We start from the raw sequence: 144,179 nt of genomic DNA, 5'->3' as shown, positions 1-144,179 counted from the left end.
CATCTTGCCAACTTCTACATCATTTAATCCTTGCCAGATTCTGATTCTAGCATTAGAATTAGCTTCTCTGGAATATTTTTACGAGCTGGGAATGGACATGTTTAACTGTATAACATTTCTTAACTTCATCAAATTCTAGAACAGCCCCTTCAATCTGTGATAGAAATAAAGAATCAGTTTAATGGTATATCTCTCAAACTAATGTTCTGAAGGATATTAACAGGTGTTTCATTAAAAAATGAGAAATGTTAATGGAACAAAGTAAATATTTCCACACTTATGTGTGGAATCTAAAACATTCAACAAACTAGTGAATAAAACAAAAAGCAGGCAGACTAGCAGATATAGAGAATGGACTGGTGGTTGCCAGTGAGGAGAGGGAGGGGGGAGGGGCATTATAGGGGTAGGGGATTAAATATGGGGTTCTTATCAGATTATATGAAATCATGTGTATGAAACTTTTGAAAATTGTAAAGCATTGTAGAATTTAAAGAATCTTTCATTCAATAAAACTAACAGTTAAAATTTTTTTAATTTTAAAAAATATTCACTTAGATTTGAATAGGGAAGATTACCTGAATATATATTTGGACTGCTCATAGAGTAGGTGATTCAATACCTGACAAAATAAAGGGTACACCTTTTCCAACTAGACACCTCAGGAGTCTATAACTTTACTCCAACAATATCGCCTTTATTCAAAATATTTCTGAACACCTCTTTTAAATTTTCTTTTAGTTTATGACATAGACTCAGTGGTGACAACTTTTCATCATTTACGGGTAGATTTGATTTGGAGAACAGACAAAGACATTCAGTGCCAGATCTGGAAAATAAGGTAAATGGCCTTTTGATCACCTGGAATCTTCCTATGAAGTAATGACACCAACTTTCTTGTGTAACTTATGAAGTGGTTACAAAACCAGTAAGACAGGAAGAATTCCAAAGTGTTTTAAATAATGGTAGCATCATTAGAAAAGATATCTTTCTCCAAAAAGAATGTGACAAATTAAACTTTTTGTATGAACATTTAGATATGGTTGTTCAAAATAGTTCTCAATCCTTTTTTTCTCATTTTGTTCAAAAGTAACTTGTCAACTTAAGGCAAATTCCTAAAGATACCTACCTACCTACCAAATGGGTTATTTCCCTTTCAAGGATTGTTTGAAAGGAGAAGTGAGACTTACTCTGTCAGTTCTGGCTCCCTCCCCTTTACAGGGTAGAAAAAAACCTGAGAGGAGAAAAAGACAAGACAAGATTGGGGGTGGGGATATGGGAGGTAGTCAGCAGATATTATTAATGGCCTGGAAGTCAATCAAATTCACAAGGCAAAAGGATTGTTTCAGAATCTCCCAATACCTCTCAAAGCAACTAGGCAAACCTCTGATGGTTTCCAGTCCTAATAGGTACATTACATGGATTTTAAATAACCTCAAAGCTATGGTCCTTTTGGCACTGAGCAATACAGCAATGGGCATTTAAGACACCTGGCTTCCAACATCCATCCTGCCCCTGCTGGTGGGGCCTTAGCACCTGAGGTAGAGAACTCTGTTTTGTTCATTAATGAATCCCAAGCATTTACAATATATACTCGTAGGTGCTCAATAAACACTTCAAGTAAGAAGGCTTACTCTCACTAGGCCTCAATTTCCTTATGTGTTAAAGAAGGATATTAGCTTAGACCAAGAGATTCCTATCATAATCATGAACTTACTAATGGAGACTCATCATTTTTTCTTTCCTCTGCTTTCCAGTGGCAAAAACCTTTCCCCAAACTATACCAAAGAGCCAATGGTCAGCTGTCTCTTCCTCATGCCTGACTACCATCTATATTATCAACAGACATTTTGCTTTCATCAACTCAAGATTTTCCAGAAATGAGGAGGTGTAGCTAAGATGATGGAGTAGGAAGAGGTGAGCTCACCCTGAGCTCACCTCCTCCCATGGGCACACCAATACTACAACTATTTACAGAGCCACGATTGATGAGAATGATCTGAAGACTAGCAGAAAAGATTTCCCAACTAAAAATATAAAGAAGCACAGTGAAGACTTCCCTGGTGGCGCAGTAGTTAAGAATCCGCCTGCCAATGTAGGGGACACGGGTTCGATCCCTGCTCTGGGCAGATCCCACATGCGGCAGAGCAACTAAGCCCATGAGCCACAGCTACTGAGACTGCGCTCTAGAGCCTGTGAGCCACCAACTACTGAAGCCCACGTGCCACAACTACTGATGCCTGCGTGCCTAGAGCCTGTGCTCTGCAACAAGAGAAGCCACCACAGTGAGAAGCCAGTGCACCACAACGAAGAGTAGCCTCCGCTCACCGCAGTTAGAGAAAGCCCGCACGCAGCAATGAAGACCCAACACAGCCAAAAATAAATAAGTTAAAAAAAAAAAAGAATCACAATGAGATGGGTAGGAGGAGTGGATATGTAGTAAACTCAGGAGCCACACCCCTGGGGTAGGTGACCCACAACTGGAAGGATAACCACAACTACAGAGGTTCTCTCCAAGGAGCAAGAGCTCCAAACCCCACATTGGGCTCCCCAGCCAGGGGGTCCTGCACTGGGAAGATGAGGCCCCAGAACAACTGGCTTTGCAGGCCAGCAGAACTTGTATATGGGAGAGCCAGAGGGCTCTGGGAAATAGCTTAAAGGGCACATGCAAAATTTCACATACTCCAAATCCCTGTGCAGAAGCAGTAATTTGAAAGGAATTTGGGTCAGACCCACTTGCTGATCTTGGAGAGCCTCCCAAAGAGGCAAGAGGCTAATGGGACTCCCCCTGGGGACATAAACACTGGTGCCAGCCATTTTGGGGAGCTCGTTCTACCATGAGGACACTGGAACTGGTAAGCACCACTTTGGAGTCCATCTGCTAGCTTATTAGTGCCAGGGGCTTACCGGCCCACCCAGTGCCAGCCCCGAGCCTCCCCAGCCCCACAGCCAGCCTAGTAGGGACCCAGCCCTGACCATCAGAGAGCCAACACTGGCCCCAGGACCCACAAGGCCACACAGCCAGCCATGCTGAGACTTATCCCCACCCACCAGCAGGTCAGCATCCACTGCACAAGGTAAGCCTGGCAGCCAACCTGGCTGGGAGGTGGGGCAGTCAAACCCTGTCTACTAGCACACCCACAATAGTCAGCCCCACCATAAAGAAGGGCCCACACAGCCCACATAAGAGTACTCCTAAAGCATATATCTCTGAAGACCAGAGGGGAACGTGCTGCTAGGCCCCATAGTATGTCTCTAATATGGCCACTTCTCCAAGATTGGGAAGCATAACCAATCTACTGAATACATAGAAATAAACAGAGAATTAGGCAAAATGAGGAGACAGAGAAATATATGCCAAATGAATAAACAAGGCAAACATCAGAAAAAGAACTAAATGAAGTGGAGATAAGCAGTCTACCCAATAAAAAGTTCGAGGTAATGATCATAAAGATGCTTAATGAACTCAGGTGAAGAACAGAGAAACATAGTGATAAATTTAACAAAAAGTTAGAAAATATGAAGAAAAACCAAAGAGAGCTAAAGAATACAATAACTGAAATAAAAATACACTAGAAGGAATCAACAGTAGATCAGATGATACAGAGGAACAGCTCAGTGAATTGGAGGACAGAGTAGTGGAAATCACTGAAGGTGAACAGAAAAAAAAAATTTTTTTTAAATGAGGATAGTTTAAGACACCTCTGGGACAACATCAAGAGTACGAACATTCACATTATAAGCGTCCTAGAGTAGGAGAGAGAAAGGAACAGAGACTTTATCTGAAGAAATAATAGCTGAAAACTTTCCTAACCTGAGTGAAGGAAACAGACATCCAGTTCCAAGAAGCACAGGGAGTCCCAAACAGGATTAACCCAAAGAGGTCCACACCAAGATACACTGTAATTTAAATGGCAAAAATTAAAGATAAAGAGAGAGTCTTAAAAGCAGCAAGAGGAAAGCAGCTAGTTACACACAAGGGAACTCCCATATGACTATCAGCTGACTTTTCAGCAGAAATTTTGCAGGCCAGAAGGGAGTAGCATGATATATTCAAAGTGATGATAGGAGGGAGTTCCTTGGCAGTCCAGTGGCTGGGACTCCATGCTCTTGCTGCCGAGAGACTGGGTTCAATCCCTGTTCGGGGAACTAAGACCCCACAAACCACATGTCACAGCCAAAAAAAAAAAAAAGTGATGAAGGAAAAAACACAACCAAGAATACTCTACCTGTCAAAGTTGTCATTTGGATATAAAGGAAAGATAAAGAGTTTTACAGACAAACAGAAGCTAAAAGAGCTCAGCACCACTAAACTCACCTTACAAGAAATGTCAAAGGGACTTCTCTAAGCAGAAAAGACCAGAATTAGAAATATAAAAATTATAAAAGGAAAAATTCCATTGGTAAAGGCAAACAGACAGTAAAGGTAGGAGATCAATTACTTATTAAGCTAGTAGGAAGGTTGAAGACAAAAGTAGTAAAAATCATCTTTATCCACAATAAGTAATTAAGGGATACATAAAAAGATGTAAAATATGATGTCAAGAACATTAAGCATGCACAGGGCAACAGAGGGTGAGTAAAAATGCAGGGTTGTAAGAATGCATTCAACCTTAAAAGATCATAAACTTAAAATAAACATATATATATATATATATATATATGGTCACCACAAACAAAAACCCATAACAGATACAAAAATAGAGAAAAAGGAGTCCAAACACAGTATAAAGGTAGCCATGAAATCACAAGAGAAGGCAGCAAAAGAAGAAAGGAAAAAAAAGAACTACAAAAACCACCCCAAAACAATTAAGAAAATGGCAAAAAGTACATACCTATCAATTCTTACTTAAAATATAAATGGACTAGATGTTCTAGTCAAAAGACATAAGGTACCTGAATGGATTAAACAAAACAAGACCCATATATATGCTGCCTACAAGGAACTCACTTCAGATCTAATGACACACAGAATAAATGTGTGGGGATGGAAAAAGGTATTACACGTAAATGGAAATTGAAAGAAAGCCAAAATACAATACTTAAATCTGACAAAATAGATTTTAAAATAAAGACTGTTAAAAATCCACAAACAATAAATGCTGAACAGGGCGTGGAGAGAAGGGAACCTGTTGGTGGGAATGTAAATTGGTGCAGCCACTATGGAGAACAGTTTGAAGGTTCCTTAAGAAACTAAAAAGAGAGCTAGCATGTGATCCTGCAATCCTACTCCTGGGCATATACCTGGAGAAAAACATGGTTCAAAAGGATACAATGTTCATTGCAGTGCTGTTTACAATAGTCAAGACATGGAAGCAACCTAAATGTCCACCGACAGAAGAATGGATAAAAAAGACGTGGTACATATATACAATGGAATATTACTCAGCCATTAAAAAGAATAAAATAATGCCACTTGCAGCAACATGGACGGACCTAGAGATCGTCATACTGAGTGAAGTAAGTCAGACAGAGAAAGAGAAATATCGTATGATATTGCTTATATGCGAAATCTTAAAAAATGATACAAATGAACTTATTTACAAAACAGAAACAGATTCACAAACTTAGAGAATGAATTTATGGTTACCAGGGGAGAAGGGTGGCAGGAGGGATATTAGAGAGTTTGGGATTGACATGTACACACTGCTATATTTAAAATGGATAACCAACAAGGACCTACTGTATAGCACAAGGAACTCTGCTTAATATTCTATAACAATCTAATTGCGAAAAGAATTTGAAAAAGAATAGATACATGTATATGTATAACTGAATCACTTTGCTGTACACCTGAAAGTAACACAACATTGTTAATCAACTATACTCCAATATAAAATAAAAAGTTAAAAAATAAAATAAAGACTGTTACAAGAGACAAAGAAGGACACTACAAAATGATCATCGATCAATCCAAGAAGAAGATATAACAATTGTAAATATATATGCACCCAAAATAGGAGCGCCTCAATATATAAGGCGAATATTAACAGACATAAAGGGAGAAATCAACAATAACACAATAATAGTAGGGGACTTTAACACCCCACATACATCAATGGACAGATCATCCAGACAGAAAAATCAATAAACACTCGCCTTAAATCACACATTAGACCTCATGGACTTAATAGATATCTATAGAACACTTCATGCAAAAGCAGGAGAATACACAATCTTTTCAAGTTCACGTGGAACATTCTCCAGGATAGATCACATGCTAGGCATAGAACAAGTCTCAACAAGTTTACAAATACTGAAATCATATCAAGCATTTTTTCTGACCACAATGCTATGAGACTAGAAATCAACTACAAGAAAAAAACTACAAAAAAACACAAACATGTGGAGGCTAAGCAATAGGCTACTAAACAACCAATGGGTCACTGAAGAAATCAAAGAGGCAATCAAAAAATACCTAGAGGCAAATGAAAATGGAAACAATGATCCAAAATCTATGGGACACAGCAAAAGCAGTTCAAAGAGGGAAGCTTATAGCAATACAAGCCTACCTCAGTAAACAAGAAAAATCTCAAGTAAACAACCTAACTTTACCTAAAGGAACTAAAAAAGGATAAAACAAAGCCAAAATTAATAGAAGGAAAAAAATCATAAAGCTCAGAGCAGAAATAAATGAAATATAGAGACTAAAAAACCAAAAGATCAATGAAACTAAGAGCTGGTCTTTGACAAGATGAACAAAGTTGATAAACCTTTAGCTAGATTAACCAAGAAAAAAAGATAGGGCCCAAGTGACTAAAATCAGAAAGGAAAGAAAAGTTACAACAAACATCACCAAAATAAAAAGGATCATAAGAGATTACTATAAACAATTATATGCTAAAAATATGGACAACCTAGAAGAAATGGATAAATTCCTAGAAACACACAATCCTCCAAGACTGAATCAGGAAGAAATAAAAAATATGAGCAGACCAATTACCAGGAATAAAATTGAATCAGTAATAAACAAACAAACAAACAAAACTCCAAACAAAGAACAGTCCAGGAACAGATGGCTTCACAGGAGAATTCTACCAAACATTTAGAGAAGAGTTAACGCTTATCCTTCTCAAACTATTCCCGAAAACTGCAGAGGAAGGTACTCATTGTGAGGCCAGCATTACCCTGATACCAAAACCAGGTACCAAAGACACCACAAAAAAACAAAACTGCAAGCCAATATCACTGATGAATATAGAAGCAAAAATCCTCAACAAAATATTAGCAAACCAAATTCAACAATACATTAAAAGGATCATCCACCATGATCAAGTGGGATTTATTCCAGGGATTCAAGGATGGATCCATATCCACAAATCAATAAGGTGAACACCACACTAACAAACTGAAGAACAAAAACTATATAATTATCTCAATAGATGTAGAAAAGGCTTTTGATAAAACTCAACATCCACTTAGGGTAAAAACTCTCCAGAAAGTAGGTAGAGAGGGAATATCCTCAATATAATAAAGTCCAAATATCACAAGCCTACAGCCAACACCATACTCAACAGTGAAAAGCTAAAACCATTTCCTCTATCAGGAACAAGACCAGGATGCCCACTCTCACCACTTTTATTCAACATAGTATTGGAAACACTAGCTACAGAAATCAGACAAGAAAAAGAAATAAAAGGAATCCAAAATGGAAAGAAAGAAGTAAAACTATCACTGTTTGCAGATGACATAATACTATATATAGAAGATCGTAAAGATGCCACCAAAAAAAATCAGAACTAATAAATAAATTCAGTAAAGTTGCAGGATACAAAATTAATATACAGAAATCTGTTGTGCTTCTATACACTAACAATGAACTATCAAAAAGAGAAAGTAAGAAAACAATCCCATTTACAATTGCATCAAAAGAATAAATACCCAGGAATAAATCTAACCAAAGAGGTAAAAGACTTGTACTTGGAAAACTGTAAAACATTGATGAAAGAAACTGAAGACAACACGAACAAATGGAACAATATACTATGCTTATAGATTGGAAGAATGAATATTATTAAATTGACCATACTCCCCAAGGCAATCTACAGATTCAATGCAATATCTATCAAAATACCAGTGGCATTTTTCACAGAACTAGCACAAATAATTCTAAAATTTGTATGAAAGCACAAAAGACCCTAAATAGCCAGAACAATCTTGAGAAAGAAGAACAAAACCGGAGGTATCATGCTCCCTTATTCCAAGCCATACTACAAAACTATAGTAATGAAAACAGTCTAGTACTGCCACAAAAACAGACACATACATCAGTGGAACTGAATGGAGAGCCCAGAAATGAACCTACATGTATATGAACAATTATTCTACAATAAAGGAGGCAAGAAAAGATGATGGGAAACGATAGCCTCTTAAATAAATGGTGCCGGGAAAGCTGGACAACTGCATGCAACAAGAATTAAACTGGACTACTTTCTCACACCATATACAAAAATAACCTCAAAATGGATTCATGCCTTAAATGGAAGACCTGAAACCATAAAACTCCTAAAACCATGAAAACATAGACAATATGCTCTTCGACACTGATCTTATCAATAATTTTTTGGTTATGTCTCCAAAGGCAAGGGAAACAAAGACAAAAATAAATAAAAAACAAATGGGACTACATCAAACTAGAAAGCTTTTGCACAGCAAAGAAAACTATCAACAAAACAAAAATGCAGCCTACTGAATAGGAAAATATATTTGCAAACAATATATCTGACAAGGGGTTAATATCCAAAATATACAGAGAACTCATGCAACTCAACATCAAAAAAACAAAGAACCCAATTTAAAAAATGGGCAGAGCACCTGAATAGACATTTTCCCAAAGGAGAGAAACAGATGGCCAACAGACACATGAAAAGATGCTCAACACCACTTATCATCAGGGAAATGCAAATCAAAACCACAACCCAATACCACCTCATACCTGTCAGAATGGCTATCATCAAAAAGATAACAAATAACATGTAACGGCAAGGATATAGAAAGGGAATCCTCACGCCTCATTGGTGGGACTGTAAATTGGTGTAGCCACTATGGAAAACAGTATGGAGGTTCCTAAAGAAATTAAAAATAGAACTACCATACAATCCAGCAATTGCACTTCTGGGTATTTATCCAAAGAAAACAAAAACACTGATTTGAAAAGATATATGCACTCCAATGTTTATTGCAGCATTATTTAAAATAGCCAAGGTATGGAAGCAACCTAAGATAGACATAGACAACTGTATAAAGAAGATGTGGAATATTACAAAATTATAATGGAATATTCCTCAGCCATAAAAAATTAAATCTTGTCATTTGCAACAGCATGGATGGACCTAGAAGGTATTATATTAAGTGAAATAAGTGAGAAAGAGAAAGACAAAAACCACCTGATCTCACTTATATGTGGAATCTAAAAAACAAAAACAAACAAAACAAAATGAAAACAGAATCATACACACAGAGAACAAACAGGTGGTTGCCAGAAGGAGGGGTGGGGAGGTGAAGCAGGTGTAGAAGATAAGAGGTACAAACCTCCAGTTATATAATATATAAGCCACAGGAATATAATATACAGCATAAGGAATATGGTAAGTAATATTGTAAAAAGTTTGTACATGGAAAGATGGTTACTAGAGTTATGGTGATCATTTTATAATGTATGCAAATGTCAAATTATTATGTAGTAACCTGAAACTAACATAATAGCATACATCAACTATGTTTCAATTTAAAAAAAACGTTTTCCAGAAATGAAAATAAAGTGGGGCAAAAACTACTTGTTGCCTACAAAATACCTATTCTTTTCTTCTTTCTCAGTAGCAGAATTCAATTTTGTTGGGACTGTGATATGTTCAGCTAAAACAAAAAACATTTCCCCACCTCCCTTGTGGTTGCTATAGTTATACGACACAGTTCTGGCCTAAGAAATGAAAGCGGTAAAATTTCCTAACAGAAGAACAGAATCAGTTGGTAGTGCTGCATTCTGCTGAAGCGTGGGCACAGTGCTGAGATGCTGGAGGTGGGAGCACCATTCTACAACCTCAAGTAAATAGAAGGTAAGGGCCATTTGCAACAACATGGATGGATTTGGATCCATGTTATGCTAAGTGAAATAAGTCAGACAGAGAAAGACAATACTGTATGATATCACTTATATGTGGAGGAACCTAAAAAATACAACGAACTAGTGAATATAACAAAAAAGCAACAGATTCACAAATACAGAGAACAAACTAGTGGTTACCACTGGGGAAAGGGAAGGGGGAGGGGCAATATAGGGGTAGGGGACAAAGGGGTACAAACTGTTATGTATAAAATAAGCTACAAGGACCTAGATATAATCATACTAAGTGAAGTAAGTCAGACAGAGGAAGACAAGTATCATATGATATCACTTATATGTGGAATCTAAAAAAAATGATACAAATGAACTTATTTACAAAACAGAAACAGACTCATAGACTTTGAAAACAAACTTATGGTTACCAAAGGGGAAAGGACGGGGAGGGATAAATTAGGAGGTTGAGGTTAACATATATACACTACTGTATATAAAATAATCAACAAGGACCTACTGTATCTGGAACTCTACTCAATATTCTGCAATAACCTAAATGGGAAAAGAATCTGAAAAAGAATAGATACATGTAGACATATAACTGAATCACTCTGCTGTACACCTGAAACTAACACAAAATTGTAAATCAACTATACTCCAATATAAATTTTTTTTTTAATTTTTGGACTTCCCTGGTGGCGCAGTGGTTAGGAATCCGCCTGCCAGTGCAGGGGACACGGGTTTGAGCCCTGGCACAGGAAGATCCCACATGCTGTGGAGCAACAAAACCCGTGCACCACAACTACTGAGCCTGCATTCTAGAGCCTACGAGCCACAACTACTGAGCCCGTGTGCCACAACTACTGAAGCCTGTGTGCCTAGAGCCCGTGCTCTGCAACAAGAGAAGCCACCGCAATGAGAAGTCCGTGCACCACAGCAAGGAGTAGCCCCCGCTCACTGCAACTAGAGAAAGCCCGTGCACAGCAACAAAGACCCAATGCAGCCAAAAATTAAATAAATTTATTTAAAAAAATTTTTAATGAAAAAATAAAATAAGCTACAAGGATACAACATAGGGAATATAGCCAATATATCATAATAACTATAAATGGAGTATGACCCTTAAAAATTGTGAACCACTATATTGTACAGCTGTAACTTATATAATGTTATACATCAGCTATATTTAATTTAAAAAAATAGTAGGGAAGGGCCAAGAGAAGCGCTGTCAGGACCTCCAGGAAGCAGACACTGAATCAGAGTTAGGAGTGCAACTCTGGCATTATTGGGAGGGTAAAGACCAAAAGTGGTATTGGAGGAGGGTAGGGGATTGGGCCACAAAGGCCTTCAGATTTTCTGACTTGAAAATCTGACCACGCTTTTGAGAGGAAAGGGGCAAGAAGGCAGTTTTGAACAAGAGGAGCCTTGAATTAAGATGCAAATCTCACAAAATTTCAGCAAAGCCAACAGGAGCCTCCAGAGCAGAGACTGTCCATTTGATGAATCCTATATCAGAGAGAATGGCCATGCCCAAGTGTCTTCTGGTATGCTCAGTCATTACTTGGGGGCTGCCTGGGAAAAGTGTGGCCCTCCATCAAAAGCTGAGGCAGATCCTGAAAGCGTTGCATTTGGAGTCTCTCAAGACGGCAAAGTCTTCCTTGAAGAAAGATCTAAGCAGTAGACCTGCACGGCCACCACCACAGTGAAGGTCTCAGCCCCGACATCGTTAAGCTGGGATTACTGCCGGCACCTCCCCATTTCTGGCTTCTCATTGTGTCAGGGAAATGAAACCACTAATTTATTTAGTCCTGTGTTTGGGGGTTTCGGTTCTCTGTGTTTCTATAAATTATCAACTCAGATTCCACTGGGCGAGTCTCTAGTTAACAGTAAATTAGGTGCCTGGGGAGATACATTCACCACCATTCCAGGCTATGAGAGCTCTAGTCAATGAAACAACAGCCTGGGTGCAATGCTGTTCACCAGGCAAATATGAGCACCAGTTTCCCGGGAGAATTTTAGTGACAACAACTTGAATAATTGTTTGCAAAAAACAGAAATAATAGGCTTAATGAGTGTCTGCTTGGGGGGCTGATGTTTGGGCATTAGTGTAAGAATTTTCAGATAGATACTCACATCAAAGAAATTACTGTTTTCTTACTTCTGGATTCTTAACCGCATTGTCAGTGCTTGAAATGCTAGAAGTTTGACTTCCAGATAGCCTTAGGAAGCACACTTTTATCTCTCTGGACTTCAAATTCCTCTTTACAAAATGAGGAGGTTGATTATGTACCACTGCAAGTATTTAAAACAGAGGGGATTGAAGGCACGGAATGGGTAACACAGGTGATGGAGAAGCTGAGAGTTGAACAGGTGATGATGTCATAACCCAGATATTAGCAACAACAGGAAGCCAATACCACCTTTAGGGTGGAGAACAAAGAGAAGAGGTGGTACTGCTGGAACTCAGGACGGTCCATAAGCCAACAAAGCCTGAAGCATGGAGAGCCTGTACAGTGGGAGCTGGAGCCACGTGATAAATTCACCTGCTGCCAGAGCATCAGCCCAAGGCCGAGGGAGGAGGGAAAACACCCTGGCTTCTCCCAACCTCCCTTGGGGCTCTCACCAGTGCCTCCGCTGGCTAAAGTCAGTGAGAAGCTAGCAAACACAAGACTTTGGTAAACCACAGCCTTCGTGGGTCAGCCCCTCCGTGATAGAGAACACAGCAGCAGAAGCACAAAAAAAAAAGGAACTCAGGCAGAGCAGGTCCAAGACCATCATAGTCTAGATCAAAGGCATCTACATTGTTTTCAGAAGTAGGTCACAAGAAAATAACATAATTGGGAAGACTGTTTGAACTGTTGATAATGGTAGCTAGAGAAGATCAATGATTATCATATAAACATGGACTTTACTCAGAAATAAGGCAAATGTATACCAAGGCATTATTCATACTCATGATCTCTTTTTTTTTTTTTTTTTTTTTTTGTGGTACGCAGACCTCTCACTGTTGTGGCCTCTCCCTCTGCAGAGTACAGGCGCCGGATGCGCAGGCTCAGCAGCCATGGCTCACGGGCCTAGCCGCGCCGCGGCATGTGGGATCTTCCCAGACCAGGGCACGAACCCGTGTCCCCTGCATCGGCAGGCGGACTCTCAACCACTGCACCACCAGGGAAGCCCCCATACTCATGATCTCTTGATTCATCAGATGGGTCTGGTGTAACTAGCTGAATTCAGATAGTTCAAAATTATATAATTAATAAAACTCATTTCCATCATATCTGCTAACATGATTCCTGTTAGCTGCCACCCATTCAGCATGAGCTAATTTGTGTGTGTGATTTTGTTTCATCATTTTTTTGTGTGTGTGTGTGGTACGCGGGCCTCTCACTGTTGTGGCCTCTCCCGTTGCGGAGCACAGGCTCCGGACGTGCAGGCTCAGCGGCCATGGCTCACGGGCCTAGCTGCTCCGCGGCACGTGGGATCTTCCCAGACCAGGGCATGAACCCATGTCCCCTGCATCGGCAGGCGGACTCTCAACCACTGTGCCACCAGGGAAGCCCCTGGTCATTTATTTTAAGTTAACCAAAAGCTCCAGGTAGCCAGGACCCAGAGCAGGGGTAGCTGCACTGCTCTGAGGACCTCTTACTGGATGCTGGGCCAAGACACCTCAATTCCTCCTAATTTAATAGTCCCTATTTCTCCAGGGTAAGAGCACCTCCCACTGAGGAAAGGCTCCCAAAAGCTTTAAGGAGGTGGTGCATCTGTCACATGGTCATGCCAACATTGTCAGCCTCCACCAGGCCAAGGGGTACTGACTCTTGCCTAGGAACTTCTTTAAGCCTAGTTCTTACAGTCACACAAATGATTCATAAGGGAGCTCAGAACCGCTGAGAACTTCCTGGAGCCATAAACACTTATCCATCTCTAGACCTTTGGGGCACCAAACTTCTAAAATGAAATCTTTGGATGTCAAATAAAGCTAAGCCAAAAGTGAAACTCCTCAACCCCATCATCCTGGTTTGTCCTCTAGAATAGGGGTCCCCAACTGGTCCACGCCCTGTTCGGAAATGAGCCGCACAGCAGGAGGTGAGCGCTGGGCCAGCGAGCAAAGCTTCATCTGTCGCTCCCCATCGCTCGCGTTACCGCCTGAACCATTCCTGCCCACCCCCCGCCACCGGTCCGTAGAAAAATTGTCTTCCACGAAACTGGTCCCTGGTGCCAAAATGGTTGGGACCGCTGCTCTAGAAGCCTGCTGGGCACTGCATGTCAGCCAACTATGCTGAAGGCACACAGTTGAAGCCTAGCACTTCTGTGTTTCATGAGCAGCACTTTAATGTCCCCCCAAAAAGGATATGAGTTAAAAATGACCAACATAAACACAAGCTTGTGCTTTTCTCTATTCTCTTAAGGAAAGGGTATAATTCCATAACTACAAAGCCCCTGTTACCATCCTTCAGATTCTCCTCCTCTGAATCCAGAGTTCCAGCCAAGGGTGACGTAGTAACTTTGGTTCCAGTAGGGCAATGAGATGGCTGAGTGGAGAGCATCGCATTTCAGCCTTAGCTCAATAAAGCCGACCCAGCAAAAACAGAAGCACTTATCAGTGAGGTAACAGACAAACAAAATTTTCTTTGTGGCTTAAAAACTATACTCCCATGCACCCCATTTTAAGAATTTAGGAAAGAGTGAAGCAACCTAAATGTCCATAGACAGATGAATGGATAAAGAAATGTGGTACATATATACAATGTACAATGGAATATTACTCAGCCATAAAGAAGAATGAAATAATGCCATTTGCAGCCACATGAATGGACCTAGAGATTATCATACTAAGTGAAGCAAGCCAGAGAGGGAAAGACAAATATCATAGATTTATATGTGCCATCTAAAAAAAAAAGATACAAATCAACTTATTTATAAAATAGAAATAGACCCACAGACATAGAAAGCAAACTTATGGTTACCAAAGGGGATGGGGGGGATAAATTAGGAGTCTGGGATTAACATGTACACACTACTATATATAAAATAGATAGCGGCTTCCCTGGTGGCACAGTGGTTAGGAATCCGCCTGCCAATGCAGGGGACACGGGTTTGAGCATTGGTACGGGAAGATCCCACAAGCTGAGGAGCAACAAAACCCGTGCGCCACAACTACTGAGCCTGCACTCTAGAGCCTGCGAGCCACAACTACTGACACTGCATGCCACAACTACTGAAGTCCGCGTGCCTACAGCCCGTGCTCTGCAACAAGAGAAGCCACTGCAACGAGAAGCCCATGCACCGCAACGAAGAGTAGCCCCCGCTCGCCGCAACTAGAGAAAGACTGGGTGCAGCAACGAAGACCCAATGCAGCCAAAAATATAGAAATTTAGTTTTAAAAATAAACAAAATTTTAAAAAATAGATAACCAACAAGGACCTACTGTACAGCACAGGGAGCTATACTCAATATTTTGTAATAACCTATAAGGGAAAAAGAATCTGAAAAAATAGAGAGCTGAATCACTGTGCTGTACATCTGAAACTAACACAACATTGTAAATCAACTATACTTCAATTAAAAAAAAAAGAATTTAGGAAGGAGTAAATATGGCCAACTGTCAGGTTAAGGAAAGAAATCCATGAAACTAGGTGGGAAAATTTATCTGAGAGGAAATTTTTTAAAGGAAGGTATTTAAGGCAATATAAAGGTTTATCTTGTTTAAATTTAACATTTAATGGTTGGAAGGTTAAAGTTTGGGAACAAGAATTGCTGCTATTCGCCGAGAAGCAAATGATTATATTTTAAAGAGCTTTACCCTCTCAAAGGTCTTTGAGGAGACCTGTCATAATGTCAAGCCCTGATCTTTTTCTTGAAAGGAGGCAAGAGACATAAGAATTAACTCTATAGAATGGCACTGAGTCACAGTGCTCTCAGGGCAGCTAAAAAGAAGGAAAGAGCAGACAGCAAGTCTGAAAAGGACAGAGGGGAAGGGGCCTCTCAGATTTCAAGATAAGTTCACTTGACAGAAAAACAGGATGTTGACTCTGTGATGAGGGGACTTCAGGTCATTACCTCTGTTACAGGCTGGGGTCCTGCAGTTGATTTCTCTCCCTCTCTCTCTCTCTGTCTCTCTGTCTCTCTGTCTGTCTCTCTCTCTCTCTCTCTGTCTCTGTCTCTCTGTCTCTCTGTCTGTCTCTCTCTCTCTCTCCCCTTATGCCCTTCCTCCACCCAACCTCATTTTTCTCTGCAGGAAGGAGATAATTAACAAGCGCCCCTAAACGGAGGCCCCTGTAATCATTCCTTAATGCATTTTCCAACGAAGTTACCAAGAATCTGGGACTTTCTAAACCAGTTCAACATATGGGCCCCAAAAAGAAAATTTACACTTACGGCTACTGTCAATGGCCTTTCCACAGTTAAATGTGTTTTCTTCAATCTTGTGCTACTATTTAAAAGAGCCAGTTCTACAGAAAACTGTCCCTCTGGAGAAAGTGCTGTGATTTCCAGTGTGAGAGGGCAACAGCGCACTTTAAGGCAATTGATCTCAAAGGGAGCAAAACACACCAACACCCAAGAGGAAGAGCGGCCACAGGAGAGGCAGCCACCTGCCTTCCACAAAGATGTTCTGGGTGGACACAGGGGAGAGCTTAGCTGAAAGAAAACATGGGGAGGAAAAGGAGTTCAGCATCAAAAAGCACCTAAGCACCGACTTGATACCAAATAGGAAGTTAATATCATCATTTCCAAGATGAAAGGAAGAGTTTTAAGTTGTCAGACCCAACTTTCTTAACTTTAATTTTTTTTCTACAGTAGACTCTCTCAGCTCTGGGGGCACATTGGAATCACCTGGGGAGTTTTAAGCTTTAAATCTGATGTCTGCTCCCATGTCGAACCAATTAAAGAAGACTAAATGAGGGAAAGGCACAAGCACAGGGAGCTTTAAACAACTCCCCAGATGATTCTAATGGGACAGGAGGGTCGAGATCCACGAGACTCCACCATCCTCGCCTTGATCAAGCAGCCACACTTGGAACATCTCCACTGACAAGGAATTCACTACCCTCCATGGAAACCCATTCCATGTTAAGACCATTCTGATTTTTCAAAGTTTTTCCTACGTTGAAGTTAAACCTGCATTTTGTACCATCCCTCAATTTGTCCTTGTTCTGCCCAGAAGCACCATGGAAATCTACCCAATCCGTATATCAAATTCTGGAATGATACAAACCCGGAGAGCTTCTTTGATAGCACAGTTGACAGGCTGAGGGCAAATTGAACAAAATGAAATCCAACAGGTATCCACAACCTTTTTTCCTTGGGGCTAAGAAAGTATAGCACAAGGAGAGGATGGGAGAGAAAGGGCGTTAGCAGCAGGAGTTACATGATGGATTTCTGGGGTAGGGATGGAGGGCTGGGGGGCAATAACTCCACCTGAGTCATCAGGGTGATGTGGCTGCCGAAACCCCTCGTGCTCTCCCAGGCTGCATCCATAGACATGAGATCTCCAGAAGAGGGTTAATGAGGAGACACACCGGTAGGAGAGAATAGGTGACCACGCTTCAAAAGCGATAGAGAAATACAGAGAGAAATGAACCCAACAGTGAAAGATTTTTGAAGGTTCAAATAAAGAACTGGTAGGGGGAAGGCCGATGAAAAAGAAAGCATTAAAGTGAGGAAGAGGAAACTAGCATTTGAGTATATACTCTGTGCCAGCTGCCCTACATACATCGCTTCAGATAATCATCAAGACAGCCTCTGATACATATAACTGATTCACTTTGTTATACAGCAGAAACTAACACAACATTGTAAAGCAATTAAACTCCAATAAAGATGTTAAAAAAAAAAAAAAAGCCTCTGAAGTTACCTAATTAATGAGAAGATATTTACAGAGCCTCAAGGGATAAAACTAGAAAGAAGGGGTGGGTTTGGAGCTCTAAAAAAGACAGGTATCTTCAATTTTTTTGCTTTCCTTTTCTTTTTGGGGCTCCTTCAAAGACTGAGATGATTACACGCCTCAGTTGGTGGGACTCAGTTTATTGGTCCACACAGACTCCTCTCTTATTTATTCATTAACTCCTTTGTCTCTTCACATGTATATTTGTAAATCCCCATGGCCCACCAGCATTTCTCTGCCTCTTCGTAAACAATGTATATTCTTTTATTTGCATATGTTCTTGTAAAATTTTGTATGTATTCTGTAAATTTTCTCTTCCCATACTTCACCATTTTCCACTAGAGTTTGTACCTCTTTCTTGTTAATTTGCCATAGTTTTCAGATATCAGTCCCTTGTTGGCATTAGCACTTTATTTATAATGCCTGTTAACATTCTAATCTTTGTATCAACAATAACATTGCCCAGGTGGAATCGAAAACAACTTTTTTTTTTTAAAGATTTCACATTTGAGGATTTAGTTAATAAATCCTTCCCCACCTTAAGATCACAAAGAAATTGTACATTTTCTTCTAATAACTGTATAGTTTAAACTTTCACATTTAGGTCTTTCATTCTTCTGGAATCTGCCTTTGTATATGGTGTTACAACAAGATCAATCTTATTCTGTTCTGTATAATATGCCGGTTCATCCAGTAGTATACTACACAATCCTTCCTTTCCCCATTGACTTGTGGTGCCACCTTTACGATATATTAATTTCCAATCAATATACAAATCACACTGAGCTCTCTATTCTGTTCCATTGCTCAATTTGTCTGTCCTTGTACCAATATCACACTGTTTTCATTACTATGGCTTTGTAGCATGTCTTAATATCTGCCAGGGAATGTTATTCCGTTTACTTTTCTTTTGCAAGATTGGCTTACAATGAAAAAGTGCGGGAGATCGGCTGTACGACATTCTGCTTATAGTTAGCAATACTGCACCGTACATTTGTTAGGAGCATAGATCTCATGTGTTTACAATTTTTAAAAAGATATTGGTTTACTATTTGTGGACTTTCATTATTCTGTATAAATGTTCAAGTAAAGGCTATCAAATTCATCAAAAAATCCAAACAGAATTTTTATCAGGATTGAATTGAAATTATAGATAATTTAGGGAAAATTGCCATCTTCATTATATTATTAGTCATTTCATCCAAGAGCATGAAATGTTTCTCCATTTATTCAGATCACCTTCTATGCCTTTTCTTTACATTTTAATTTTTTCCCCACAGAGCATGTGCATAGTCTTGGATAAATTAACTCCTAGATACAGTCTGTCTTGCAGAAATTCCTACATATGCACCGATAGACAAATGATATCAGTATAACAGAGAAGCCTCTGGCTAATATGGGATTTTCCCAACACCGTTCATATCCTATGCTATCCAGCCACAGCAGCTGTATGCTAAACAGCTAACCCAGCTGCCTTTGGCTCCTCCAGTCAAGACCCTTCACTATCTTGGTCTGTCCTTCATCTGCTTCAGGTCCCCAGTGTGTGGTAGCCAGTACCTCCCTAGACCTCAGTCTTTAACCCTAGCACCACAGATAGGTCAGAAGACCCTGTTTCTTCCCAGCCAGTTGTTTACCTTCCCAGTTGAGCGGTTCAAGCAGGTCCTGTTCTCAGGGAGTGCCCCAGGGAAGCAGATTTCAACTCAGACCAAGGAAGGGCTTTCTCACCCAACTGCCCTAGGAGGGAGCGGTACAGTCCCTTCTCTCTGCCTCAGTTTCCTCTAACCGGGAGGTCCTGGTATGGCATTGAGTCTCCACATACCAGCCGAGGTCTCCAATCCTGAGTACACAGAGCTCTCGTTTGCTGGGGAGGTTGAGGAAGAAGGGAGCGGGAAGAACCTGGCACCTTGGTGACACACCTTTGGACTCAGTAGGCAAAGGCCAGGCTCCAATGTCTGCCCACTGCTGAGGGAGCCGCCCCTCCTGGCAGAGGGTGCGCTCATAGACACACTGTGAAGCTTAGTTCTTAACTCTGGATCCATAAAATGAGTCAGGCAGTTTTTATTCTCTTCCATTGTCTGGAATATCCAGGGTAGGTTAGAAAACAACTGTTTCTTGAAAGTTTCTTAGAATTTACCTGTAAAACAATCTAAGCTTGGGGTTCCAGGGAGGGGAAGTTGTTAAATGCCATTGCAATTTATTTCATATGTATGATTCTATTTCAGTTTTCTATATTTGTGCTAGTTGTGACATTTTATATTTTTCAAGGAATGTATCCATTTCATCTACATTTTGAGTTCACTCACATACAGTCATTCACAGTAGAGAAAAAGCCACAATTGGATAAGTAGAATGCAAACGTTAGAAATCAGCCATGTAAATGAAGAGGTGTTTAATTGTGAGACTAAACGAAATGTCCAGGACGAGCTTCTATAACCATGGACGGAGAGTTGCAGAGTTGCACAGTTCAAATTCATCCTGGCTAGCTGCATTGTGATGCCATCTAGTGGTAATTGTCCACTAGGGCTTCATTATAGATGGTAACAATGCTAGGACTCAGGCTAGCCAAAACTTCCAGGTCACTGGCAGAAATGCTAGGAATTTCCCAGTTCGCTGGTTGCCCATTGTTGCAGATTTGGCCTAATGGGACTTCTCCCTTTGAGGCCCCTTCAAAGATTGCTGTTGCCCCCCAACCCTACCCTCACACCCCCAACATGGTCCTCCCAGAAAAGATAAAACCTTAAGCCCACAGCCATTTGAGAACATGGGCAGGATACATCATCAATACTGATATATCAAGCTTATACTATTGTGAGATGTTTCTGTAATCTTTTATTACTATTTTTTAATATTCCTGTTGTATCTGTATTTATCTGACCATTCTCTTTCTGTATCATATTTAATTTTATCAACCTTCTTTTTCCTCGACACTTTTGTTAGAGTTTGTCAATCTCATTTATCTAGTCAAAGAAACAGCCTTTGATTTTGTTAATTTTTCTATTGCTTTATTGAGCTATAAAGGGTTTTTTAATTAGTATATAATTCTTATACCAACAAACTCATCCTTTTTAAAGTGTACAATTCACTGGTCTTTTAGTATATTTACAAGAATGTGCAACTATTATCACTATTTAATTTCAGAACATTTTTGTTACCCCAAGAGAGCACCCATACACATTAGTCAGCAGTTTCCATTTCCTTCTTTTGCTCACTGATCTGCTTTATGTCTCCATAAATTTCCTATCCTGGATCAATCACATAAATGGAATCATGCAATATGTAGTCTTTTATGGCTGGCTTCTTTCACTCAGCGTAATGTTATAAAGGTTCACCCATGTTGTAGCAGATATCAGTGCCTCTTCCTTTTTATGGTGGACTATTATTCCATTGCATGCATATAGCATATTTTGTTCATCCATTCATTAGTTGATGGACATTTGAGTTTCTGCTTTTGGGCTATTATGAATTATACTGCTACAAACATTCATGTACAAGTTTTTGTGTGGACATAGGTTCTCAGTTCTTCTGAGTATATAACTAGGAGTCAAATGGTTGGGTCATGTGATAAATCTATGTTTAACTATTTGAGGAACTGCCTAACTTTTCCACAGTGGCAAAACCATTTTACATCCCCATCAGCAAAATGAATAAGGGTTTCAATTTCTCCACATCCTAGTGGCTATGAAGAGGTATCTCATTATGGTTTTGATTTGAATTTCCCTAATGAAAAATGATGTTGAGCATCTTTTCACATGCTTATTGGCATTTGTATATCTTCTTTGGATAATGGTCTATTCAAATTCTTTGCCCGTTTTTATTTGGGTTATTTGTCTCTTTATTGTTGATTTGTAAGAGTTACTTATATATTCTGGATACTGGACTTTTATCCACTTCCTTTGAACAATTTCTTTGGCCAAGATTTTATGAGTAAACTCAGGGAATAGCAGCATTTAGAGGAGGCAGTAAATGAGGAATAGTGCCAGTCAGCTTACGTATGTTTCTATCAACTGTTTACCCCATCAGGGCTCTGGCATTGCCTAGATTTTACCATCCCAGCACCGAAGATTTGGGTCTTTGATAAGATTTCTGCAATAAACCCCTATTTTTAGTCCATGATCTTGAGGATATTCCTGATCCATCCGTACTTCATCCGTAAAATGGAGATATTATCCTTGATGCTTCTTTTGAGGACTATATGATATAATGCACTCGGCTTATAGTTGAAATAATAGATCCTCCTCCTCTCATTTTAATGTTTATTCCCACATTCTGCCTTCCAAATTCTTAATCTCACATATTCTCACTGTTTAAATATAATGAAGGTTTTCTTCCCATACTGACTTTGTTTGGCCTGCCATGGGAAGAAGTACTTTTGCCTAGTTAGATATGTATGTTGGATATATAAATATTATGTATGTATGTAGTTATCTATCACCAGCCTTCTAGCATGACTTTATGTCCCACAAAGTTAAAAACCAGCCCTAAGTTAAAAGCTAGCCTTCTTTTCTGATTGCATTTCTGAATATGGCCTGTGGCTTATCATTTATTTCCCAGACATTGCTGAATGAACTTTTATCCTGAAGCTTCATTTGTTTAAAAGAATATTAACATAAAAGAATCCTCACTAGAGCTCTGAGGAAGATATATTACTCCATTTTTTTCTAGACATCTAGTAGCAGAAAGCACATATTTTATTAAAAAGATTCAAAAGACTATTGTTTACAAAAATGACTCACGAGGGCTTCCCTGGTGGCGCAGTGGTTGAGAGTCCGCCTGCCGATGCAGGTGACACAGGTTCATGCCCCGGTCCAGGAAGATCCCACATGCCGCAGAGCGGCTGGGCCCGTGAGCCATGGCCGCTGAGCCTGCGCGTCCGGAGCCTGTGCTCCGCGGCGGGAGAGGCCACAACAGTGAGAGGCCCGTGTACTGCAAAAAAAAAAAAAAAAAAAAAAGACTCACAGAAACCTGATTCAAAATTGATTTCTAAAACATTATAGTGGGAAGAATAAGTCATAGAGTGGACATATGAGGAACTGGGGAATCCTTTTTTAGTCAGTGTCTGATATACCCAATCTTCTAAAAATCAATTTCAGTCTTGACCATTCTGGGATAGTTTGATAGGGAAGCTATTCAGCCAAAAAGGATGCTCAATAAGGAATCGTTAGCTCAGCATATAATATCCACACAAGGGAAGGGGTAATTTTCGAAAATTAAGAGCCCCGTATCTCAAAGGTAAGGCATTCCTAAGGTGATATTTTTAGTTTTGTATATGGTTTCTCTTTTATGCATATAAGGCTTCTCATTTTCAAAAGCCTTGGTTTGGCTTGAGGTAAAATTCGGTTACTTTTAATTTTGTATCTTTTCCATAGCGGTGTAACTCTGTGGTCAAAAAATCTTATTCACCCTTCATATGAATGTGGCTGACTCTTTTTTTTTTTTTTTTGAATTTTTGAATTTTATTTTACTTATTTTTTATACAGCTTTTTCTTATTAGTTATCTATTTTATACATATTAGTGTATATATATCAATCCCAATCTCCCAATTCATCCCACCACCACCACCCCCGAATGTGGCTGACTCTTCCTAACATTGTTTGGAGGAGGGCTGAGAACACTATTACTATTCTGTCCACATGGTAGCCACCTAAATTCTGGTTACACTGATGAAAGAAAATATTCATAAAATTCCATATTCCAATTGGAATTCCTTATACTATCAAATGAATTGACCTTAACGTGAAGAACATGTTACACATATAATGATTTGCTAGAGGGCCTTCATATCTACTCTTTATACCATTTGATTCTCATCACAAACATGCTATATAACTGATCCAAGGCTAAAAATGACTAAAACTCCCATGACTCTTCCTGCTGATGGTTTCTCTGAGCTGGTACAGAGTTAAAAATGTAATTTCTACAAATGAAAAATTGCCTTTACTGAAATTCAACAATTTCATGGTAATTATCCATCCATATTTCCTTGTTATTTGCTTTCATTTGGATAAAATTTCATTTAGTATCATCAAATAAGTTTTCTTTGGGGCACAGTGATTTTCACATTGTCAACCAATAACCAGTCAGGTGTGTGTCTTGGTGTTTCCCAGAATCACCCTTTTTTCCTTTTCCTTTTCAAGTCAGTACTTTCCTTCTTAGCTTCAGGAATATTTTATACTGAAGAGGCAAAATATCTCCAAGAGTTTTAGAAAAAGAAATTTTGTTCTTAAATCTGTGGCCAACTTTAGCTGCCAAAACTCAACCTCCTATTTACTCATTCACTACAGGAGAGCTTACAAACCAAGCTCTAATCTCACCAATTTACAAAGAGTTCTGGAAATCCCACATACCTGTGGGTGGGACCCACTGAAAGGAGGTAGACAGGTGGCTCTCCTACTTAAGCAGGCATCAGAATCACCTGGTAACTTGTTAAAACAAACTGCTGATTCAGTAGGTCTGATCTGGGCCCAAGAATTTGCATTTCTAGCAATTTCCTGGATGATGCTGATGCTGCTGATTCCATGACCATGATCTGAAAACCGCTGCATAAATCCCTGTGCATTAACCTCCAATCTGGAAAGATACTGACTTTTCTCAACACACACCAACTTTAAGGTTAAAAAGATTAGAAAAACAGCGAAAACCCTCAAGAATTCGTTTGCAGCCCTCACCTACTCTAGAGATCCTGGATTCCATAATCACTTGCTAAAGTCACTGCTACTGATTCTATGGCCTTCTGGATTCTGGATCCTTTTCCCTTGCCAAGATTTTCAGAATTTTTCACATTCCCTCTGCTTCATTACTAGACCACTGTTGCCCTTGTCTCAGTATCACATTACTGTTACTGATCTTCTGATTCGGATAAAAGCCCAGTGAAGGAAAAACTTAGCTCCTTTTCTGAAGGCAGATGCAAACTGCTCACCAGGTCATGATTTCTCTAAAGCACTTTTAAGAGTTCAACACTTATTAGCAAGTCAGTAAGTCCCTCTTCATTTTAAAATCTCTCCATACTCAGAGGGAGGGGGCAATCTGGTATTAGCCTCTCTGGTTGCAAACACTTTAATAGCTTGTGAACAATTCTGAGAGGTAAAAACACATCCTCAGTAGACTAACGACTGCAATAGAGACAGCATAAGGGCAGGAAAGGTGGGAATGTGGCTGGACTCACATCCCCTTACAGTCATCTTAATTTATTCCTCTGCACTCCAAGCCATTTACAATACACTTAAAACATAGCTTAGGGGCCTCCCTGGTGGCGCAAGTGGTTGAGAGTCCGCCTGCCGATGCAGGGGATACGGGTTCGTGCCCCGGTCTGGGAGGATCCCATATGCCGCGGAGCGGCTGGGCCCGTGAGCCATGGCCGCTGAGTCTGCGCGTCCGGAGCCTGTGCTCCGCAACGGGGGAGGCCACAACAGTGAGAGGCCCGCATACCGCAAAAAAAAAAAAAAAAAAAACATAGCTTAGGCTCTATTAGAGTCCCTGGCACAAAGCAGGTTTGCACAAAGCACTGTTTTTTTGGTCATGGAGCAAAATCATGTACTCATTACCTTATGTCTAATACTGTATGTGAGATAGTTCAGGGAGCAGTCATGAGTAATCGTTATCAAAGCAAAAAAACAAAAAACAAACCCTTTCTGAATGATCTTCTCACAGCTAACACAATGATTTAAGACAATGACAAAGCATATTAACAACTACAATTAATTTATGGTAAAAAGCAAGGATTTAAAAGCACCTTGTTAATACAAGGTAAAAACACACTGTGTTAGATATCAGAGATCACCTGTTTCACTTGTGCAGCCCAGTCTCCATGTAACAGAGTCCGCGAGGAAAACGCAGTTGTTACAATATCCAAAACGATGTGGCCATCCTAGCGCCTAAGGAGACGGAGAACACGTGTCAGCCATGCTTGCTATTGTCTGGTTTTAGCTCCCTAATTTACACTTGCCATCTCTGAACCTCTAAGGCCTCTTCCCCTGTCACATTTGGAAAAAAGAAAACCTCATCCTGTAGAGCAATGAAATTGATTTCCATTGGCCAAATATAACAGGAAGCCTTCTTGCTTCAAAAGCTCACCTTGGGGTTTCCCTCAGGGTCTTCCCTACCTCAGGCACCAGAGGCCACAGAAGCAAGAAAGGCCTTTGTCAGTCCACACACAGACCAGAATGAGTCAGGAGCGGCCTCTTCCGCTTTCCTCACCACCTTCTTCCCCTCTCGTTAGGAAAAGCTCTCATTTCAACACTTAACACTTGTTGACTGATGAGACCTCAGGGTAAATGAATGCCAATGCTTCATCTCAACCAGGTGTTTACTTTTATATAGCTTATCATGGGTTAGAGATTGAAATGCTTTCTCGCCTTACGGGGATTTTAGCCATCAGCAAGTAGATGGAGTTTGTAGGGAGCACCTAAGAACCACTTTCTGGAAATGGAGGGGAATGTGATGGGTAGGAGGCAAGAGCCACAGGACAGCAGTGCCCCAGAAACACAGCCTCAGGGACTGGAGCCCTTCTTTCCCCAGCACGAATATCTCGTGCAGTCTCAGCCTGAGTGCAGAGGGTTTCCTTTCCTTTCCCACCCTTTGACCCCACCCAGCCCTGCACCAAGTACTCAGATGCCAGCCTCCTAGGCTCATTTGGACACATGGGGGTGTTTCTGGTTGTCACAAGGACTGCGGAGTAACCCTAGCATTTTCTAGACTTCCTTGCTCATCTTTCCAAACTGGGCAGAGGGGGTCGGGATCACTCTATGTGTGCGGATCAAAGGCGGTAGCTTTGCATTATGGCGTGCATGTGTATGAGGGGGCTAATTTTATTTTCCTTCCAATGTTATTGAGATATAATTGACATATAGCACTATCTAAGTTTAAGGTGTACAGCGTAAAGATCTGCCTCTTCTACATCATGAAATTATTACCACAATAAGTTTAGTGACAACCATCGCCTCATATAGATAGAAAATAAAAGAAACATTTTTTTCCCTGTGATGAGAACTCTTAGGGTTTACTTTAACAACTTTCATATATAACATACAGCAGTGTTAATCATATGTATCATGTTGAACATTACATCCCTAGCACTTATTTATTTTATAACTGGAAGTTGGTACCTTGTTACCACCTTCAGATGCCCCCTCTCCCTACCCCCGCCTCTGGTAACCACAAATCTGATCTCTTGTTCTATGAGCTTGTTTGGGTTTGAAGTATTATTGACCTACGACACTATGTTAGTTCCCATTACACAACATAGTGATTCAATATTTCTATACGTTCAAAATGATCACCACAATAAGTCTAGTTGCCATCTGTCACCATACAAAGATATTACATTGCTACTGACTATATTCCCCACATTGAACATTTCATACTTGTGACTCATTTATTTTGTAACTGGAAGTTCATACTTCTTAATCTCCTTCTTTCTCTCATCCCCCTTCTTCCTTCCTCTCTGGCAACCACCCATTTGTTCTCTGTATCTATGATTCTGTTCCTGTTTTGCTATGTTTGTTCATTTGTTTTGTTTTTTAGGTTTCACATAAAGGGAAATCATACAGTATTTGTCTTTCTCTGTCGGACTTTTTTCACTTAGCATAATACCCTCTAGGTCCATCCATGTTGTCACAAATAGCAAGATTTCATTCTTTTTTATGGCTGAGTAATATTCCATTGTGTGTGTGTGTGTCTGTGTGTGTGTGTGTGTGTGTGTGTATATCACATATTCTTTATCCATTCATCTATTCATGGGCACTTAGGTTGCTTCCATAACTTGGCTATTGTATATAATGCTACAATGAACAGTGAAGTACATACATCTTTTTGAACTAATTTTTCATTTTCTTTGAATAACTACCTAGAAGTGGAAATGCTGGATCATACAGTATTTTTATTTTTATTTTTCTGAGGAAACTCCATACTCTTTTCCATAGTGGCTGCACCGATTTCCATCCCCACCAACAGTGCACAAGGATTCACTTTGCTCCACATCCTCGCCAACAGTTTTTATTTGTTGTTTTTTTGATAGCCATTCTGGCAGGTGTGAGGTGGTGGTATCTCATTGTGGCTTTGATTTACATTTCCTTGGTGATTAGTGACGTTGAGCATCTTTTCATGTGTCTGTTGGCCATCTATTTGTCTTCTTTGGAAAAATTTCTGTTCAGGTCCTCGCCCCTTTTTTAATTGGGTGGTTTGTTTTTTAGATATTGAATTGTATGAATTCTTTGTATATTTTGGATATTAACCCCTTATTGGATCTATCGTTTGCAAATATCTTCTCCCATTCAATAGGCAGTCTTTTCATTTTATTGATAGTTTCCTTCACTGTACAAAAGCTTTTTAGTTTGATGTAGTCCCGTTTGTTTATTTCTGCTTTTGTTTCCCTGGCCTGAGGAGACATATCCAAAGAAATATTGCTAAGACCAATGTCAAAGAACATATACCTAAGTTTTCTTCTAGGAGCTCTATTGTTTTAGGTCTTACGTTTAAGTTTTTAATCCATTTTGAGTTTATTTTTGTATAAGGTGTGAGAAAGTAGTCCAGTTTTCCCAACACCATTTATTGAAGAGGCTGTCTTTTTCCCCTTTCTATCTTCTTGCCTCTTTTGTCATAGATTAATTGCCCATATAAGTGTGAGTTCATTTCTGGGTTCTCCATTCTGTTCCATTCATCTATGTGCCTGTGTTTGTGCCAGCGCAGTACTGTTTTCATAACTAAAGCTTTGTAGTTTAGCTTGAACTCAGGGAGCATGATACCTCTTGTTTTGTTCTTTTTTTCTTAAGATTGTTTTGGCTATTCAGGGTCTTTTGTGTTTCTATACAAAATTTAGAATTATTTATTCCAGTCATGTGAAAAATGCCAGTGGTGTTTTAATAGGGATTTCATCAAATCTGTAGATTACCTTGGATAGTATGGTCATTTTAACAATATTAATTCCTCCAATCCATGAGCTTTTTATCATGAAAATGTTCAAATATGCACAAAAGAATAGTATAATCAACTAGCATATCACTTCAGTCCTACATGATTCAGTGTGCATTTCTATAACGTAAGAACATTTTCTTACATAAGCACAACACCACTGCTACCCTTGATAAAATTCCTTGATATCATCTAACATCCAGTCCATATTCAATCCTGAACTGGAGAGAAATATTTTTATTTTGTATGGATAGCAGGAAAACTAATGATATAGGAAAAATGATTATAGTAATATGATTATAGATACTGAACAACTATCAAAGGGAAATGAAACTTAAAAACATTTGGTTTGTTTAGCTGTATTAAAACAATACTAATTAAGGCAATTTATTCAACTGCTTGATATTTATCCCCAGTGACAACAGATCATCATAACAATTATGCATGTCATTAAATGTGCCCAGGATTACAGCTGGAATCAAATGGAATGCACACAAGTAGTACAGGAATCTGCTTGCAACTTGAAAGATGTTTACTTCGAAAGAAATAGAATTGACCTGGATAATCTGCGTTCAGACCCAGGGAAGTGTAGTTGATACCAAGAGTACAAAAAAAATTTTGAACTTCATCAAACTCCTGACAACCTTCTCTCATTACCTTTGCAATGATACATTATACTCTTAGCTAGGCGAGAAAAACGCTGATATGAAACTACAGCACCAGTACGAAAATGCAATTGTTCTGGGACCTCTGAGGAAGAACTCTTTTCATATGAAAATCTTGGAGCCTGGAGGACCAGTTTCGCACACTGTAGTTGTTTAATAACTCCTCTTCCTTCTCCTTCTCCCTATGCCCACCTCAGTTTGCAGGACTGCACAGGTGAGGGTTTAGAAAACCGACCTGGAGCAAATTCCTTCTCATGACACAGTCTGTCATTTGGAAAACACTGACGGTTACATCAAAAGGCTTTCTGCAATGTTACTGCACTACCTTCACAGCAAATTTGCACAGTCCTTTCTAAATTTAGATTTAAAAAGCATGTACTTATTTCAAAGGAAAAAGGATTAAACAGAAGGTGAGGGGGAGCTCCAGGCACTTAAGTCTCCTTCCCCTCTGGCAGTGAGTGTTTGCCATTAAGGCAGCCTCAGACTCTTGTTCTCATCCTCTCCAGGCCTTGTGTCCACTTGGTTCTTTGGACACAGAATCTAGTGAACTCAGGGACGCCAACTTACCCCAGTGGTCAACCAAGACTGTCTTAGAATCCTTCTGGCAAAAGTAACCTCGGAAATGTTGACCTCAACTCATTACTGAGGTTGTAAGCATAACTGAGCAGCTGTTGTTAAGTTCACATTAGCCACAGCCTTCTGCAAAAAGGGGAAGAAAGAAAGAAGGAGTGAGGGAGGGAGGAAAGGAGAGAGGGAAGGGAGGGCTGAGCTTGGAAATGGACTCTCTGAAACCAAAATACTGGTGAACTTGTTAAAGACTTTTAAGTCTGACAGGCCAGCTTTCCCAAACCATGGCAGCTGTAAAGGGAATATAATTATACTTAGCAGAAGCCACCAGAATTTTGAGGTTACCCTAAATTTAAAGCTTCTGGGAGACTTAATTAAATTTAATGAAAACCATAGCTGCTAAACAAAGATGTTGTAGCTCCCACTTAGTTATTCCTGAGAAAATTAAGTAGCAATCATGAAGACATACCTCAGCTTTCACATTTAAGCCACTAGGTAGTAATGCCCAAAGTCTATAAATAAGGTAATGCTCTCTTCTTTTCATTAGCTAGTAGTCAAACTACTCATCTGTTCCTGTAAGAAAGAACATCAGAACTAGAACAGAAGGAAAAAATAAGAGGAGAGAAAAAGGAAGTACAGGGAAGTTATCCTGAGTGTGATATAGGGTGATATCCTAGCCGACTTCAAACACTTGAGCTCCTCCACCATCCCCACCACTCCCTCCTGTGGCATTTCTTTTGTTTTTTAAAAAATTGTATGTTGTCTGCCATTGCAGAATTAGTACCCAGTTAGTTCAGGTCAGGATGGATATCTGTAAATCACAGCACCAGAATATGTGGCTCGTTATGCTCCCATGGTAATCTTACTTAACCTGGACTATTTATATGTAGAAATAATCATGATGCTTTTGATGGATTTGAGCAACAGGATGGTAGAGATAGAGTGAAACCTGACCCCAGGCAGAAATTCTACTCTCGGACTAGTACAGGGAGGAGGGGGAGATGAAGTGGCCTAATCTGCCTTCACGGAGGCCAACCAGACAGTCCAGGACGGGGTGAGCAAACAGTAATGTGCATCAGAATCCCCTGGAGGGAGATTGCGAGACCCTATCCTGAGAGTTTCCGATACAGTAGGTCTGAAGTTGGGCCCCAAAACTTGCCTCTCTAACAAATTCCCAGGAGACACTAATACTGCTGGTCCAGAGACCATATTTTGTTTTTATTTTTTTTACTTTTAGTTTTTTTGTTTGTTTTTTTGTTTGTTTTTAATTGGGGTATAGTTGTTTTACAATGTTGTGTTAGTTTCTACTGTACAACGAAGTGGAGTTCCCTGTGCTATACAGCAGGTTCTCATTAGTTACCTATTTCATACATATTTGTGTATATATGTCAATCCCAATCTCCCAATTCATCCCACCACCCCCATTTCCCCCTTGGGGTCCATACATTTGTTCTCTACATCTGTGTCTTTATTTCTGCCTTGCAAACCAGTTCATCTGTACCATTTTTCTAGATTCCACATATATACGTCAATATACGATATTTGTTTTTCTCTTTCTGACTTACTTCACTCTGTATGACAGTCTCTAGGTCCATCCACATCTCTACAAATGACCCAATTTTGTTCCTTTTTATGGCTGAGTAATATTCCATTGTATATATGTACCACATCTTTATCCATTTGTCTGTCAATGGGCATTTAGGTTGCTTCCATGACCTGGCTATTGTAAACAGAGCTGCAATGAACATTGTGGTACATGACTCTTTTTGAATTATGGTTTTCTCAGGGTATATGCCCAGTAATGGGGTTGCTGGGTCACATGGTAATTCTATTTTTAGTTTTTTGAGGAAGCTCCATACTGTTCTCCATAGTGGATGTATCAATTTACATTCCCACCAACAGTGCAAAAGGGTTCCCTTTTCTCCACACCCTCTCCAGGATTTGTTGTTTCTAGATTTTCTGATGATGCTCATTCTAACTGGTGTGAGGTGATACCTCATTGTAGTTTTGATTTGCATTTCTCTAATGATTAGTGATGTTGAGCAGCTTTTCATGCATTTGTTGGCCATCTGTATGTCTTCTTTGGAGAAATGTCTATTTAGGTCTTCTGCCCATTTTTGGATTGGGTTGTTTGTTTTTTTGATATTGAGCTGCATGAGCTGTTTGTATATTTTGGAGATTAATCCCTTGTCGGTTGCTTAGTTAGCAAATATTTTCTCCCATTCTGAGGGCTGTCTTGTTTATGGTTTCCTTTGCTGTGCAAAAGCTTTTACATTTCATTAAGTCGCATTTGTTCATTTTTGTTTTTATTTCCATTACTCTAGGAGGTGGGTCAAAAACATCTTGCTGTGATTTATGTCAAAGAGTGTTCTTCCTGTTTTCCTCTAAGAGTTTTATAGTATCCGGTTTTACATTTAGGTCTTTAATGCATTTTGAGTTTATTTTTGTGTACGGTGTTAGGGAGTGTTCTAATTTCATTCTTTTACATGTAGCTGTCCAGTTTTCCCAGCACCACTTATTGAAGAGCCTGCAGAGACCATATTTTGAAAACCACAGGTCTAAGACATACTGTCTCAGAAGTTTAGAAAACAGAGGCATGTTTGGGAAATGGTTGGTATTAGGTGAATCCAACCCGAAACATAGAAGATACAGTTGAGACAACTAAGCTAGCAATGATAGAAAGCGGATGGGTAATGGGTGAGTCCCAGAAATCTGCCCCATAAGGGCAGGCCCTTCACCATCAGATGAGGAGTAAAGTCTCACCCTAGGAAAAGTGAACAGAGCCGGGTAGGGTCCCATAGCCATGATAAACCTGCTGAAATCAGATCAGGACCTCAGCCCTCAAGGGAACCAGCCAATATGTTGTAGGAGGTCCCCAGGGGCTGATGGAATGAATCTGGGACAGAGAGCTTCAGGGAAGGGAAGCTGGGAGCATCTCCTACCCGAAAGAAAGATCTGACCCGTCTGCAGGTAGACTGGAACACATGCTCCCTTTCCTGGCATCAGATCTTTGATAACCAGGACCCACCCCACACCCCACACAGACAAACTCTTGCCTGCAAGTGCTCCAGGCCCTGACAACCCCTGTATAAGTAAGCAAAGCGCCTGCATCACTGAACTCTACACTCATCTGACTACATTTAGAGCATTGTCTCTCCCAATTTAATGACTCATAAAGCACAGAACTATAAAGTGGTCTTATTAAAACATATTTCACAGTTAGCTAGTGGGAAGCAGCAGCATAGCATAGGGAGATCAGCTCGGTACATTGCCATGACCTAGAGGGGTGGGATAGGGAGGGTGGGAGGGAGGCTCAAGAGGAAGGGGATATGGGAACATATGTATGCATATGGCTGATTCATTTTGGTGTACAACAGAAACTAACACAGTATTGTGAAGCAATTATACTCCAATAAAGATCTATTTTAAAAAACATATTTCATACTCATTTTCATCTAACTCTTAAAACAACCCCAAGAGATGCACCAAGGAAACGGTCAAGAGGAGGGATGCTCAGGAATCACAGGACTGGCTCTCAGACCCACCATTGTGTGAAATTGGGATTGGCCTCCTGACCCCAAGGCTAACATTGTTCCCCTTAGTTCATGTTCCCTCCCTTTTGAAAGGATTTGTTTGTGGGGGGTTTTTGGGGGGAGGTGGCTTGATTTTATGTATTTATGTATGTATTTTTATTAGTTCTTGTGAAATTTTTTTTAATTTTTACATTTTTATACAATTTTTAAAGGTTACTTTCTATTTACAGTTACTACAAAATACTGGTTATATTCTCTGTGTTGTACAATGTATCTTTTTTTTTCAATTGAAATATAGTTAATTTACAATGTTGTATTGGTTTCAGGTGTACAGCACAGTGATTCAGTTACACATACATATGTATCTATTTTTTTTCAGATTCTTTTTCCCTTATAAGTTATTACAAAATATTGAGTATAGTTCCCTGTGCTATACAGTAGGTCCTTGTTGGTTATCTATTTTATATATAGTGGGGTGTATATGTTCATCCCAACCTCCTAATTTATGCCTCTCCCCCACATCCCTTTCCCGTTCAGTAACCATAAGTTTGTTGAAAACAATTTGAACCAACTCTACAGGAGAAATTTAATCTCTCCTGCTTCATTAAGCAAAAACAAAAATCAACAGATTATACCAGAAAACATATTTCATCATTACACTCAATTATGTGACACTTAGCACAGCCTGTTTTCCTAAGGAAGTCCCTCCCTGCCTTAGGAAAAACAGAGTTCTCTATCACTAGAGGTAACCTAGAAAAGGCCGCACAAACACCCGCCAGGTACATCAAAGAAGGAATTCAAGCATCCAGTGGGATGGATATTGACTGATGTTTCGTTTTATTGATTTTAAATTCTCTTCATTTCTCTATTAAGCTTGTTTTTAAAAACAGACTCAACATCCCTACTACCATTTCCATAATTTTTATGTGTAAAATGTTTCTGTGGGCACAGTCATTTTAAAAGACAATGAAAATTCAGTATTTTCACTGCAATGTTTAACATAAATGACTGCATATCTTCATACTTGCCAGTTCGCTTATTTTTGACAAGTTGAAGTACCCGGTAAAATGTTTCTTACCAGAATCCATGGGTTTGGAATTCCTAAATTAGAACAATACCCATACCTGACAATCCTAAGTGTGTGTATTTCTTGCCCAATGGTATTTTTACTATCTGAAAGTCTTTTCTTTAATCTTCTTTGATGCACTTTCTCCTATTCTTTCTATTGCTCACACTGTAACCTTGAAAATAAATGTCCTTAGGCATCAACTCTGTGATGTTTACTATAAAACCTGGCAAAATTTTAATGGGATCATTATAAATTCTCCTTGTCAAACCCAAGGAAAAGTATAGGTATAGCAATATTTTAAATGGAAAGCCCATCAAGGCAACATGCCACACAGACTTAGGAGATTAGTGACGTGAGCTGGGTTTGATTCCTGGCGCCACTAAATCCTAACTCTGTGACTTTGGGAAAGTTTACTCTTTGGAAAAAATGATGAAAAGTGCACATAACTCACAGGAATAGAATGCAATCATATACGTGGGGCACCAGCAAAATGGATAAGGCAGCAGCGTTTCATAGTGATTTACAAAGGTTGCCTGTATCCAAATCCCAGATCTGCCACTTAGCTATATACTGTTGAGCAAGTTATTGAACCTCCCCAAACCTGTCTCCTTGTCTTTATAATAGGGATGATGATATTATCTACTTCGTAGGCTTGTCATGATGATTAGCTGGGATAATACTTGTAAAACCCTTAGCACTGGGTCCTGCAGCTGGTGGGCAACTCAGAGGTGTTAGTTCCCTTTCCCAGCATCCTCTTCCCAAGCTGCCTCCAAGTTTCCCTACTCACTTCTCCCTAACTTGCCATCCTACTTTGCCCCAAAGGAAAAAATACTTGTAAGGGAGAGGCAGAATTCCTTTTAGAGAAAGAATTATCTTTGTTTAGGCATATACGCTGAAATCCTCCCTAGCTGTGAAAAGAGCTCCAATGGCCTGGTTGAGAAACAAAGCTAAACTGCTAGGTATATTTGCTTTATTAAGCATGGAGATGTGGGAGGTAAGGAAGGCAGATGTGAGAGGAGTCAGCCTATTTGGGGCTTTTCAACAGTGGGAGTGGCAAAGGCACTACTAAGAACCAGAGCGTCTAGTATATTCCACAAGTAGCCTACTGGGCTAAGCTGTGAGGTAAACCCTCTGTGTTAATTCTAATGCTTCAGTCCTGGTCTAGTACACATAACTACCTTGTGTAAATGGTTTGGGATAAAATATGAGCAAAAATGAATGCTGTTCCGCATTTAGATTCAATGCAATGATAAAAGAAGGGAATAACTGAATAAGGAGAGATGAGAGACTGCTAATTCAATGGAGTCAGAAAATTATATCAAAAGATGACTAGAAAAACTGTTAACCACTGCTCCCCTCCCCAAGAATACTTGGACATGTTGGTAGGGGCATGGGAGTTCGCACTGTAAGCAGGATGGAGACTCTTTGAATTAAATATTAAATGAAAGGTGACCAAAGAGGCTGAAAAACCTGGGCCCCCACCACTTTTTTTCCACCAAGGCTGCTGACATTTTGACTATGCCAATTCTCTTTTTTCATCACTGGTTTTCATTGGACATCTGTATACAGTATTATTCCTACTTGATATAGTGAAATAACTGGTTTCAAAGGAAGATTGGAACTTTAATGTTTATAGACTCCTAAAATCTTGAAACCAGAAGACCTTCTGGTGACGACCTAGTTCAAGCTCTTAACAACTAGGAAACCAGCCTAGAGAAAGCTTGCCCGGTTTTCATGCAAGTTACCAGCAGCAAATGAACTTGAGTTTTCAGCCAAGGGCAACTACTCCCTTTCTTATCATTGGCTGTTTCAAGTCAGAAAGGGAATAAAATTAAGCCTAGGTATGTAAGGGGGCTCATAAAACTAGGGAGCTATTACTAGTTGCCTGCATATATTCCTGAGTTGTGATGTTAGTTAACCCATTTTAGCAACAGATAATCTCTTTATTTCAACTACACCAATCAATGCATTATTACATCAGATAACTTTCTAACGTTCTCCTTAGAATAAAATATCATGATGAAACTCAATCTTTGACATATAAAAGTGAAATTGAGTATGAAAGCAGACCCATTTGATTATCATAATTTCTGAAGTTTTTCATAGAGAACAGACTTGTGGTAGCCAAGGGGAAGGTGGGGCGGGGAGGGATGGATTGGGAGTTTGGGATTAGTAGATGCAAGCTAGTATATATGGGATGGATAAACAACAAGGTCCTACTGTATAGCACAGGGAAGGATATTCAGTACCCTGTGATAAACCATAATGGGAAAGAATATGAAAAAGAACGTATATATATGAATAACTGAATCACTTTGCTATACAGCAGAAATTAACACAACATTGTAAATCAACTATACTTCAATAAAGTAAATTTTAAAAAACTTCTGAAGTTTTCATTTGCTTTCCTATGTCCCGAACTGATTTTCAGGTGAGTTAAAGTGAACACAATTTACAAAATTCAATGCCTTTACAAAGAATATGAAATTTCAATATTTTCTGTTGTAGTCTAATTATTGAATAAGCAATTAAGCTAATTTTCACTGAATTTATGAAATGAAAATCAACTAAACACTTTAATTAACTTAATTTTGGAGATTTGTAACTTGGGATTTTTTTAAAATGGCTGTGTGATAAAGTCATAGTTCTACAGCAATTCAGTATGTTTACAATAGTAATAATTTTACTTTTAAGATATACAAAGAAGATAAAGATGAGCTACTGTATAGAAATTGGAGTTAACAGACCATGTCTTAGGCCTCTAAGTATTATTCTTTTATAATAGTTATAGATGTAAGCCTAATTAATTCAAGAAAGAACTTGATTTTGTCAACTACAAGATTTTATCAGAAAAATACAAAGAATATTGGTTTGGATATTGGAGGAGGGGTGGAGGTCCAGAAGAGATGAGTCTCTAAGGTTCTGTAAAAAGGCACTTAGGGAATGAAACTTTAATACACAAAGAAAGGAGGTATAAGGTATAAGTGAGAAGCATATTTTCAACTCTGCAAGAATTAGAAATAAAAAATGCCAAAGGTTGGTCTCTCTGGTCCAATTAATTATACAATACCCAGCCTTCTCTTATGTCACCCTTAGTTAGAGAATTTTCTATAATTCCAAAGTTACAGAGCAAAGTACTGCTAGCTTTATAGACACAGCACTTATCAGAGCCCCAATCTCCTTAATTAAGGAGTCTATTTTAAGACAAATCATATTACCTTAAAAGATAGGATGGAAAGATATGTTTAGAGATACTGCTTGGAATGCATAGTAGAACAAACACAAACTAGGAGATGGTGAGTTTGTTTCTTGGTCTGACTCTTACATCTGTCCCAGTATGACCTGGGACAACTCATCAACTTCTCGGAGTTTCACTGCCATCTGTCAAATGTATTTTTTTTTTTCGATTGTCAACTCTAAATAATAGAAACTGACAATTCACACGTGGAGAAATACACACTCCTTAAACAACTGATGGGAAAATGTTCATTCTCTAATTAATTTAAAAACACAATTTAAATCAAACCAGAGAAACCACTGAACATCTGCTAAAGAGTAAGAATTCCTTTTAATAATAATCCTTAAGAAGTAATGATAAAATTGGATTCACTCATGCAATGAGCTGCTTAAGATCAGATATTCTCTCTTCCTTATTCCCATCTAAATCTTTAATGCCCGGTGTACACTAGGAGTTCAATAAACAGTCATTAACTGACTATCCATTGGTGGGCTTGAAAATTGTTATTTGGGAATCAGTACGGTTACATGTAGCAAAAACCATGTACCTGGAATAGCTCACACATTAGGCTGAAAGGTGAAGAGTGAGGGGAAATGGTTTATTCCAATCTGTCTTAACTCACCTCCACAGGCCAATAAACTTCAGTACTCTTTACCAGGCAGAGGAAAAAGAAGACAGGTCTATTTTTGCAGGGGACAGTGGGCCAGAAGGTAGTGTTACCAAAAGCCCCTCTCTCTAATCTCCCAATCGGAAATCTAAGGTGAAATACTATTACTGCCCAGGTGTCCTCCCTTGGGACATGGGCCAAAGTGATGGCTCACTCTGGACTGAGGCTTGGTTGCCACGGAACCCCAATTTCAGTTGATTATTCAGAAAGGCAAAAGAGTCAGATCGTTGAAACACACAGTACTACCCACCTTCTTGTGATACAGTCTGTGAACAGGACTGTATCTTCGGATGATGACGGGTTCCCAATCAGACGCAGGGGCCTGCTTCTCCTGGTCCAGCACCTGCACACAGCAGTACGCACTTCCTGCCTACTTTACTTCCACAGACACCTCATTTGAATCAGAGGTCTAAGTCATATTGCTTCAATTGCTTTCTCTTGCTAGGCGATACGAGATTTAGTCACATTGGGAACTGAGGGACTGTTGCAGTCCGCAGGCATTGACTTGTATAAGGCTTTTTGTATAAGACTTTTGTTTTTTATGACAGAACTCGCCATTCATAAATGTGCTGACGTGTTTGCTCTCCTCTCCTCACCCCCCAAAGTGGGATAAGCACAAATGAAACTTCTTGGCTGTATAGGACTGTCACAAGCTGCTCTCACCCTCTGACCCAATAATCCTACCCCTAAAAGCTTTGTCTAAGAAAACAGTTCAGAAGAATTGAAATGTCTAAAACAGTAATGTTTAAATAGAGGGTAGCGGTTCGTGAATGTTGATGGAGGTGAAAAGGGAAGATCAAGGGGATACTGGAGCTGCTGGTTTGGAAAACTGAGTGGATGTTGGTGCCACTCGCCAACACAGGGAATGCATCATGTGGCTGGTAGGGGCACAGCCAGTGCATGTGCTGTGTGGTTCTACCTGCCTGGGTGTGGGAGTGGGAGAGGGCCTTTCACACTTTCATAATTCATATGAATTCCTATTTTCATAACTGTTCAAAGCAAATAAAGGTGACAGTTCAATATTTCGTTTTCTAAACTGGCACTCTCAGCACCTATGCCTGAAGGCCATATCCACCGCCCCCGCCCCCTGCAACCCTGGCCTGTTTTTGGACAGGTTTTTACATTTTTTTTACAAAGCTGTTTTAAGAAAAAGAAGATGCTACAGAGACCATATGTGGCCTACAAAGCCTAGAATACTACTCTCTAGCCCTTTACAGCAAATGTTTGCTGACAGCTGCTTTAACCCATCATTGTTCTTTACTGACATGCTTGTAACTTCAAGAGACTAAGGAAGACAGAGCTGTTCAATCTCCCTTCACATAAAACTCACTTGAAGTGATTATGTCTTCTTTCATGCTGCCTTCAAAAACTTCCCCTGGGGCTTCCCTGGTGGCGCAGTGGTTGAGAGTCCGCCTGCCGATGCAGGGGACGCGGGTTTGTGCCCCAGTCTGGGAGGATCCCACATGCTGCAGAGCAGCTGGGCCCGTGAGCCATGGCCGCTGAGCCTGCGCGCGTCTGGTGTGCTCCGCAACGGAGAGGCCACAACAGTGAGAGGCCCGCGTACCACAAAAACAAAAACAAAAACAAACAAACAAACAAACAGCACTTTCCCTGCCCAACACTGCCCCAACTCGCGGTGCTTTCTACTTCTCTGTTTTCTGACTCTTAATCAGCTGTGGACTCAAAAGTTACGCAACCAAACGGTCTAAAAGACGGGGATTCTGGATGAGGCCATCAACAGCTCTCCCATGAGCAAATTTTGAATTTAGTGCCTCAACATTTTACCTCCTCAGATATCTTTTTATTTTTTTAAGCTAAGATAACCCTGATAGCTGGATGTCACTTACTAGGCAACTTCAGCCAATATACTGCAGACACATGTAATATACATCTAGGTTTTTAGTCGACACTTGCAGTTTTTCCATTTTGCCTATTTATGGGGTTTTAAATGGGTTATTGTCTTTCCTCTCCCCTCTTAAACAGCTTAGTCCACACTGACCTAAAACCTTCTGCTCTTCAGAAAATCACTTTCCTTAACTTTGAGCAGAATTTCTTCATGGCATTGGATTATCGTTTAGTTTTGCTGCAATAGTTGTTGACTTAAAGGATAAAGTTAATGTTGGAGTAGTATTCTTATTAAATAGATTATTACTCAAATCTATTTCTCTCCAACATAGAATTCAGCTTTCTCAGTTGGTTTGCTTTAAAATACACACACAGAGCCCTGTGAGGAGCAAACAGAGGCTGTTCTACTAGTGTGGGTTACGAAGAGCTTCGCACAGGGAACACACTGGGGAGGCTTAAGGATACGGAGGACTTTGCCAGGTGATGCGGTGAAAAGGCAAAGAAACCTTAGGGTAGACTGTTGAGATTTGGCTCTCCATACTCTAAATTTCCTCTGGTATCATACCTGATTCACCCTCAGGCCTTGTGGTCTGGCTGGGGCTGATCCTATCAGTGCAGAAGAGTTACCATGTCAGGCCTGAGACTGCTGTCCTTAGAAAGGTTCGCCTGCAAGGCTGGCCCTTCGCTGACATGTGGGAACTTAAAATTTTGAGAAGTTTCCCAATGTTCCCTCACTGAGAAGAGTGGTTCCCGGTGCACAAACTGCACAAACAATGTGGTTGATGCTAAATACCCTCTTTCCTTTTAGAAGTCTGGAATTTTGGTATGCACTCTGGCAGGAAGACACCTATGTGACCAGCCTCCTGATGAAAAGCTCAGACACTGAGTCTTGGTAGACATTTCACATGCCGTCATGATTTGATGCTGGGAAAATTAGGCATGTCCTGCATGACTCCACAGGGAAAGAACTCTTGGAAGCTTTTACCTGATTTCCTCTGGACTTATTCATGCACGCTTTTGCCTTTTCTGATTTTGCTTTGTATATTTTGATATAATAAATCAAAGTCATAAGTCGTAAGTATGTCTATATGGTGAGTTCTGTGGTCCTCCTGACAAATCACCAAATCCGGGGAAAGCCTTGGGGGTCCCCAACACACTATCCTTTGCTACATGTACAGACCCTGATAGATGCAGGCCAATCAGCACACCCACAATCTCTAGCTACAGTGATGAGTTCAGGGATTGGCTTATAATCAATAACAGCTAGTGAGACCAGATAAGGTCTTCACTGGGGCTTTTGGGAGAACCCAGTGGTCTCTCTTCTGCTGGTTGATTTGAGATGCGGCTATGCGGCTGTACCTCTTGGCTGCCATCTTGTGACCACAATGAGAATAACTTGGAGCTGCCAGGGTTGTTACCACATGGAGCCTGTGGATAAAGCGGGCAGAGAGATGGCCTGGATAACACTGACTCTTTCAATGATTCCCCTTCAAAGCCAGTCCTACCCATCTAGATTTTTTTCCGTTATATGAAAAAGTTTTATGCCAAATTGGTTTTATTACTTGCCACTGAAAGAATCCCAAATGATGCAAACTTGAACCATGCTAAACAGTCTGACAGTAAGATGACCAAGTAGGAATCATCGCAGGTTTCTAAGTTGGGAAGTCACATGTTCAGATGTGTTAACCTCTGGAGGCTGCAGGGAAGTGGGTGGCAAGGGGGTGGTAATGAAAGACTGGAAAGCAGTTGGAAAGCCATTAAAATGAGCTATCAGGTATGAGGTACTAGGGTACAAGTACTTGGGTAGGAGTGGCATAGAGTAAAATCCTTAAATATTCAGGAAATAGAAGTGATAAGAGTTGGTGAAGGACTGGATATGGGGTGTGAGGAAGAGAAAAGTCAAGGATAACTCTGGTTTCTTAGTTTAACTCAGCAAAAGGTGATGTTCTTAACTAAGACAAAATAAGAAAAGATGCACATTTAGGAGTGGAGAGGAAGATCACATGTTTATTTTAAACATGTATCTGCAGTAACTACACTTGACCCTTGAACAATGGGAATAAGGGGGTTAAGGGCACCAACCCTCCATGCATTCAACAATTCGTATATAACTTTACAGTGGGCCCTCAGCCCTCCATATCTGTGGTTCCATATCTGTGGGTTCAACTAACTATACAAATGGTATAGTACTGTAGTATGCATTTATTGAAAAAAAAACCCAAGTATGGGTGGAGCCATGCAGTTCAAACCCACATTGTTCAAGGGTCAACTATATATGACAACAGTCTAGTAATCGTTTGGCACTGTGCATGGAACTATGGAATTATGGCAAGATCAGAGTTGAAGATAATAGACTCACAGTTATGAATACTCAGGTGATGGTTGAAGATAAGGCAGTAAATGAAATCACCCAGTAAGAAAACACCTACCAAAAAGTGGAGAGGGCTGAAACCTCAATCAAAAATTCTGTAAAGACAGGTAGACAGAGGAAATTACCAAAGAGACAAGCAGAAGTCAGGGAGATTAACTCATAGGTTCATTTAAGAAGGTAAAATATTTCTCACTGGAGAATAAAAGGGAAATAAAGAATTAAAAAGGATGGAGCAGGCTTCCCTGGTGGCAGAGTGGTTGAGGGTCCACCTGCTGATGCAGGGGACACGGGTTCGTGCCCCGGTCTGGGAAGATCCCACATGTCGCGGAGTGGCTGGGCCCGTGAGCCGTGGCCGCTGAGCCTGCGCGTCCGGAGCCTGTGCTCCACAATGGGAGAGGCCACAACAGTGAGAGGCCCGCGTACCACACACACACAAAAAAGATGGTGTACTCAACATGATGGTACACAACATGGTGTAATATTAAATATTACAGAAAGGTTAAGGAGCATGAGGACTAACAGGAAGCTATTAAATCTGGACACCAGTAGCTCTCTGACCATTAAGATTGACAGAGATGGGTTAGTAAGGTAATTAAAAGGTCACTTTCTTAATATGCTTTAAGCATCTAGGGTATATATTCAACAACTTCATTCATTAATATGTAGTGGCATTTGATTAACTTTACTATGCTATTTCTATTTGGAAGGACACTAAGCTGTTCCAAGCACAATTATAAAAGACAAACATTAAAAGACTGCCATTTGTTTTTTTTTAAATTCAACTGGCATAACAATGAATCACCCTAAATTAAATTTATGCGATGCAGTAAAAGTAGTTCTTAAAGGGACATTCATAGAAATAAATGCCCATCTTAAGAAACAAGAAAAGTCTCAAACAACATAATTTCACACCTTGAGGAACTAGAAAAGGAAGAACAAATGAAGTCCAAAGTTAGTAGAAGAGAGAAAATAGCAAGTGTTAGAGCAAATGTAATTTCACACCTCGAGGAACTAGAAAAAGAAGAACAAATGAAGTCTAAAGTTAGTAGAAGAGAGAAAATAGCAAATGTTAGAGCAGAGATAAAGGAAACAGAGACTAAAAAATCTACAGAAAAGATCAATGAAACTAAGAGCTGGTTCTTTAAAAAACCTTTACCTAGATTGACCAAGAAAAAAAGAGAGAAAACACAAACAAATAAAATCTGAAATGAAAGAGGAAATGTTACAATTGATATCACAGAAATTAAAAGGATCACAAGAGACTACTATGAATACCACCAATAAATAGGATAACCTAGAAGAAATGAATAAATTCCTAGAAATGCACAATGTCCCAAGACTGAATAATGAAGAAATAGAAAACCTGAAGAGACCAATTACTGGTAAGGAGACTGAATTAGTAATATCCCAACAAACAAAAGTCCAGGACCAGACAGCTTCACAGGTGAATTCTACCAAACATTCAAAGAAGAATTAATACCAATCCTTCTCAAACTCTTCCAAAATCAGAAGAGGAGGAAACTTTTCCAAACTCATTTTACAAGGCCGATATTACCCTGATACCAAAACCAGACAAGAATGGCACAGGAAAATTACAGGCCAATATCACTGATGAACATAGATGTAAAAATTCTCAACAAAACATTAGCAAACCAAATGTAACGATACATAAAAGGATTATAACCATGATTGAGTGGCATTTATCCCAGGGATTCAAGGATGGTTCAACATCTGCAAATCAGTCAATGTGACACACCAAACATTAACAAAATGTATGGATAAAAATCATATGATCATTTCAATAGATGCAGAAAAGCATTCGACAAAATTCAACATCCATTTATGATAAAAACTCCATTTATGATAAAAGCAAAAATAAAAAAACGGGACCTAATCAAACTTACATGCTTTTGCACAGCAAAGGAAACCATAAACAAAATGAAAAGACAACCTACAGACTGTGAGAAAATATTTGCAAATGATGTGACCGACAAGGGCTTAATTTCTGAAATATACAAACAGCTCTTACGGCTCAACAACACAAAAACAAACAACCCAATCGAAAAATGGGCAGAAGACTTAAAGAGACAGCTCTCCAAAGAAGAAATACAGATGGCTAATAAGCACACGAAAAGATGCTCAACATCACTAGTTATTAGAGAAATGCAAGTTAAAACTACAATGAGGTATCACTTCACACCAGTCAGAATGGCCATCATCAAAAAGTCTACAAACAATAAATGCTGGAGAGGGTGTGGAGAAAAGGGAACCCTTGTAAACGGATGGTTAGAATGTAAATTGGTGCAGCCACTATGGAAAACAGTATGGAGGTTCCTTATAAAACCAAAACTAGAGTTACCATATGATCCAGCAATCCCATTCCTGGGCATATATCCAGAAAAGATGAAAACTCTAACTGGAAAAGATACATGCACCCTAATGTTCACAGCAGCACTATTCACAATAGCCAAGACATGGAAACAACCTAAATGTCCGTTGACAGATCAACGGACAAAGAAGATGTGAATATATATACAATGAAATACTACTCAGCCATAAAAAGGAATGAAATATTGCCATTTGCAGCAACATGGATGGACCTAGCAATTATCATACCAAGAGAAGTAAGTCAGACAGAGAAAGACAATATTATACAATATCACTTATACGCAGAATCTAAAAAAATAATACAAATCAACTTATTTATAAAACAGAAACAGACTCACAGACATAGAAAATAAACTTATGGTTACCAAAGGGGAAAGGGGAGAGAGAGGGATAAATTAGGAGCACAGGGTTAACATATACATATCACTATATATGAAACAGATAAACAACAAGGATTTACTGTATAGCACAGGGAACTATATTCAATATCTTGTAATAACCTGTAAGGGAAAAGAATCTGAAGCTGTATGCCTGAAACTAACATAATATTGTAAATCAACTACAGTTAAATTTTTAAAAAAAGAAAAAAAGAAAGTTATATATTTGGTAGATTTCCAAGCATTATATGAAAGTAAAGAATTTCCAGCAAAAGGGCAGGGAGAAGAAAGAAAACTATTTGAAAACACAAAGACCTTTATCTTGCCTTAAAGCAGAACACTATCTCTCATAGCAAAGTATGAAAATGAATAAATAGATGAAAATTCATGTTAAAATTGGGATATCAATAAAGAGAAGAGAAAATAACAAAACAAACTGTAAAAGGCATCAAAGTGGCCTCTACTCATTTCATTTTCCTTACAATTTATAAATGCCATCACAATTCTAAAGAGATTGGACTTGAGTGAAACTTTTTTATTGTGAAGACATAGGTCTAAGAACAGAAGGATAATCATGTGCCAGCTTACAGTTCCTTGTAAAAGTAATAACATGAAAAATTAGTAGAAAATGAACATCTAAAAAGTTATCTGTAATCTGAAAATGTTAAGCAATTTCCCCTGTATCTTAATTTTGACCATTTTTGCTGAATCACTTCTGCATATTTAGTTGAAGAGAGTATTTAATTTTTCTATTGTAATTAATAACGTAGTATATCCTTCAGAGCTTGGCATATTCTTTAAGAATCATCTGAAGCTTCTGGCTCAACATGATGTTCCCTCTGGCCTTCAGTCTGCCACTAAAGAATGCCTGGAAAGGAGAAAGGGAAAGACAGAACCAACCTTTACCATGTCACATTGTATTTCTTTTTTAAAAAGATCATTGCTTAGACTGAATACAATTGAGTTAATAACTCTGGACAACAAAGGCAACTTTTATCTAGCAATGATAGTTTAATGATTATAGATAACACCCATATTTTTAGATATCTAAGAAAAAATAAAGACTCCTTGTGTATTTTAGAAAACCATAGAATAATTTATCTGAATTGACAGATCTGGGAATTCTGCTTCAACCTATGCTTCTGGCTTTAGCCTATATTCTTAAATGTGAATTTGAGACCATATGAATACAAGGCTTTACTGTATTACTAACAATAAAAACACTGAGTTCAGAACTTTCAAAAGTAGATTTAAAATATTTATTATATCTTCATGAAACAGAAGGCCATATAATGGCAAAATAAGATAGTGTAACAAAGTAGTGAATAGATCCTGGGCTGTAGCATCAGAATGCCTGGGTTAAAATCTAGGCTCTGCCACTAAATAAATGCAAGGTGAGCTTGGACAAACTACTTAACCTCTCTGAGCTCTGGCCTCCTTATCTATAAAGGGCATGACAACAGCACCTAAATAGCAGCTTTGTTGTATGAGTTAAATGAAACAGTGTGAAAAGTGCTTAGCTTAGCATTTAACATGTGGAAGGAGCTATTAAGCTCATTATTACCAAGCAAAAGACTATAATGTCAAAACACTAAGAGCTCCTGTACCACTTTTTTTCTGACCCGACAATAGAAACTTGTGCAAGTTCTCCCCCCGTGTCAAGTTCCCTATCAGTAAAATAAAAATGATAAAACACAATATAGCTTACTGAGAAAATAACATACGGAATATGAAGTGAAAAAGAAGTCTCTAGATTGTTAGCTAGATTGAAAAAATAGTAATATCTATGTACATGTAACATTACAAAGCAGCCTCACAAATAAAATATCACTTGAGAAGCACAGACATCAACCTGAAGTGGGCATATCAGCAAAAAAGAAATTCAAAAGCTTAAAAACCTACTCAAGGCCACAGAGCCAACAAAAAGTGGGCCAGGACTAAACACGGGTGTTCTCTGCTTAATAATGTCTCCTGCTTATTAACTAGCAGCAACTTAATTTCAGAAGTGAATCCTTACCAACTGGAGGAAAAGCAAAAACTGCTTAAACTTTTTATCCCAAAAATAATGCAGGAGAATTTCATTCAATCAGGTTCAAGTGCTAAGCATTCAAACTAGAGACTGGAATTTTAAAACTAAGACAGTTTTCACTGTGCAGTTACAGAAATGATGGTCTGCAACTCCTACACAGTCAGTTCTTAGACGGGCTTGCCAGGTGCTACAGTCTGAGAGGGACTTACAACCTAAAATAAAAACACCAACTTCCTTGAAGTAAATATACCAATATTTGATGGTTGTTATTTGAGTGGAAGAATTGTGTACATAAATCTTTGTTCCTATCTAACTGTTTTCTTAGGATAGATTCCTAGAAGAAGAATTACTAAATCATGGCATTTCTTAAATAAGTTTCTTGACCATGCTTTCATATCACCACAGTTTTCAAACTGTGCACCTCAGTGCACTGGGGCACCACACCAAACTCCAACAGACACGACAGAATATTTAAAACTTTTGAAGGAAACACAGTGACATTGGTCAAACACAACATGAAAACTACTCTTGTTTGGATATATCTACTTAATAAACTGAACCATTAGGTATTTCTTTTGGCCTAGGAGTGCCACTCAAAAAGTGCTGAGACAGTAAGTGGCCATAAAGGAAGAAAGTCAGTGAAACTCTGCCATAGTACTTTCCAGAAAGACTGTTAAATTAATATTCCTTCTAGCTACGTGTGAATCCTCTTATCCCAACCTTAATAATACTGTTTTCTTAATCTTTGAAAATCTGAGGCAAAAATGACATGCTTTAACTTGCATGTTTTAGATACTGGGAAAAATTAATAGTTTTTCTCATGTATGTTAGTCATACCTATTTCTTTCATTAATTACTGGTTCATGTTGTTTGCCCATTTTTTATATTGAGGTCTTCGTGTTGTCCAGAATTTTTATAGGTTATTAACACCAATATACTATGTATCATTATTTTATTTTTCCCCAGGTTTATGGAATATCTTATGGAGTCTGACATGCAGAAGTTTTTAATTTCTACATAGCCTAAACTACTGCTATTGAGCTTATGTTCCTTATTTCTATCCTTGCTTTAATCTACTCAAGTATTAATTGAGCATCTACAGTACACTAGGCAATATTCTATGCTAGGAAAGAGACATCCCTCCCTGTTCTCATGGAGCTAACATTACAGTAGGGGAGTCAAAAAGTAAAATGTAAACAAGTAATTAAAGCCTGTTATAAATGCTATGAAGGAGGCTACTTAGATAATATAATAGGAGGGAACTACTTTGGATGAAACAAAGCCAGCCATGCAAAAAGATGGGAATAGAAATTCCAGAAAAGGCAAATAAATAGACATTGAAGTGGTAAAAATTGATGGGAAGGGACTAAGAGGAGAGGCAACATAAATTGAATTAGCATTGTAAGTGATGAGGCAAGCAGTGCAGGATGAAGCTGGGAAGATAAGCAAGGGAAACTTCACATACAATATAATAATATGTAGTATGGATTTTACCCAAGTGTAAAAGTAAATCTTGGAGGTTTTCATCAGGTGGAATGACCTATAATCTGATTCACATTTTTAAAAGATTACCCCAGCTCCTGTATGGAGAACAGATTGGTGGAAAAGCAAGACTAAAAGCACTAAGACCAGTCAGGAAGCCAGGTGAGAGATGATGGAGGCTTGGATCAGGATGATAACCCTAGTGACGAAGAGAAGAAAATGAACTCAAGATACGTTCTGGAGAAAGAACAAGCAGGATTAAGGATAGAAAGGATACAGAGGTGAAGAAAGAAGCCAAGACAATTCTTACATTACTCAGCATACTAATTTGGGTAGATAGACCATGGTGCCATTTCCTGGAAACAAAAAGAATGGGGGAAAAAAACTAAATCACAAGTTGTAAGTTGGACATAGTAAGATGTGCCATCAGAGACACAAGTGAAGAGCTGGTTATACCACTATGGAACTCAGAGAAGATGCTGAGTGAGACATTTGAATCTGCAAGTTGTCAACATGTAGACGGCTCTAAATACCACAGGATGGATGGACTCATTTAAGAAGAGTGTTAGTTAGAGAAGAGCCCTGAAATGAGCCCTGAGAAACGCCAAAACTCAACAAAGAGGAAGACACCAAAGGAGATTAGGAAGAGCCAAAGGTGGAGAAAGCAAAACAGGAGAATAAGGTATCATGAAAGCCAAGGGATAAGATTATTTCAAGAAGTTGGTGGTTAACTGAGTTGAATGCTACTGAAAGGCTGAGAAAGATGTAGATAGAGAAATATTTACTGGATTTAGCAATATAGGTCATCACAAGAACTTCACAAAAACATTATCAGTGGAGTAACAGATGTGGAAGTCAGATAAGAGAAGGCAGATGAGCAGTCAAGACAGAACGTTTAAACCTTTGCTGCCCACTAAAGTAGCCACTAGCCCATGCGGCTACTGAGTACTTGAAATATGATTAGCCCTGGCTGAGATGTATTGTAAGTATAAAATACACACTGGATTTTAAAGATTTTTTAAAAGTAGGATATAAAATATCCCATTAATATTTAATATTGATTACATGTTAAAATATTTGAATGTATTGGGTTAAATAAAATACAGTAAAATTAATTTTACCTGTTTCTTTTTAAGCTTTTTAAATTTATTTTGATTTTTTGATTAAAGTATAGTTGATTTACAGTGTTGTGTTAATTTCTGCTGTACAGCAAAGTGATTCAGTTATACATATATATACATTCTTTTTTTTATATATTCTTTTCCATTATGGTTTATCATAGGATATTGAATACAGTTCTCTATGCTATATAGTAGGACCTTGTTATTTATACATTCTATATATAATAGCTTACATCTGCTCACCCCAACCTCCCACTCCATCCCTCCCCCAACCCCCTCCCCCTTGGCAACCACCAGTCTGTTCTCTATGTCCGTGATTCTGTTTCTATTTCATAGGTAGGTTCATTTGTGTCATATTTTAGATTCCACATATAAGTGACATCATATGGTATTTTTCTTTCTCTTTCTGACTTACTTCACTTAGTATGACAATCTCTAGTTGCATCCATGTTGCTGCAAATGCATTATTTCATTCTTTTTTATGGCTGAGTAGTATTGCATTGTATACACCACATCTTCTTTATCCATTCATTTGTCAATGGACATTTAGGCTGCTTCCATGTCTTGGCTATTGTAAATAGTGCTGCTATGAACATAAGGGTGCATGAATCTTTTTGAATTATAGTTTTGTCAGAATATATGCCCAGGAGCACGATTGCTGGATCATATGGTAATTCTATTTTTAGTTTTATAAGGAACTTCCATACTGTTTTCCACAGTGGCTGCACCAACTAACATTCCCACCAACAGTGTAGGAGGGTTCTATTTTCTCCACACCCTCTCCAGCATTTGTTATTTATAGACTTTTTAATGACGGCCATTCTGACTGGTGTGAGGTGATATCTCACTGTAGCTTTGATTTACATTTCCCTAATAGTTCGCAATATGTGGAGCACCTTTTCATGTGTCTGTTGGACATCTGTATTTCTTCTTTGAAGAACTGTCTATTTAGGTCTCTGCCCATTTTTCCATTGGGTTGTTTGTTTTTTGTTGTTGAGTTGTATGAGCTGTTTGCATATTTTGGAAATTAAGTCCTTGTCTTTTGCATCATTTGCAAATATTTTCTCCCATTCTGTAGGTTGTCTTTTTGTTTTGTTTATGGTTTCCTTTGCTGTGCAAAAGCTTGTAAGTTTGATTAGGTCCCATTTGTTTATTTTTGTTTTTATTTCTATTGTCTTGGGAGACTGACCTAAGAAAACATTGGAACAATTTATGTCCGAGAATGTTTTGCCCATGATCTCTCCTAGGAGTTTTATGGTGTCACGGCTTATGTTCAAGTCTTTAAGCCATTTTGAGTTTATTCTTAACCTTTTTTTAATGTGGCAACTAGAAAGTTTTTAATTACTTATGTGACTCACATTATATGTCTATTCAACAGTGCTAGTTTAGACAATTCTTTTGTGAAAAGGAACACAGAAATGATATGGCATGCTGGATGGGGATCTGGTATCAACAGTGTTTGCTTTAAAATCAAGATGTTAGCTTGCCTCTATGCTGTGGGACAATTATGTAGTAGAATGGGAGAGAATGGTGCAGAAAAAAGTGGAAAGGAGAAGAAGCAATGACTTTGAGTAGATAGATACCTGGATGAGAAGTGAAGAAGTCTTTGACAGGAAGAGGGAGACTTCCTTCAATGTAATGTATAGGAAGAAAAGAAGACAGGTGCAGATGCTGACAAAATAGATCTGGTGATGGGAAAGTGAATATTTTCATTTGAAAGTCTTTTTTTTCTCCCAAAGAACATGAGAAAGATCATCAGCTGAAAATGAAAGAGAGGTAGGCATGGGGGAGTTTTGAGAAGACAGGTATGAAATACTCATCTCAGACAACAGGAATGGAGGCTTAGTGGAAAATCACAGTAAGATTGCTAGACAGTGTGTAGAGACTATTTGAGACCTGTAATCAAAATTTTAAAGGGAAGCCAATTTGTCTAGTTGTATGGCTTTTCTCCTGGCGTCTTCATCTATTCAGGTACAGAGGCAAAGATGGCAGAGAGTAGGGTTAAAATAGAGTGGAGTTTTCCAGGCAAATAAGATGAGAGAGGTACAAGGGAGATGAGGGTATTTTCAAGGGAGATACTCCGATGGACCATGGACTCTAAGCTGAACAAGAAGAGAAGACAGAAGGGAGCTGATGGATAGAAAGTGGTGTTGTCAACAAACCGGAGGTCTCTGTGAAGCTCAACAGCAGTAGCAGGAATAACAAAACAAGTTAATGAAACTGTAGGTGATGGTGTTGGAAAATGGTGATGTTTTGTAACAGATACTAGAAGTTGTACATATTATGCTCCCAATAAAGACAAAAGCTGATGTAGAATAGAGTAAAAGATAATTAGAAATAATATCAATAAACTAAGAGTCATCTGTTAGAGAAGTCACTTTTATAAATCCTGAAGGAAGCCATCAAGGTTGACGAGAGTTGATGCAGACAGAGAGACAGAGAGACAGAGAGAGACAGAGAGAGACAGAGACTGTACACTGGGATATAAGGTCTTTGATAACTGAAGAATAGTGATGACAGAAAGCACTGAGGGGAGGCAGAACGTAATTGAGCCAAATGAGTTTAGAAAACCCCTAATATTAAATTAGAACTTCTCTAAGGACTGTCACTAAGAATAATAAACACCTAGGTTTTCATCAAGTTTTGCTTCTGCTTTAATTTTTTTACATTTAATTCCATCCTGTATGGTACTGATTAAGGTATATGGAATGACATAAAGCACTACCATTTCCTATGCAACTGCCCAGTACCATTCACTGAATAATCCAGTCCCCCCAAAAGGTCTGATATTCCTAGCAATTATATAAATGTTTCTGTAAATCCTACATTTAATCTTTATGTATAAGCACCTCAAATATATCTCAAAAAAGAACTCTTAATTAGCCACTCAGCAGCCACAATGACCTTTAAAAATCAGATGTCACTCCACAGCTCAATAGCTTCCTATCACACAAGATCTAAACTGTCTTGCCAACATCTACAAGGTCCTGTGTGATCTACGCCATGCCTACCTCCCTGTTCGCCTCCTGCCTCTCTCCCCACTGGCCTCCTCACAGTTATAGTATCAAGCTGAGCGACCAGTGCCTCCCACCTTGGTGCTAGTTGTTTCTTTAGCCTTATGGCTCCTTCCCTCACTTTGTTCAGGTCTCTATCAAGCCTTTTTGGACAATCGGTCTCAAATAGTTCTTCTATCCTGTCACACTCTAATCCAGGGGCTGGCAAACTACAGTCTACGGGCCAAAACCAGTCTGCTGCCTGTTCTTGTAAACAAAGTTTTACTGGAACTCGGCCACGTCCATTTGTTTTTGTATCCATGGCTACTTTAACTCTACAATGGCAGAACTGAGTAGGTGCAACAGAGACCATGTGACCTGCAAAGCTTAGAATATATTTACTAGGGGACCCTGTACAGAAAAAGTTTGCCAACCACTGCTATAACCCATTACTCTTATTTTTCTTCACACCTGAAATTATACTTCTTTTCCATTTCCCTCTAGAATTAAGCTCTACCCAGAAGGGGCACTGTCTTGTTCAGCCACACCTAGCACCTGAATAAAAGGAGGTACTAAATGAATTCCTGGGAAAGAATTAACTGAGGGCTCACTCAGTACCACGCATTATTCTAAGCTCCTCATGTATATTATTGGATTTAGTTATCATAACAATCCTTTGGGATTATCACAATTCATTTTACAATGAGAAAATTAAGGCTTAGAGAGTAGGTGGCAGAGCTAAGATTCAAACTTAGATTTATCTGATGCCAAAGAACGTATTTTTAACCACTATACTACTTTACAATTCTTTAAAATTAGTCTTTTTATCCAGGAAAATTGAACATTTTCTCCCGTATTCAAATTGCTCCGTTCCTTGTAAAGTTGTATAGTTTTCTGCAAATAAGCCCTGTGCTTTTTCTTGTTAGGGTAGTCGCTGGTACTTTGTAGTTTGGGTAGTGATTACAAACAAATTTTTAAAATTATATCCTCTAGTTGGTTTTGCTGCTATGTGAAAGCTATTTTTAAATAATTATTGTGCATTCAATCACTTGTTTGAACTCTTCTGGTCTAAGAATCAATCAGTTGATTCTCATGGGATTTCTAGCTACATAATCATTCAAATTTTCTACTCCATTCTAATTGCTACATCTAATTTTGTGTGTTTGTGGACTAGCCATAGGTTTCAGAACAATATTACCTAATAATGGCCAGCAAACGCACTCTTGTTTCAATCATGATTTTCCACTGAAATGTCTCTAAATGTTTTTTTACCTTCAGTAAGATGCTGGCTATTATGTTCCATCCTTCTATTTCCAGTTTTCAGTGATGATTAAGACAAGTTCTTAATTTTATATATCAGGAAAGAATGTCTAATTTTATGAAATATCATATGGTTTTTCAATTCTGAACTGACAATATATTAAAAGGTCTAGATGTGGGTTTTACATTGTTTATCTGCTAAAGAATTCCACCCAAAAATTTAGTTTTAAAAAGCATCAGTTGAAAAACTCCATTCAAAAAATATATGATCTGGGCTTCCGTGGTGGCGCAGTGGTTGGGAGTCTGCCTGCCAATGCAGGGGACGCGGGTTCGAGCCCTGGTCTGGGAAGATCCCACATGCCGTGGAGCAGCTGGGCCCGTGAGCCGCAAGTACTGAGCCTGCGCGTCCGGAGCCTGTGCTCCGCAACAAGAGAGGCCGCGACAGTGAGAGGCCCACGCACCGTGATGAAGAGTGGCCCCCACTTGCCACAACTAGAGAAAGCCCTCGCACGGAAACGAAGACCCAACACAGCCAAAAAATATATATATATATATATATATATATATATATATATATGATCTATCAATTTGAATACTGCTATCAACTCTGTCTTTCCTCAGAGTTGCAAGATATCTGTCTTATAAATCAGAATTTTGGAGTCAGCCAAAAAAACTGCAATTGTCAAATAGGAAGCAATAATGACAAATAAATGAACATTTTAAGAACTTTACCTTCTGAGGATCAAGCTTGCCCAAGACCACTTCCATGAAATCTTCATCTGAAAGCGTGATGGTTACATCAGCAGAATCTTTTGCAGGGCCTTGATACACTTTTCCAGAACCATTTTTTAGGTCAATAGCTGGGAAAAATAGGAAGAAACAAATGTCTGTCATTTTTTTCTTCACAATATGAGAATAAAATAAACCAAATAAATGCAGAGATTTTTATAGTTTCCAAGTTACTGTGGTACTTATTCTATTGGGTTGGCCAAAAACTTGTTTGGGTTTTTCTGTAAGATATGGAAGACCCGAACAAACTTCTTGGCCAACCCAATACATTCTATATTACCTATCACTTAGAAAAAAATTCTAAACCCTTGATTTTTTGAGATGTCCTCTTTATAAAGAATATGATCTTCAAAATAGTCAAATCCATAATAGTTTTTCTTCATTGAAGAAGTTTACACAACAGAGATATTTGAAATGTGAATCAATGTAGAGTAATATAAGGAAGTTAAGTGGTTGGAAGTTATAGGGTTAAGGCCTTTAGATTCAAATAAAGACTCTGTAGTCAACAAAAGAAGAAAACTGAATTTTAAAACAACTGCATATTGGTTGGCGTGGGGGAAGGGAATGCACACTCTAACTACCTTTCAAAAACCTGAATTCATCAAAGGTTCTGTCATATGAATTAAACGACAGTCAAATTAAATTTTAAAAAGTATTCTAATTAGTTTGCTATAATTTATTTATAAAATGTTTATTGCCCTAATTGTTGTGAAGAAACGTTAAAATTAAAATCTTTTCCCTTCAATGTTTTTGACAGAAGGATTAAGTCTCCCAGAAACAGGCTGGGTAACTGGAAAAACTATTAAAAATTTGCCTTCATTGCTCTCTATACAACACTTACAGAGCTTTATGTGAAAGTTACATTTTAGAAAGTTTTAATTGTCTCATATATGACTGAGACCAGTCATCCAGGAAGGTAATTCCCCTCATCCAGCTTCAGCCTCTTGAATGTGCTTTCTCTGCTACTGCGAAGGAGCGATGATTGCATCACTCTCCCTAAGAGTGTCAGGAAACTCCCAATTTAGGATCAAGGAAAAGCTACACACACGTAAGCAAAACCATGCATTCTGCTTAGCCAAGCCCTACTCCAAAGAGAAAACTAAGTCACTCCCACTGTCCACAGAAGAGAATCTTGCCAACTAAACTAAAAAATAATAACATGACTATGACGGTTACCTGGGAAGGAGTAAGAGTGACAAGGAGACCTTTTTGCTTTTTATGCTTCATTCACTCACTTCATTGTTAAGTTTCTTCTGTGGGTGTCAGACAATGTACAAGGTACTAAAAGTAAGGCATGAAGAACAAAGGCTCTGTTCTTATTGGTACACACATATTACAAATGTGTTTTATGTATTATTTGTATAGTTAAAAAGAAAGGTAGAAAAAGAGAGGGACGAAGGTAGGCAGGGAGGGAGCAGGGAGAGAATAAGGGGCGGGGGTCAGAGAAAGGAAAGACTAAAGACAAGCAAACCTCTGGTATTCAACAGACATGATTTTAATTCTTCACAAGTAAGCCTAAGGACCACTGTATGTACTAGTCTTGCTCAGGAATAAAACTGGACTCACGCGTCTTAATACTTCAGTGTGGAATAAGTCTGTTAGCTAATGAAGGCCCTTCTAATGAAGGGCTGTCTACCTGACCTCTCACTCACTTGGTTTTACATGCTGCTTCACAGCCATGATGTTTATGAAACAATAAAACTTTTTTTTTTTTTTTTTGCAGTACACGGGCCTCTCACTGTTGTGGCCTCTCCCATTGCGGAGCACAGGCTCCGGACGCGCAGGCTCAGCGGCCACAGCTCACGGGCACAGCCGCTCCGCGGCATGTGGGATCTTCCCGGACCGGGGCACGAACCCGTGTCCCCTGCATCGGCAGGCGGACTCTCAACCACTGCGCCACCAGGGAAGCCCACTAAAACATTTTTTCTGTGGAAAGCTAATAACTAGTGCTGGTAAAAGAAAAGAAGGCTAAAAAGGGGGAAGTTCTTAGCAAGAATACTGAAATTTGGGGTAAAGGAGTGAAACTCCCCATTCCACAGAGGCTCAAGTCATGGTCTACAAATGGCTCCTGCAGGAGGATCGTCATCCACCACCATCACTTTAGGTTTACAGACACCTGTTACGTCATGGGTAATCTAAATGAAATGAAGAAACAAGCTATATGTATTTTCTTTTTGTGGCAGAATGTATTTTTAAAGCTTTATGAATTATTTTAGCTAAGTACTTATATAATCATTAATGCACTGAAAAAGTCCAAAAAATTTCAGTTATACTTTACAGAATTTAATGGGGGAGGGAAAGGTGTTAGATGAGAACATATATTTGGACTTAGAGATATTTGAAGGTTTTAGAATATATACCTTACAAATTACAACACTCTTACCAAAGTGGGTATACAAGGAACATACCTCAACTTAATAAAAGCTATTTATGACAAACCCACAGCCAACATAATATTCAATGGTGAAAAGCTGAAAGCCTTCCTGCTAAAATCTGGAACAAGACAAGGATGACCACTCCTATTCAACATAGTACTGGAAGTCTATTCGGCATTCAGACAAGAAAAAGAAATAAAAGGTATCCACATTAGAAGGAAAGAGGTAAAATTGTCATTATATGCAGATGACATGATACTAAATACAGAAGACCCTAAAAATTCCACACAAAGACTACTAGAACTGATATATTCAGCAAGGTAGCAGAATACAAGATTAACATACAGTTGCATTTCTTTACACTAACAATGAAATATCAGAAAGGCAAAGTAAAAAAAAAAAAATCCTTTTTAAAATCATATCAAAAAAATAAAAAACTTAGGAATAAACCTGACCAAGGAGGTGAAAGGTTCATATGCTGAGAACTGTAAAACACTGATAAAGGAAATGGAAGATGATTTAAAGAAATGGAAAGATATCCCATGCTCTTGGATTGGAAGAATTAATATTGTTCAAATGGCCATACTACCCAAAGCAATTTACAGATTTAATACAATCCCTATCAAATTACCCATGACATTTTTCACAGAACTAGAACAAATAATTCTAAAATTTATATGGAACCATAAAAGACCGAGAATTGCCAAAGCAATCCTGAGGAAAAAGAACAAAGCAGGAGGCATAACCCTCCCAGACTTCAGACAATACTATAAAGCTACAGTAATCAAAATGGCATGGTACTGGTACAAAAACAGATATTGGATCAGTGGAACAGAAGAGAGCCCAGAAATAAACCCACACATCTACGGTCAATTAATCTTTGACAAAGGAGGCAAAAATATACAATGGAGAAAAGACAGTCTCTTCAGCAAGTGGTGCTGGGAAAGCTGGACAGCTGCATGTAAATTAATGAAGTTAGAACACACCCTCACACCGTACACAAAAATCAACTCAAAATAGTTTAAAGACTTAAGTATAAGACATGACACCAGAAAACTCTTAGAAGAGAGCATAGGCAAAACATTCTCTAACATAAATTGTACCAATGTTTTCTTAGGTCAGTTTCCCAAGGTAAAAGAAATAAAAGGAAAAATAAATAAATGGAACCTAATCAAACTTACAAGCTTTTGCACAGCAAAGAAAACCATAAACAAAATGAAAAGATAACCTCCACACTGGGAGAAAATATTTGCAAACAATGCGACAGACAGGGCTTAATTTCCAAAATATACAAACAGCTCATATAATTCAATATCAAAAAAAAATTTTTTAAATGGGCATAAGACCTAAATAGACATTTCTCCAAAGAAGACATACAGATGGCCAATAAGCACATGAAAAGTTGCTCAACACTGCTAATTATTAGAGAAATGCAAATTAAAACTACAGTGAGGTATCACCTCACACCAGTCAGAATGGCAATCATCAAAAAGTCTACAAATAATAAATGCTGGAAAGGGTGTGGAGGAAAAGGAACCCTTCTATATTGTTGGTGGGAATGTAAAATGGTGCAGCCACTATGGAGCACAGTATGGAGGCTCCTTAAAAAACCAAAAATAGGGCTTCCCTGGTGGCGCAGTGGTTGAGAGTCCACCTGCTGATGCAGGGGACATGGGTTCGTGCCCCGGTCCAGGAAGATCCCACATGCCGCAGAGCAGTTAGGCCTGTGAGCCGTGGCCGCTGAGCCTGCACGTCCAGAGCCTGTGCTCCACAACGGGAGAGGCCACAACAGTGAGAGGCCCGCTTACCGCAAAAAAAAAAAACCAAAAAAAAAAAACCCCAAAAATAGAGTTACCATATGATCCAGCAATCCCACCCCTGGGCATAATTCTGAAGAAAATTCTAACTGGAAAAGATACATGCACCCCAATATTCATAGCAGCACTATTTACAATAGCCAAGACATGGAAGCAATCTGAATGTCCATCAACAGATGAATGGATAAAGAAGATGTGGTGTGTGTATATACACACATACACACACACACACACACAACAGACTACTACTCAGCCATAAGAATGAAATAATGGGGACTTCCCTGGTGGTCCAGTGGTTAAGACTCTGTGCTCCCAATGCATGGGGGCTGGGTTCGATCCCTGGTCAGGGAGCTAGATCCCGCGTGCCGCAACTAAAGATCCCTCACACTGCAGCTAAGACCCTGTGCAGCCAAAATAAATAAATAAATATTTTTAAAAAAAAGAATGAAATAATGACATTTGCAGCAACATAGATGGACCTAGAGAATGTCATACTAATTGAATTAAGTCAAACAGAGAAAGACAAATATTATATGATATCATTTATATGTGGAATCCAAAATATGAACTTATTTACAAAACAGAAACAGACTCACAGACAGAAAACAAACTTATAGTTACCAAAGGGGGAAGAGGAGAGGGGATAAATTAGGAGCTTGGGATTACCAGATACAAACTAATATATATAAAATAGGTAAACAACAAGTCCTACTCTTTTGCACAGGGAACTGTATTATGTATCTTGTAATAAGCTATAATGAAAAAGAATATGAAAAGAATATATATATGTGTATATACATATGTATATGTGTAAATATATATATATATAACTGAATCACTTTGCTGTACACCAGAAACTAACACAACATTGTAAATTAACTGTATGTCAATTAAAAAAAAAAGTATAGATCCAGTAAACAAACTAACCTAGGGATGTCATGTATTAAATAAATAAATAAATAGATAAACAGATAAGCTATATATCTATTATATACATTGTACAACACAGGAAATATATTTTATAATAACTATAAATGAAATATAACCTTTAAAAATTGTGAATCACTATGTGGTACACCTGAAATTTATACAATATTGTACATCAACTATACCTCAATAAAAAATTTTTATTTTATAATAAATAATAGATAGTGTTACAGATTTTACTCAACAGGATGACCTTGCTACAATGTTCTGATTTCAGCTCCCAAAACAGCTGAAGAAGTCTACAATGTTTCTCTTTCTGATTCTTTTTTATTTCATTAATATTTTGCACATCAGTATGGATAAGAAGGTGCAAGTGAGCATTCCAAGATCTGGGCTTCCTTCCCAAAAGCACCTCACTGAGGCCCACCCTCTGGTTTCTTATGCATGTCAAGGGGCTACATCTCTCCATTACACACTCTTGTTCCCCAGAGAAGAGGAAGGGTCCTCACCCAGGCAGCCCTCCTGCTCCTAGATGATCAAGCTCAACAGGCCTCACAGAGGCCTAACCTCGAAAGACACAGCTAAGACTCCTCCTCCTCCACAGCCAAAACCAACACTGACACCAGAACTCTCCCCATTCTCTCTAGACTCACACTAATTTGGTTTTTAAAAATCCCGACATAGACACACATTCTGCCCAGAGATTCACTGTTGGTGTTGTTTGGATGGCAAGATAGGGGAAGGAGCAGGGAAGATGGGCACAGTCCAGGATCTTTGGGTTTGACATGCATCTTCCAGGCCACTGAGCCCAAACCCCTTGGTTCCTAGACTTGCTCAAGGCCTGTCACTTGTGTAACTCCAGTTCCATAGGTGAACTAGGGAGCTAAGCCTGTTCTCTGTAAACAGGTTTGGATCTGCCATAATGCAAACATGACTGGGACAACTAACAGCAATTTAAAATACCAAGAATTTGGTGATTAACTGTTTAGCAAAACATTTTTAAAACTGCTTGTAAAAAAAAAAAAATTAGGTATTCCCTAAGTCAGAGCATTCAATCATCTATTTTATGTCATTAAGCACCAAGATGCAAAAGAGAGATACCAACATGGAATCATCTTCTAAAATATCATAAGCCAAAACAAATAGATACTTTCTACTGCTGCCAGCTACTCTTAGCTCAGTGATGCAAAGATGGTGAGAAAACAACCAGAATTGAAAAAAGTTACACAGCTGAGAATCAGATCAAATAAAAGACAGGCAGATAACCAAAGATAATGATGAACACTTTCAGAAAAGCTTCAAGACCCAATTTGATTGTTAGCTTTGATAAATTTGGACCTGAAGAAGAGATGATAAAACAAACAAAAGCCACAAGCATCAATTACAAGTAGTTATTAACAGGTTTCTAATATTCCCATTTTTCTGGTGAAAATACAAGAAAAAACCTTTTGCCTAGGTTAATTAAAGTTAATTATTAAATGTAAGCACATTTTCTAATACTTTCTACAAGGAAAGTGATACTAAGGAGAAAATCTTAGTTGGTTATTGACAGTATATTGAAGGAAATTACACTATTTGCCAGAGTGAATCACTTGTATACTTTACAAATCTCTACAGAGTTCTTTTCTGCCAACTGTGAGACACATAATTCCAGCATGTTTTCTCTTACAGCTCGCATTCCTTTCCTTCACCAGTATGTTCAAAAATCCTGTGTTTTATATTTATAACTCAACTTCTAATATAGTTTCATCTACAGGGGAAAAGGTTGAATTCCATCATGAATAGATAAAAAGAAGGAAGGACAGAAAATAGAAAGAAAGTGATGATACCTACACATCACTGTTAATCTATGAAGTTATTTAGAAAAAAAAATAGACACTTTGAACTTTGGGTAACTAAATACATATTACATGTTTTGGCTTCCTTTACCCCCTTCTGAATTAACCTCCTATAAGCACAAATGTCCTCCAGAAGGACAAACATCAAAATGTTAACTGTAGGTAGTGGGATTATACATCATTATTTTCTGCTCTATACTTTTATATACCAAATTTTATATAATGAAAATATACTCCCTAAAAGGAATAGCAATTGTTATGTTAAAAAGAAACTTACATTAAACCAAAATCAATTGAACAAAACTTCAAAATGTTTCCTAGGAATATGTAATAGAAGATGGTCTCAAAAAGTTTTAGTTGATTTAGAGATACATTTTAATTTTTTTGGTCTCAGTGAGCATTTACAGTGATCTTTAATTGTAATGAGAAATAAAACAGTCTGATTTACAAGGTATTTAGGCACTCTAAAATAGTAATCTCAGAATAAAAATAATGAAAATCTACAAAACAGTAGTTTCTACTGTGCAAGTAAAATCCCAAACCTAAAGATTTTTTCCTTTAAAAAAAAGTCTGTATAGACAGATTATCTGCATGATATGTGGTATACAAATAATGAGTGAAGATGGTTCATACCATCAGTTGTGGGACTTGCAGAAGCACAGCCTACAATCCTTGCTTTCAGGTACCACCATAGTATACTACATCTCATACACTAGCCTACAGTCCCCGGAGAAGGATTACAACCAGGTTTGAGATGGGCCTGAAAGTTAACATGGTCCTGGAGTGTAAGCCAATCACAGGTCACTTCCAGGAGTCCCTCAGCATTCCAAGGGCTCTTGGCCAACCTTAACTACACAGGATCCCATTGTACTTCACAGTTATGAAGGATGGGGAAAATCCTTGAGCTAAAACTATTCTGGATGCTCCCTGTACCACATTAGTAGACAGATTCAAGGGACCACAGCTGCTTGACTACAAATGAAAGGGTCCTGCCCCTTGGGACCTCAAGACAAAAAACATGAGAAATCAAGAAGTTTCAGTAAACATTCACTGATACACCATTTTTCTCCAACAACTCTAGAGATCAGAATACTCTATAACATAAACCATAACATAAAGGTTAGAATACTCTATAAAGAAAGAATATTCTACCAATCAAAGTAAAGCTAGAACACTTTATAATATAAAGGTAAAGAAATGATGGTCAGAGTTCATTAATAGCATGCTTCATGATTCAAAATATGAATAGCAGTCAGCTATGGAATAAATGTTTGTGTTCCTCCAAAATCCATACGTTGAAGCCCTAATCTCCAAATCATGATGGTATTTGGAAATGGGGCCTTTGGGAGGTAATTAGGTTTAGGTGAGATCATGAGAGTAGAGGCTCCATAATGGGGTTAGTGTCCTTAGAAGAAGAGACATAAGAGAGATGATCTTTCTCTCTGCCTTGTGGGTAAACAGTAAGGAGGCGGCCATCCACAAACCAGAAAGAGGGTTCTCACTAGAGCCCAAACATGCTGACACCCTCACACTGGACCTTCCAGCCTCCACACTACGAGAAAATAAATTTCTGTTGTTGAACCTACCCAGTCTATAGTATATTTGTTATAGCAAACTGAATTAAGACACTCTCATTGTTAGAAGCAGTGGCCTCTCAATCTATAATTGACTGATGCTGAAAAAAGAGAATGGATATATACTCACTCCCCTTAACCTATATAAAAACAGAACAGTGAAATCTGATAAAGCCACATATTTTTGTGTCATGACATATAGACACTGGATACTTAAAAACTTGCTAACAGATCTGGCTGATTAGCAAAGTGAGCCCACAAAAGTGCTAGTGCTTTTATTATGCAGATAGAAAAAGAAGAAAATTCTCTCATCTAGAAAAATTTTTTTACTCATCTTTAGTAATTTCATCTTACCTTCCCCAATTTCACTTTAAGAATTAAATTAAAATTGGACACTGCAGTCTTTTAAGAGACCACAGCACAGAAAAATTTGTGCCATGATTAAGAATGTAGTTACACAACAGATACAAAAGACATGGTAGAATTTTTTTTACCCCTTTCCCTTTTTATTTTCTCTTTCTTCTTAAAATGGTACCAGAGTCCTTTTGGAGCTCCACAGAAGTGAATGGAAATGTAACTGCTTTCTCTCTGCAGCAACTTGGCTTATACTGGATGCCTTGCCAGGTTGCTAACATGGCACTCTAGTAGATAACTTCCCTAGATTAGATAAAATTAGTACCTTTGATTGCCATCTATATAGATGAAGAAAATAATTATGATTATATACTGATAGTTAAGGTGATAATCCAAATGTTAATTTGGGGGGAATGAAGAAAATATTTTTAAAGCTGTTAAAATATAATGAGAATTACTCAAAACTTTAAAATATTTCATTTAACCTGATGTACTTTCTTCACATTTAAGAGGAATTTGAAGATTAGTTAAAGAAGCATACGGCTAAGGTGACTGTTTAAAGTACTAATTTCAGGTGTTACAATGAAATCTTTACAACAGATATTTTCATTTTAATTGAATCCCTTCATCTCTAAAAAACATGCATGCCTTTGGGTGCCATGAAACCCGTTATTTCCCATAAAAAAACAACTTACTGAAGAAGGTTAAGATTTACCTACCTTCAAAGAGACAGGCTTTAGTTATAACAAGGATACTTTATCTCTATTGACTAAGAGTTATCTTAGAATATTATAGAGCCAGGGACATGACTTACTCCACTTAGCTGCAGTATTTTCACCTTTAGTGATATGCCACTCAAACACAGCATTTACTTTCTTCACCACCTCTCCCCCCATATGCTGAAGGCGGCGACCTATTTCCTCAAACACAAGGGTACTCTGAAGTTCCCTACCCTAGCAAAAAGAGAAAAGTTAATTTAATTTTAGAAGTTCTGTAAAAATGACTCAAGGGGATAAAACTATTACAAAATAAAAGTGCAACAATGTGATTTTTTTTTTAAAACCTGCACATAAATAAGGGAAACTAGCTTTTTCTCACTAGGTTTCTTTCACACCTTTCCTTATATTAATTTATGTCATCCAGAACCTCACTCCTCTTAATAAAAGAATTTTACTTTTATCAAAATTCAGAAATAATATTTTACAAGTAGACTAGGAACTAACTGGATAACTTATATCCTAACTAACTTCAGCAGGAAGATACTGGGCAAATCAGTCAACTACTGTGGTTTCATTTCTCTGTTTGTAAAATAGGATTAAATTACATGAAGCCTGAATTTCTGTCTAGATCTAAAATTTCTTAAGATTTTGATCTTACATTCTCTTAAAGAGATTTTAATTTTCATTCAGTTATATGATAATATGGTGAATGAAAGACAAAGATCATGGGTTTGAAAACCTCTACATTACAAAGTTAATATTTTGGAGACAGAAAATATAAATATTTTTATTAAAAGTTTCAGCATGTTAATACAGAATAACACAAATGTTTTAATAAATAATACATGCTACTGTTTTTATATCTGCATTCAAAGCATTATACAAATCTTTAAATCAAGAAAAAGGTACAGGATATTTAAATTTTTAATATATTTTTCTCCCAAATACTGTTTAAGATTTCTCATTAAACAACTGATTTAGTTACTCTAAAACTAGAAAATTACTTATATTCTCTTGAAAGCTACCCTAGTATCCCCACAAAAAAAGTTTTTAAAAAAATTCATAAGTTGTCAAAATATTCCTTTTTCTCCAAGCAGTTTTAAATTACTGTTCTCCACTTCCACAATTAAGAATCTTTCATAGCTCTTAATTTTCTAAAGTAGACTGAATATTCTTAAAGTGATCTCAATTGAAATTCATAGGTCAGGGTATGACTTGGAGGTCAGTGGTTATAACCCACCTCAGATGGTGTCTTAGCTAAAACATCAGCTGTTGGCACAAGATCCACATATGCATTTGAAATGACGATGTCTCCAGTTCCTTGGATCTTATAAAGGTACAAGAGAAAAAAAAAAACAACCAGTTCACTCCGATGATTCCAATGAAAATACAATTTCATTGTGAAACAGTATAAAGTCTTTTAAAAGAAATTTATATTTTTCTTCATATGAAAAAGAAAATAATCCAAATTAAATAAACAGTTCATAAATTAAATATCAAGAGAAATAAACATGAAGGCTTACTGATTTAATACAAGTGTTAATTAATCCTAACTGTAGAATCAACTGGAGCCCTTTTAAAAAATATTTATGACCAGGTCCCATCTCCAAATATTCCAATTTAAATGGTTTGGGGTGGACCCTGAGCATTGGTATTTGGGGGATTTTTTTTTCCAATATAAGTATGTCTAATGGGGAACCAGGGTGAGAATTGCTTAATTCTTATAAATAGTAAAAGGCATGGCACAAAATCCACATGAGGTAGGGGTACATAAAGTGTATTTGTTCGGTTAACATAGAATAAAATTGGGTAGGAACAGACCACAGTCTTTTTAAAGAAATAATTCTAGCTCTTATTTCCAAAAGGAAGTGTAAACAGTATAAAGTAATACTTAAATAGCCTTTTTATAAAATATTAAAGGAACTCTAATATTAATTCCTAATACATCAGCTAAGATTATTCCAGTGGTATTCTTTCATAAAAGTATGGTATTGCTACAAATGTATAGGACAATGTCTAAAACTTAAGGCAGCATTTATTAAAACTGACTTTTAACAATCAGGAAGATCATTCTCCCTTGACTACTCCCCATTATACTTCAGAAAAAAAGATCTTTCAAACAATCCTACCTCAAGAAACAAGAAAAATCTCAAATAAACAGTCTAACATTACACCTAAAGCACTTAGAAAAAGAAGAACAAAAAAACCCCAAAGTTAGCAGAAGGAAAGACATCATAAAGATCAGATCATAAATAAATGAAAAAGAAACGAAGGAAACAATAGCAAAGATCAATAAAACTAAAAGCCAGTTCTTTGAGAAGAGAAACAAAGTTGATGAACCACTAGCCAGACTAATCAAAAAAAAAAAAGGGAAGACTCAAATCAATAGAATTAGAAGTGAAAAAGGAGAGGTAACAACTGACACTGCAGAAATACAAAGGATCAGAGAGATTACCACAAGCAACTATATGCCAATAAAATGGACAACATGGAAGAAATGGACAAATTCTTAGAAAAGCACAACCTCCTGAGACTGAACCAGGAAGGAATAGAAAATATAAACAGACCATTCACAAGCACTGAAATTGAAACTGTAACTAAAACTCTTCCAACAAACAAAAGTCCAGGACCAGAGGGATTCACAGGCCAATTCTATCAAACATTTAGAGAAGAGCTAACACCTATCCTTCTCAAACTCTTCCAAAATATAGCAGAGGTAGGAACACTCCCAAACTCATCCTACAAGGCCACCATCACCCTGATACCAAAACCAGACAAAGATGTCACAAAGAAAGAAAACAACAGACCAATATCACTGAAGAACACAGATGCAAAAATCCTCAACAAAATACTAGCAAACAGGGCCTCCCTGGTGGCGCAAGTGGTTGAGAGTCCGCCTGCCGATGCAGGGGATACGGGTTCGTGCCCCGGTCTGGGAGGATCCCATATGCCGCGGAGCGGCTGGGCCCGTGAGCCATGGCCGCTGAGCCTGCGCGTCCGGAGCCTGCGCGTCCGGAGCCTGTGCTCCGCAGCGGGGGAGGCCACAACAGTGAGAGGCCCGCATACCGCCAAAAAAAAAAAAAAAAAATACTAGCAAACAGAACCCAACAGCACATTAAAAGGATAATACACCATGATCAAGTGGGGTTTATCCCAGTAATGCAAGGATTCTTCAATATACACAAATCAATCAATGTGATAAACCATATTAAAAAATTGAAGGAGAAAAACAATATGATCATCTCAATAGATGCAGAAAAAGCTTTTGACAAAATTCAACACCCATTTATGAAAAAAACTCTCCAGAAACTAGGCATAGAGGGAACTTACCTCAACAGAATAAAGGCCATATATGACAAACCCACAGCCAACAACATTCTCAATGGTGAAAAACTGAAACCATTTCCACTAAGATCAGGAACAAGACAAGGCTGCCCACTCTCACCACTATTATTCAACATAGTTTTGGAAGTTTTAGCCACAGCAATCAGAGAAGAAAAAGAAATAAAAAGAATCCAAATCAGACAAGAAGAAGTAAAACTGTCACTGTTTGCAGATGACATGATACTATACACAGAGAATCCCAAAGATGCTACCAGAAAACTACTAGAGCTAATCAATGGATTTCATAAAGTAGTAGTATATAAAATTAATGCACAGAAATCTCTTGCATTCCTATACACTAATAATGAAAAATCTGAAAGAGAAATTAAGGAAACCCTCCCATCTACCATTGCAACAAAAAGAATAAAATTCTAAGAATAAACCTACCTAAGGAGACACAAGACATGTATGCAGAAAACTATAGGACACTGATGAAAGAAATTAAAGATAATACAAACAGATGGAGAGATATAACATGTTCTGGGATTGGAAGAATCAATATTGTGAAAATGGCTATACTACCCAAAGCAATCTACAGATTCAATGCAATCCCTATCAAAGTGCCAATGGCATTTTTCACATAACTAGAACAAAAAATTTCACAATTTATATGGAAACACAAAAGATCTTGAACAGCCAAAGCAATCTTGAGAAAGAAAAACGGAGCTGGAGGAATAAGGCTCCCTGACTTCAGACTATACTACAAAGCTACAGTAATCAAGACAGTATGGTACTGGCACAAAAACAGAAATATAGGTCAATGGAACAAGATAGAAAGCCCAGAGACAAGCCCACACACATATGGTCACCTTATCTTTGATAAAGGAGGCAAGAATATACAATGGAGAAAAGACAGCCTCTTCAGTAAGCGGTGCTGGGAAAACTGGACAGTTACATGTAAAAGAATGAAATTAGAACACTCCCTAACACCATACACAAAAATAAACTCAAAATGGATTAAAGACCTAAAGGTAAGGCCAGACACTATAAAACTCTCAGAGGAAAACATAGGCAGAACACTCTATGACATAAATCACAGCAAGATTCTTTTTGACCCACCTCCTAGAGTAATGGAAATAAAAACAAAAATAAACAAATGGGACCTAATGAAACGTAAAAGCTTTTGCACAGCAAAGGAGACCATAAACAAGATGAAAAGACAACCCTCAGAATGGGAGAAGATGTTTGCACATGAAGCAACTGACAAAGGATTAATCTCCAAAATAAACAGGCAGCTCATGCAGCTCAATACCAAAAAAAACAAACAACCCAATCCAAAAATGGTAGAAGACCTAAATAGACATTTCTCCAAAGAAGATATACAGATTTCCAACAAACACATGAAAGGATGCTTAACATCACTAATTATTAGAGAAATGCAAATCAAAACTACAATGAGGTATCCCCTCACACTGGTCTGAATGGGTATCATCAAAAAATCTAAAAACAATAAATGCTGGAGAGGGTGTGGAGAAAAGGGAACCCTCTTGCACTGTTGGTGGGAATGTAAATTGATACAGCCACTATGGAGAACAGTATGGAGGTTCCTTAACAAACTAAAAATAGAATTACCATACAACCCAGCGATCCCAGTACTGGGCATATACCCTGAGAAAACCATAATTCGAAAAGAGTCATGTACCACAGTGTTCACTGCAGCACTATTTACAATAGCCAGGACATGGAAGCAACCTAAGTGTCCATTGACAGTTGAATGGATAAAGAAGATGTGCCACATGTATACAATGGAATATTACTCAGCCATAAAAAGAAATGAAATTGAGTTACTTGTAGTGAGGTGGATGGCCCTAGAGACTACCATACAGAGTGAAGTATGTCAGAGAAAAACAAATACCGTATGCTGACACCTATATATGGAATATAAAAAAAAAAAGGTTCTGAAAAACCTAGGGGCAGGATACGGATAAAGATGCAGATGTAGAGAATGGACTTGAGGACACGGGGATGGGGACGGGTAAGCTGGGACAAAGTGAGAGAGTGGCATGGACATATATACACTACCAAACATAAAATAGATAGCTAGTGGGAAGCAGCCACATAGCACAGGGAGATCAGCTTGGTGCTTTGTGACCATCTAGAGGGGTGGAATAGGGAGGGTGGGAGGAAGAAGCAAGAGGGCGGGGATATGGGGATATATGTATATGTATAGCTGATTCACTTTGTTATACAGCAGAAACTAACACACTATTGTAAAGCAATTATACTCCAATAAAGATGTTAAAAATAAATAAATGAATAAACGTAGATGAAATAATTAGAAAATAAGAGGATTCCAGAATATGTGGCACCATTAATTGTAGGAGGATTTCAGAGAAAGCCAGTATGTGTTTTTATATGGATGAGAGAAAGGGGAGTAGTAAGGGGCTACCTCTAAGGACAAGGTAGAGCTTCCACTGAAGCCAAAAAGACAAAAGAAATTTGAAAAGTGAAATAAACAGTGTGCATCCATGAGGCAGGAAAATGATACTGCAAGCATCAGGAAGTAATAAGCAGAAGGCAGCCATACAAAGAAGAGTTCTGCAAAGTATTTATATTTATGAAAGAGATCATGATACAGTAAAAAAAAAATAATAAGTTAGGTCCTAGGAACTAAGCCTTGAGCCAGGCAGACCTGGGTGTCTATCCCAGCTCCACCACTTTCTATGTGACCATGAGCAAGTTATTTAAGAGACCTGAACCTAGATTTGCCTAAGTTACATGTAGAGTTGTTATGCATAGTAGAAATAATGGGATAGCCTGTTTATAGGTACTCGACAACTTTACGCTGTTATTATTGTTGGTGGTGGTATTTAAACTGCTCGACACAAACCATCAATGTAGTACAAATGATCAGGCCAAAAAGTATCACCCTGGTCAATTGCATTAACAAAATAATCTGTAAAAAACTTATAAAAGGCTGATTGCATGTCCTTTTAGTATTTTACTGGAGCACTGCTAACAGCCTCACCCCAAAATTACTTAACTCTATAGGGAGATATACTCTGTCTTGTTACTTACTATTAATTAAGCCCAGACTCTGTGACATAAGATGTTAATTTGTGGGTTTTTGTGTGATGAAGATGCACACGATTTCTGTCCAGTAGGAAATATAACCATAACAGATATGGTTTTACTGTTTTATAGGACAATTAACTAGTTTTGTCTCTAACTCAGCAAAATTATTTTAGAATGCTTTCCCTGTTGGACCACATAAACCCTGTTGTTCTAGTTCTCCTTTGAACCAGTTTTATCATCTTGCTAGCTCCCTCATTAAGGAATTAAATAAATTTTCATCACATTTTCATTTTATATCTGTCTGAGAGTCATGCCTTTAATTTTCTGAAGATCATATTCTGACAACAACTTGAATGATGGGTTGAGCCAAAAAGATATGGTTGGTTGGGTTTTCAGAAATGCTATGTAGATAGGCACCAATTTTGCTGAGAATAAAAAACAGAAAATAGCTTCTTTTCGGCCAGAACCGCCATCTTCCAGTAATTCGCCAAAATGACCAACACAAAGGGAAAGAGGAGGGGCACCCGCTACATGTTCTCTAGGCCTTTTAGAAAACACGGAGCTGCTCCTTTGGCCACATACATGCGAATCTACAAGAAAGGTGATATTGTAGATATCAAGGGAACGGGCACTGTTCAAAAAGGAATGCCCCACAAATGTTACCATGGCAAAACTGGGGGAGTCTACAGTGTTACTCAGCATGCTGTTGGCATCATTGTAAACAAACAAGTTAAGGGCAAGATTCTTGCCAAGAGAATTAATGTGCGTATCAAGCATGTTAAGCACTCTAAGAGCCAAGATAGCTTCCTGAAACGAGTGAAGGAAAATGATCAGAAAAAGAAGGAAGCCAAAGAGAAAGGTACTTGGGTTCAGCTGAAGAGCCAGCCTGCTCCACCCAGGGAAGCACACCTCGTGAGAACCAATGGAAAAGAGCCTGAACTGCTGGAGCCCATTCCCTATGAATTCATGGCATGATGGGGGTAAAGAAAATAAAAGACCTGGACTGTAAAAAAAAAAAAAAAAAAAAAAAAAAAAAAACCAGAAAACAAAAAACAAGGTACAGAGGCATCTTATTTTCAATTAAAAGTTACCACTGATTTTTTAAAAAAACTTTCTAAGTTTTATATCATATCCATAGTAATAACCAAAAGAATGCTAGGATGGAACATAATTATAGGATACAGTGAAGAGGGTAACAAAACAATGTACCTCTAACTACATTATTCATACCTTGGTTTGGAAATGGATTCTATTTCCTTCCTTCCACATCTCAGTTTGTAGAGTTTGTCCTGGATATACTGGTTTTGCAAAACGAACCTTTAAAAAAATGTGTTTTAGGGTTAAAAATGTTTTAATATGAAACTTTTCCACTTTGCAGGGGGGGTGGAATTTGGGGGAGAGGTTGGAGAGCATAAAAGGAAGAAACAGAGATTGGACTATATTTAAATTCATAAAAATAGTAATACCATACAATTAGTAGAGAAAGGATATAGTTAGTAAAAGTTAATTCTTTGTCTTTCAAAGTATAGAATCAATAAATAGTTTAATCTTGACAAATCAAAACACAGAAGAATAATCATATTAAGTAGAGTTATATAGGTAACCACCAGAACAACTTAACAGAAGCAGTTAAAAGTGGTACTAATTAAGTCTGAGGAATAAGACCTGGGGTTGTTGTATAGGACAGAATAATTACACTTTTTATTTCCTAATTCTCTATACTATTTTATTTGCTCTGTGTACATATAACTGACTGATTTTTAAAATAATTATAATAATAACTATAAAATAGTTATAATAATGAGAATAATCAGTGTTATCAAAGGCAAGACATAAGAAAATAAATTTCCACTGCTGCATGGATCACAAACTGATAAAAGCTTTTAGAGCTATTTGACACTGCCTTAAAGTTTTGTTTCATTTTTTTTTTAAGTATATGTCTTTCGATTTATGCAAAACTGTGCAGAGTCAGTTTTCTTTGTAATTTATAATGGATGAAAACTTGAAGCCAACTTAAAAGTGCAAAACTAGGGCTTCCCTGGTGGTGCAGTGGTTAAGAATCCACCTGCCAATGCAGGGGACACGGGTTCGAGCCTTGGTCCAGGAAGATCCCACACGCCACGGAGCAACTAAGCCCGTGTGCCACAACTACTGAGCCTGTGCTCTAGAGCCTGCGAGCCACAACTACTGAGCCCACATGCTATAACTACTGAAGCCCGCACACCTAGAGCCTGTGCTCTGCAGCAAGAGAAGCCACCACAATGAGAAGCCCACACTGCAATGAAGAGTAGCCCACGCACTGCAACGAAGAGTAGCCCCCGCTCGCCGCAACTAGAGAAAGCCCGCACACAGCAAGGAAGACCCAATGCAGCCAAAAATAAATAAATTTAAAGTGACCACAAAAAAAAAGTGCAAAACTAAAATCAATATGCAGCCAACATACTGATATAGGTGCATGTTTATTAGAGTTCAAATGCAGCCACTTAACATTTTCAATTAAATTAAGGCAAATTATAAAACAGTAAAAAATGAATAAATAAATTTTTAAAGGTAAATCTCGAGTTTTTGTTAAGGCATATATGCTGCTATATGTATGTTCCTAACTATTTATAAAACAATCAAATTAATCTGTTAAAAGTATAACTGTATATAATATCCTTCATGATGCATGTGTAATAGAGGCATTTATAGCTACAAAAAGAAAACTTGCTGATTGCCAAGTCAATGAAATAATAAAAATAATAACTTCAGTACAGTACCTATTTTTAAGTGAAGTCACTGAGACTCCTCTAAAACTAAAAAGGAACAAGTAGTTAAATTATTAATAATTTACACACACCTTAATTGCTTTGAATCTTGACACGTCATTATCTGCAAACTGCTGTAAAACATGCCTGGCAGAAAATCCAAATGTACATAATCCATGTAATATGGGCTTGTCAAAACCTAAAAATGAGAGAGAGAATTTAGTTAGATAAAGGCACATTTCATGCTTAAAAACCAAGAACAGTTCATTCAGGACTTGAAAAATACATTTTTAAACTGCATTAGCCTGAATCATACCATCTATTTTAACACATTATTGACTGGGGGGATTTCTGCAGAAATTAACGCCTATGGTGTTAATACGTCTCCGGTCAATAATGTGTTAAGAAATATGGAAAATATTTTATAAATAATGCTTCCTGGGAAAAAAATTATGAAATAAACAAAAAAAGAAAAAACAACAAAAAAAGGAATATCAGAGATCTGGGGACACAACTAATTATTTTGTTTAGCTTTGGTTGTAACCATGAAATCATCCACAGTGATTTCAATATCCATGTATGTAGATGATCCTTCTTCAACCTTTCAGTTCTTTCCTCTCCTCTCCAACAGCCTTGACCTTCATGATAACTCAGATACCCATCCCCATGGTCCTATCCTAGACCTTGCACTAGCAGGAGCTACCTTCCACCATAATCTGAATTTCACGTACACCATTTTCTGAACACTACTTCCCACCTTTCCATGTCCTTTGCATAAACATATTAGGAGAGGGCTATTTTTTAAATGTTACTCAAAATTCCAGTCATAAGTAGCGACATCTTTAAGTACTATTTAGATAACTGAGCTAACATTTTCATTGGCTCACATTATTAGCAACTCACCTGCTAAGTTAGCAAAGTCAGGATCAATGTGTAAGGGATTCCAGTCTCCACTGAGGCGGTACAAAGCAGCCTGTGGAGAAAGAATTATAAAAGAAACTAGCACCCAGTGCCTTCTTAGAATACATTAAACTAAAAACAGGAAATATGGCTGGTTATTGCATAAGAAATGCATTATAATGTACCTAATGGTAGCTCTGATTAAAAAATAACTATTTCTAACAAAAAAAGATTAAGTGTAAATCAAATGCTTTTTGTAACACCTGACACTGAAATCAGAAGGGGTGACGACTGTCAAATAATAGGAAGGGGAACCAAGAATTACATCTGGGAACAACACTGGTTACCACTGCCTAAGGAGAATTTCACAAAAAGGAATCCATCAATCTACTCTCATTAAAACACAATGAAGGGCTTCCCTAGTGGCGCACTGGTTAAGAATCCACCTGCCAATGCAGGGGATATGGGTTTGATTCCTGGTCTGGGAAGATCCCACATGCCACAGAGCAACTAAGCCCGTGCACCACAACTACTGAGCCTGCACTCCAGAGCTCGCGAGCCACAACTGCTGAAGCCCAAGCACCCCAACTACTGAAATCCGCATGCCCTAGAGCCCACGCTCTGCAACAAAGGGAAGCCACCACAATGAGAAGCCTGTGCACCACAATGAAGAGTAGCCCCCACTTGCCACAACTAGAGAAAGCCCACGCACAGCAACAAAGACCCAATGCAGCCAAAAATTAATTAATTAATTGATTATTTAAAAAAGAAAAGAAAAGAAATAAACATTAAAAAAAGAACACAATGAAGATAAGGTGTAAATGTTTATAGCCTCTTCTAACCAAGCAAAATTTATGCCAACTTTCTTAATGGGGTGTTTTAAATTGAAGGCTGTAACCCAATACTAGACATATAAACATCACACACTCCTCACAAACTTTCATTCTACTGGGTACACTAAATCCTGAGATCAGCTCATCCTGCAAAAAAATAGACTAATAACTTGCAATTAAGATTATATTCCTGCTTACTCCAGATCCTCACATCACTTCTGTACTTAGACAAGGCAGAATTAGCATAAAGATATAGATAACAATAGGAAAAAAGTCACCATACTTCCCAGCATTTAAATTGTGCATTGGTCAAATGAGAGAGTAGTTTTCAGTACTGAAGGGAAGAAATTCACAAAAGAGCTAACAGTAAGTATTTACTGTATCTGTGTATTAATTTTGGGGCTGCCTCTAGACTTCTCTTTCTTATCATTTGCTAGGTCAAGCTTTCCAAGACTATTAAAATGTTGTGTAGAGACTAGCCATGTCAGCATACCTGACTTTCTTAATGAGTTTTTGTTGTTTTTAATTATTGATTATTCGTTTTTAACAAATTTTATTTACAGAAAATAACATCTCCTATAATTCATAGGAAAATGTTGTTTACTTTTTAATGTTTTGTACAACTTTAATAAGCTCTTTCTCTTTCCCATCACTCTATATGATAGTTTTCTAAATTATTCACTTTTTAAATGACTCAGTATTTTTCCCTTTATATGGCTTCTAAAAATAATTAAATCAAATCAACAATTATCAAATAGATGTGACTTAAGATTCTGTATAAGATGGTAGAGGATGAAATGATCAATTTTAGAAAGCACTTAAAAAAAAATAGAACACTAGGCAAATATACATCATCACGTTGCATACAAATGGAAAAAAAATGATGAATTTCAGGGCCCAAAGGGGAAGGTGTCAAACACATAATAGATCTTGGGCTTTGGCACCAGACAGACCTAGGTTCAAATCCAGCTCTGCCATTAGTGGGCAATTTTCTTTATCACCCTAAGCCTCAATCTTCTCATTTAAAAAACTGAGAGGCTAATCAAACTCTTACAGAGCATTATCCTTGATAAATATTAATACCTCAATAAATGTGAACTATTATGATTATTTTAAAAGATTTCAGCAACAGTATAAGACAATCAAGTTTTTAAGATTAGTGCCAGTGTTATTACCCCACAGATATCATTCCTATAAATGAAAAGAAACAACTCTTCTAAAGAAATCATATTAAAGGAATATGAAATTTTTCATAATATTTCAATGACAGCATTGCTTCCAACAGAAGGCAGAATTAGCAAAGACATAAAAGATCTATCATGAGAAATGACTAATGTAAACTGATTGGATGTTTGACTAAATTCAATCATAATGCAAAATAACCATTCTCCAAACAATAAAGAACACTATCAAGGTTTATTTTCTGATTATCTTGAAAGACTTTCATATTTCAGAAGAAAAGCAAAAAGCTTCGTGTTTTGTTCTGTTTCATTTCTGCCTAGATGTAAAAATCACTAAAATTCACACATACAAACTAAGAAAAATAGCTCTATATTGTCTTACTTGAGTATTAAATGTAAGTGGGAGGATCTTCCATATATGAGTAAATTAGTTCTTAGTTTTATTTATTTAAAGTGTACCAGTAGGGACTTCCCTAGTCATCCAGTGATTAAGAATCCACCTCCCAGTGCAGGGGACATGGGTTTGATCCCTGGTCAGGGAACTAATACCCCACATGCCAAGGGGCAACTAGGCCCTTGCGCCACAACTACTGAGTGCACGCCCTCTAGAGCCCACGCACCACAACTAGAAAGCCCACACGCCACAACTACTGAACCCACACACTCTGGAGCCTGCGCACCACAACTAGAGAGCCTGCATGCCGCAGTGAAAGATTCTGCATGCCGCAACGAAGACCCTGCGTGCCACAACTAAGATCCAATGCAGCCAAATAAATAAGTAAAAAAATTTTTTTAAGTGTACCATTAAGTTAAACTAAATGCTAAATTAAAAGGGTCAGGGATTAGTTCTTCCCAAATCCTCACACCCCCTAAAAAAGCAAACAGATCAACAAGAAATACAGGTAAAACTACACAGATCCCAGGCCTCTAGTGTAACTAGAAGAGAAAAACCACAAACTTCAAATTCTTATAAGTAGAAAAATAAACACCTATATCCAGCAGCACTGTCTTCTGAGCACCCTCTCAAAACTACTAGAGAGAGTGGTAGGGGTGGGGAGGGGGAGTATAGCAGAAGCTCATGGAAGAGAAAAAAGGAAACAAAGAAAAATCACTTCGAGACACAGACAGTCTACCTCGAGGACAAAAATACTGAGAAGAATCCTGGAAGATTAGAATACTGACTACTGAGAAAAGAATTAAAAGTGCACAGGCTTCCAAATGGCAGTCCTAGAAAGGCAATACTTCTGAGGAAGAGGAGGATAAAACACCTTCGAAGACTGAATGGTGAAGAAAAAGAAGCAAGAGGGGAAATTTATGATCCTACAGGATAAAGAGAACTAAAAAAAAATTTAATAAAACACTCCCCCACTATGCCCTACTCCAAAAAGCCATCCATTAAAGAAAAGGCACTTTGCTATACTGACAGAAGATGACAATCTTGAATTTCTTTAAGAAAGAATCTTGTAAACCATCCCAAACTACTAACTTTACCTACAAAATGCATATAGGTAAGTAATCTCCATCTGTGCAAAGCTACAATAAGACTAAAAAAGAAAATAAGAACCAAAACATTATAATAAATAAAATTTCCCCAAAAAGAACAACTAGCAAACAGAAGAAAATGATAACACAATACTCAAGCATTTGGGGATAGGAAATAAACATCTTGAATCTGAAATTCAAAAACCAAGAATATAAATGGACAACAAACATGAAGAAATGAAGTAAGAGATGATTAAACTTGGGAAAGAAATAAAAGAAAAATCAAAATCATATCAGAAATTGAAGACTAAATTATAATGTTCCCAAAGGAGAATATATTCAAACAAAATTTTAATAAGGGGCATAGAAGAAAAAGAAGAAAAAAACCAAGAGGATGGAAATGAGATTAATAAAGAACTAAAAAAGGACAGAGAGAAAATGGTTGGAAGAAAGATAGAAAAAGATCCAATGTACATAAAGAGTACCTGAAGAAATAAAAATAAAACAATGAATAAGAACTAATATTTAAAATTATCACCCTAGAAAACTTTTTGAAAATAAAAGATCTGAACACACATATTAAAAAGGCCCACCAGGTACATGGGAAAACTGACCTGGAATGAGCAACACTGAGACTTATCCTAGTAAAACTATTAGATTTTTAAAGATAAAGGGAAAAAAAAATCCTAAAGCCCTTGAGGATAAAGATCAAGTAACTTAGAGGAAGATAATGACTGGCATCAGACTTCTAAACAGCAATATAGAAAGCCAGGCAACAATGGAACACCATTTTAAGAAACTCAAGATTTCATATCCAGCCAAGCTGTCCTTCAAGTATCCAGAGTATAGAAAAATAGTTTTAAATACATAGGAACCAGACTTCCCTGGTGGCGCAGTGGTTAAGAATCCACCTGCCAATGCAGGGGACATGGGTTCAAGCCCTGCTCCAGGAAGATCCCACATGCCACGGAGCAACTAAGCCCGTGCGCCACAACTATTGAGCTTGCGTTCTAGAGCCCACGAGCCACAACTACTGAGCCCATGTGCCACAACTACTGAAGCCCGCACGCCTAGAGCCCGTGATCCAACACAAAGAGAAACCACCACAATGAGAAGCCCGCGCACCACAACGAAGAGTAGCCCCCGCTCACTGCAACTAGAGAAAGCCCGTGCGTAGCGACGAAGAAGACCCAGTGCAGCCAAGAATAAATAAATTTATTTTTAAAAAAATAATAAGATAAATAAATACATAGGAACCAAAGGAATACTATACACGAGGCCTTCTTAGGGAACCTACCACAGGAGGAGCTTTATCCAACCAGGAGATATGGGAGAACCTTTGGCAAAAGGATTGATATATATTCAATTGCAAATCTAAGACTAAAACAAAGGTGGGGAAGAGGGAAGAATAATATATAAATGTTAAAATGTTCTGAAAAAGTAAAATTAATGCACTCCCCAAAATGCAAACTATAAGCAAAGAGAAACAAGAAAATAAAATAGACTCTTTAATTGTTAGAAACAAGTAGGAAACAAAGCACAGCAATAAAAACTGAAAAAACAAATAGTAATAAATGAGAAAATTGGGCACTATGGGCATATAAAAAGGTATAGGACTTCCACTTCTGGCCTAGATGGAATAAGTGGAATGAACTTACTCTTCCACTGTAAACAAGTAGGAAAAAAAATTTTTTTTTAAGTGGGCGAGGGAGATACTGTCCTTAGACATTGGACAGTAGGCAGAACAGGATTATGATTCTTGATAGAAAAGAAACAAACAAGATGGACTCTACAATGGCCACAGCGCTCTGCCTGACAGCACTTTCTAGACTCCAGTGCAAAAAGGGAAACCAAAACACAGCAAAACAGTCTCAAAGAATTAAAGAGATAAAGATCAGAGTTCTGGGAGAATGGGCAGCTGGAATGTAGATGTACTGAAAAGGAGGAAGCTACACAGGAAACAGTTCCAGAAATTTAAATAGAAGTCCCCTGAGGGTCACAGGGAAAGGCCCTGGAAGATGAGACACCACATGAAGAAGAAGCCAGGTGGAGATTAGAGGCACGCCAGCCAACAGGGAGCACTAAGACCCTGCACTTGTGAAAGAGCCATACTGGACTTTCCTGCCCCACCCAGCCACTGTCTGAGAACAGCTACATGAGTGACAGCCAACACCATTTGTAGCACAAGGACTGCCCAGGCAACCCAGGGTCATGTAAAATAATAAATCATTGTTTCAAAACAAAATTTTAAAAGTACTTATAATACACATGGTAATATAATAAAGAATTATATTTTAATGGATAGTATAACCAATATTCCAAAGATTAACTTTATTTAACAATGATGGTAGCTAAAATCCTAATTGTTAGAATAAGTAGTATAAGATATGTATCTGGGGAAACTAAAGATACTTGTTTTCATTCTCCTCAAATACAAAGCCTGACACCTGTTACCTATTTATTCTTTGGTCTTTCTAGATTATTGGGGATGAATTTTCTCTTTATTAATTATGAAAAACCATGAAGTATACTTGTAATATCATACTAGTTTGAAGATGAAGAAATTCTCCTAAAGACATGAAAAACAAAATATTCCAGAAGGGATATTGGTAGAGCGATGGTTGCCAGTTTCCCTACTGATTGAGAAGTTACTTATTTAATTTAAATACCTGGCACAAAGTTTATGCTATAACAACATAATCTGTTCCATTTCCACTTCTCCTTAAAGGTCTGTTCATCCACAATCATCTCCCACCACTCTCCGGTTTGAATGCTCTAATTCTTACTCCTTGTACATACATCATGCTCTTTTCTGCTATCATTACTAAGTTCTTATCCCCTTCCAGGCCATACTGCAAGCCTTATATCCCTGGTAAGAGAGAATATCTGTACACCATTTTAGTTCAGAAGTCCCATCTTTCCTACCAAACTCTTCTGTATGCCATTCTCTAATGAGTAGCCCATCTCAGAATGTCTACAGCACTTACTCTACAATTCAAAACCTTGTATTTAATCATTCGTTGCTTAGAATAGGTGCCCTAGAAATTAAGACATCTACTCCTTATATCTAAGTATCCTTTCAGTTCCTTGTCAATAGATTCACACTTCTTCTACTTGATTTGTATCTCCTATAGCACAGATCCAATTTAAAACAGCCCACAAAGCCCCTGAAATTTAAGCAAAGTTTTATGCAAAATGTTTTTGAAGAAACAGTCGGTAGTTTTTATCATATTCTCGAGTGACCATATGATACAAATGGTCAGGAACCTCTGTCAAATGATGGGTGTCCATTATTTATACAAAAAATATTTGTTAACCTATAAACTGTCCTTTGTCACACAGCAAAATACTCAAGTCTGCTAAAAGCTAACAAAAAGTTCTATTCATCTGAAAAAAGAAAAAAAGAAAATCTTTCTGCTTACTGTATAAAGAAATTCAAGCCATGGAAACTATTCAGCTTTTCTTATCTACAGCAGATACATTTTATTATTTCAGTAACACAAGAATAATAATGGAGCATTTCTGGGTTTTCTGAACCATGAAACCATGAAGTCTTCTGTTCTTTAGTGTGCTAATAAAATTAATTTCACTATGAAGCTTTAATTAAACATAAATATGAGTGCTCTCTTAAGAAACTGATAAGAAATAGGGATGGGAAGAACATTTAAAGGCAAAAACTAATCTGAGGCAGAAAGTATTGTTCTACCACCCAATTATAGAGTGTATAAAAAAATACAATTAATATGTTCCAAACTTAATTCTTTCTGGCTCATGAAATTATATTCCTATTTGCCAGCACACATAAATCCTGCAGAAGTTCTCATATCAAGTATATCAAAATTAGTATCAAAAAATAAGTGAATTTTACAAATAATGTGCTGTCATTACCTGCTTATTCACAGCATAACTTCAGAGCTTTACATATTCTGTTCTATATCTGCATGGTTAGTATTCTGGCCATCTTAGGGAAGAATCTTCAGGTCTCTCAAAAACAAAGTTGCTTTTCTCATCTTCATGGTCACCTTTTGTTTCTTAGATAAATCTTTGCATGCTTACAGAATTTGTTAACTGACAGTGCATTTTAACTCCTCCATCAGAAAACATATGATTTATGCCAAACAAAAGAGATTAAATCATCTACTCCTTCTCAGATGCTTTACTGTACCTGTCCACTAAAGTTAGCATAAAATAATCTCTCTCGAAGCAATGTCGCTCAGTTTTCTTTTCCAATAGAAGAAAGGATAACTGAAATTTGCCTTTTATTTTATCCTGCTCTCTAAGGCTTTAATGAAATTCTTCACTACTAAGCTAGGCAGTCTCCTTAAGGCAAGCAATCCATTGCCAACAAAGCATGATGCTTTTTCAATTGACTAATGAAAAGCCATTTTACATTTTTTTTGATACCCAGTGGAGAAAAAAACTGCTAAGTAAAACTCCAGAAAGAACAAATTTCAACTACAGAAATATGCCGTTATTTTTATTACGTAGAAGAACACAGCTACTACTTTTGGACTCACAAAATTACAAAGGTATCAGAGTTATAAATCAAAAAGTGTCAGGAGTCAGGTGGCTTTATCACTTTTCAAAAATACATTCTTACCTGATTAAGTGAGGTGGTATCTGTAAGTACAGCATCAGGAGGTCTATTAGGTATGGCTACAGCTACCTGAGATCAAAAAACATTACACGTTAAATAATAACAAAATAATTGTTATTCTCTTTACCCAAACTGATATTTGATAAACAACCATGTTTCAATATACAGTCATCCCTCAGTTTCCAGGGGTGATTGGTTCCAGGACCCCTTCACGGATACCAAGATCTGCAGATGCTCAAATCCCTTATATAAAAGCGGTGTAGTATTTGCATATAATCTATGCACATCCTCCCATACTTGGGAGGATGTGCATAGATTACTTATAATACCTAATACAATGTAAATGCTGTGTAAATAGTTTGGGAACTTTCTGGAATTTTTTTTTTCTGAATATTTTTGATCCACGGTTGGTTCAGTCTGCAGATGCCAAACCTGTGGATACAGAACCCACAGATATGGAGGGCTGACTGTAACAAAATCTGCAAGCTGGATAAAAAGTTTAGTTTAATATTTTATTTTCAGCACATAATGACATTTAAAATTTCATAACTGCTAGCTTCATCTACATTAAGATTTCCCTGAAATGACCTTGTTTAATGAAAGGAATTATATAACCAGATCCATTCTCTAGGCCACAAAGGAGAAAAAGGTAAAGACTCTTTTCCCAATGCAAAAGATGACAGTAACTGTAAGACTTAGACAAACAATTCACATCTATATTGATTTAATCTTTAAAGCACTTTACTAAGGGTGTGGATCTCTTTGCATTTATTTTCTTTTTAATTTTTATTGCAGTATAGTTGATTTACAATGTTGTGTTAATTTCAGGTGTACAGCAAAGTAAATCAGTTATATATATATATATACACACACACACACACACACACACACACACATCTCCACTCTTTTTTAGATTCTTTTCCCATATAGGTCCTTACAGAGTATTGAGTAGAGTTCCCTGTGCTATACAGTTAAGTCCTTATTAGTTATGTTTTATATATAGTAGTATGTATATGTCAATCCCAATCTCCCAAATTATCACTCCCCCACCATTTCCCCCCTGGTAACTATAAGTTTGTTTTCTACATCTGTGACTCTATTTCTGTTTTGTAAAGAAGTTCATTTGTATCATTTTTTTTCAGATTCTGCATATAAGTGATATCATATGATACTTGTCTTTATCTGACTTAACTTCACTCAGTATGGCAGTCTCTAGGTCCATCCATGTTCCTGCAAATGGCATTATTTCATTCTTCTTTATGGCTGAGTAATATTCCATTGTATATATGTACCAAATCTTCTTTATCCATTCCTCTTTTTTTTTTAAGTGCATAAATCTTTTTTTTTAATAAATTTATTTATTTTTTATTTTTTTTGGCTGTGTTGGATCTTTGTTGCTGTGTGCAGGCTTTCTCTAGTTGCAGTGAGTGGGGGCTACACTTCATTGCAGTGCGCAAGCTTCTCATTGTGGAGCACAGGCTCTAGGCGCACAGGCTTCAGTAGTTGTGGCACGTGGGCTCAGCAGCTATGGCTCGCGGGTGCTAGAGCGCAGACTCAGTAGTTGTGCCGCACAGGCTTATTTGCTCCATGGCATGTGGGATCTTCCCGGACCAGGACTTGAACCTGTGTCCCCTGAATTGGCAGGTGGATTCTTAACCACTGCACCACCAGGGAAGCCCCCATTCCTCTGCTGATGGACATTTAGGTTGCCTCCATGTCCTGGCTATTGTAAACAGTGCTGCTATGAACACTGGGGTGCATGGTTTTCTCCAGATGTATGCCCACTAGTGGGATTGCTGGATCACATGCTAACTCTATTTTTAGTTTCTTAAGGAGCCTCCATACTGTTCTCCGTAGTGGCTGTATCAATTTACATTCCCACCAACAGTGCAAAAGGGTTCCCTTTTCTCCACACCCTCTCCAGCATTTATTGCTTATAGATTTTTTGATGATGGCCATTCTAACCAGCGTGAGGTGATAACTCATAGTTTTGATTTGTATTTCTCTAATAATTAGTGATGTTGAGCATGTTTTCATGTGCTTTTTGGCCATCTATATGTCTTCTTTGGAGAAATGTCTATTTAGATCTTCCTCTTTGCATTTATATCCTAATTGGAGCAGTTGAGCTTCTTGGATGTGTAGATCAACGTTTTTCATCAATGCCATTGTTCCTTCAATTATTTTTTCTGCTTCTTTCTCTCTCCTCTCTTTCTGGTATGCCCATTACATAAAAGCTGATGTACTTAATGGTATTTCACATTTCTCTGAGCCTCTTCATTCTTTTTCTTCACCTTTTTTCTTTCTGTTCTTCAGACAAGAGATAGATTGATCAATCTTCAAGCTTTTTGATTTTAATTCTGCCACTTCAAATCTACTGTTGAGAGCCTCTAGTAAATTCTTCATTTCAGTTATTGTACTTTCAGTTCCAGAACTACTTCTATTTGGTTCTTTATATAATTTCTATTTATTGATTTCTTTCTCTTTTTTTTTTTTTTTTTTTTTTCTGAGCCACAACACGCAGCTTGCAGGATCTTAGTTCCCTGACCAGGGACTGAACCCATGCCCCCTGCAGTGGAAGTGCGGAGTGCTAACCACTGGACCACTGGGGAATTCCCCAATTTTTCTCTATTTGATGAGACATTGTCATCATACTTTACTTCTTTACACACTTTACTTCTTTAAGCATGGTTTCCTTTAGTTCTTTGACTGTATTTACAATAAATGGTTTGAAGTTTTTTCCTATTAAGTCTTCTCAAAAGCAATCTCTGTTGCCTGTTTTGCTTTGTTTTTTCCTATATATGGGTCATACTCTTTTATTTCTTTCAGATCTTGTAATTTTTTGTTGATAACTGGATACTTTAGATAACATATTGCAGCAACTCTGGATACTGAGACCCCTTTCCCCTTCCAGGGCTTGTTGTTATTGTTAACTTGTCTATTTGTTTAGTGACTTGGCTAGACTATTTTAGTTAAGTATATTTCCCCCACAGTGTGCAGACTCTGATGTTGCTCCTCAGAGGGTACAGCCTTGGGCAAGCACAGTCAGCCTGGGATGACAGTGGTTTTAGCAGGGCTCTGTGTGACTGTCTCTCCCTGATCTCTCTGTTAAACTGTCTGTCCAGCTGTTCGGCTTCACACATTGACAGATGACTGTTCTATTATTTTCAACAGTGCCCTGGGGCATAAATTGTTCCACAATCTGATCCAATTAAAGTCAGGCCTTTTTGGCGGTGTAGTCTTTGAGGCCAGTCTTTGAGGTTTGTTATGATCCCATGACAACTCTTCTTAGCTATCTCTTTCCATGGTTCTCTCTGGCAAATTTCTAGTTAAACTAGTTTAGTTTACTGCTTTCATGGAGCTACCAGCCTCCTCTTGATTATCACTAAAGTAACCTTGTTTTTGAAACCATCCTTACTTTTGAGCTTCCAAATACTTGGTACCAAAATGAGTCAGTTTCCGTGGGAAGAGCTTCAGAGCCCTCTATATTATTACAGCCTGCCTTGCCCCCCAGGCAAAACCTCTGCACCACTGCAACGGACATGAGGGCAAGAATAGTGGCCCACTTCTCTCCAAGTGACATCCTCACTTTACAAGAAGAGTCCCAGGCAGAGGTAGGAGCTTCTGGTCTTCTCAGCTCGCCTCTAGCAGCACGGGACCACCACTCTATGAGCAGGCTGGGCAAGAGTTATCAGGGCCCTAGTGTTCTCAGCCTGCCACAGTGGAATACAGTCTCCACACTACAAGTAGGGGCGGGGTAGAGGAAGACAGCCCCGTAACTCTCAGCCACTTTTACCTGTAATTGAGCTTCTGCAACACAAGCTGGGGAGCCGGGGTGGGAATAGGAAAAATGAGTGGGCTGCTCCTCCTAGGAAGACAGTGCGGCCCTATTCTGAGAACTGAGGGCAGAGGTAAAAGCTAGGTTAAATTGATGTAAAATCCAATTTACAAAATATTTTTAGGAAAAAAATATGTTTTTGGATAGAATTTGAAAACTAAAGAGTAACTAGAATTGTTTTATACAAGAGAAATGCTCAAGTCATTTAATGAATGAGGATTTGCATTTATACAAGGATCACTTGTATGTGTTAGGTTTTTCTAAAGAGTTTTGGATGCAGACAAAGTTTGCATAAGAAAGCAAAGATATTCCCATAGTTACCTCAGCTACATTACACTTACGTCAGCCAGACTTTTCTATATATAACATATGTTATGTATTAAAATATACAAATATAAACAGCATTTCAAATCCAAGGAACACATTCTGATTCAAAGAAGTGTGGATTACTGAAGCCCTACTCTATTAAATTACACATATGGTAAGTTCAAAATACAGATAAGGATCCTTAACGACACATGTATCTCGCTTATGAAGTCATAGCCTACCTTAGCTTTGTCTGACGTCCGTTTTCCACCAAAGCCTCCAGAGCCAACAACAAAGATGGAGAACTGATTATAACATATAAGTTCCTCCCCAGAGTAAGAGTAGACTGAAAAGTAAATGAAAGAAAAAAAGAAAAGAGGTTATTATCAAAAGACATAACTAGTTACCCAATATATGATCAACAATCCTTTTAAAAGCTTCAGAAAAGAACTCCAATTACTAAAAGGCTTTGCAATTTAAAGACACCCAAGTGTGGGATACAGAGCACTCGTTTTAATCATTCACTACCAGTCTCTGGAAAGCAGAGAAGAGGATCTTGACAAATCCTTTCTTGACTATGAAACAGCAGTTCATCTCACCTCTTCTTAAAGTTCCCCAACTGCCTTTCGTATTTCAATTCTCTCCTTCTCAAACCTTTCAAACAATTCCACTATAAAATGCAGACTAACACACATGAAAAGATGCTCATCATCGCTAATTATTAGAGAAATGCAAATCAAAACTACAATGAGGTACCACCTCATACTGGTCAGAATGACCATCATTAAAAAGTCTACAGGGCCTCCCTGGTGGCGCAGTGGTTGAGAGTCCGCCTGCCGATGCAGGGGATACGGGTTCGTGCCCCGGTCTGGGAGGATCCCATATGCCGCGGAGCGGCTGGGCCCGTGAGCCATGGCCGCTGGGCCTGCGCATCCGGAGCCTGTGCTCCGCAACGGGAGAGGCCACAGCAGTGAGAGACCCGCATACCGCAAAAAAGAAAAAAAAAAAAAAGTCTACAAATAACAAATGCTGGAGAGGGTGTGGAGAAAAGGGAACCCTCCTACACTGTTGGTAGGAATGTTAATTGGTACAGCCACTATGGAAAACAGTATGGAGGTTCCTCAAAAAACTAAAAATAGAATTGCCATATGATCCAGCAATCCCACTCCTAGGCATATATCCAGACAAAACTATAATTCAAAAAGATGCATGCACCCCTATGTTCATAGCAACACTATATACAATAGCCAAGGCATAGAAACAACCTAAAAGTCCATCAACAGATGAATGGATAAAGAAGATGTGATACACACACACACACACACACACACACACACAGAAATATTACTCAGCCATAAAAAAGACTGAAATAATGCCATTTGCAGCAACACATATGCACCTAGAGATTATCATACCAAGAGAAGTCAGAAAGAGACAGACAAATACCATATGATATCACTTATATGTGGAATCTAAAATATGACACAAATGAACATATCTACGAAACAGAAATAGATTCAGAGATATAGAGAACAGACTTGTGGTTGCCTAGGGGAAGGGAAGGTGGTGGAGGGATGGATTGGGAGTTTGGGATTAGCAGATGGAAACTATTATATATAGGATGGATAAACAACAAGGTCCTACTGTATTGCACAGGGAACTATATTCAATATCCTGTGATAAGCCATAATGGAAAAGAATATGAAAAAGAATGTATATATGTATAACTAAATCACTTTGCTGTACAGCAGAATTTAACACAATATTGTAAATCCACTAAAATTCAATAATTCAAGGGCCTCCCTGGTGGCGCAAGTGGTTGAGAGTCCGCCTGCCGATGCAGGGGATACGGGTTCGTGCCCCGGTCTGGGAGGATCCCATATGCCGTGGAGCGGCTGGGCCCGTGAGCCATGGCCGCTGAGCCTGCGCGTCCGGAGCCTGCGCGTCCGGAGCCTGTGCTCCGCAACGGGGGAGGCCACAACAGTGAGAGGCCCGCATACCGCAAAAAAAAAAAAAAAAAAAAAAAAAAAAAAAAAAAAAATAATAATAATAATAATTCAATAAAATTTAAAAATTAAAATAAAATACAGATAACCACACTCCCAAATTTTCAAACATTCTGCTGAAGTCCTCAATAGAGCCTGGAATGTAAAAGAAGAAATAAGTGAGAATGAAGGTATAAGCTTCAGGAGGGCAGGATCATGGCTTTTTTGCTCACCATCATATTCCCAGCAATTAGAATAGTAACTGGGACAGAAAAGGCACCTAATAAATATGTATTAAATTAATTAGTAAATCAATGAACATATGATGTGATTGAACAAGTTAGTGAATAAGTAAGCAAGTAATGAATGAAAGGCAGCTGTCCCTCTTTCTACTGACTACTTTCCTGGTGACAGTTTGAGCATCACCTAAATCACCAGCACTATAAAACTAGGAATATGATTTTGAATTGTATAATAAGGAAAAATAGAACTATAACAAAAAATAAGGGAACTCATGGTGATTTGTATTTTAAATAAGACTTTTATCCTTATTACACAGAAAATTGGATATCTAATTCCATCTATATTTTATCTACAAATTCTAATACATTATTACCTATTACCAAACTATAGCTAAATAAAATGGAGTAGATCAAGAAAGAAGAGTAAAAATTAAAGCTAAGGTTACTGCAAAACTTTTTTGTGGTAGACATTTGGTAGAATGGTGAGAAGAATAAAAGAAAACCAGGAGAGTTGCAGCCAAATGTTAGCCAGTATTTGGAATGGTAAGAAAATACAAAAATCTTAAAAAAGAAAGAAGAGGGATAAGGAGGAAGAGGGAAAGAGAGAGAACAGACACATGTTCTATGTGTCTATGATGAAATACATAGTTTAGTTTGTAAACTATGAGTTAACAAAAACAATTTAGTAGAAAAATATTTAAGAGCATTAAAAATGTTCTCAATATATTATTAAGTAAAAACAAGGCGAGTTCCAAAACAACATATTCAGTATAATCTCCTGTGTATTTAGAACAAAAATGATAAAGCTTATATTCCAAATACCAGACAATATTAAACTTTCCACTGCTATTTCCAAAATTTTTTATGTTTATCTATTTCTATTGTTCTTAAACTTTAAAACAAATAAATTCTAAACAATGTATCTTTAGCTTATGTTTAAATACTAGTATTTCAACATTCATTAAACTACTATAATCTTTTTTCCCACTGCAAATAAAATGTGGCTATGGTGTTTAAACCACATTATAAGTTCAACAGGTTTGAATGTGCAAGGTTAAGAACCTAACTACCATTTATAAGGATGATTCAGGGGCTTCCCTGGTGGCGCAGTGGTTGAGAGTCCGCCTGCTGATGCAGGGGACACGGGTTTGTGCCCCGGGCCTGGAGGATCCCACATGCTGTGGAGCGGCTGGGCCCATAAGCCATGGCCGCTGAGCCTCCGCGTCCGGAGCCTGTGCTCCGCAACGGGAGAGGCCACAACAGTGAGAGGCCAACGTACCGCAAAAAAAAACAAAAAAACAACAAAAAAGAATGATTCAGGGGTCAAATACGTTCCAAGTTCCAAAGAGCTAACATAGAAAAGAGTATCTACAACATAGCCTAATTATCAATTGAAGGCAGTCTATGTATTCATTCCTGCCAAAAACATAATCTAGGAAGCATAATTCTCCTCTATGTTTGCTATACCAGCCACATTTCTCACCTCTGTGCTTTGGTTATGTTGTTACAAATCCCCTGAAATGTCCCACTCTCTGGACCTCTACCCCAATCTACTCCACCCCCTTCTCCCTTATTTTCTAAAAAAGCTTGTGAATTTTTAGAACACTAATCTTGCTGTCTCACAACTGGAAGATAAATAGAAACTTATTCATCAACTTCTGTGATAAAGCATTGTATTACATACAAAGCCTATGAATCTAACAATATTATTAGAAGAACTAGAAATGAGTTACCATCCATAAGAATTATTAAACCAGATCCTTTATCCAGGACATCAGCAACAACTGCTTCACATTTTAATTTTCCTAAAATGGAAAGTAAAATAATAAATAAATAAATAAGGAGACTGTTTTAAAGACCATAAGTTATATGAAGACATGAGAGAAATTAACATAACTTCCACTGTAAGTTCAGCAAAACTAAAAAATCATGATTTAGAATAATTTTCAATATAATGTTGAATCATAAACATTAAAAGCAATCAGAATACCTGAGTCACCAAATTTGAAACATCAATAATTCTGATAAATTAGGTTGTAAAAAGTAACAATTTTCAATCATTCAATGAACACTTGTTAAGCATACAGCCAACACCATCTACCCCATTCCTTCTCAAACCTCTACTCTACGGGCTTCAATTAGACAGTGTTTCTTTCTAACTACTCTGTTCTTTTGGGGACTGTTCCATTATTTAACTGGTAATGTTAAATCTTGATGGATTAACAATTATTTGGGAGTGAACTCATAATCTTTTTCTCCAACCTGTTCTTCTCTTTTGTTCCCTATACGAATGTATGGTACTATCCACCCAACTGCCAAGCCAGAAACTTCAGCATGACCCCTGCCTCATAAAATAGTGTCTAAGTATGTGGCAAGACTTGAGTATGAAGAGACTGGGAGAAGCCAGATTATATGAAAAGTTTCTGATTTCATCCTGAAGTTTATGGACAGCCATCTGGGGTTTTTAATAGAGAAGTGACAAATACACTTGCATTTTGGAAATAATATTCTGGCTACAGTGAGATGAGCAGAACTGAAGGGAGCAAGAATGGAGGCAGAGGGTTTCCCTGGTAGCGCAGTGGTTGAGAGTCCGCCTGCCGATGCAGGGGACACGGGTTCGTGCCCCGGTCCGGGAAGATCCCACATGCCACGGAGCGGCTGGGCCCGTGAGCCATGGCCACTGAGCCTGCGCGTCCAGAGCCTGTGCTCCGCAACGGGAGAGGCCACAACAGTGAGAGGCCCGCGTACCGCAAAAAATAAAAATAAAATAAAATAAATTTAAAAAATAGGGCTGCGTGAAAACTTAGGCTGTAACACTAAACGGAAGACTCAAACTGAGACGGTGGAGCAGGAGAACATGGAACTCACCTCCCCCCCCAACAAACACATCAAAAATACATCTACAGGTGGAACAGTTCTCCCTGAAAACTAAGTGGAGACTAACAGAAAGACCTGTACAACCAAGACTGTAAGAAAGACCCACAGGTAACTGGGTAGAAAGGGAAGAAAAGCGAGCAGGTCAGGACCTGTGCCCCTGAGAGGGGACTCAGAGGAAAAAGGAGATTACACAGGAAGAGACCTTCCCTGGGGAGTGAGCACTTCAAGCCACATATTGTGCGCCCCAGCCCTGGTGTCCAACAGAGGGAACATGAGTCCCCGTGGCTGGCTGGAGGGCCAGTGGGATTAACAGGAGGGCTGTGGGAAGCCTGGACTCCGGGAGCACGTGAACACTTACGTGCTCCCGAGGCAGGGCAGAGAGGGCAGACTGAAACCACTTGGGTAGCTGACTGGCTGCCTACAGCTGTCCTGGTCCCAAGCCTGAACTGAGAGAACACGCCAGCACCATTTGCCTTGTGTTGCAGCTTCACACTCTGGGCTGCCGTGATTGAGGGAAAGGCTCAGCCATGAGACACTGAGGAGGTTCAAACCCTAAGTGGCAACTGAGTGGCGAGGGGGCAGCCATTATTGGTGACTGTACAGGGGCCCCAGATCTCTGATGGTGGCCATGCCAAACAAAACCCATGCTCTGACCCTCACTGACTACCCACCCCAGCCCCTCTCGCTCCACCACTGCTCCCCTCTGGGGCAAGGGTGCCAGTGCTGGGAGGCAGGGAAAGCACACACTTAAAGGAAACTTAGCCAGCTCAGACCCCTCAGGGCTTCTGCTCCAGCAACTTGGGACCTGCCCCCGCACCAATTTAAAATAGAAGGATTTGGCATAATCAGGTTGGTAATCAGGTTGACTTTGGGAAAAAATAACTTCAGACGTAATAGGAGAGCATGTTTTAAAGTTGGTCAGAGTGGACATGCAGGACATGCAGTACCAAGATGACAGCTGCCGGCACACATTGAGAAAAGACATAAATTGTGCTCACCTCAAATCCAGCTCTCCCATCAATGCCACTGTATAGGGACACGCCCACAAAAGAACACCCCTTCAAGATCACCATAGGTAACTATTTCACCAAATTTCAATAGATAGAGAAATAGATAAGCAAAATGAAAAGACAGAGGAATCTGTTTCCACTGAAAGAGCAAGAGAAAACTCCTGAAAAAGTAATGAAATAGAAATAAACAATTTACCAGATAAAGAATTCAAAGTATTAGTAATAAGAATGCTAACCAGGGCTTCCCTGGTGGCGCAGTGGTTGAGAATCTGCCTGCCAATGCAGGGGACACGGGTTCGAGCCCTGGTCTGGGAAGATCCCACATGCCATGGAGCAACTGGGCCCATGAGCCACAGTTACTGAGCCTGCGCGTCTGGAGCCTGTGCTCTGCAACAAGAGAGGCTGCGATAGTGAGAGGCCCACACACCGTGATGCAGAGTGACCCCCACTTGCCACAACTAGAGAAAGCCCTCGCACAGAAACAAAGACCCAACACAGCCATAAATTAATTAATTAATTAATAAAAAAAAAGAATGCTAACTGAATTAGGGAAAAGAATAGCTGAATACAGTGAGAGTTTTAACAAGGAGCTAGAAAATTCTAAAAAGAACCAATCAGAACTGAAGAATACAATTGAAAAGAAAAACACACTAAAAGGAATTAACAGCACACTAGGTGACACAGAAGAACACATAAGTGATCTAGAACATAGAAAATGGAAATCACCCAATCAGAACAGCAAAAAGAAAAAAGATGAGAACATTTTAAGGGATCTTTGGGGTAACATCATGCATACCAACATTCCATTATAGGGGTCCCAGAAGGAGAAGAAAGGGAGAAGGGGGTAAAAATATATTTAATGAAATTATGGCTGAAAATTTCCCAAGTCTGAAGAAGGAAACAGATATCCAGGTACAGGAAACACAGAGGGTCCCAAACAAGATGAATCCAAACATACCCGTACCAAGACATATCAAAATAAAAATGGCAAAACTAAAAGAGAGAATTCTAGAGGCAGCAAAAGAAAACCAAAGAGCATATACAAGGGAATGCCCTAAGGCTATCAGCTGATTGTTCTGCAGAAACTTTGCAGGCCAGAAGGGAGTGGCATGGTATATTTAAAGTGCTGAAAGGGAAAAACCTACAACTTAGGATATTCTACCCAGCAAGATTATCCTTCAGAATTGAAGGGGAGATAAAGAACTTCTTGGATAAGCATCAATACTAAACCAACCTTAAAAGAAATGCTAAAGGGTCTTCTCTAAGTAGAAAAGAAAAAGCTGTAACAAGAATTAAGTATCTATAGAAAAGGAAAAATCCCATTAGTAAAGGCAAATATATAGGTAAGGCTGAGGCTCAACCACTTAAATAAGCTAGTACAAAGATTAACAAACAAAAAATTGTAAAATCAAGTATAACTACAATAATCAGTAAAGGGATAAACATAAAGATGTAAACTATGACATTAAAAACACAGATGGGGGAAGCGAGTAAAAAGATGTAGAGCTTTTAAAATGTGTTTGAACTTAAGGGACTACCTGGTTTAAAACAAATAAATAGAGTCATAGATCAACATCTATGAGCCCCATGGTAACCACAAATCAAAAATCTACAACAGATACCCAAAAACAAAAGAGAAAGGAACACAAGCAAAAGAAAAGCATGAAACCACAAAGGAAAAAACTAAAAGGGGAAGAACTACAAAAGCAACCAGAAACAACTAACACTAACACTGAAATAGAACTATTCAGAATTAAGTAATATGAATTTTTTTAAATTAAAATCTCAAAAAAAATTAAAGTACAATGCTAGCTATTTGCTGATCTCTACATTATATAATGTGAAATGAAAAAGACTTTTTTTTTATTTTACCACCTTACATGGTCAGTATATAATTAATATTCTGACATCAGAGTAGCAACATAAAACAAACTTATTGAAGTAAAGTGAAAAAATAATGAGAAGATTTACTGAACAAGTAAGATATTATTGAGAAAAATAAATTGATTATTAAGACACCCTTGGTTTTACTTACTCTAAAAGAAAATAGAAAAAAGTTAATTACAAGACATTCTGTATCTTTTAACATTGTTTGCTTTATGAAAATCAGTACCAACACAAATACCTGAGAAAAGAATGAAGAATCATATTCATGGGAATCATAACTGATTATACACAATCACTAAGTTTAGGACACACACAGAAAATTCTCCTTTCAATTGCTGACCAGATGTTCAGTATTTTGAAGTAATTTATTAAATAAGACTATTCAAATAGGACAAAGTTTATGGGAACCAAAATAGGTACTAGTTAACATCAATCTACTCTAACGGCTGACATGCACATAAATAACTTATAATATAGTTTATTTAGATTGCTCTATGCCAGTTTAACACATTGACACAGTTTGGAAGGTCAGTCAGAAAATAAAACGATCAAGAACTCACCTGCTCTGGGAAGTGGTTTATATAACTCCAGGTACTGCTCCCCATGAAGAACCTACATTAGGGTAAGCAAAATTTTATTAGTAGACTTGCTTTTTCCACAGCTTCTTCTGTGGATACTGCTAATCACAAGTGGCATTTCACTGTCCACACGTTCACGTGACTACTTCCCCCAAATTATCTGTCTCAATTTGGCTCCCACTTCTTAATTATATGATTCAGAAATAATCAGTCCCCCAATCTAAAGACTGTCAGCTCTCTAGAATAGAAAAGATACATTTGTGTTCTTTCTTGACATTCATAAATTTTTGTTGACTGATAACTGTGGATTATTTGCCAATGGAGACACTGAACTAGGCATATTTCCAGTGCTCATCACTGTGCCTAGAACATAACAGGTATCCAGTAAATACCTACTGAATAAAAATGAACAAATAGGTCAGTACTAGTAAAGTAATATCAGGTCACACCTGCCAAATACAAATGACACAACCAAAACATTAATATAAATCTTACAACCACATTCAAGTAAAAGCAATGTCAACATTTCCTTAGTGTAAGAGTAAATACTAAAGACCCTGTGCAACTTCATAGCCACTTAACCTCAATGTATCAAAGCAAGAATATAAAAATATATGTAGGAATACAATAGGACAGTAAAAACAAAACCTGACCCATATATCTGAATGACCACATTCAACTGCTATGGGACAGTTTAATTCCCAGTCTTCCTCAGAACCCAGAAGGGAAAAAGAAAAGGGGTGAGGGTAGTGATGGGAGGACAAATGAAGGACTGCCTCACTATCATATGACCTGGAAGCTCAAGGTTAGGAAGACTGGGATTCAAATCCCAAGATGGCTATCATTCCCAGTGACAGATTTTTAACACTATTCATGATTTCCAACTCCTTCCAACTCAATTTACTTTAATTGTTTGTACTGACATCACCCAAACAGAAGAATTGTATGCAACAAACACCATGGGAGAGTGACTAAAACAACAAACTGCCTGGCATCTATTTCTTGCCTCCCTCCCTACTTCATCGAATACTTTAAGAAAATAACGTTAGATTCTCATAGATTCAGAGCAGCAATGAGCTAATTGATCCTCCAGTAAATGGGTTCTCCAAATAGTCAAAGTCACAGAAATCAGTTCAAAAGTCTACGATTCAACAGTTATCAACTGGACCCATGGCCTGACCCTTACTTCAAGAAATAAAATAACCCCAAAGACTTCTCACAATTGTTTGCTCCTTCCTTCCTGAAACAATGTATTCACCTTGCTTCTCAAATACCACATTCTCCTGATACTCCTCATACCTCACCAGCCACTCCTTCCCGATGTCTCTTGCTAACTCCTCCTCATCTCTTCAACCTCTCACCAAACTCAGGCTTTTTTTCTCTACTTACATTCACACATTGGTGATTTCACCGTCTCATGTCTTTAAATCTCACTTAAATGCTACGAATCCCAGTAGGGCCTCCCCAACAAACTCTAAACTCACATATTTAACTGCCCACTTTATATCTCCACTTGAATGTACAATAGGCATCTCAGATCTGTCCAAAATCAACTCCTGATCATCCCCACCTTAAAGTTACTGTATATATCTATTTTATTATACATAGTTATATGTCATATGTAACTACTATACATATTAAATACATTGTACATAATAAATTATAAATATACAGGTATATATGCATATATATCATCCCAGTTAACCAGACCAAAAACCTTCATCCTTGACTCCTCTTTCTTTCCATGCATATCCAGACTAGTGCTGGAATTACCATAATAAACTCCAAACTGGTTTCCCTGCTTCTATGCTTGGCTCCCATAAATCTATTCTCCACAGAGGAGCAAAAATGAGCCTGTGAGTGAACACAGCCAGATCATACCACTCCTCAGTTCAAAGCACTACAAATGGCCTCCCATGTTAATCAGAGTATGAGCTGAAATTCTTATGATGACTCCAAGGCCCTCTTCTCCTACCACTGCCCCCTTGCTCATTCTATAGCTATATCAACCCCCTTGCTGTTCCAAAAACAAGGTAAGTATGCACCTGCCTCGGGGCCTTTTACACCTGTTCTCTCTGCTTCAAATATTCTTCACTCTTGCTCCTTCATCACTATTGTCAGGTAAGGATTATCATACCCATTTTATAGATAAGGAAACTAAAGCTTAGAGAAGTTATTTACCCTTGGTCAAATAGCATATAATGGCAGAGAGAGAATTAATAACATTATGCCAGGGTTATGGACTGTACATAATTATTGTTGTCTTCTTTTCGCTTGTCTTTTCAACTAACTCTCTACCCTTTTTTCCTTTTTAAGAAAAATTAAAAGACATGCTAAATCTTTATTCTTGAATCAACCACTATAAACTATTATATTAAGACATCACACACACACACACACACACACACACAGCATGTGACATTTACCAATCATATTTAAAGAAAGAGAAGAAGAACAAAATAAAGGTTTCTTATTATGCATACCTTTGCCAAGTTGACTGAAAGCCCAGGAATCTCTGCTAATCCTCCACCCATTATAGACTTCTGAGCTAGAATAACTCCAAAGGTAGGCAAACAGGAGAAATCAGAACTCCCTTCATAAATAAATTTCAAATCTTTCGGTTCCTTGATTGATGCTCCCACTCCAAGGGCATACATAATAGTGTCCAGTTCCGTATAAGAAGAAGAAAATGGAGGAAGTTTATGGCCAATAGCTCCAGCCTATGGAACAATTGTAGAAAATTATTTTTTCACTGATATTCTTGTCAAATCTTTAAATTTCTGACTTTTCAAAACTATTAACTGCTACATACTTAGCTTTGTGAATAGAATGTCATTTTAGTGAACCTGATAGGGTATAATAATTGTTTCACTATATTTTTTTAATAAAATCAATTATAATGTATGGAAAAAGACTTCATTTACAAATAATTACTTTTTTCTTGCCCACTTCTTGCTAACAGATATCTCATTTTCAACTTTCCTGTCTCTGATGATGGAAAAGCCTATTAATACAGTGACTGTTAGCTACTCAAAATTACAAAAAATAAAAAATTTATTATAAACAGGGATAATGAATGGCTCTATAAGATCTATTTTATAAAAGTCAGTATAAACAGATGAGCAAAACACTGCTTAATGCTTGTAAATCAGACTCCCTCATAATGGTTTTGGTTATAATTAGATTTTACCGTAAGCTCCTACCTAGGACTGTCCTTTATCTAATTGCATATTGTATTTTTCTATTTAGTGATGACATGCCTAGCTAATTTGTGAAGCATATGTTAGGTTATAAAAGAATCATGTCCAATTTTTCATCACTTTCATTCTAAAGCAAGAGTCAGCAAACAACAGCTGAGAATTAAGAATGGTTTTTACATTTTTTTAAGAGTGGTCTAAAAAAAGAAAAAGAAGATTATGTGTCAGAAACAGTATGTGGTCCATAAAGCCTAAAATATTTACCATCTGGCCCTTTACCAAAAAAGTTTGCCAACCCCTACTCTAAAGTAAAATCACATTTATAAACTGCTCATATTCTCAGGGTTACAATTAGATTGTTTATTTCATCACTATGTCTCCCCTGAGTCACAAAACACCACACCTGAATGTGTCAAATGACTTATTTCTTATTATTTATGCACTATAATTTAAAAAAAAAAAAAAAGTACTGGAGATAGTTAATCAGCAAACTTCACAAGAGCTATAACCACAGCTCTATTAGAATTTCTGACACAATGGGAGACTTTTTACTGGCAGCCATGTTGAAATATTTCCAAAATACAATTTATCAATGCTTTTCCTTAAAAGAAATGACTCAAAAGAGGCACTAAGTTAAATATCCTTTTCTAAAGAGTTAGAAAGTGACTGAAGGATGATTATCAAAAATGCTCCAAAAAACAAAAAAGACACTTGTTTATTACACTGAAGAAGAGAAAGTAAAAGTTACATTTAATATTTTAGCCTTATGTTCATTCAAATTTTATAAACATTCAGTACATGTTCTATAAAGTTTTATGGTCACTCACCTTTCCTATTTAACAATAAATTAATAGCTTGGAAAAGCATTTTTTGCATAAAAGAAAAGAAAAAAAGGAAAGAAAAGAAAAAAGTCTCCAGAGAAGGCAAAGCGTTAGGCTTTCTCTTCCACTTACAAATCCTGATGTAGCTGTTGATGTCACATTACTGGTATGTTTTGCTGAAACTCCTCCATCTGAATCTATTTTATTTAGAGCTTCAATTATACCGCCAATTGAGTCTAAAAAAAAGGAATAAATGACAATAATAATGTTTTTTTCCATCAACAGATGAATGGATAAAGATGTGGTACATATATACAATAGAATATTACTCAACCATAAAAAAAGAGTGAAATAATACCATTTGCAGTGACATGGATGGACCTAGAGATTGTCATACTGAGTGAAGTTAAGTCAGGAGAAAGACAAATATCTATGATATCACTTATATGTGGAATCTAAAAAAATGGTACAAATGAACTTATTTACATAACAGAAACAGAGTTATAGATGTAGAAAACAAACTTATGGTTACCAACTGGGGAGGGAGACAGGGAGGGATAAATTGGGAGACTGGGATTGACATATACACACTACTATATATAAAATAGATAACCAATAAGAACCTACTGTATAGCACAGGGAACTCTACACAATACTCTATAATGACCTATATGGGAAAAGGATCTAAAAAACAGTGGATATATGTATACGTATAACTGATTCACTTTGCTATACAGCAGGAACTAACACTACATTGTAAATCAACTATACTCTTATAAAAATTAATTTTAAAAAAAATCAGTCCCACTATGGTGTGGGAAGAGCATTTACATATGTGAAATATCTAGCCAGTTATTTTACAGTGCTATTTAACTAGTGACTACAGGACAAACTTCCAGATTTTTCCTATATAGTTGAACTATATTTAATTTGTACTGAAAAAAATTTTAAATCATGAATGATTCAAGTCTATCAACTTCAGGATAAATAAGGATGAACGAATTGAAGTTTTGCTTTAGGATCACTGGAATTTAAATAAGACAGGGTGCTTTGGTAAACCTATTACATAAAGATCATAAAAGCATCATCTTTCAAATATCCTAAAGAGCTAATATTCCCCTGGTGAAATCCAAATAAATGTAAGCTATTTCAAAAAAAAAAAAAAAAGCTTTTGTTACAGACGTGACTAAGAAAAGCTACAATGCTTTAGACAATCATTCCTCTAACATCCAGCAAGCCTGCTGCAGAACCTTCGCTGGCATTCGTGAACTGACTGCATAATGTCAGGCTACTGCAGGAAAAAATCGTGAAAGACTCTGAATAGACCAAAGATAAATGGGTGTTTCCAACATACTCTCCCCACGTTATGATTCCTAAGAGGCTCTGAGCTTTGCAAAGTCTTTGAGTGATTTTACAACTCTGTAAAGTCGGATCCTTGTCCATAGATGTGCAATTTCCATCTGGTGGAGGGACAACTAATTTTCCTTCTCTCCCCACCATCACCCCTCCTCCAGGATGCAACAATGTCAAGATTACCCCCCAGGTCTCTGTACAGGTAACTGCTCAGAAAATATTACTGAAAATTCTTCCAGAGAAAACCACCGTTATGACCAGTGACTATGGACAGAATTCAGAAGCTGCTATTCTGGGGTCTAAAGGTTAATAAATGAGATTCACAGAGTATCCACATATGCCATAAGGTTCCAAAAGCTCTGGGACCTTTCTAACAAACCTTAGATATCTGGGCCTCCTTCTAAACTCAGACAAAAACTATAACTAAACTACAGAATGTGAGATGAGCAGGGCTCTCTGCCATTCCTGGTGACACTAGGTAGGTTTCTTGCCTACCAATCCTCCTCTTACCACCCCATTTAGGCTGCTGCCTAGATGGGAGGCTATTTAACTGAAAGTAACCTTGGTACAGGCTGGTGGTACTGCACTCAAAGACAGACCACGTGAGTTAACTCTTGGCTCAAACACTGAGAAAGCTTTGGCCACTTACTCAGCTTTTCTGGGATTTAGTTCCATCATCTGTAAAATGAGAATGATGAAATGGGTGCTTGGAAAGTCGTGATTCTACAGAAAGTGTAAGATTTTTTTCTAACTGTACTTCAAATACTAGGGGTATCTTTTCATGTATAACTATATAATTCATTGTTAGCTTTTTCTTTATATTAGTCTAATACTTTTAAGGTAATAAAATGGAATTCTGACCTCAGAGAAGAGTTTTTAAGATACTTCTTCCTTTTTCCTTTTCCTAATTTTCATTAATAGGTGACTGCTATTCATAGACTAAATTTACCTCAAATATCAAAAAAAAGAATACAGAAAATGCTACTGCTAATGACATAACAATCATGTTATCCTCTGATTGAGAAAAGTATAATGAAAATTTCAATAAGTGTACCAGCAGACAGGAAAGTAACATTGGGATTAAAAAAAAAAAAAGAACAGTCATTTTTCAGATATATTCTTCTATCAAACATTAAATATAATACTAGGAAGGGAAAAAAAAGATTTTTCTGTAAAAATAATCCTGATTCATGATCCTTCCCAGAAAGGTCCTTTAAATTTCATATACTATATACATATGTGAGTTATACTAGAAAAAATAATGTGACTTTTATTGGCCATCTCTCCCTGTGGCATATCATAGATGATTCAATAATTCAAGATAACAAGCAGTTACTAAATCCTTTCTATGAGTTCAGCACTATGCTAGCACCAAATACAAAAGGACATACAAGATACATTCTCTGCCTCCAAAGGAACTTATTATGCAGTTAAGAAACCACACACTTATAAAACAAAAGCAGTGGAAAGCAATCATGATTAGACGCTCAAGTGGTAAGAGTTCAGCTAAGAAAGAGCTGAAGCCCAGAATATGAAGCCCAGAATATCTGGGGAGGTTTTGTTGAACATCTGGGGCTTGAGTTTTTCTAAAGAAGCACCGAGATTAGCAGAGGTGATAAAAGGAGTAAGAGGCATCTTAGAAAGGCAGAGAAACAGTAGCAAAGACAAAGTGCTAAAACAAAGCAAAATCTATTCACTAGAGAGAAAAGACCTAAGCCTAAATAATATAAGACTTAAATAAACTTTTGGGGAAATAAAGAAAAATCAGGTCAGATAAGGAGCATGTGATTAGATAAGGCAAGACTTTGAAACCAACCACCAGATGGGGAATAGATGCATTGAGCACAAATGGGTAAACACCTCCTACCATCCCCTCAATCACACATATACCAAAAAATCAGGATCATAAGAAAACTGAAAAACTGACAGTGGGAGTAACATACATACCTTAAATTGGAGAGTTCTAATACCTACTGGAGCAGAAAATGTGCCCTTGATGATTTGAGCATCTAAGTTATCACAATTAAGAAGACAATTCCATAAGAGAAGAGAATGCTTTGTTGCCTCTGATTACCCAACCAGGACTAAACTGACTTGGGACTCTTTACCTTGAATTCTCTGAGGCTTGGTGGCATTATCAAAGTCACAGATCTTCGTCCAGTTAGCCTTCACCACCTCAGGAGTCATTGGCTGAGTCCTCTGTCTTACAATGGCTCCAAGGGTCCGCTCCCATCGTACTGGTTATAGAAACAAAACTAAGATACTGAACACATAGTTTAAGAGGGAGACAGAAAGTAGAATTCATGAGTCCCCTGGATTGCTTTTTTTAACATCAAGAAAAATGGAATTTGGAAAAAAGATTCTAACTTCTAAAGATTTTTACTACAAATTAAAAAAAAAAATAACAAACCCATTAGGATGTCAAATTTCTTTTTCTAATATTTGAAGCTGAAGGGAAAACCTCTCCCTCCTCTGACTATGCCAGATTCTACTAAAGGTAGGATGAAATGCTGAATCAGAAAGTTAAATTATATATAATCACACCAAAAGACTGTCTTCATCACCACAGATCACTTAGATAATACACTTCAAGGTAACAGAACAGAATAGAGCTCTGTTGAATAGCAAACTGAAAACTAGTGGTGATAACAGGTCAAAGACTCCAGATAATCAAATTAATATATCAGACAACCCCACATAATTCTCCCTTTTCCTCCCTTTGCTCTTCCTCCTTTTCCATGGGAAGTCAACTAGATTGCCCAGATACACAAAAATCATCACTGCTGCATAAGTTCCATGAAGATAATTTTTAACATTGTTTCTTTTTTAAAAAGCCTGAGGAATAAATAGAACCTTATTTAAACAGAATGGTCAGACTTTTATGATTACTAAATTGAAGGTTTGCCCTGGGGAATGACAGAAGCTTCTAGAGATTTCCTATTGAAAAAGTCCCATATATAGCTTTTATTGCAACAACTGATCTTCCTTTCTTAAAAGGTGTCATAAGACACTTAAAAATGTTTGAATAAGTTACTTCATAACTTAGAGAACAGTCATTAATAATACTCTACAATATGTTGTAACAATGTCATCCAGTAATGGCAGCCTTTTAAATAATTCAATTAATTTTGATACCAGCATCCAACTGAAAACTTGAATTGGGATATTAGAATGTTCACAATTTTTTTTAAACACCATACAGTAATTATCCAATTTGGAGCTCACAAGGTTTAAGAACTGGAGGAAGAGAGGATTTAAGCCAGATGAATTTACTATTGGGCTGAAGGAGAATAATTTCCATAGATCAGCTGCAATTTCTCTTCTAGAAAGCTGTCCAGTGTGATTCCCCACTGTCTCCTCCTGATGTCTCATGCTCCAAGGAAGAAAAGAATCACTGAGAGAACTGGAGAACTTGCCTAGGACAGAGCTCTTCCCATCTTCAAAAAACACCCTCCCTCCCACTCACTACTCTGTTGAACAAGCATGTGGGGTGTTGGAGACATGGGAAGACAAACATCAATATAAAGAGAGACTGTGCTGTCTGAAGAAACAGCCAATTCTGAATAGGACAGGACAAATATTGAATAAGCACTGATAATAGGAAAAAAATTGAAAAGATCCTTGAAAATATCACAGGCCTGCAGGGCAACTTCTATGTTTTAGAAGACCTGTTGCTATAACAATGTTTGAATTTGATTATGCGTGCACTAAATCCAATGGTTTGGCATTTGACAAGGTCTTTACCCAGCTCTACCTGGATATGCAGTTTTAAAGATATGGAAATAATGTATGGCAAACCAAAAACCAAAAGAGACTTACATTTTCCAATCCATCCTGCTCCAACCTACCAAAAAGAGGAGAAAGAAGTTATACCATCTAATGTGAAATTACTAATAGAATTTTTATGAAATTAACTAAACAGGCAGCTATCTTTTTACAAGTATCAGAATGCTAGATGACAATGGATGAAAATAATGCAGCTCTACAAAAGTCCATTGACCCACATGACTTTGCACTATTCATGTTATCAGAGTAGAAAAATAAAGCAACACAATATAGCAGAAATGCATGTAGTATAAAAGCATGACTTTGCACAGAAACCAAGGTGTGAAACCAGTTCTTCTACAGACTAGCTGTCTGATCCTGGTTAAATAATTTGACTTCCCTAAACTCAAGATTCCCCTTATGTAAAATCAGGATGATAATACACTCTTCATGAAGTAACCATGAAGGTTAAACAATATAAATACCAAATTTGCCCAGCACATCACTTGAAATACATGTCCTTCTAGAAAGACTTAATGAATAAAAAAAAATAAAAAGCAAAGAAAAATAAAGCCAGGATTTGACTTAATGAACTACATATACTCATTTTAATGAAACACCTTTATATAGAAATAAGGCAAATGACCAAATACATTAATCACTGTACAGAAAGATGATATTTTTTCTAGAAGCCATTCAAGGAAATCCTCAGAAGAAAATGTCTGATGTAAGAAAATCTGTTTGTCATGAGATGGAAACAACCTAAGTGTCCATCATTGGATGAATGGATAAAGAAGATGTGGCACATATATACAATGGAATATTACTCAGCCATAAAAAGAAACGAAATTGAGCTATTTGTAATGAGGTGGATGGACCTAGAGTCTGTCATACAGAGTGAAGTAAGTCAGAAAGAGAAAGACAAATACTGTATGCTGACACATATATATGGAATATAAGAAAAAAAATGTCATGAAGAACATAGGGGTATGATAGGAATAAAGACACAGATCTACTAGAGAATGGACTTGAGGATATGGGGAGGGGGAAGGGTAAGCTGTGACAAAGCGAAATAGCAGCATGGACATATATACACTACCAAATGTAAGGCAGATAGCTAGTGGGAAGCAGCCGCATAGCACAGGGAGATCAGCTCGGTGCTTTGTGACCGCCTGGAGGGGTGGGATAGGGAGGGTGGGAGGCAGACGCAAAAGGGAGGGGATATGGGAACATATGTATATGTATAACTGATTAAATTTGCTAAATAAAAAAAAAAAAGAAAGAAAATCTGTTTGTCATATCTTCAAACACCACAACTACAGTGTTCCACATGCATATAACAGAAGAAACTGTACCAGCAGACAGCACACTTCTCAGTGGCTCTACGCTCAAGGGTATGGCTTTTTAATCACTCATTCCTTTACGTATATTAACAGGACAATCGGCCTTGATGCTGTCAGAGTAGTTAAAGTGGCAGTGGTACCGATAACAGGCAAGAAAAATATCATCTTTTACCATATTTGGGGAGTGAAGCAACAAGCTGCAAACTCCTCACAGGTGCTAGAAACAACAGCTCCAGTCAATCCAAAAAATCTCTATCTGCCACTCTAGATATCTATCAAAACTTGGCAAACACAGTGTCAATTTACACTCAAGGTTTAAGTCAGGATATTACACACTTCTCTTACTGTATTTTGTACTCAATCTCACACAGCAAATGTCCCTTACTAAAAATGTCCACAATATAGTAAAATAAAAGAACAACACACAAAACTTCATCTACAGCATTATCCTAGTTAGCTGTGTATGTTTGGGTGTGTGTGTAAACTGTATACCTAAAAAAAAAAGACTATTCGTGTAAAATGACATCTAATAAAAGACTGGAAAAGAATATCCACAAAAATATTAATAGGAGTTATCTCTTGATAGTGGTAATGTGGGTGATTTTTATTTTCCTCTATATACTCCCCTATATATTTGAAGTTTTCTACAAAAAGCATATATTATTCTTGTTCACAGAATTAGTAACAAATATAAATGTAAAAGACAAAGAATTTTTTTAAAATTCCTTAATGAGTTAAAAAGACAGGCAGACCAAATTTTGAGCTCCACATGTCTTGATATTATTAATTTTCTCTTCTGTAAATCTAGAGTTGTAAAGTTCTTTCCACCTCTAATTTTCCACAATTCACAATCAACGACTGTGATTAAGAAAGCAGAGGCGCCTATCTCTGCATAGACATGTGTAGACTGTTTTTCATTTACTAAACAGCTTTTTATTCACATAAATCAGGCCAATATATATCATTCACTTCAAACTGAGCCAGGTAATTTTGCTACCAAGAAATGCCTTTGGACGTCATGTATTCCACATGCAACAGGTTTATTATGATATTACCACAGAGAATCAAATAAAGGGGGGTGGTCTAAAATATAACAGTTCATGCTAGAAAAGAAAAAAGAGATCAAACTCAAATGAGGACTAAAAAATATATAAATCAGCATAGGGAGATCTAAAGGGACTTTGATTATAGAGTGAAAACTGAACCTCACTGGATGGTAGGATTATGTGTGGTTTTTATTTTTATAGCAAACATGTAAAGCTTTGCAACAGGGAAACATAGCAAAGTTTATTTTTAAAGTTAATACAAATAATAAGTTGTGTTTACTGATCTATCATACCCAGACTGAATTCCTGCTATACTGATATAATAGTTAAAATTGAGGGGTGACTGCTCTGTATGCTAAGAGCTTAAAAATATGATCTCCAGTTCTCACAACAAAACCCCAAGAAAACTAAAACTCAGGGAGGTTAATTTGTACAATATTCCAGCGAGCCAGCAATTACCAGAGCAAGAAATCAAAACCTGGCCTGGTTGACTTTAAACCATCACCTTTGTCCTTTCACTTTACTACTCAGCATCTCTAACCAAATGAGACTTTCTGTATCTGACTAAACACATCAAACCAGTCAGTCACATTTTCATTTGACAAGAATATCAGAAATGAAGAACTCGGGAAGAACAATTGACAAAGTTGCTGTTACTTTCTCAAAAAAGGACATTTGTCATACTTGTTCCTTAATTATAACATATACATAATATTAAAAAATATACAAGTGATACCAACTGATGTAGATTTTTACAAATGTGAACAATTGGAAAATACTAATTTTTGAATCATTTTTTATATTTAATTACACAAATATTGCTTTGGGAGAAAGTGCAAAGGTGCAGAATACCTCAAACAAGCCACCATTTTCCTCACAACTCTCATGGCAAAGCCAAAGGACCAGGGGTGCCACGTAATCTGGCTTCAGAGCTTCCAGAAGATCTGAAATAAATAGCCAAAAAAAAAAAAAAATCTATCAACAAGAATATATACATATTCAATCAATCATTTTACTTTCTGAAAATTCTTCACTTATAAAATTATAGGTTCAGAGACTTTTTAAATAAACAAGAAAAAAATTAGATATACATAATTAATTAGTATTAACATCCAAGGCTTTTAGAAGAATCTTTTCATCCCAATGGAGACATTCAGGCTTCTAACATAGAAGGCATCAGATATACCTTTCCAAGATGGGTAACATGCTGTTTAGAAGACAAGTTAAAGCTGCCTTGGCAAAGACTGGTGAGCAAAGGCATACATAGCATAATGAACTTAGGTACCATTCATTCCCAAAACTATTTTGCTCTCCCAGAAGCTAGAGAACTACAAAACAGCCTTGACAACTGTAATGACAGTAAGATGATGTAAAATGGACCTTGCAACCATTACTGATGAGTCACAAAGTGTAAGAAATATTTTCCTGTTGCATACCTTCTGTGAGCAACTTAACAGAGCAGAAAGGTACTACACAAGGAGCATGAACACCTAGATTTTACTGCTGGCCCTGCCATGTAGGCAATTTAGGGCATTGAGCACAGCACTCAACTCTCTTGGACGTGTGTCTGTATCTGTAAGATGGTAATTAAAATGTGTTACCTGCCTATTCTACTAAGTTGTTGCAAGGCTCAAATGAGACGCTATTTGTAAATACATCTTATAATCTTTAAATATCAAATAAATGTAAATTTTAACTGTGAAGGGACAAAATATAGTTTTATATTTTAAAGTGACAAAGATGACATTTACAGTCCCTGTAACTTAAAGAGCAGCTCTAAAAACCTTTCATTTTACAGTATTTGTGACCCCAAAAACTGTGAGATAATATATACTTGTTGTTTTAATCCACAAAATTTGGAGTAATTTACTACACAGCAGTAAATAACTAATACAGCTTGGGAAGTTAGTTCATAAGTATTCATCCTAAGATTATGTTTCATTTCATGTAAGAAACATGTAAGTCACATATATGACTTTCCATTTTTCAAATATATTTCAAAGGGGGAAATGAAATTGCAAATGTCTCCACACATTACTCATAACACCTGGTTCTTTAACAAATAACTCCTTTGACAGCCTGTAAGTTAATATTTCAGAGGAAAAGAGGAAAAACGCTGAGGCAAAATAAATTTTCAGCTTTTTCTAAACTATAAAAAAGTAGTAAATACCAAAATTTAAAATAACAGAAATTCAGAATCTGAAGGGCTTTCAAAAATGATCTGTAACAACTCTCTTCTTTCACAGAAGAGAAAGCAGGTCCAGAAAGATTAAATTTGTCTAAAGTAGATCTTATTCTCCAAACATCTTTCACTAGGGTTTGGTGGGCATAAAAAATACTACATTAAACAGTGACCTAACATCTCTAGAGGTCAAAATTAATGTAAGCTACATTCTCAAAGGAAAGCAAATTTAAAAGCTAAGGTTTTCGGGGCTTCCCTGGTGGCGCAGTGGTTGAGAGTCCGCCTGCCGATGCAGGAGACGTGGGTTCGTGACCCGGTCTGGGAAGATCCAACATGCCGCGGAGCGGCTGGGCCCGTGAGCCATGGCCGCTGAGCCTGTGCGTCCGGAGCCTGTGCTCCGCAATGGGGGAGGCCACAACAGTGAGAGGCCCACGTACCGCAAAAAAAGAAAAAAAAAAAAAAAAAAAAAGCTAAGGTTTTCAATATTTTCTTGAAAACTTGCTGCTTTCCCAAGAAAGTCTACAGCCAATGGCAAAAAGTGACTTAGGTAGGAGTCTAGCACAGAAATGATAAGCATAAAATTCTAAATAGTGGTTGTCTCTTGGCATGAAACAGAGGAATAGAATAGAAGGTATAAAGTTAGATGCAAGTAATGTTCCAATTCTTGGGTTCTGCAGTGTGTTCATGACTATGCATTACATTTTGATGCTTTACTTCTTGCCAGTAACCTACACTGTTGTGCATATATATGTAGTATTATACTTAAATAATCCAGTTCTTTAACAAGAATTCCTTCAATAAGATATGAGAGTATAGAGAGTTTTTAAAATAAGGGACTTTTTTAAATGGCCCTGTTGACAAAAGAAGAGGAAAAAAAATTAGATCTCAGGTACAAATAGCTATTCTACACTAAAGCAAACTGGTTAGGCACAGCTCTTAGGAAAAGCTAGCAAGTACATACTTGGTATTACAAATCTCAAGTTCTAAAATGAATGTTAGCTCAAACGTGGAAAGTAAAATGGTACTGTGAAAAAGCATTTGTATGCCATGAAGCAGCTAATTCTAAAGTAATTTCACTCATCAATTGTTTTATACTGTTTCACAGAAACTACTTTTAAAGTATTATAGATATTTTCTTTTTAGAAATATGTTAAAACCAGGAGTATCAAAAACCATACACAGTTTTCCACCAGTCAAGTATTCTATTTATTATACAACTAAATAAATAAGCATTGGCTCTCAATCATACATTTAAATTTTTAAATTTAAAACTTTATATTTCATGTTTTCAAAGAACAAAGTTGGAAGACTCACATTACCTGATTTCAAGACTTACTATAAAACTATAGTAATCAAAACATCATGGTATTGGTAAAAGGACAGGCCCATAGATCAATATAACAGAACAGACAATCCAGAAATACACCCACACATACATACATGGTCAACTGATTTTCCACAAAAGTGCAAAGGCAATCCAAATCAAGAATGAGGAATAGTCTTCAGGACAAATGAACTCGCAGTTTCTTCCACAAATAATTGGCACTTTTTTAAAAAGGAGAATGAACTATCATATGTTAAATAAAACTTAAGAGATACAGTAACAAAATGACTGTGAACCTTGTTTAGTTCATTGTGGAATAAACTAACTCTAAAAAGATATTTTTTAGATAATGAGGAAGTTTTCATATAAATTTGGTATTAGACAATGTTAATGAATTATTTTATTTGGTGTGATATTGGCATTGTGGTTATAATGTCCATATCTGTTAGAGACACATTTCCAAGTATTTATTAGGTGAGATGCAACATCTAAGATTTGCTTTGAAATGTTACAGAGAAAAAGGGAGAGGGTAACAAAATAAATAAATCAATAAAACAAAATCATTTTGAAATAAGCCCAGAGCATTCTGTTCTCCTTAACAAAGGCCTATCCTCAAGGGAAGCTACCAGAGCCTTATTTGACTTAAGGGAAGAGCAATTAGACTAGTGGAACCCCTCTAGCCTTCCTGTCTCAAATAAGGGGAGAAAAAAAAAAAAGGCTAAAAAACTCTACTGAAAGTGAGAGTCCAGAGACTTTGACCTGCTAAAACCATGGGGATTTAATCACAAGATTATAGAACACTTCCCCTTGCCATAATTTATAGCCACTTCAACAGGGCTCCAGTATAACAACAGTGGATTACAACTGAGAGAGCTGCAAACACAAAGAGTACCCAGGGAAACCCAAAGACAACAGGGGACACAAAAACAATAACAAAGAGGAAAATGTAGCCTCTGACACCAACAGCTACAGCAACCAATACACGCAACCTAACTCTTAGCCAGATAAACATGAAACCTCACAATAAAGCTCTGAATACCACACTTTCTACTACCCCAATACATCATGTTCAGTTTTCAACAAAAATGTCAAGGCATGCTAAAAGGCAAGAAAAGTAAAGGCTGAAGAGACAAAGCAAGCTTCAGAACCAGCTTGAAATATAGCAGAGATTTTGGAATTATCAAACTAGGAATTTAAAATAACTGTGGACTACTGCAGGGACTTCCAGGTAAGATGGCGGAAGAGTAAGACGCGGAGATCACCGTCCTCCCCACGGATACACCAGAAATACAGCTACACGTGGAACAACTCCTACAGAACACCTACTGAACGCTGGCAGAAGACCCCAGACCTCCCAAAAGGCAAGAAACCCCCCCACATACCTGGGTAGGGCAAAGCGGAGAGATCCCCACACAGAGGATCAGTGCCGAGCGGCACTCACCAGCCCAAGAGGCTTGTCTGCTCGCCCGCCGGGGCGCGCAGCGCTGGAAGCTGAGGCTCGGGCTTTGGTCAGAGCGCAGGGAGAGGACTGGGGCTGGCGGCGAGAACTCAGCCTGAAGGGGGCTAATGTGCCACAGCTAGCCGGGAGGGAGTCCGGGAAAACTCTGGAGCTGCCGAAGAGGCAAGAGACTTTTTCTTCCCTCTTGGTTTCCTGGTGCACGAGGAGAGGGGATTAAGAGCGCTGCTTAAAGGGGCTCCACAGACGGGCGCGAGTCGCGACTGAAAGCGCGGAGCCCAGTGACGGGCGTGGGACGCTGGGGCTGCTGCTGCCGCCGCCAAGAAGCCTGTGAGCGAGCGCAGGTCACTGCCCACACCGCCCTTCCGGGAGCCTGTGCAGCCCACCACTGCCGGGGTCCCGGGATCCAGGGGCGGCTTCCCTGGGAGAGCGCACGGCGCGCCTCGGGCTGATGCAACGTCACGCCGACCTCTGCCGCTGCAGGCTCGCCCCGCACTCCGTGCCCCTCCCTCCCGCCCGGCCTGAGTGAGCCAGAGTCCCCGAAGAGGCTGCTCCTTTAACCCTGTCCTGTCTGAGCGAAGAACAGACGCCCTCCGGCGACCTACACGCAGAGGCGGGGCCAAATCCAAAGCTGAGACCCAGGAGCTGTGAGAACAAAGAAGAGAAAGGGAAACCTCTCCCAGCAGCCTCAGAAGCAGCGGATTAAAGCTCCACAATCAACTTCATGTACCCTGCATCTGTGGAATACAGGAATAGACAACACATCATCCCAAATTGAGGAGCCAGGAGTCAGTGCTGTGCCTCTGAGGTGGGAGAGCCAACTTCAGGACACTGGTCCACAAGAGACCTCCCAGCTCCACATAATATCAAACGGCAAAAATCTTCCAGAGATCTCCATCTCAACACCAGCACCCAGCTTCACTCAACGACCAGCAAGCTACAGTGCTGGACACCCTAAGCCAAACAACTAGCAAGACAGGAACACAACGCCACCCATTAGCAGAGAGGTGGCCTAAAATCATAAAAAGTCCGCAGACACCCCAAAACACACCACCAGACATGGACCTGCCCACCAGAAAGACAAGATCCAGCCTCATCCACCAGAACACAGGCACTAGTCCCCTCCACCAGGAAGCCTACACAACCCACTAAACCAACCTTAGCCACTGGGGACAGACACCAAAAACAACGGGAACTACGAACCTGCAGCCTGCAAAAAGGAGACCCCAAACACAGTAACATAAGCAAAATGAGAAGACAGAAAAACACACAGCAGGAGAAGGAGCAAGACAAAAACCCACCAGATCTAACAAATGAAGAGGTAATAGGCAGTCTACCTGAAAAAGAATTCAGAATAATGATGGTAAAGATGATCCAAGATTCTATTTCCCAGATCCAAAATCTTGGAAATAGAATAGACAAAGTGCAAGAAACAGTTAACAAGGACCTAGAAGAACTAAAGATGAATCAAGCATCGATTAAAAACACAATACATGAAATAAAAAATACTCTAGATGGGATCAATACCAGAATAACTGAGGCAGAAGAACGGATAAGTGAGGTGGAAGATAAAATAGTGGAAATAACTGCTGCAGAGCAAAATAAAGAAAAAAGAATGAAAAGAACAGAGGACAGTCTCAGAGACCTCTGGGACAACATTAAACACACCAACGTTCGAATTATAGGGGTTCCAGAAGAAGAAGAGAAAAAGGGACTGAGAAAATATTTGAAGAGATGATAGTTGAAAACTTCCCTAATATGGGAAAGGAAATAGTTAATCAAGTCCAGGAGGCACAGAGAGTCCCATACAGAATAAATCCAAGGAGAAATACGCCAAGACACATATTAATCAAACTGTCAAAAATTAAACACAAAGAAATCATATTAAAAGCAGCAAGGCAAAAACAACAAATAACACACAAGGGAATCCCCATAAGATTAACAGCTGATCTCTCAGCAGAAACTCTACAAGCCAGAAGGGAGTGGCAGGACATAATTAAAGTGATGAAGGAGAAAAACCTGCAACCAAGATTACTCTACCCAGCAAGGATCTCATTCAGATTTGATGGAGAAATTAAAACGTTTACAGACAAGCAAAAGCTGAGAGAGTTCAGCACCACCAAACCAGCTTTACAATAAATGCTAAAGGAACTTCTCTAGGCAAGAAACACAACAGAAGTAAAAGACCTACAATAACGAACCCAAAACAATTAAGAAAATGGGAACAGGAACATACATATCAATAATTACCTTAAATGTAAATGGACTAAATGCTCCCACCAAAAGATACAGATTGGCTGAATGGATACAAAAACAAGACCCATATATATGCTATCTACAAGAGACCCACTTCAGACTTAGAGACACATACAGACTGAAAGTAAGGGGATGGAAAAAGATATTCCATGCAAATGGAAACCAAAAGAAAGCTGGAGTAGCAATTCTCATATCAGACAAAATAGACTTTAAAATAAAGACTACTAGAAGAGACAAAGAAGGACACTACATAATGATCAAGGGATCGATCCAAGAAGAAGATATAACAATTGTAAATATTTATGCACCCAACATAGGAGCACCTCAATACATAAGGCAAATACTAACAGCCATAAAAGGAGAAATCGACAGTAACACACTCATAGTAGGGGACTTTAACACCCCACTTTCACCAATGGACAGATCATCCAAAATGAAAATAAATAAGGAAACACAAGCTTTAAATGATACATTAAACAAGATGGACTTAATTGATATTTATAGGACATTCCATCCAAAAACAACAGAATACACATTTTTCTCAAGTGCTCATGGAACATTCTCCAGGATAGATCATATCTTGGGTCACAAATCAAGCCTTGGTAAATTTAAGAAAATTGAAATTGTATCAAGTATCTTTTCCGACCACAATGCTATGAGACTAGATATCAATTACAGGAAAAGATCTGTAAAAAATACAAACACATGGAGGCTAAACAATACACTACTTAATAACGAAGGGATCACTGAAGAAATCAAAGAGGAAATTAAAAAATACCTAGAAACAAATGACAATGGAGACACGATGACCCAAAACCTATGGGATGCAGCAAAAGCAGTTCTAAGAGGGAAGTTTATAGCAATACAATCCCACCTTAAGAAACAGGAAACATCTCGAATAAACAACCTAACCTTGCACCTAAAGCAATTAGAGAAAGAAGAACAAAAACATCCCAAAGTTAGCAGAAGGAAAGAAATCATAAAAATCAGATCAGAAATAAATGAAAAAGAAATGAAGGAAACGATAGCAAAGATCAATAAAACTAAAAGCTGGTTCTTTGAGAAGATAAACAAAATTGATAAACCATTAGCCAGACTCATCAAGAAAAAAAGGGAGAAGACTCAAATCAATAGAATTAGTAATGAAAAAGGAGAAGTAACAACTGAAACTGCAGAAATACAAAAGATCATGAGAGATTACTATAAGCAACTCTATGCCAATAAAATGGACAACCTGGAAGAAATGGACAAATTCTTAGAAATGCACAACCTGCCAAGACTGAATCAGGAAGAAATAGAAAATATGAACAGACCAATCACAAGCACTGAAATTGAAACTGTGATTAAAAATCTTCCAACAAACAAAAGCCCAGGACCAGATGGCTTCACAGGTGAATTCTATCAAGCATTTAGAGAAGAGCTAACACCCATCCTTCTCAAACTCTTCCAAAATATAGCAGAGGGAGGAACACTCCCAAACTCATTCTACGAGGCCACCATCACCTTGATACCAAAACCAGACAAGGATGTCACAAAGAAAGAAAACTACAGGCCAATATCACTGATGAACATAGATGCAAAAATCCTCAACAAAATACTAGCAAACAGAATCCAACAGCACATTAAAAGGATCATACACCATGATCAAGTGGGGTTTATTCCAGGAATGCAAGGATTCTACAATATACGCAAATCAATCAACGTGATACACCATATTAACAAGTTGAAGGAGAAAAACCATATGATCATCTCAATAGATGCAGAGAAAGCTTTTGACAAAATTCAACACCCATTTATGATAAAAACCCTGCAGAAAGTAGGCATAGAGGGAACTTTCCTCAACATAATAAAGGCCATATATGACAAAGCCACAGCCAGCATCGTCCTCAATGGTGAAAAACTGAAACCATTTCCACTAAGATCAGGAACAAGACAAGGTTGCCCACCCTCACCACTCTTATTCAACCTAGTTTTGGAAGTTTTAGCCACAGCAATCAGAGAAGAAAAGGAAATAAAAGGAATACGAATTGGAAAAGAAGAAGTAAAATTATCACTGTTTGCAGATGACATGATACTATACATAGAGAATCCTAAAGATGCTACCAGAAAACTACTAGAGCTAATCAATGAATTTGGTAAAGTTGCAGGATACAAAATTAATGCACAGAAATCTCTGGCATTCCTATATACTAATGACGAAAAATCTGAAAGTGAAATCAAGGAAACACTCCCATTTACCATTGCAACAAAAAGAATAAAATATCTAGGAATAAACCTACCTAAGGAGACAAAAGACCTGTATGCAGAAAATTATAAGACACTGATGAAAGAAATTAAAGATGATACAAATAGATGGAGAGATGTACCATGTTCTTGGATTGGAAGAATCAACATTGTGAAAATGACTCTACTACTCAAAGCAATCTACAGATTCAATGCAATCCCTAGCAAACTACCACTGGCATTTTTCACAGAACTAGAACAAAAAATTTCACAATTTGTATGGAAACACAAAAGACCCCGAATAGCCAAAGCAATCTTGAGAACGAAAAATGGAGCTGGAGGAATCAGGCTCCCTGACTTCAGACTATACTACAAAGCTACAGTAATCAAGACAGTATGGTACTGGCACAAAAACAGAAAGATAGATCAATGGAACAGGATAGAAAGCCCAGAGTTAAACCCACGGACATATGGTCACCTTATCTTTGATAAAGGAGGCAGGAATGTACAGTGGAGAAAGGACAGTCTCTTCAATAAGTGGTGCTGGGAAAACTGGATAGGGACATTAAAAGTATGAGATTAGATCACTCCCTAACACCATACACAAAAATAAGCTCAAAATGGATTAAAGACCTAAATGTAAGGCCAGACACTATCAAACTCTTAGAGGAAAACATAGGCAGAACACTCTGTGACATAAATCACAGCAAGATCCTTTTTGACCCACCTCCTAGAGAAATGGAAATAAAGACAAAAATAAACACATGGGACCTAATGAAACTTAAAAGCTTTTGCACAGCAAAGGAAACCATAAACAAGACCAAAAGACAACCCTCAGAATGGGAGAAAATATTCGCAAATGAAGCAACTGACAAAGGATTAATCTCCAAAATTTATAAGCAGCTCATGCAGCTCAATAACAAAAAAACAAACAACCCAATCCAAAAATGGGCAGAAGACCTAAATAGACATTTCTCCACAGAAGATATACAGACTGCCAACAAACACATGAAACGATGCTCAACATCTTTACTCATTAGAGAAATGCAAATCAAAACTACAATGAGATATCATCTCACACCAGTCAGAATGGCCATCATCAAAAAATCTAGAAACTGTAAATGCTGGAGAGGGTGTGGAAAAAAGGGAACACTCTTGCACTGCTGGTGGGAATGTGAATTAGTACAGCCGCTATGGAGAACGGCATGGAGGTTCCTTAAAAAACTACAAATAGAACTACCATATGACCCAGCAATCCCACTACTGGGCATATACCCTGAGAAAACCATAATTCAAAAAGAGACATGGGGCCTCCCTGGTGGCGCAGTGGTTAAGAGTCCGCCTGCCGATGCAGGGGATACGGGTTCGTGCCCCGGTCTGGGAGGATCCCATATGCCGCGGAGCGGCTGGGCCCGTGAGCCATGGCCGCTGGGCCTGCGCATCCGGAGCCTGTGCTCCGCAACGGGAGAGGCCACAACAGTGAGAGGCCCACATACCGCAAAAAGAAAAAAAAAAAAAAAGAGACATGTACCAAAATGTTCATAGCAGCCCTATTTACAATAGCCCGGAGATGGAAACAACCTAAGTGTCCATCATCGGATGAATGGATAAAGAAGATGTGGCACATATATACAATGGAATATTACTCAGCCATAAAAAGAAATGAAATTGAGCTATTTGTAATGAGGTGGATAGACCTAGAGTCTGTCATACAGAGTGAAGTAAGTCAGAAAGAGAAAGACAAATACTGTATGCTAACACATATATATGGAATTTAAGAAAAAAAAATGTCATGAAGAACATAGGGGTAAGACAGGAATAAAGACACAGACCTACTAGAGAATGGACTTGAGGATATGGGGAGGGGGAAGGGTAAGCTGTGACAAAGTGAAAGAGCGGCATGGACATATATACACTACCAAACGTAAGGTAGATAGCTAGTGGGAAGCAGCCGCATAGCACAGGGAGATCAGCTCGGTGCTTTGTGACCGCCTGGAGGGGTGGGATAGGGAGGGTGGGAGGGAGACGCAAAAGGGAGGGGATATGGAAACATATGTATATGTATAACTGATTAAATTTGTTATAAAGCAAAAAATTAAATAAATAAAATAAATAACTGTGATTAACATGCTAAGGACTCTAATGGAGAAAAGTGGACAACTTACAAGAACAGATGACTACTGTAAGCAGACAGAAGTAAATGCTAAAAAAATCAAAAGGAAATGCTCAAAAACAAAAACAGGGCTTCCCTGGTGGCGCGGTGGTTGGGAGTCCGCCTGCCAATGCAGGGGACACGGGTTCGTGCCCCAGTCTGGGAAGATCCCACATGCCGTGGAGTGGCTAGGCCCGTGAGCCATGGCCGCTGGGCCTGCGCATCTGGAGCCTGTGCTCCACAGCGGGAGAGGCCGTGACAGTGAGAGGCCCGTGTACCGCAAAAAAAAAAAAAAAAAAAAAAGCCAATATAACATTTTGAAATGAAAAAAGAAAAATCAGTAAGCTTGATTTGAATATATGTCAATAGAAACATCCCGAACTGAAATGAAATGCAAAGAGAAAAAAGGACAAAAAAATAAAAGGGAATAGAATATCCAAGAACTGTGGTATAATTACAAAAGATATATTGGGACTTCCCTGGTGGCACAGTGGTTAAGACTCCACGCTCCCAATGCAGGGGGCCTGGGTTCAATCCCTGGTCAGGGAACTAGATCTCGCAACTAAGACTCTGCATGCCATAACTAAGGAGACCACGTGCTGCAACTAAGGAGCTTGCAAGCCACAACTAAGGAGCCCGCAAGCTGCAACTAAAGGAGCCCACCTGCTGCAACTAAGACCCGGCCCAACCAAATAAATTAATCGATTAATTAATTAAAATAAAAAGATAGAACAGGCACATAATGGTAATACCAGAAGTAGAAGAAAAAAAGAAAACAACAGAAGAAATATTTTAAGTAGTGATGGCTGAGAATTTTCCAAAGTTAATCACAGATACCAACCACAGATCCAGGAAGCTCAGAAGACATCAAGTAGAACATTGCCAAAAATCTACACCTATTATTATGCAAACTATATTCAAACTGCAGAAAAAACAAGGAGAAAATCTTGGAGGAACACAGAGGGAAAAAATACCTTATGTATAAAGAAACAAGGAAAGAATTATGTCAGACTCTCCTTCAGAAACCATGTAAGCAAAAGAAGAGTGGAGTGAAAGATTTCAGGTGCTGAAAGAAAAATATTACCAACCCAGAATTCTGTACCCAGTGAAATTATCCTTCAGAAGTGAAAGAGACTACAGAGAATAAAAAACAAGCTAAAGACTGGGAAAAAATATTTGCAAAACACATATCTGATAAAGAACTTGTTTCCAAAATATTCATGGAACCCTTAAAACTCAACAACAAGAAAACAAAGAACCCCCCCTCCCCCCAAAAAAGAAAAAGAACCCAACTTAAAAATGAGCAAAAAATAAGAACAGAAACATCAAGGAAGATAAATAAATGGCAAATAAGCACAGGAAAAAAAATGCACAACATCATAAGTCATTAGGGAACTGCAAATTAAAACAATGAAATACCCTATACACCTATTAAAAGAGCTAAAATGCAAAAGACTAACAATAATAAATGCTGGCAAAGATGCAGAGCAACAAGAACTCTCACTCACTGCTAGTGGGAATGAAAAACGATACAGCCATTTTGGAAGACAGTTTGGAAATTTTTACAAAGCTAAAGATAGTCTTACCATACAATCCAGCAATTATCCTCTTTAATATTTACCCAAATGAGTTGAAAACTTACTTCCACACAAAAACCTGCACATGAATGTTTATAGCAGCTTCACTCACAATGGTCAAAAACTGGAAACAATCAAAATGTTCCACGATAAGTGAATGAAAAAACAAATTGTGGCACCTACATACCATGTAATATTATGTAGTGATAAAAAGAAATGAGCTTCAATCCTCCCAGACATTTGGGAAAAAGAGGAGAGGATGAAGAGATGGAACACAGGGGATTTTTAGAGTGAAACCATTCTGTATGATCTATAATCGTGGGTACATAACATCATGCATTTGTGAAAACGCATATAATCATACAACCTAAAGAGTGAGCCCTGAAGTAAACTATTAACTATAGTTAATAATAATCAATCATGGACTTCTCTGGTGGTCCAGTGGTAAAGAATCTGCCTTCCAATGCTGGGATGCAGGTTCGATCCCTGGTCAGGGAACTACGATACCACATGCCGAGGGTCAACTAAGCCCGGGTGCCACAACTACTGAGCTCACATGCCTCAACAAGAGAGACAGTGTGCCACAAAATATAGAGCCCATGCACCCTGGAGTCCATGCACCGCAACTAGAGAGAGAAAACCCACATGCCACAACTTGAGAAAAGCCCACACACCACAACAAAAGATCCCACATGCCTCAATGACCCGATGAAGCCAAATAAATAAATAAATAAATGAAAATTGATCAATGCTGGTTCATCAATTGTAATAAATGTAGCACACTGATGTAAAACTGTGTGGGAGGAGGAGTATATGGGCACTCTCTTTACTACCTGCTCAATTCTTCTATAAACCTAAAACTGCCCTAAAAAACATAATCTATTAATTGTTTTAAATAATTACTATTATAAAACAGTAAGAATGCTATTACCTCATTCTGTAAAGAAAAAAATGTATGTATGTCTACCTACACAAAGAGGAAGTTTATCTCAGTGTGGTAGAATTATGGGTCATATTTTGTTTGTCTGTGCTGTCCTAAATTTTCTATTATGAACATAAACTACACATAATGCTTTTTTAAATTATAAGGAAATTTTTTTAGCTACTCAAAAAATTAAATACTTTTACAAAGCTCACACCACACAGGTATGTGAGGAACAGCATTAAAAAAATCTAAACTACTTACCATCAGGCAAAATGTTCTGGGTCAACCGTGATCCAGCAGTAGGGGCGATAGTGTTACAATGAATGTTGCTTTTCTCGCCTTCAACTGCAAGACAATTTGAAAGGCCCAGAAGACCCAGCTTTGCAGCACAATAATTTGCCTGGCCAAAGTTGCCATATATTCCTGAAGCTGATGAAGTCATGATGATCCTAAAAGGAAAATCAATCTCTCAACATCATCTTTTCTGTATTTTGATAATGTTGCAACTCTAAGCATTTTTTTCTTTTTCATTACTATTATCAAAAGTTGTCAAAAGCAACTCTGTATACTGCCATTAGGTTCTTAAAAGTCATGATTCATATATCTAAATTCATACAAATAATAAAAGTAATCTCTCAAAATTCAACTGTGAGATTTTACTGTTTTACAAAGAATCCCTGGTCAGTAGCAAATGAATTCAAGTGTAAGAATGTATATTCATTATCTACTGAAAACAATAAGTATTTATAAACATAAAATAAACTGCCAATTTACAAGTTAAAATTTTAGTAAGAAATATTAGATCATGAAGTTCTAATTCTTTAGTCCTCATCACTTAGCTCCTTTCCCTTTCTGGATAATATTAAATGCCTCATATTAAAACAATACCATCTCATAATCTGACCTAATCTCACTTACTCTACTTAGTAGAACAAGTAAATCCTATCATTTACTTTCAGAAACTGCTAGTATCAGGATATACTAGAACTCTCCAATAAGAACAGATATCTCACGCAATTTTCTTCTAGTAGATGTGTGTGAACCCTAAGTTAACAGAAATAACTTTTACATTAGAGCGCATGGGGCCACTTACTAGGTCTGCCACGTCTGAGTCACACAGACGCAACTATAAGAGTCTTACCGTTCCTAGTTTACAAAGACTAACTCATGTCTGACCAGTGCCAGCCAGTAGAAAACATCCACTCATCTCTCCCCAGTTGGTCACTGGACCCAAAAAATGATATTTTGGTTAGAGAATAAAGTACTGCTGAATCCTCAATGTTTGTACTGCTAAAATATCAGAGAATAGCAGGAGAATCATTAATAATGAAAAGTAGGAGGTGAAAAGAAATACTAAGTTGTCCAGCTCGTTAATCTATGACTGACACCAATGTAACAGGGAGGCATCTGCCAAAACTACATTTAAAAGGCCTGTGCATATCTGAAGGTGTATTTTTCAACGTCAAAGCAATTCTTTTCCTCTGTACATAAGAACCCACACACGGCATCTCCAGTCCCCCGTGACAGCCACATATAACTCTACCTTCCAAATTTCTGTTTCTTCATGTGATCCCACGCTGCCCGGGTCACCAGGAATGAGCCCCGCAAATGAACTCTCTGGATGATATCTAAAACAAGAAATTTTTATCATGAATATTGTCAAATTTAGACAGACCTATCTCAGAATCAACATAAACAATGACTTACTTATACAAAGATGTTCATTTCATACCTAGCATTCAAAATCAACTATTGTCACATTGTACTCTGAGTAATCATTTTTGCTTTAGTTCCAGTTACATAACCAATCAATAATTCATACCCATTTTGCCTATAATTTATGATTAGATTATCTAATATATCTAACTTTATCATAAATACAATGCCACCTAAATACGATGCCTATGCACATCTAAGTACAATGCCATCTTTAATTTTTGCCTATTTTATATAAAAATTCATTAATACAAATAACCAAGAATTTTACACATATAATTGGGACTCAACACAAACATTAGTTAAAGCATAATCAAAAAGCACTCAGTTCTTCATCAAGAAATGTTTATAAAATGTTCAGTATATCCCTAAATCCCTATTTTTAACAGGATTTGCAAATGAGTTAGAGAGAGCTGGGGGTCGGGGTATGGAGGTGTAGGAAAGAGGGGGAGGGAAAGAGGGAAAAAGAGAGACAGAGAAGCCTGCTTTCTGAAATGTCAATCTAATGAACAGACAACTTGGAGGATGACTCAGATAAACAAACAACTCTACATTTAATCTTACTCTGATGAAACCAGAAGAGGACACACTCCAGCCCCATGAGAGCTCAAAGCAAAGCACTGGCTTAAGTCCCCTCTGCCAATCAATTCTATCTTTCTCAGCTCCTTTTTTTTCTCCAGTTATTACAAGGGAATGGGAAACTAAAAGCCTGTCTTTGCTTACTTCTAAGTCAGAAAGTTATCTTGCTTCTTCCAAAAGAACTTCTGGCAATACTTCCCAGAAACACACTCTATAAACAATGATGTAATTCATCTCAGTTACCATGCCTGCCACCATCTCAGCCACCAATGCTTGTTTTAGTTCTGATAGCCAGTGAAAGTAAGAGCAAAAAAGAGCAAACAGGATAAAAAAATTTTATAACTGTGATTGCTCATCATCTAAACTCAATCTTTCCAACATGACATTCCTAATGGAAATTTTTCCTACTTATTAGAAGTTTCAAAATTATATCTAGGTTTTTCCCACCCAGTTCTCCTATCTCCATCATTTTTAGTGCCTCAGACTCTCTTCCATAGCCTGCTCTTGCTCTTGAAATAAGAATCATACAGCCAGACAAGCATGCAAAAGGTTGTTAGAAACAACTAATACTGCAAGAAAATGCTGACAACCTCTCAAAGAGAAAAAGGGAAACGAACGTTAAGTCACAAAAGCCTTTTCTTCCAACTGTTCATTTTCAGTTGTAAAGCTTATCATCACTTACATTAGCAGAGGCAAAAATAGGTAGAAGCAAGTTTTTCCTTAAGTGTATAAATGTATCAAATATTAGAAGGCTAAATGGATAAGTATGTTCCAGAGAACATATATTTAAAATAACTTACCCCAGTCTTCATCACTTATTCTACCAAAGGAACGGTCCCTCAAAATTCTAAAAAATTGATATTATATATGTTGAGAAGAGAAAGTCAACACTTAAAAAAAAAAGTTTGCATGTACATTGCTTTATTGGAAATTTAAAAAGAAATACTCACCCAGCATTGTTGATCACAACATCTACAATATAAAAATATTCAAGTCACAAATATAAAAGCAAGCATATTAATTTGCCTTTGCTTACAACTCACATTTCTTTCAAAAGTGTTCCCTGCCTCCCCCCTGCCCATGGAAAAGTAGATATAATAGGTAACAAGTGCCAGCAGAACAAAATTTTATACCTATAGCAAAAAAAAATCTGATTCACAAAAGCACAATAAGTACCCCATTATATCAGTGCTTTCCTCTCAAGTCTACATACCTAAATGTTTCCACCTCTACCTTCTGCCAAAATTCTGTGAGCTTATTTACAGAATTAGCAGTCACACAACTCTTAGGTTCTTAGAACTCAGTGGTAATCGTAAGGCATCCCTCAATTAACTTCAAAATTCACTGGGAAAGTTAAAAGTTTAAAAGATTTTTCCTTGCCACTCAAAAGTCAAAAGCCCAGAAAGGAAACCATTAGAGTTAGAAACTGATGGCCTATCTTAATACATAATTGCACTCACTATAAAAAAAAAGGGGATTGTTTCTTAAGGTTCAAGCGCCATCTTGTGGCTATTTTCACCTTATGACTTCAAAACTTTGTGGTCTCTATCCCTGTGTCAGACACTATGTGAACACGTCTCTCATAAGCTCAACCAAATATAGCTAGAAACATATATACGCTAGATCAATAAAAGGGGGGGGACATATTCAAACTACAAAAATTAACGTTTTTCAGATTAAAAACATGTTGGGCTTATCTGCAGTAGTTTCCCCCTAGTAATTCAATAACCTTTTACTAACAATGTATGGGACTAAGTCAGGAAAATTAAACAATATATTTGAAATGCTTGAAATGCTTCTTAAAAATGAAGATTTTTATTTTATATAATTCACCTTAATTAATTTGCAAGATACTGAATCATTTTAATCTGAATCATTACAATTATCTAAAATATTCCACTGGGTCCTCTATTGCCAAAATACTGATTTATTTTTTATTTTCTAAATATATTTGGGGTATGATTAAATTATTATAAAAAGGAAACTTAGAGAATACTTACAAGTTTTTTTAAAGGTTCTTAAAGTACAAAAAAATATAAAACAAACTCAACACATACATGTATAAAAACTGTCACCTCAAGCCCTTTGTGGAATAAGACTAGGGTATGTAAAAAAAAAATTTGGGGCTTCCCTGGTGGCGCAGTGGTTGAGAGTCTGCCTGCTGATGCAGGGGACATGGGTTCGTGCCCCGGTCTGGGAAGATCCCACATGCCGTGGAGCGGCTGGGCCCGTGAGCCATGGCCGCTGAGCCTGCGCGTCCGGAGCCTGCGCGTCCGGAGCCTGTGCTCCGCAACGGGAGAGGCCACAACAGTGAGAGGCCCGTGTAATGCAAAAAAAAAAAAAAAAAAAAAAAAAATTTAAATTTAAAACAAATCTAAAAATTTGATTACCAAAAAAGAGTTTTTAATAAACAAAAGGGAAATAAAAAATATTTCATTAGAAAGGTAGGAGCTGCTCTGTTAGTACCATAAATGCAAAGAAACATTACCTATTCTTCCAAAAGCATCCAGTGCTGTCTTCACAACCTTCTCTCCTGCTTCCACTGAATCTGAGGGAAAGGGAAATTAGGACAAAACTTCAGTAGTATCCCTTACAAATGACTTCTAAATTCTGTGGCTCAGAGCACATGACAGATACTATTCATTCAACAGAACCTGTTTCCAAGGAAAATACATTCATATTGCAGGCATGTAACAAACTAAAATATGATACATGTGACAAAAGAAATTTAGTCCCTAAGACAATCCTTTAACCTACAAAAAAGAAAAAGAGAGGGGGTAAATGAGAAGTATTTGACAAATAATATACAAGATACCACGGTCCAATAGAACTTTCTGTGAAGATGGAAATGCTCAATTTCTGCACTAATACGGTAACCACGAACCACATGTGGCTACTGAAGTGTGGCCTGAAATGTGGCTAGTACGACAAATGGAATATTCTATTTTATTTCATTTCTATTGAATTTTAAATAGGCACATAAGCACTTCCCCTTAAGGATGCAAATGAGACTTTGAGAGGGAGGGAAGGAGGAGCGTGTTTAATTTGAAAAAGCATGTTCAATTCTGTATCACTACATTTGGAAAACAAACCTACTGTTTTTGTAATACTAACTACAAAAAGTAAAGCTCAATGAAATATTATGGATTTGTTATTTTCTGCTAATCAGCCCAGGAGAAGGGCTCATATCCCCAGAGCTGTGTGTCAAATGGTCAGCTGTCAACTCAACATCACCATTGCCTCTTTCTACTTCCTCTGCAATCACTGGGGGAGCCAGGTCCCTTCCCTGGGATCCATAAAGTCCTGAGTTAGATCTGCCAAAAAGAGATACTCGCTTAAAGGGAGGAAACATAGGAGGAGACTGTAAATGCAGGCAATCTTGTGAGCAGGCTGCAGATGTGAGACTGACAGCACATCTAGGTGAGCTCTTGAAGACCACCTGCCACAGGCTGAGATGGTCATCAACAGTTTCCCTGACATGCACCTGCCCAGACCTTCCAATGGTAAGTCTCTAATTCGTTGTATAAAACCCTTCACACTTGGAAAACCGAGAGGGGCTTCTGTTTTCTTGACTGAATCCTGATTGATACAGGTTGAATATCAAAACTGAGGGGCAGGGAAGAGAATCCGAAATCTTTATCTTTACAAAATAGGTTTTAAAACCCCAGAAATTTTTTTTTAAGTTGAAAACATTTTTCTAGACTCTCAATGTGGAAATAAGATACTAAAATGTCTGTCTCATTATTCCCTTGAACCCTCAAAACAAATCATATCCTATTTCTTTTCCTCTAAAATTTCAGAATAAAGTCACAGGCAATCTAATTTTCTCCCTGGCCCATAAAAACAATCTAATTTGCAGAAAAGTCAGTAAGCACTAGCTTTTTAAAGTAAATCTACTCAAGAAGATTCCTTACAAATACTATTAGAATCAATACATCAAACATAAAGGTTGTATTTGCTGTCGTTATTTTTTCTTTATTTTTAATGCCTAACTTTGACTCCTACATTTTCATAAAGATAAGAAAGTTACGTACAGCAATGATTACCTGTGCAGAATGGAATATGAAGGCTGGGTACAGAAGGGGGGCACTTCACTTCTTACGCTATATTACTTTAAGAAATTTTTTTAAAAAGCAATTTTAAAAAGAAGAACTCTGAAGAAATACATAAGACCTTTTAGCTAAGACAGGTCTTTTAAGAAAAGAGCATATTCATATTCACATCTACAGTAATGTACTGATTATATCATGTGCTCATTATTAAAAATATTAAATAAACAACTGAATAAAAGTTAGACTCATAAAATAATCTACATCAAAAGTTTAAAAAAATACGTCACTAAACATCTTTGGCAGACTTAGATAAAATCTAATTTCATAATTATACTGGAATGCCAAGATATTTGCTCAATAATTATTAACATGAGAAACAGCATTAGTTGAGGAAATATAAAAGAAGCAGTATAGTTCTCTCAAATACTGTACCATAGTTGGCCACTGCTTTTCCGCCTTTCCTTCTTATTTCTTCAACAACCTTATCAGCAGCTAAGGAGCCTTTACCAACTCCCATGGAGTCCCCTCCTAGATCATTCACTGCAACACAAAAATAAACAAATAAGAATTCAGTTCTAGACCTTAAAAATATGAGTTGGAAATGAAATTATATTATTAGTGTATTTCTTCAGTCTTCTAATTCCCTATTACCATATTCCCATCTTACTGAACACACCATGAGATACGTACTTTCAAAACATGCCTCTTTGTTTTTAAATACAGATATGAAGCAGCAAAAATATTTAAACACAGGTTCATGTCATGAAATTTTTAACTGTGCAATGCTTCTCCTTTTTTGGAAAGAAAAAGACCATGATTCAAACCACTTTTAGCAAAAAGAAAGAAAAGAAAAAAACCTAAAGATCACTTTTAAGATTAAATACACAGGAAAGCAGTAAGGACATTCTTCAAAAAATTAAAAATAGAACTGCCACACGATCCAGCAATCCCACTTCCAGGTATTTATTCAAAAGAATTGAAATCAGGAACCAAAGAGATAACAGCACTCCAAATGTTCAATGCAGCACTATTCAAGATGTAGAAATAATCTAAATATCAACTGACAGATAAAAATGGATAAAGAAAATGTGGTACATAAATACAATGTACTATTATTCAGCCTTTAAAAAAAGAAGGAAATTTTGCAATATGTAACAACATGGATGAGCCTTGCAGATAATATGGTAACCCAGTCACAGAAGGCCAAGTGCTGCATGATTCCACTTACATCAAAGTACCTAAAATAGTCAAACTCATAGAATCAGAGAGTAGAATGGTGGTTGCAGAGATTAGGGGGAGGAGAAAATGGGGAGTTGCTAATCAGTGGGCATAAAGTTTCAATAATGCAAGATGAATAAGTTCTAGAGATCTTATCTGCCATACAACATAGTGCCTGTAGTTCATAATACTGTATTGTACACTTAAAAATTTGTTAAATGTTCATATTAAATGTTCTTACCATAATTTTTAAAAAAAAGAAACAAAGAAAGGTTAAATACACAATGTGAAATATCTGCTCCATGTCAAGAAAGACTTTGTTTACAGGAATGGTGATAAAGAACAAGCACAGTATTAAACTCTTGGAGAAGCACACGTGAATTTTTATAAAACACAGTGTGTCATAGTCTACCAAAAAAATAAAAACAATTTATTTGAAAGAGGTCAAAAATGACATACACAACTAATATGTGTTCAGTCACTAATTTATACCATATATGTAGTTTATATGTTTAACAACTGACCACACTTACCACATAACATCTCCCGATATCCAATTATATGGATACAAACATTAATTGCACATTTACTATTTGAAAGGAAATCTATAGAAATCTACAGATGTATAAGAATGGTGCCTATCCTCAGAGTTTATAATCTACTGAAAGTTAAGTATGTGGTAACTACACTAATGCACTAATTGCATCATAAAGTTTATAAAAGCCAACATAACTAAATAATATGATAACAAAGGTAATTTATACAATAATTTAATTATTTACAAAATAACATGCAAAAACAAATGAAAAGATATATAGATCAATGCCAAATAACTTGGAAAAAACAGAATTTAAAACAAATACCTGGGACAAAGAATTAATTTTGCATTGCAAAGTGATCATTTTTGTAGGGTTATTGCACATACTGTGTGGAATATAACAATTTAAAAATTACTAATTAATAAATGGCATAGAGGTATATACTAAAATTTAAAGTCTCTTAATATTACCAAATTGATAATTACCATAACTGGGGAAAAAAGAAAGCCCACAAGATTTTTTTTTCTTTTCAAGAATGGTTCTCTTTTGGGGGGGCTGGGGTGAGGGCTGCAAGTGGGGTTGGGTGGTAAAGGGAGATACAGGGATGATACCAAGCAAAGCTAGCCTAATGTGCTTTTACGCTTAAAGGAAATGAGTTTTTCAAAATGTGGACTGGGATATATTTTTTCTAACAATATAGTCTTTTTTTTTTTTTTTTTTTTTTTTTGCAGTACGCGGGCCTCTCACTGTTGTGGCCTCTCCCGTTGCGGAGCACAGGCTCTGGACGCGAAGGCTCAGAGGCCATGGCTCACGGGCCCAGCCGCTCTGCGGCATGTGGGATCTTCCCAGATCGGGGCACGAACCCGTGTTCCCAGCATCGGCAGGCAGACTCTCAACCAATACGCCACCAGGGAAGCCCTCTAACAATATAGTCTTAACAGTCTTACTGTAAATAAAAAATGCCGCAAAGACACAAAATAATGGGGAAAAGGCTTACGTTATCCCTCAGAGATTTAAAAAAAAAAAAAGTGTTAAGATTCTCAAGACTAAATTCCTATTAATTATTCATTTCTGTACAATTACTAAAATGACAGGAAACAGTTTTTAAAAATCAAGATTTTAAAACATGCTGCTAACAGTCTTTTAAGACCCTTTTTAACTAAGCAAGGGAAAGTTCAAGAGCAAACTGGCAAAGGCCATTCTTAAGAAAGACTTGTTCAATTGTGAAATGAAACACTACCCCCAAGTGGAAACTGTTCAAAGTGCAGCCAAGTGCAATCAAAGGTAAGAACTGAAGACTGGATAAATAATTATTGAGATCAATGATGTACAATGAAACAGTTTCAGAATAGATTTATTCAAGACAAGTCTCTACCTTAGAGAGTACAAACTTAACACTGACCCCACTCAGTTATCCCGCTATCACCAGAGCTAAATCACAGGGATTACAGGCTTAACTAGAAAAGCACTGGTTACACACTGAAGGGCTTGGACAGCAACAATGTTAACAGACTGTATACAAAGAGAAATGTATCCACACTATGTGACACTGTTCCGCTTAAATATATGACTAAAATTCTAATCACGGCAATATTTTAAAATACCATTACCGCCTTATACTGGTATGTATATACTTTGCATTTTCAAAGACCCATCTATGTACATTGCTGCATTTGATCTCCATACAGCTTTTTAGGAGTTTGGCAGGAACAGTTGTTCCTATTTTCACAGAAGAGGAAAGTTTAGGAAAGGTTATGTAACTTGTTCCAGGCTCCAAAACTTGTCCAGGCTCCAAGGCTGCATGAAATGGCAAAATTCAGACTAGAACCTGGACCTACCACAATACCACTCTGCTCCTCTAATGTTGTAAACAAGCTTCTTTTATCCTAATTATTTCCACTAAAAATAAAAAAATCACATGTGCTTGGGGAGAATATAGAAGGAACAGTAAATCAGCCACCCCAGTCAAACAAATAGCTTTAAAATAGGGAGTAAAAATGGTTAAGATTATGATAGTTAAGGACAGAGTCTTCTCAGCTAAAACCATCAAAATATCCCCAAAAGTGATATATTTGTAAATCCTCCATATAAAATCCAGTTTATAGCTCTGAAGAGTTTCGGTTTTTTTTAAGATGTAAAATCTTTTTTCTATTTCTGTCATTTTATTTTATTTTTTTTTTTTTTTTTTTTTTTTTTTTTTTTTTTTTTTTTTTTTTTTTTTTTTTTTTTTTTTTTGCGGTATGCGGGCCTCTCACTGCTGTGGCCTCCCCCGTTGCGGAGCACAGGCTCCGGACGCGCAGGCTCCGGACGCGCAGGCTCAGCGGCCATGGCTCACGGGCCCAGCCGCTCCGCGGCATATGGGATCCTCCCAGACCGGGGCACGAACCCGTATCCCCTGCATCGGCAGGCGGACTCTCAACCACTTGCGCCACCAGGGAGGCCCTATTTCTGTCATTTTAAATAAATCAATGACTTGGATAGTCTATTAAAGAATACATAAGGTTTTTTACTAAAAATCCTCCCCAAGATTTTACTAAATACCTGCAATATGCTAACCACTAGAGCAGGGATATAAGAACCCAGAGAATTCTAAAACACACTTGGAGCCTGTAAAAGTACTCTATTAATAGGTAAATGGATACCTAAATACAAAGTACCAAGTTATCAGCTATCGAAGCCTGAAAACAGAACCATGTTTGTGACAATGCTTGTTTCCCCATATCCTCCCAACACTGGACATCATTCTTTTCAGTATAACAATTAAATGATTACAAGTTGTAGTTCATTATTTTAATTTACATTTCTTTGAGCACTAGTAAGGTAACATTATTTTCATGGGCTTATTGGTCATTTATACTTCTTATTGTTTTGCCTGCTTAAATCACATTTCATTTGGGGTGCTTTTCTTTCTTACAGATGTGTACGTGTCCCTTACTTATAAAAGATTTTAATTCTTTATCATATGTGTTGCAAATCATAAGTTCCTTTATTGAAATGTTGAAAGAGAAACAGACGTAACATTGGAGCATTAATATTATTTGATGAGCATTACATACATTGTTTTTCAGTGTTTTGTTACATAAACCAGATTGAGAAATCTGGATTTGTCTTTAGTAATCCTATTTGTGTACAGGACTTTGCTCTCAGAAGTTGGTTTTCTGGTTCTTTCTTGCTATCCTTCAGCCCTGACTATTGGCTCCAAAGACTAGAGCAAGAAACATGCTTTGGGTCTCCTGATATCAGGGCTGCTAAACCAGCTGAGGGAATATATGTCACTTTTAGTTTGACAGAAAAAAAAATGCAAATCAAACTGATTATCATCTTCCTCAAACTGTCCCACCTTCTCAACATCACTTTGCTGGGTGAGTTATTTCCCAGGTACTCTTTCCTTTCTCCCATTTCTGAACAGCACATGTCACTAGCCTTCAAGGCTTGACATCAACTTCATTATGATTCTTCAAATGTTCACTCTGTTCCCACTCTGTATCCAGCACTGTGCTAGGTGCTTTGAGCTCGCAAGGTAGATAGTTTGTACACTGAGGAGTTTCCAGTTCTTTCGAGGAATCGTTTACTGCCATTTCTTTCCTATTCTATAATTTCATGCCCAGATTACTACAGTTGCCTTCCCGGTGGTCTTCTGCCTCCAATCTTAATCGTTCCAGGCAATCAGCAGACTGTTGCTGGGTAATGGCCCAAAGGCAGCCTTTATACTACGTCATCCCCTTGCTCAAAATCTGCAGTGGAACCCTATTATTCACTGCCTAACTTTCAAGATCCCTTAAAGTCTGCCCTCACTTTACTGCTTCACTTTACTATAAGTAGTTCGTCCTTTTTGCTGTAGCTCAGTGCGGGAAATTGCTTATTTGGCAGTTTCTAACTTGCCACTTAATTATCAAGAGTAATAATGTTATTATGCTTTGTATTTGAAGAGTGCTTTATAACTGTGCTTACACATATTCGTGTTCATATGTTTATTCAATCCAAGGGTTTGACACCAGCTGAGTCATATCCACTACCAATGACATATCTATAAATGACTCATTTCCAAAGTAAAATGGTGCTTCCAAATCTGCAAAATCAAAATAACTTTCATATGTATTGATTCTGTGAGTGACATCCTTTACAATGAGTAATCCGAGAAGCATAAAAAGATGACACGGGGCCTCCCTGGTGGCGCAGTGGTTGGGAGTCCGCCTGCCGATGCAGGGGACGCGGGTTCGTGCCCCGATCCCGGAGGATCCCACGTGCCGCGGAGCGGCTGGGCCCGCGAGCCATGGCCGCGGGGCCTGTGTGTCCGGAGCCTGTGCTCCGCAACGGGAGAGGCCACAGCAGTGAGAGGCCCGCGTACAGCAAAAAAAAAAAAAAAAAAAAAAAAAAAAAAAAAAAAAAAAAAAAAAGATGACACGGACAATATTATACTACAAGTGTACTTATTTTTTGGAGAGGTTATTTACTTTTTTTTTTTTTAATGCTTTCAAGAAATTCAAACCCTGCAGATTCAAAAAGTCTTTTTAATCCTTGTCTTACCCCAGAGGTAACTGCTATTAACCATCTCTTGGATGTTCTTCCAGACATTTCTGTTTTCTATGCTTGATGCCTTTCCTCCTATTTTGATAAAGTTTCCAATAGCAAACAATAGCATTAAGAATCATTTCATTGATTTTAGAGCTGTGGGCCCAATGGGGATTTCTTCCTGTATTCTGTTCATGTCCTGACTGCTACCAAAAAGTATTTAAGGTGTCTTAAATGTGCAAGGGCTATTAAAAAATGGAAAAATTAAGAAAACGTTACATCAGAGAAAGAGAAGCCTACTCAAAGCATATGCTAATGGTAGTTACTCTATTTGGGGACAGTGTCAGGTTTACCCTTAAGCTTCTTGACAGCCAAAGAAAAGGCGGAAAACACAGAGCTGCCATACTATTTTCACTGTTTGGTAGAAAGACACAATCACCCTAGTTCATCAGATGCTTTTCCAGAATGGCCATAAATGTATCTAAATATTTGAAGGCCTCCAAAATGTTGTGATAGTTTAGAAAGCAACGTCTTAAATTAGGTCCCTTTAATGTAAGGGACTTAATCTGTCTCAACAACAAGAAGGCATCAAAGGTCTCCTTAAAGGGAGAAGAAACTGAAAATGAGAGACTGAGTCCCCTCCGGAGTTCAGTCCTGGGACCCCATCTCCTGTTTATCTGCACTCACCACCCGGGTAATCTAATCCAGTCTCCCGGCTTTGAATACCACCTAGAAACTGAAAATAGATCTATATAGCTTCAACCTGTCCCCCCAACTACAGAGGCCTATGTCCCACTGCCTACCTACTATCCCCATCTGAAAGTCTACTGGCAATGTCCCCTCTCTGCGAATCCGGCCCTTCTCCAGTCTTTCCTATCTCGGTAAACCACCACTTTATCCTTCTCTTTCCCTTTCAACCCACATCAGCAAATAAGCAAACCCTGCCATACCTACCTTCAAAATATTTCCAGAATTTAACTTCTTTGCACCACCTCTATCCCTACCACCTGTCTGAATCACCCCCATCTCTTATGTAGATTATTGAGATAACTTGACAGATCTGTTTCCACTTCTTTTTTGTAATGAAAAATTACAAGTGTGGACAAGAAGAGTTAATAGAATAAACCCCAATATGCCCAACATACTTCTCCACTTCCACTCTTGCTCCCCAGAACCTATTCCTCACACAGCACTCAGAATGAGCCATTTAAACCTTAAATGAGGTCATGTTGCTCCTCCACACTCTCCAATGGCTTCCCATCTCAATCAGGGTAAAAGCCAGTCCTCACTCTGAACTAAATGGTCCTACATGACCTGACCTCCTGTGATCTCTCATCTCTCACTTTGTTCCCCTAGATGACTTCACTCCAGCCTGGGATGCCCCCTAAGCTCACTTTGACATAATCTTGAGCACAGTGCCCAGCACCCGGTAGGCAGTCACTATTATTGGCTTTTTACCGCCTTTACAAAAGGTTTTAATTCTTGATGTCATTTAATCCCCATCACAATCCTGGAAGTTATTAGGTAAGGTGGTTACTAATATTCAGAGAGGTCATGTAATTAGACAGCAGAAACAGGACTTATAGCCTGACCTAACTTCAAAGACAATTCACTTTCCCCACTGCAGTTCACCTTCTGGCTGTCAGGATCACACAGCAGTTAAAAACACAGGCTCTGGCATCAGACCACAGGAACTTGTAACTCATCTTTACCAGTTATTATGCAACTGCAGTACAGAAAAGAAATCATGTTGATCTTACTTCAACAGATTGCAGTTTCAGTTACCCAAAAGTGCTACTCCTCCAGTTCAAGAATAGAAAGCATTCTGCCTTTCTTACTGTCCAAAAAGAGGTTCTCCTTGCTGGAACACTTCGATCTTCTTTGTGTTCATGCCCTCAAGACAAAACTTAATATTCAGAGAACTTGATACAGCTCACCTACTGAGGAAACCTCAAACCTATTCCATTCCCAACATTTCCTTCAGATATGTGCGAACATTTTTTGAAAGATGTAATGTGTACGAAACCAAATGTCCCTTGCTGTAATTATCAGCCAAAGGCTTAGCAGTTCTTATACCCAGATTTAAATCTCTCATAATGCTTTATATTATGGAATATAAAACATAGCAATCATATTTACATGAAGAGAATATCTTAAGTGATACCCTTAACTTTGCGCTTGGCCAGGTGATTTCCTTTGGCCAATGAAAGGTGAGTAGAAGTGACGTGCCACTACTAAACAGAAGCTTTATGAGACACCAAGGGGATCCATTTTTATTTTCCCTCTGCCGGAAGAACAGCCATGATGAAAGTTGCTCCTTCAGCTGGGATCCTGAAATTAGTAAGACAGATAAGGCAGAGACACAGCTGACCAGAAGCTGAAAGGTCAGGTAGGTATGAAATTACCCTTTTTTAAAAAAATAAATTTATTTTATTTATTTATTTTTATTTTTGGCTGTGTTGGGTCTTCCTTCCTGTGCATGGGCTTTCTCTAGTTGCGGCGAGCGGGGGCTACTCTTCGTTGCGGTGCGTGGGCTTCTCGTTGCAGTGGCTTCTCTTGTTGCGGAGCACGGGCTCTAGGCACGCGGGCTTCAGTAGTTGCGGCACATGGGCTCAGTAGTTGTGGCTCAGGGGCTCTAGAGCATAGGCTCAGCAGTTGTGGTGCACAGGCTCAGTTGCTCCGCGACATGTGGGATCTTCCTGGAACAGGCCTCGAACCTGTGACCCCTGCATTGGCAGGTGGATTCTTAACCTCTGCACCACCAGGGAAATCCTGAAATTATCCTTTATTATTATAAACCATTGAGATTTGTCTGTTAACTCAGCATAACCTAGCAAAAATTGACTTATATGAGAAACAAGGTACTCCATTTCTTAAGGTCTTACTTTTACTGGCCTCTGAGCTAGTCATAGGATTAACTGATTAGTACTTTTGCCACAAACAAGATACTCTGATGTCATAAGTCCTAGGTTTGCTTACTCCTCTTTACTATTTTTTGCTTACTCAGGTAAAAATATGCTGAGCAGAACAAAATTAACACAGGAGAAATGTTAGTGCACATGATAAAACCTGGACTCAGGGCATCTGTGTTTTTAAAAAGTTAAAGCAGAGGGTAGTGGTGGTTAGGGAAGAACAAAACCCATTGGTAGCCTAGAAAGTTCACAGCTAGGTCACAGGCTAAAAAGTGGTAGAAAATATCAGTGAAAAGTTCTACATTTTCACATAAACTAAACTAAATCTGGCTCTCCAGCCAAGTTTGGCAAATATTTTTCCCAAAAAACTAATTTTCTGCCTTTTTGGACTTTCACAAGCACTTGCTGCAATACCATCCCTGAGGCAATGACAAAATAAACAGATACATTGTCCCTGTTTACCTTTTTCTTAGAACTGAAAAACTCCAATCTGAGTTCAACAAATTCAAAGGTAATAAATAAATACAGGAAAACTGATCCACATAAACACATATTGCTGCAAAAGGTTTTACAAAACAAGTTTATAAACTAAGATTATAACTTAGTCACAACAAAAACAGCAGAACTTTATTCAACCAATCTCAAAGACACACCAACCACTCCCCAGCCCACCCCACCCCCCAAAAAGGGCTACATCAAACAATAAAGGAACGAATGAACAAAGTCCCTTCTTTACAAAAGGCAATATTCTAGGTCCCTTGGGAGATACAAAAGATAAAATGAGATACTTGCACTTACGGAACTGAGTGGAAAAGATGTAAATAAATAAAAAGTTGTAAGTATTAATAAATAAATAGCAATTTTTTTTAAAGAAAAAAAAAAGTTACAACATGTGCCTTTAGGCCCTGACATGAAATATTTTGGGGAAAATCCGGAAAAAAAGGCCTGAACTATACACCCCCTGACCAAATACCACAATATCAAAATTTGTCTCTGCCCCAAGAAGTAGACTGGATTAACAGACAGTGGCTATGATCTTAAACAAGGAACATCCAAAGTCTCTGTGTCCCTTCCATAAAGATATATGCTAGGTCCGGGCAGCCAAAGAGTGTGGTTAGCAAGATGAACAAAGATGCACAGATGAGAGCAGCAATTAACCAAAAGTTGATAGAAACTGGAGAAAGAGAATGCCTCAAAGAGTTGCTGAGAGCTAAATTAACTGAATGTGGCTAGAAGGATCAGTTGAAGGCACACTGTAAAGGTAATTAAAGAAAAAGGACTAGAACACGTTACTGTTGATGACTTGGTGGCTGAAATCACACCAAAAGGCAGAGCCCTGGTACCTGACGGTGTAAAGAAAGAGCTCCTACAAGGAATAAGAACATTCCTTGCTCAGCATGCCAGCTTTTAAGACTGAATTAGATTGTGTTGTTTTGTGGTTTTATTTCTGAAAGTAAAATTTACCATAAATTAGGAATTGATTTCCCAAAATAAAATCCTTTTTTGTATGATGGTATACAGTTTTCAGTAATGATGTATATAATTGTATTGATTTTTTTCCCTAAATGTGTTATTTTAATAAATATCTCATGAATGAAAAAAAAAAAGATCTATGCTGAGGAAGAAAAGTATATTCAATACCCTGTTTAGGTGTTCTTTGGTTAGAAAACCTGGCTGCTTGTTCAGTCTTTTATTACACATCTCTGTAAACAAATTGGGAGAAGTTTGTCTCTCTGTATTCCCTGATAAGATGTAGGAAAACTGGGATTGGGAGGTCAATGTGGGCCAACAATTTTAGCCCAGGAAAGATATTAATAAATACTGGGCCATACATCTGCCCTACGTACCTACCCAGCACTCATTTAGATATTCCCCACAAAGACTTGGCTGTACACAAATCCACTCCTATGTCCATACCAACTGCCAAGTACATCAGGCAAACCACTGAGATTACTAAAACCTCCCACTTTTGGTGTACTCCTCAATACACCATCTTCCAACTGATCCCCCCATAATAAAACTCATGCAAGTGCCCTTTTAATTAAAAAAAATTTTAACTGTTATAAAAGCTTCCATTTGAAAAATTTTTATGAAAGAGATTTAAAAAAAAATACTTTGGATTCCCCGACTCCAAACATTTAGTTACGAAAATGCACTTATTTCTTACCTTATCAATATATTTACACTTACAAGGATTCATCTTGCACCAGTCTTCTACATCGAAAAATTACAGCCCACAATATACCAAATTCAAGAATTTCCTTTTATATAATGAATGTCGGCTCATCTTTCTCAGTTCTATTAATTTGCAAATTCTATGAAACTAGTTTACTTTAAAAAGTAAGTTACAAAGTTAGCCTCAACGGGGAAAAAAATTTTGTTCGCAGAAGAAAAAATTAGTGATGAATTTGACCTTGACAAATTATTTGATGTGAATACAAAGGCTTGTGAAGACTGTATTTTAGTTCCTAGCTACTGAATGAAAAGAAAAATATATCAACTTACCAACAACTGATGCACCTCTTTCTGCAAAAGCCAGGGCATAGGCTCGGCCCAATCCTATTGAAAAAAAAAAAGAAAAAAATCAGAAGGTTGAGCAAATGTTAGCATAATTTTTCTGGTCCACTCAACTCAATCCCTATTACAAAGTAACTGGTGAACAATTAATTACATTACAAGGGTAGAGCCTTCATTGGTACTCTCAGCCTCTACTTCACCTACTTCTACTTTCAGGGGTTGGAAAGCTTAAAACTGTATTTTCCACCTGTTCTACCTACCATTTCCTATCATTCTACCTAGCTTCTAGGATGGATGCTAGATGTGAACTGGGTTACACCATTAAACGCATTTGCATGAAATGTGGAAGGAGAAAATGAAGCAGAAGCCAGCCACCTTACTGTGACTCTTGGATGTTACTGTTGGTTAAGAAGCTGATTTCTTGAGGATTCCTAGGTATTAAGCAGATATAAGTGGCAGCTTCTAGATCTAGCTCCCTAATTTCTGGATGGCAGCTTCCATTCTCTAAATCCCTGGGGCCAGGGGCTATTTTCAATGGTAGCCTCAGAGGTAGTGGCTCCACTAATAGACCAGTTTTATACTGTTCCATAAGGAATTCCAAGAGGAACTGCCTAAAACCCAACTGCTTAAATTAAGTCCTTTCCTGTTTCAAATATCTAGTGGTTTCTATATCCTGCTCTGAACCTTGACTACATAATCACCAAACACAGGAAATATTTAATTCAGACTCAAAGGTATGAGGTGTAAATTTATACATCCAAAAATGGATACATGCCCATATAAATTTTATAGGCAGAGAACATCTCAGGAAGACTATATAAGAGACTGGCAATTAGTGGTTACCTCTGGGGAACAGAATTGTGTAACTAGCAACAAGGGGTGGAAAGCTTACTTCTGTATTGTTTAAATCATTTTAACATGCACATGTTTTTTGAAATGTAATTGATAAATTTAATTGGTAGTTTAAATTTAATTTGAATTGATAAACAAGTAAACAAATATTGAGATGGCTAAATTATCAGGCTCTTCTAAAAAGAACCCAAACTATAAAGTTTTCCAAAACTAAAAGATCACCAAATAATTTATTTTTAAATTTAATCCACTCTGAATGGATGAGAGAGAACCCACCCAATATAATAACTCAAGTCTCCTCATATTTTATCAGATCTAGGCTGAAGCACTTGCTCTAAACTTGAGATTTTCAGAGAAATCAAATACTCATAACCAGAACGCAAAAAAAAAAAAAAAAAAAATGGTAACAAAGTAGAAAATCATCAGATAAAAGGAATGGGGTATGTCTCTAGTACAGATTGATCTAAGTTAATCAGAGAATTATCTCAAAACCAAGCTATACAATTCTCTGAAAAGACATGTAAGTAATCTACTTTTACCATAAAGGCCCATGCAAACTGTACACAAATCTGTATATATAAAGTTAAAAGTGACATTCTTCTCCCTGTTTCCCTGTAACACCACTCGTCCATTAACAGGTTTGTTAAGTGTCCTCCTATGTTTTTATATCTGTGCTTACATAAACATTATTTAAATACTTTATGTGTCTTAGTCTGTCTCCCCAACTAAACTAGAAGGTCCTTGTAGGTTGAGATTATGTCATTCTTTTACATTTCCCACAATGCCCAGCACATCTTTACAGTCAAAATGCACAAAAAGTTAAAGCCAAGAGCCTCTATTTTCTCTTAATCCTCTTTTAAATCCTGTCTTAACTTTCTCCCACACCTAAGTTCATTGTCAACTGTCCTCTCTTCCCCATTTCTCTTCTGACCTTAACTTCTTTAGCATTGTCAAATATCAGTTGATTCTTTTCTCACGGTGCTTGTTCAGTGCTCTCTTCAGTGGGTTAGACTTCTCTCTGCTTCAAGTTGACAGAGCCTCTGAGATTAGCTTCCTGGACTATTTCACCTTCTAGCTCTACCAATCAAAGGAAGTCAAATGACTTCGAAACCTCTCCTGACTCCAGAATCTCCAACTACTCACACACTTCTCACTACCTCCAGATCTACAGCTTGCTATTTTATAACCATCTCAAATTCACAATGGCCAGACTCCCTTCTTCCATGGCCCACCTCCACCACTCTCACAACTACATCCCCAGCAACTACTATAATCAGCTAATAAATACGAATTCCCATTATACCACCCATCATGGCAAAATTGTTTACCTTAATCCTAGACAATTCTAAACCTCTCCTTCCAGGTCTCCCATTAAACTATTCAATATTCCAAGCTAAACAACAGCACCTGAATAGTGCAAAGATATTTCTATTCATCTCTAGAACATGCGTGGGTTGGAGTCAGACTAATTCCCAGACACAGGCCTGGCAGGCATTCACGAACACCCTCCTGGGATGTTTAGCAGTGTACATATTCTACAGATATGTATCCTTAAATGAGAACCCCAAGACCTCAAGGACAACAGTCTTCATGATAGGACTGGAATTAGATCTCAATCTCTCTTTCATAATGATGGCCCAGTGTAGACCTAATGACAGTCTCAACTTTACCACAAAATTATATCTGCCCCAGATCAGTATTCAAACCTAATGGCTAGTAATTGTATCATAATCCAGGCTCTTTAAAATATGAATCAGTTCATGAACAGGAGGTGCTAAATTCAGAACTGTCTAGTCACAATCCATTAATACTTCACAAAATCCATTTAGTGGGTTGTAATCTGCATTTACTTAATGAAACAGAATAGAAAAGTTCAAAGTGCACTGCATTTACTATGTACCGTGTCATGAGCTTGTTTCAAATATAGTGTGTGTGTGTATACCAGGTCCTGGTATAAAATGTATTTCATACTGTGAATCACTCACTGTCAAAAGAGGTTTAAAACATGAGTTCATTACTTAATTATTTCCATCAACAGCAAAGTGTAAACAAAATGTTTTCCCAAAAACATAATCATTTTAGAATAAATATAGCTATGGATATAAAACATTTGGCCACCAATTAAAACTAAAGATATTTTCTGAAAGGAAGCATGCGAATCCGTTTTATAAATGGAGACGTGAAAATATGTATGAATTAACTGTCAGAATTCCACTGAATTAACTGTCAGAATTCCACTGTTTGTGACTTTTAATATATAATTCAAATTAATTCTGCATTAGGTCCATTCTAGGTATAAGGCACTACCAGTGGGTAATCAAAGGCCCATAAGGTCAAGATCCCTGCACTTGGAGATTACAGAGATCATGGACAGGTGGGAAATAGGGTAAAACCTCACTGCAAAGCATCCGTGTGGGTATGAGTGGTTTGTCTTAAATTTTGTCCTTTAAAAATAGGGTTATTTTGGGACTTCCCTGGTGGTGCAGTGGTTAAGAATCCGCCTGCCAATGCAGGGGACACGGGTTCGAGCCCTGGTCCGGGAAGATTCCACATGTCGTGGAGCAACTAAGCCTGCGCGCCTAAAGCCCGGCTCTGGGACAAGAGAAGCCACCTCAGTGAGAGGCCCGCGCACCGCAACAAAGACCTGATGCAGCCATAAATAAATAAATAAATAGAAATAAAAATAGGGTTATTTCACATAACCAACCTCCACTTGGCTTCTGAAATACAGGAAGATCTGGCCCACTTCAGAAAGGCCTCTGCTCTCGAGTTCCTACTGCCCCCACCCCACTCTCATTTTATTCCTCTATCGCCTGCCTGAGTCCTGCAGGCATTGGAGTTTGCAATCCGCTTGATAAACACACAAAGTCCAAAACGGAGGACCCTTATCAGATGCCTTTTTTTAAAGAAGGCCCTCTCAAGAACTTAAAATCATCCGACAGAGGGAAAGATGACTGACTTTTCAAAGGCAAGGGGCTGACATTTCTACTCCTGCGGGGGTGATTCCAGCCCCCAGACGGCTTTTCCGCCACGTTTAAAACACTTGACAGAGGCCTAGGGAGTCTATTAACAGGAAGAGTCGCAATCGATACGCACAGACGGGCGTCGGGATGAATTTTACCTAGTTTTGCAACCCGCAGCCGAGCCCGGCCTCTCTCCTCTCAAGACCTGAAGCCTTGAGAAGCTCCCACAGGGTTGGGGGCGTGGAGAAGAGGGCTGCACCAGGAGTTTCTGGCTCCCCACTCAAGGCTGGCCAGCCCCGCCTCTCCGTCCTCAGCCGATTAGGCGCCCGGAGAACAATCGTCGTACGTCCTCCCACCCTCAACCCTACCGAGTCCAGACGCTCGATCCCCAAGCCGCCCCGCCACCGCTGCCCGCAGCCCAGATGCTGAGGTCGCAGCTACAGCTGCGTGCGGATCACAGACCAAAAAGGGGGACTCCCAGCACGAGAGCGAGCTGGAGGACGCCGGCCCTCTAGCCTTCGCGTACTCACCTCCCCCCGCGCCGGTGACCAGTACCACCCGCCCGTCGAACCTCAACGGCGAGGCCATAAGTCCAGCCTGCAGCGACACACATACACTAGCAGAACTACTGGAGTTCAGACTGCGGGACAAGGAGAACACGAGGAAAGGTTGGAGCAGGACGGCAATGACCAGCCAGTTTCTGAGGAGGAGAGAGACGCCTAGTTTTCCAAGTGCGCCTGCGCAGCGATCCCTTGGAACCCTGGGAAATGTAGTCCAGCATGCCTCCAGTCGCAGCGAGAGCCTGCCCAAGAGGCTTGGCTTGAAGGGGCCAGTTCTGCGGCCGGAAGTAATGGGAGCTGCTGGGACCTGTGCAGTAAAATGATTGACTCCCCTAACTTCATTCATACTTTCATCCATCGTTTTGTCATTCACTCAACAAGGGTTTTCTGGATTTAGGCGAGGATGCAGCCCCTATCCTTAAGTAGCTTTCAGAAAT

General features: G+C 38.0%; 2 protein-coding genes and 1 pseudogene across 2 annotated transcripts; 2 read left to right on the top strand and 1 right to left on the bottom strand.

Moving 5' to 3' along the window:
• Window positions 1-46,287: 46,287 nt before the first annotated feature.
• On the bottom strand, window positions 46,288-143,906 carry HSD17B4 (hydroxysteroid 17-beta dehydrogenase 4). Its single transcript, XM_060091875.1, has 24 exons — window positions 143,713-143,906; window positions 139,356-139,409; window positions 128,102-128,209; window positions 126,106-126,165; window positions 124,568-124,589; window positions 124,418-124,464; window positions 122,866-122,950; window positions 121,584-121,771; window positions 108,080-108,171; window positions 104,893-104,917; window positions 103,182-103,310; window positions 99,853-99,956; window positions 98,186-98,422; window positions 95,685-95,736; window positions 91,084-91,155; window positions 87,366-87,469; window positions 82,986-83,051; window positions 74,893-74,962; window positions 74,082-74,188; window positions 72,473-72,559; window positions 66,084-66,170; window positions 64,939-65,077; window positions 55,183-55,310; window positions 46,288-46,433 (listed from the first exon to the last, which is right to left on the bottom strand). The coding sequence occupies exons 1-24, from the start codon at window positions 143,768-143,770 to the stop codon at window positions 46,344-46,346; spliced, it is 2,211 nt and encodes a 736-aa protein (XP_059947858.1). The 5' UTR covers window positions 143,771-143,906; the 3' UTR covers window positions 46,288-46,343.
• LOC132485356 (large ribosomal subunit protein eL21-like) lies at window positions 71,698-72,217 on the top strand. The gene has a single exon (XM_060091874.1). The coding sequence runs from the start codon at window positions 71,735-71,737 to the stop codon at window positions 72,215-72,217; it is 483 nt and encodes a 160-aa protein (XP_059947857.1). The 5' UTR covers window positions 71,698-71,734.
• LOC132485355 (transcription and mRNA export factor ENY2-like) lies at window positions 137,944-138,341 on the top strand (annotated as a pseudogene).
• Window positions 143,907-144,179: the final 273 nt, after the last annotated feature.

Source organism: Mesoplodon densirostris, chromosome 3 (assembly GCF_025265405.1).
Source record: "Mesoplodon densirostris isolate mMesDen1 chromosome 3, mMesDen1 primary haplotype, whole genome shotgun sequence".
NCBI classification, from domain to species: Eukaryota; Metazoa; Chordata; class Mammalia; order Artiodactyla; family Ziphiidae; genus Mesoplodon; species Mesoplodon densirostris.
The sequence above is the reverse complement of the archived record's forward strand: the minus strand, read 5'-3'. Positions and strand labels throughout refer to the sequence as shown.

What these genes read in the sequence shown, in the direction of transcription:
- LOC132485356 (XM_060091874.1), top strand. Translation starts at nt 71,735, where the DNA reads ATGACCAACACAAAGGGAAAGAGGAGGGGCACCCGCTACATGTTCTCT.
- HSD17B4 (XM_060091875.1), bottom strand. Translation starts at nt 143,770, where the DNA reads ATGGCCTCGCCGTTGAGGTTCGACGGGCGGGTGGTACTGGTCACCGGC. An exon ending in GGATGCTTTTGGAAGAATAG is followed by an intron (nt 124,590 to 126,105) that starts GTAATGTTTCTT and finishes TTTATATTGTAG; the next exon opens with ATGTTGTGATCAACAATGCT. An exon ending in AAGAAACAGAAATTTGGAAG is followed by an intron (nt 121,772 to 122,865) that starts GTAGAGTTATAT and finishes TTTTCCTTTTAG; the next exon opens with GATCATCATGACTTCATCAG.